Source organism: Epinephelus fuscoguttatus, linkage group LG7, assembly GCF_011397635.1.
Source record: "Epinephelus fuscoguttatus linkage group LG7, E.fuscoguttatus.final_Chr_v1".
Classification (NCBI taxonomy): Eukaryota; Metazoa; Chordata; class Actinopteri; order Perciformes; family Serranidae; genus Epinephelus; species Epinephelus fuscoguttatus.
The window spans coordinates 8,239,659-8,383,837 of record NC_064758.1 but is presented as its reverse complement, the minus strand read 5'-3'; the positions used below and the strand labels follow the sequence as shown (position 1 = coordinate 8,383,837).

The window sequence follows — 144,179 nt, the reverse complement described above, 5'->3', positions numbered from 1 at the left end:
GAAAACTGAATTGGTCCTTTTGTGTTGGCGTGTGCACGGACGGAGATGCTGCTATGACTGGACGGCTGTCTGGTTTAACTACTCGGATTAAGGAGGTTGCACCTGAATGTGAGTCCACGCACTGTTTCATTCACAGAGAAATGTTGGCTAGCCGAAAAATGTCACCTGAACTTCACAGTGTATTGAGTGGTGTTGTTAAAGTTATTAACCTCATCAAAGCACATGCACTCAACTCCCGTCTGTTCGAGCAGTTTTGTGAGGAGATGGATGCAGAGCACAAACGCCTTGTCTTACACACAGAAATAAGATGGCTATCCAGAGGAAGATCACTGGGGAAGAGATAGGAAGAGAGGAAGAGAGCCGCTGCAGAGATTTCTCTCGGAAAAAAACTCGCCACTGGTGGCTCATTTCAGTGACAAGGAATGGGTCGCCAAACTCGCTTACCTATGCGACATATTCAATCTGCTCAATGAACTCAATCTGTTACTTCAGGGGAAAATGACAACTGTGTTCAAGTTGGCAGATAAAGTAGCTGCATTCAAAGCCAAACTGGAATTGTGGGGGCAGCGAGTGGACAGAAGGATATTTGACATGTTTCAAACATTAGCAGGGATGTTGGAGGACACCTCACCTGGGCCAGCATTCTCCCGGCTGGTGTGCGACCACCTGTCTTTGCTTTTACAAGAGTTTGAACGCTACTTCCCAACCACAAAAGACCCACGAATTGCGAAGGAATGGATCGCGACCCGTTTGTGAACAAACCAGGTGAATCGAGCATGTCTGTGCAACAAGAGGATCAGCTGCTGGAGATCGCAAATGACGGTGACCTTAAACGTACGTTTGAGACAACAACTCTGCCGATGTTCTGGATGAAAATCAAGCCAGAATATCCTGACATCGCCACAAGAGCACTGAAAACCTTGCTACCATTTCCAACATCCTATCTGTATGAAGTGGGCTTTTCTGCAGTGATAGCAACCAAGACAAAATTACGGAGCAGACTGGACATAAGGAACACACTGCGGGTGCCATTGTCTCCCATCACCCCTAGATGGGACCATCTTGTTGCAGAGAAACAAGCCCAGGGCTCCCACTGATTCAGCGTTATGGTGAGTTGTATTTTTCATGCACTTAACATTTGTTTTTATGCCAGTTGTGTTATTTTATTTTTGCTGTATTTATCTGCCACACCTTGAAGGCCGGTCCGTGAAAATAATGCTGACATTAAACCGGTCCGTGGTGCAAAAAAGGTTGGGGACCCCTGTGTGAGGGGACCCACACAGTCCCGCTTCAGTTACCACCATTCCCGGGGCCACAGCACAATCGAAAGGGCTTTCGGTGTGATGAAGACATGATGGAGGGCCCATAGTAACGGCTGTCTGTGATCCTGATATTGATGTATATATTTTGTATATAGTTTGTACTGTGCCTTTTTTTAAAACATGTTTTGTCAATATTGTCATATTTTGTTTTTCACTTTTGTCTAATAAATCTTTTTCTTAAAATGTATCATTACTGTGGTTTTTATCTTCCATATCATGCTTAAGTTTCAACTACCTATGTGGGAAAATATGATAACAGTAAAATTACATAAAGTATACTCACAAAAAATAATTTGTCATGAACAATACAAAAACGATGAGGTAGTGCAGAACAGTGCAGAACAGCGGAGAACAGCAGCTAAATACAAAAATTTTACAAAAACAGTTTGTCAGGAACAATAAAAAAGGAGGAGGTAGTGCAGAACAGCAGCTAAATTGGCAAATTACATTTTGTTTACCATCTTTTCAAAGAGGCAGAGGAAGCGTTCAGGCGCTTCTGCTCCCTCTCAATCTCACTCTTTAAAAAATCTACTACAGGATTGTTTTTCTTTTTCTTTGGTGAAGGGGTTGGGGGACTGGCAGAGGTAGTGGTTGGGGGACCAGCATCAGGGGTGGACAGACCATCAGCAGCAGTAGTTGTTGCGGTGGAGGGACCACCAACAATCTGAAAAAAAATAACCAGGTGACGTGGACATGAGTCACATACAGACAAAAAACATGAAATGTGATTGTTGCTAGTATTCGAAAATTACCTCTAATATAGCTGTATGGTCCCCTTCTGGGTTGAAGGACGCCACCATCAGAGGAGGGTCGATTGACGGCCTCCCACCCAGAACCTCATGCATTTCATGGAAATACTTCCAGGTGGACGCGGTCTCCTCTCTTCCGTCTGTACCCAACCCAGTTTTGGGATTCTTCAGTTCCTGACATGCACACACACTTACAAATACTGACAGGAACAAATAATACATAATACATTATAAGGATGGGTGTTTCACATTACCTTATGTCTCGTTTTGAGGTTCTCCCATTTTTTTGTGACTTGTTGGGGTCCCACAATTCCCTCCAAGCCAGCCTCTTTGATGAATTCTCTGTGTAATAAGGGCCCATGTTTTATCTGGTGGCCCTGAAATGAAACAGGGATAACAGTATTTAGTTTCTTTTATTTTTGGTTACCTGTCAGATATTTGTTATTATTTTCATGCAAAGTATTATCACAATAAATACTGTCGTTACAACATCCAGCAGAGCCGGTGTGACCGTGTTATCTGGTGATTTTCAGCCACGTTAACATTTCATTCTTTGGATTAGAAGTTGATATTCAACCAAATAACGTGTAACACAACTACCGCCGTAACTTATTCAGCTAACTTATGCTAGTTAACGTTTACCCGAAACACCAGCTTTAACCTGCAGCTGCGGCTACAGTAGATGACACCGTCCAGTCATCTTACAAAAATATTGGTGCAAACATTTCGCGTATATTGATAGAACTTAACAACATTGCCAATGAGAAAAATGATATTTCGTAACGTTAACTGAACGACAGCTAACGTTATGGGTTGTGTGCACCACGACGGCTAACGTTAACGTTACTGACTATTGATTGATAGCGAAAAAATGCGTTCATGTTTACGCTACAAAGTGGTCTAAAATCCATAAAATGACATTTAACTAAGATATTACAATGCTTATCATGATTTTTAAACTCAAATTTGCAAGGAAAATACTCACAGTTATAACTCTTCTTTTTACTGCTTTCCGCCGCCATCTTGCTTTGAATGAATCGTACGGACTCGGCTTATTTCGGCTGGGCTCGGCTGATGATGCACAAGGGATTCTGGGATAGCACTCACCGCCAAGTGTGGTGCTGGAAAATCTCAAAAGTAAGGGACATACAGCCCTTAATCTTCACCCTTAACTCAACACACTGAGAAGCGGGACAGCACTAGCACTTCACGGGAGTGTGGATTTTTGAGACTGAGGGTTAAGATTGAGGGTTAAGATAGGAATTGGGATTGGGCCTAAGTCATGGTATGACTTAGGTCATCTATGTGAAACTGCGCATAGGCATTGATGATTGGCATAGGTAGAAGGTGACAAAGCTACCAATGGGTATGGACTAGTATACATAATCTCGAACTATCACAGATATTACCTGTATTAAAAATCATTCAAAGGACCTACCCATTCCAGGCTCTGTTTCCCTGGTCAGTGTTGGACTGATGCCGGGAGTGCTACATGTGGCGCTAGGTGTTCCTTCACCTGTTGCTGAATTCAAGCACAGAATTTCTCCAGGTATACCATTGCATTCTGTCATGTCTACAGTCCTACAACATTGTAGCAATACACAAATAAAGTCTGACCATGTGCATTTATAGCCTAAAAATACTACTACTACTAATAATGATGATAATAATGATGATAATAATAATAACTAGAAAAGCACTCGGAGAGCGCAGACCTCCGCCAAACAGGTCAGATTTCCCGCCATTTTATGCACTTCGCTTCATTTATGCACATTGCTTCAACCAATCACCATCAAAATTTTATCATCTGTTCTTTGCCCCATTATCCAGCTTTCCTGAAAATTTCATCAAAATCCATTCATAACGTTTTGAGTTATTTTGCAGACAAACAAACAGACAAACAGACCAATGCCGGCAAAAACATAACCTCCTTGGCGGAGGTAACTAGAAAAGCAATCGGAGAGCGCAGACCTCCGCCAAGCATGTCAGATTTCCCGCCATTTTATGCACTTCGCTTCAACCGATCACCACCAAAATTTTATCATCTGTTCCTTGTCCCATTATCCACCTTTCCTGAAAATTTCATAAAAATCTGTTCGTAACTTTTTGAATTATTTTGCAGACAAACAAACAAACAAACAAACAGACCAACGCAGGCAAAAACATAACCTCCTTGGTGGAGGTAATAAACAAACTTACAAGTTTCAGGGAGAGGTAAACCTGGGGAATCAGGTGAGCTTTCTCAAGAAGCTGGGCGTCTCTGCAAAAATTTCTGGAGCACATCTAGTTTAAAATATAAAATAATATTAGCACATTATTCACACTCATATTAACACCATGTGTGTATTATTTTTGGTGACACCATTGGTTTTGGTGACACAAAACTAATGGTGTCACCAAAACCAATAAATTACTGGTAGCATTCACATGCATCTACTATTTGCATTCATGGCACTAGACAAAATATGGTAAATGCATACACACACATACTAGGCTCTCATAGCAGATTCTGCATTAAAATGGAATTGAAGCATTTACTCTGATAACATTATGAATGTTTTCCGAGCTGGAAGGGAAGGCCAGACAAATGCCAGAAAACACTTGCACTATTTACTCCTTATGAAGCAGCTTGGCTTACTAGGCTAACGCTAGGTTTATTCTTTGACAGTCTGAACAGGAGACAGTTCTATATAGCAGACAGGTTTGGATTAAGCGATGTAAACCATTGGCCCGAACCAAGAATTCATCGGAAGCCTTCTATGCGAGACATGGTTAAAATTAAGGTAGCAATGTTTTCAAATTGTGCCCATCTGTTCAGCTTCTGAGGGTCAATGTTAGCTTATGCTAGATAGATAGCTATCATTGCAAGCAAACTCCTTCTCCCAGAATAGTGCTTTCCAAATATTCGTCATCTTGTGAATCATATAATATTTGACCGGGCAAGGTTCAAGCAGGGTTAGCTTACTAATAATAGAATGCAATAGCTATCTGGCTAGCGGAGCAGTGATAGCTAGCTACCAACAATGAAACCTCTAACATTAAGACTGACACAAACCCTGTTCTGATTAAAACTTAAATATCAAAGATGACAGTGAATGCGTACCTCTATACTTCGCTCTCTTGTAAAAATGTGCAGCTTACACACAGAATTTAAAAAAAAAAAAAGTTTTTACATTTTATCCACTAAATGTACATCATACAGCCAGTCACCTTAACCTTTAAATTTTGCTGTGTCTTAATAGTGATGGCTTGTACCAGACAGTCATAAATACCCCACTATGGAGTAGCCACCTTGTGGTAAAACATCAATAAATCTTAATTTAGACCACTGAGTAATGTTGATGGGCAAGTTTAGACTTACTGTTACCTTCATTGTAAGGCTTAAGTATGTTTTGCGGCTCCAGGCAGATTATTTGTGAGCTTTATTGGCCAAAAATGTCTCTTTTGACAGTTTAGGTTGCTGAGCCCTGGCCTAAGACATACAACGTGTTCCTTTTTCTTCGCTCCTAGAATTCATAATGACATTGGGTGATGTGCCTTTAAATGCTCCAACTGACTGAAACAACCTACCCAGTTCACTTGGATTTATCGACTCCTTTCATTTCTTTAAGGCCTTTAATTACATGCAACCTACATGCTCTTGCCATTAACTTTGCCTGAGTAATGGAAATAGTTCACCTCTAATGTGTAGATTAAGGCTCTGAAATGACCTTTTCTTACTACCTACCACTGTGGCAGACAAGCATTTTTTTGTATGTCTCTCAGAGAAATTTTATCTGTCACTTTTGAAATAACATTTTATTCATTCAGACATCATTTTTTAGAATGTAAAGAGAAATGTCATGTTTTTTTCTCTGTATGTGTGAGTGCTTTTTTGTTGTTTTGCTTTATGTACTATATTGTATTGTAAGGACCCACCTCAAAACAAAATGGTTCATCTTGTACGTTCAGCTCAAGGCTGTTTGGCTTCCTTTGACAGTTTCCAACTAAAAGCCTCAGAAATGACAACAGAAATGACTGATATCATGCTATGGAAAGACACTATGACTCTAAAGTCAATGGAGGAGAATTTTCCTGCTATTGAAAGGGGGCATTATTCAGATGGTAAGATGCTTCTACAATCACAACAAACATACACTCTGCTTGTTACACAGACAGGGATGTGCAGACGGGTTGCAGGGGGATTAAGATACATCATTAAAATGGAAAATTTAAATGGCACTCTCTATAGGCTACATATTTTTAAACAGGGCCCATTGTATTTTATCTATCATGTTTATTTTGTTGTGAGGGATTGTGGAACATTAGACCAATAACTCCATTCATTTAGAACACTGACATTTGAATTCTAATTAAGGAAATGCCATCTTGTTTGAATGATCTGGCTGGATTGTTACTCGTTTATCTTGATTGCAGGGAGATCAACTGCTGGGTAAGCGAGAATGACTCTAAACAAGAGAGAGTTAACACCTTGGAAAAAGAAAAAATGATTTAAGATAAGTTACAATCACATACGCACACACATAAGTTGTGCATTCTCCCTCATCACAAAAAGTACTTTGTGCCTACCTATAAGTTGTGTCTCAGTTGTTGTTGTTCAAGGTTGAACAAACAGTAACATGGTCATCATTATCCTTAAGACATTTTTCTTTTTAAAGATATTTTTTGGGCCATTTTGCCTTTAATGGACAGGACAGGTAAGTGTGAAGGGGGGAGAGAGAGAGAGAGGGGGGGGGATGACATGCAGCAAAGAGCCACAGGCTGGATTTGAACCCGGGCCGCTGCAGCAGCAGCCTTGTACATGGGGCGCCTGCTCTACCACTAAGCCACCGACACCCCCTTAACTACGCGTTCACACCAAACGCAATGGACGCGATGAACGCCACAAGTTTCCATTCAAAGTCAATGTAAATGACGCGATGACACGCGATGTCGCTTCGGGCGTTGCGTTTCAGGCGATAAGAGCGATGCGATGAAGTGATGACGCGTCCATTGCCTCATCGCGTGTATCGCTTGAAGTTGAAAAATTTGAACTTTTCAAGCGACATCGCGTGATGCTGTGCCGCGACATCCAATCAGTGTTGATATCCAACCATTCATAAAGAAATTATAAGCTACTAACCAGAGACAGATGGACAGGCGCTCCGCAGCTGGGATGGAGCGCCTGTAGTTGGTGTCCAGGCGGGAGATCCTCGCACCGATATGGGCCAACAAGTCCTCAAACTGGGCCAGTGTCAGCCTGAAGTACCACTGGAAACGACCGTCATCCAGATGCAGCTCTTGCAGGAGGTGATGATATTCACCCAGCTGTGTGCGTTTCTGGAGGATATTGTGAACCCAGACACGGCGGCGTTTGGGTCTCCGATCCAAATCAGATGTCCACAACAGATAAAGAGCAGCTACGGTAGTTAACTCAGCCATGGTTGACGAGAAAATAGCGGGAGGTGAAGAAAATTGCGGGAGGAGGGTTGTGTCATCAGGATTGAAGCGCCGAAGCGATGATCAAAAAGGTGACATTTGTGATCAAGCGACGCGATACTTGCGTTACGGGCGATGACATCGCGTCCATCGCGTTTGGTGTGAACGCACGGTAAGACATTGTTCTGTGGCTATTTCCACACAGTACTTCACTGAGGGGATGTGTTCACAGTGTCTAAACATTGATTGAAACCAGCCAACCACCAACCAAAACTTTAAAATGGGCATCTTTCAGCATGTGTATCCACTGAGGAGTGAATGGCAGATGTTTCAATTAACTGTGCAGAGGAAACAGCAAGTGTGGTTGCATCATGTTTGGGAGATGGAGCAGTCAGTTCTGGAGAGGGGGAAACTGTGGTTGGTGGAAGTCCAATACAACAGGAGCAGATGTTGATAGACAAGAATCGAGGTCATGTCTGGACCAGGTAGCAGTTGAAGTGGATGTCTCTTGCTTGGCACCTTGGCAAGCCTTCAGGTGTCTGTCCATGTCTTTGTTTTTTTGATGGATAGAAAAGTCCCTCATCCCTACAGTTTAGATTGCATCTGCAGACCTTTTTGTCTATGAGCATGTCAGAGAAAAAGGTTAAATCAGCCACTGAGTGACAAGACACAAGAACACACACACACACACACACACACACACACACACACACACACACACACACACTTCTGAAGAGAAGAATGGCAAAAAAAAATCACGTCACATCACGTCACGTCACGTCACGTCACGTCACGTCATACCCAAGAAGACTCAAGGTTGTAATCGCTGCAGGTGCTTCAACTAAGTACAGAGTGAAGGGCCTTTTAATAAATGTGCTACATTTTGGGGGATTTGAGTGTAGATTGATATTGAAAATATGAATTTAAACAATTTAAATATAAGGCTGTGATCACATTTTATATATATCTTACTATATAATGATGAAAACTCTGTCTGTGTCTGTTCCACGTTTTTCTCCTCACTGACTTGGTCAATCCATGTGAAATTTGGCACAGTGGTAGAGGGTCATGTGAATGAAGCGATATTATATCAATTGGCCAAAGGGGGGCGCTAAAGCAACCAATTGAAATTGCAAACTTTGAATGGGCATATCTCATGCCCGTATGTCATAGAGACATGAAACTTTGCACAGAGATGCCTCTCCTGAGGAACAAATATACCTCAAGAACCCATAACTTCCGGTGATATAGATTTTCCGCCATTTTGAATTTTTTGAAAAACACTTCAAATCGATCTCTCCCTAGGAAGTTTGAGCGATCTGCATGAAACTCAGTGAACATAATCTATGGACCAATATCTAAAGTTCCCTCTTGGCAAAAGTTGGAAAACTTACTAAAACTGAGCTTCTATGAGGCAATGAATATTGTGGAGGGTGTGGCTCATCACATAAAGGTGTATAAGATCTCAAGGGTTTCATCAATCACCACGCAACTTTGTAGGTATATGACAACACATAATCTGAGGGGACCCCTCCATTATTGGACCGATCAAACAAAATGGGGGCGCTAGAGAGCTAATTTCTTATCTAGGCCTGACCGCCATTTTGATTTTTACTAAACTTGGTAGATATGTAAAACAGGACGCCTCAAGGTGACTGGAGAAATTTAACTCTAATTGGCAACTGGGTGGCGCTATAACAACAGAAAAATGCTTAAAAATGGCTAAAATGCGACCGATCGCTGTGGCTCCCCCTGTGGCTGAATGTTTTTTTTTTCTAATTTTTTCTAAGATTGTGGAAATGAAGGACTTACAGCGACTTGAACCATTCTGTACCGCTACACGTGTTTCTAGTCGGACTATGTTTATGAGCACAAGAGTTCAGCGAGCCACCGAAGGACTGCCCTGCAGATTTACTATTGGTTCTGCAACGTAGGGAGTTTCTTTAAACTCTGAAATTGTATCCACCCATTTAAACACAAAATCAGAGAGAAAGTCATCAGTCTTTAGTTAAGCAAAGCATCTAAAGACTGACTTGTGAGTCTATCTTGTCTGTAACCATGTCGTTCTCAGCAGAAAACTTCTACCAACCCTGCAGAGAATGTCTGACTGGTGAGAGATCAGATCATATAGAAGGCATAGCTCAGTGCTAATGCAGTAAAAAGAAACATTTTCAATCATCTATTTATACTTAAGTGAGTCCATTGCGGCATTTTTTAAGTAAAAACTTACCTATACCCATACTCAGTGAAGAAAGTCTTCCAACATGTAGGCCAGCCTATGTGTCACTGTGTCATGTTTTCTTGCCACTTTAAAGGATACTATATAATGGGGAGGTCCACCAGTGCATTCTGCTGCAGGCTGTTCTCATGCATTGTTTGTATGTTTTCCTACCAAATGTTATGTACCATAACTTGTACATAACCCACGTAATTGTGAGCCAGTAATTTGTGCATGACCACTGATTTTAGACGGCTGCATATAGACACCGAAGGGCTCTAAATGTCTGTGTTAATAAGTCAAGTGTGTAAAGATATAATGTCTTAAAGCGTCTTAAAGCGTCAAATGGACATCAAGAGGACAGAAATTGCCCTGTTAATGAGTACATTTCTAACATCTTAAGATGTTTAATATTGGGTGAAACCATTTTACCAGTTCCAGATGGGAAACTGATGAAATAGTATTTGGTATACATTGTATTTGCATTAGTATCCACTAGATGGCAGAATTAAATTAGAGAACATTAGTGTTTAGTCATCTGTGTGTATGTAGAGTGTGTTACTAATTTGCCTTAATTCTTTCATATCATAGAAAATGAATGCCTATTTGTTTTACTACTGCTCTATATTACTGATATTACTGTGGTCTGCTGCTGAATTCCACATCATGTGTCACTTGGTAGAACTCTGATTTAATAAGTCAGCAGTGATAAAAATGTGTAAACTGTGTGATTAAGGCAGACAAACATTACCTTTATTCACTGAATTATTTGCTCCATGTTTTACTATCTGTTCATGAGTCGGAAGAAATCATAAAACATCTTTTAGCAGTAGATGTTTACTGTAAGCTAGCTCGGCTCTGTTAAATTAAACAATATGCTAACAGAGCAAGGCAAGCTAATCACTAAATGGCTAGCTTTAAAAGGAAAGCAAATGCTTTGAGATGGCAGTCAGAGATGACAGAGGTATGATCATGTTGAACTGTCTGAGGTGTAACAGTTGTAAATGTTTTATTTCCAAATTGCTCTAGAGAAGAGGATAAGCATACCGTTAGCATACCATAGCATACTGCTCAATATCGTTACCAGAGAAAAACGCTAGTTCCAGTTCAGTGCTGGGAGCTGAGTCTATAATTCACGGAAGGTACAAGGGGGCTATGAATAAGGTGGATACAAAGCTCGGTTGTCCTGTATAAAACATCAAGTTTGTGCTTAAGAATACATTTTCAGATACTGGATGAAGACACACATAGTTTTTGGTATGTTACTGCCACAGTATCTTAAAAAGCTTCCGGACGTCATTTGCTGTCTTCAGTCACCAGGAATTCAAGACAAAATGTACCCCCCCCCCCGCACAAAATAAACTGTCCCAAATAGTAATTGAAGTTGCGAGGGGAGACATGTGACAGGCACATAGCCAATCATACCCGCTAACAGGAGCCCACATGACCACAACATAAGCATAGTAGAGTCCAACACAGTCGCTATGTCAAAATTGGTGGGTATGTTCAGAAATGTACTTGTAAACAGCATTTTCTGTTTCTGATTTATAACCTTGGCACAAACTTGTTAACATGGCTTTCTACAGCTCTGTCGCCCAGCCTCGGTCTGGGGGTGAAATGCTGAATTCCAGATGAGAATCATGTCACCTTTTAACCAAGGTCACAAGTGCATTTTATTGAAACTTTACAATTATAACTGGCTATTTGTTCTGACTGCATTGCTCAAGGACACATTTACAATAACTGCTGATGTTCGTGTTTGTGCTTGTGTTGCTATCTGTGGATGAGAAGCACCTTCAGTCTGGGAATTAATGTGTGTGTTTGTGTTGATTCATCTGTGAGAGCAGTTTAATGCATTCATCAATAAAATGGCTTCAGTAGCACTACCAAGGTAAAAGACATCAGTTAGTCCCAAAGGGTTGAGCCACCAGTATCTTTGTTATTAACACCTCCTAAAACCTTGAAACAATGATCAGCATGGCATCTTGCTGAGATTCGGTCTCCGGATGTTTCTTACAGGTACATGCTGTTATAAAGACAGGAGAGAGTCAAAAGCAGTGACATTTGACACTGTTCGAGTATAGCCACAGTCTATAAAACAAATGACCATGAATGAGTGAGTGCTTTATCTTCTGGAATGGAAAAAGATGTTCAGAAATGCTGAAGTCCTTGGAGGATGTGATGCTTTAGCTCTCTGCTACTAATATGCTCCTAACTCCACTGATAAACTCCCTCACCTGTCAGCTCATGATATATTGAACCTGCTACACCCTTTTCAAAACAAGGTTATGTCTCCCAAGAAATGAAATACTGTACTGATATGTTGGTGTTTCATCTCAGGGTGGCCAAATGAAAAGTAATTCCACAGATAAAGTTGGTGTGAAGTCTGATAAGTTTTAAAATTCGCTTGTGGTGTTGTAGAACTTAAAGCTACACTACTCTATAACTTTAATTAGAGATGTGCCACTTGAGAATGTCTTCTTATTGTTGTTGTTGTTGTTGTTATTTATTTCCCCTTTTGTGACTGGGAAATAAAGAAATCTTTAGTCTAAAAAAAAAAACTGAACTGTTAAGTCATTAACCCCTTATTACACTACCTTTGAAAGAGGACAAATTCAGTCATACACATTCACGAACAACCTTTAATATAACCTTCTTTCACATGAAAACATCTTTTAAAAAACTGCTTCAAAAGCCTTTTTACTCTATAGATCACAGTTCCCTCTCTAATATCTATTTCATACTGATGTGAAAACATTTCTACTAGACAGGTAATTCAATCTGATATTTTAAAATCATTTTGGCTTCATGTTTGCAACTACTTTTCCCTCTCGTCTAAGTTCGAGTGACGGCTATGTAACGTTTATGTGCTAACGTTATCCTAGCCTTATCCCAGAGCTACAGCTAAATGGTTAGCCTAGCCTACAGCCTAATCTGTTGATTCCTCTTGCGCTGCCGCAAAGGCTGCCACCCTGTCCTCCTCCTCTTCCCTCTGGGTAGCCGAGACACACCTCTTCGCCTGGCCGTTCCTGCATCACCTTTAACGTTACCCCCTTGCTCCCTTCCTCTCCCTGGTCTTCCTCCTCTCCCTCTTCCTCATCTCCCTGTGTCCTGTGGAAGAACACTCTGGAAACGCATATATTATAATCGTACCAACCTATATTTGCCACACTGTGCTGTGACTATCACATAAAACGTGTTGTTTTAGCATTACTGTGCTAATGCTCGTGTTACCAAAACAATTAAAAATAAAACACTCCTAACATATATCTCACAGATATCTCACTGGTAAGCTATTAAAATATTGTAACACGGTTTAGATTCCTAAATAAATATTCACCTCGTCGCTAGATATTCCTGAAAAACTCGAAAAACTCTGCTGTCTGCGCAAGGCTTTTTGTCCTACGAGGCCACCGTCACTTACCTGACGGGAGGGGTGAGTGAGTGAGCGCGAGTGAGCCCTGCAATCTAGAATTTGACCGCTGATGTCACTGTTACTCACCATTTCTACACACTGAGGCTTTAAGTTCAGTTTTCTCTGTCAAGTATAACTTATAACTACAGCTTTTAGTTTTGTTGCCTTAATGTCCCATGGCATTTGCTGCAGTGATATTATTGCATTACTCTCAGCAGAAAACAACTCACTGCTCCACTTTGCTGATTCTGCCATAAAAAAAAGCCAGGTGCACCAGATGCAGGTGCTTTTAAAGAGATAACATTCTGATTGGTTGAATTCATGTTACACCCAAAACACACCTATGAATATAAAAGGGACTGACTACAACCCCATGCACATTTCTTTCTGCCCAGGTTATGCACGATTTAGCAGGCAAAAAATTGGAGCTGGACACTCCCTAGATGCACTTGCACCATGCACTTTAGACCACGCACTATAGATTGTTTGAATAAGGCTCACAAACTGCTACTCCCCAATTTATTGGTATGTTATGCACATGAATGGTGATGCAATATACAGTGGAGCTGATGGTTTCACATTACGCCACTGATGCAGGACAGTTAGTGGCAGTAACGTGTCAAAGTGTAGCAGTGAGCCAACAAATGCAAGGCAGAAGAAGACTGCTACATGGTTTTACAATGCATTTTAGTGAGAGGCATTGGATGCCAATATCAAGAAGACACCACAGGTACCTTGAAACGTTACAAATGTGTTATCCAAAAACATTATTTGTGTCAAATATACACTGAGCCATCAACTCTCACTCTCAACACCCATTCAAAGATATACTGGTACATACTTAACTTTATCTGCTTGAAATGTAAAGGAATATGTTTATTGTCACCATTAAGGCAGATTTATAGTTGTGCGTCAGCTCTGTGCAAAGCTTACGTTGTTATGTAACCTATGCATGTGGCCTGTGCTGTTGTCAGCATTTATACTTGCACGGTGGTGTGTCTGTGTTGCTCTGCAGTTAATCCTACAGAATGCTAGTTGACAGTGGGGTTTCTGTGAAGTGCTGTAAAGTTTGATTGATTCAAAACACACCCAAAACACACATGGCTCAATGGCAACAATTTCAAACACAGACAAATTGACTTCATTATAACTCTTAAAACTCATTAGCACAAGCTTATGCCTTTTTACATTGTATGAATTAGCCTAGCGGCTAGCAGAGTTTTCCTGAACTCACATGAAGCCAGGGACAACAGCAACAATTAACAAAGTTAATGTTACAAAATTAGGCTCCATTAGAACTCACAAAGTTTAGCCACATAGCAACTGTGTTATACTAGACATGAAACTTTACATCGCATAAATTAGCCGAGTGGAGTTTTCCCCTACTCATATGAAGACAGGATAATTCACACACTAGATTTAAAATGCCATTTTGTTGGGACTTTATTGTCTTTGCAATTTATTGTTTCTTATCTGTTAAATAAAAGTGAATTGTCTCCTCTTAGGGAAATGATTTTCAGCTTACAATTAACAAAACTAAAAAAAAAAAAAACTAAAAAAAAAAATCAGGTGGCCTGCATCGCTGCAATGTGCGGTTCCATTTTAAGGAAGGTGCACATCAGGCTACAGCATAGTATGCCTTTATGCAGAGCCTATGCATCAATTTGATGCAGAGTATAAGTCTCCCTTTAGATTTAATTATGTGGTAAAAGATCTGTCATGTGAAACTGAGTAGCACTTTTTTATCAACTATAATGTTGCCTTACATGCCTGTATCATTATTATTGCATTGAAAAAGAAAGTTTTAAGTACAGAATCCTTGAGCATAAAAATGTAATCCATCCAACAGTCAAATTCAGTCCCTTACAGCTGTAGGCTGTATAAGGCTGCTGTGGTACTCCTGCTTCTTTGAGGGTTGTTATTGAACCTGTGAATGACCCCATCATACAGGAAGACAGGCTGGAGATGAGGAGATTTTATGAGTTGTTACATAAATAGAAGTGGCTGAGAATGTGCTATAATTCAAACAGCTACACACGTCATCTTAACCATGCACACACAAGTAGCTATCACTAAGAATGCAGGAGCATGTGTAGGGGAATTTCAGCTGTGTGTGTGTGTGTGTGTGTGTGCTCAAGGTAATTTGGCTAAGCTCAGAATCTCTGTCTTTCTGTGTGTCCCCTGCATATCTCAAAAACCATTTATCTGATCTACTTGGCTGAGGACCCCAGGGCATGCAGTATTGAATTTGGTGCAGTTTGGACATGCATCACATTTCGTATTGATACATTTTGAATAACAAGCTAATAGCCCTCTATGCAGCAGCTGAGATAGGCTTCAGGGCCCTGAAGAGTCGAGCATGCCGTCCGCAACAGGCCTCAGACGGTTCTCACAAATTTTTCATTTGTTATCCTATGAAAAAAAATGCACCCAAAGTCTTAGATATCCCAGGTGTTTGGAAAGGCTGCGATCATGTGACCAATGTGCTGATGGCAGTAAACAAGGAAGCAGTCCCGAGTTTTTACATACTACAACATTTCGGCTGGCACATGAACAGACACAGTTACTGAAGTAATAGTAATAATAATTAAAACAGGACAAGAATAAGCCGATGACATCACAGACGTTGTGAAAGACAACCAGGGATGATTAGTGTGGACCATTGTGTAGTGAGTCATCTTTGTCTGCCAAGTACAGGCACAATTATATGACTCCACAATCGCCTAATGTGACATAGTGACTGTCAGAACGGACAGAAATGTCGTGTAGTGTGTACCAGGCATAAGTTACAGTCTCATTTACTGCATATTAATGTAACAGCCAATCTCTTCTTCCCTGAGTCAACAAGCATGAGTGGATCATATTCAGCAACAGCTCCACTCTGCCATTGCAACTCAAACTGCACTACATTACTGCCGGCAAATTACCTCTGCTATTTAAATCCATGCACTACTTATAACTGTGGTGGTAATATCAAAGCATGTGACTAACACACCTGACCAGAAATACATGCCTCAACTAAGTGCATTTCACTGCTGTTTCTAAATTACAAGTAGGCAAGACTTGAATGTTTTTTTCAGTGGCTGACGTTGTGATTTCTGGGCCCCAGGCAAACACCGTGTTGCTTTACTTTGCACCCGTTCTCTTGCTGGGAATGTTGGTACTGGCAGTGATAAAGGAAGTACAGACAGAGTGAAATGGGGTGTGAGAGAGAGAGCAGGGGGGATGACATACAGCAAATGGTTACAAGCCGGAGTCGAACCTGCGACCGCTGCAGCAAGGCATCGCTTCTTTGCATGGGGCGCTGGCACTATCCACTATGCTACCCACGCCTCAGTGTAACTTAATTAACATTAAATCACCTTGTGGGGCACCATTCCCTTAAAGGGAAAATGATAGCCAGTTAAAGATATCAGTCTCATAAAATACGCTAAACTATTAATTTGGAGTTTTGATTGGTGCCGCCGTGTGAGACCTAAAATTATGTTCCCAACATATTTGGTGCCCCTTGGTGAAGCCTAATATGTTGATGACTACATATTTGGTGCCCCGTGTGAGGCGTATTACAGTTGACTTTCATTCATATTGTGCAATATTAATGGGCCCGAACAACGCACAGTGCATCCAAATTCACACCTGTTTTTCTCTGTGGATTTTCTCCGCAACCGTGCGTCATAGCGGAACTGTAGCTTTCCGACAAGGCCAAGCACTTGTCAGTAGACCAATGTTTTCACAGCGAAAAAAAAAAATGATAAAGTTACACTAAAAATATGTATAACAGAGTTTTCATACAGCTTTGCACACACATTACTCTTGGATGGACTACTTGTGAACGCAGGCTCGCACAGAAATTCCACGCATATCACATGAAAGCGCAGGACTAGAGCTTACCAATGATACCACACACATCATTGTGCTGTCATCCCATCACGCTGTCAATCCAGATCAATTGTCAATCCATTATACAGATCTTATTATCAGTCACTTCATATAGTGAGGAATATCGTATCTTACCACATCTTAGGCTTGCGTGTGTTTCTCCCTGTCTATCCACACTTGTAGTCCGGCTTTCAAGATGCAAATATCTCCATATTGTCCAGTTGACACTCCATCAAACTTTGTATGACAAGACCAGTGCACTTCACCCAGAGAACTGTAGCCTAATTATGCATGCATGACAGGACCGTAGTCACCATATACATTGAGGGGGACACGTGCCCCCACCAATGCCCAAAATGTTCCCCCAGTATATAACTGAAACTGAAAAACAAATATTATCTTGGAGGAGATCACTGCGTTTGGTTGACTATTTTTCTATGATCTTAGATGTAAATATTGTATGTTTCTTTCAGATAAAACACATTTTTGACTTGTGAATGAGTCAATGGAATTTCTTGCAATAATGAAAAAATACTGGCAATCATGTCCGCCTGGCACAAACCACATGTTTTGGACAGCTGTGAAGTGACGGAATGTCCCACCATCATGGTTCTTATATTGCCAGATTCCAGAGAGTCTCCCCTCTTCATATATGGCAGAATATGTCAACTTCCAACTTGCTATGGTGAGTTACATGTAAAAATGTAAGAATTTAGTCACACAGATTTGTTTTTTTTTTCATTGATATAAAAATGAATATAAAATACAGGCACATAGAAGGACATGGCACGATGGCAGATCTGGTTAGCCCAGATTGTCCTGAAAAAACAAAACAAAACAAGATATAACATGTATATGTAGCCTTTATAATGACTGTGATATGAGCTTAAAAGTAAAGGCAGTAAAAATACCCCAAAAAGGCCTAGAGCCCATAGGGTTAATATCAGTGTACATTTTTGGGTCACACCAAAACTCTTTGATTCCATTCTTAGACTACCCAAAAGTCTTTGCGTTCACCACTAGTCTGCTACAGCAATAGACATTCAGCTGTACTTACAAACAAGTACATTGTGGTGAGAATTATTTTATTCACAAAGATAAAGCAATTTGAGAGACAACTGATCACCACTATCTTAAGCCTCATAGTGTTACACTAGAGTTGCCATTGCTGCTAGCTTCTCAAGTTGACCTACCCTGTAGAAACTTGTAAGATTTTGGTTCAGCATTCGAATACCACATATTCAATGCAGTCCAATCAAGCTGTCAAACTTTGCAGTTGATTCTATTGTTCCTACTCTCCTTTGAAATTCATCACAGCGTGCCACCGGCCCTGTGACACAGAGAGCTTACGTGCCTGCTTGTGTTGTAGCTACCCCTCCTCCACGCTACCCCCACAGTGAAGGCCAGCACATTGTTTTGTTAGGCTAGTGTACATCACAAGTTACACTCAAAGGTGTCTGCCAAGCAACACCACAGCCAACCACACATTTGATTCTTGCAAGACAAGACAACCCGTTTTAGCCTTACCCTCTTTTAAGACCTAACAATGGAGAACCCCTGTTTAGAACAGTTTATCTCTTCCATTGCACAGAGCCTAAACTCTGACTGTCCAGGCCCAGCCGGAAAGAGGTGTGGGCGGCTTGGCAGCTTCCGAGTAAGAGAGAATATTGTCTGAAGAGAGCAGACCTTCTGCAGATGCCTGTGACATCACAGAGTCACATGTCACTGTAAAAGTCCTGTCCAATCAAGTTTTGAGATTTGTGTCTCACTGAGAGGTGTGAGGTGAGACCTCCTGTAGAGATGAGTGTCAAATAGCTGTCTTTGTTTGAAGAACAAAGAGCATGCAGAGAAGAAAAGCCTTCACATATCCAGTTCAGATTTTAACAAATGACAAATCATCTGTGGTCCTGTGAATCCCAAAAATATGAAGTATATTTTCTTTAATGAATGAATCTTGTGTTTACCTTAGAATCAGCTATGTATATCTACATAGAGTGATTCTTCTTCTGTGGAGATAGCCATGTTACACCGTCACGTTTCTACAGTAGCCCAGAATGATCAAACCAAAGGGATGGCTCTAGGTAGGGCCATCCATGTTTTTGCGTTGGCCACAGTAGTTAGCAGCCCCTCCGTGATGGGCACATTGGAAAAAAAAACTGAATGTGAAATGACTTTATTAAGTCTTTTTACCACTTTAAAACACCAGGTCCATTAGTTTTGGAGAGAAAGAGACCTCTGTGGCTACTTCTGAATGTCTTATGATAATCTTAAGAAAACCTTAAAAAAGGTGAGCACACATGAGCAGGTGCCATGTTCAACATGCCAAACAGTGTTGGAGAAACACTGATTTAGTTTAAAGTTTACGTTAAGTTTATTTAATTTATATTGCACTTTAAAAAGCAAAGAGCATTTGCACCAAAGTGCTTCACAGGCAACATGTCGTATACACATAGGCATAAAGACATGTAAAATACAGACCAACATCAATTTATCAAAGCATAGAAATAAAAGTTATTAAAACCCAGGGTGATCAGATGAAAATAAAAACAGATTAAATGCTATTAAAAGCCAAAGAGTAAAAGTGGGTCTTAAAGTGCTTCTTAAAAGCCTCAACAGAATTACCCTATCTAATGGCTTCTGGGCAGGCTGTTCCAGAGCCGAGGGGCTGCAACAGAAAATGCCCTGCCCTCCCCTGCCTTTGTTTTCTGTGAGCGTGGCACAGCCAACATACCACGGTCTTAACTTATATTGCAGCTTTGCCTGGATGGTGTGATGTGTGTGGTTGTGCTGCTGCTGTGGTCCTGCCAGATGCCTCCTGCTGCTGCTGTTATCATTAGTCATACTTCTACTGTTATTATACACATATGATTATTGTCACATACATATACTATCACATATTAATATTTACTTTCAACATATTGTACCACAATAGCCAGAATCATAATTATAATATTATAACTTTCAGTAATGTTGTTGTAAGCTACTGTCATTACTGTCTGTCCTGCATCTCTCTCTGTCTCTGTCTCTCTCTCTCTGTCTCATTGTGTCATACAGATTACTGTTAATTTATTATGCTGATCTGTTCTGTACGACATCTATTGCACGTCTGTCCGTCCTGGAAGAGGGATCCCTCCTCAGTTGCTCTTCCTGAGGTTTCTACTGTTTTTTCCCCAGTTAAAGGGTTTTTTCTGGAGGAGTTTTTCCTTATCTGCTGTGAGGGTCCTAAGGACAGAGCGATGTTGTATGCTGTAAAGCCCTGTGATTTGTGATATTGGGCTTTATAAATAAAACTGATTGATTGAATGGATTGATTTTCCTGGTTTAAATCACTGGAGAAGAGGACACCACTGCGGAAAATTTGGCTCACAGTAAAAACCTCCCGAACAATTAACAGTGAAATCTTGCACACTGGACATTTAACAAAATCAATAATACAGATATTTTCTATATTGTGTTGTTATTATTGTGTTGTGAAATGATTCTATTCTTGATAGTAGTGAATGAAAGAAAGAAGGAAAGACAGAACAGTAAGGAATGCTGCTGAGTATTTTGTCTGTGACCTGGCCTTTCTATCTGACTGCTTTCCTTCCTCTGTCTGACTGCAGCTAATGAGAGCGACGGCTCCCTCATGACAACCTGTGGGAAAGCCATCTCTAAGCTCCTGTGTTGGCTCTAAAAACAATTTGTTTTGCAAATTCCCAGAGAGTGGATTTGGGAACCTCCTGTGTTGGTTTACCTACTTCCAGTCACTGGGCAGTAACATGCTGTTCCTACGCTTCACCAAATCCCTGGGCTGGTTTTCTTTCTCTCACTGTATTCATCTATCATTCCCCTTCCACAAACTTTACTTTTTCATCCCACCTCATGCCTCATTTTTATTCCTCACACACTTTTCCCTGTTTTTCTGCATTAATTAATCTTTTTCTTTGGGAATTTGGAGGCAGTTTTCTGCTTGGCTGTCTCATTTTCTTCACTTTAAAGAACTTTACTCAGGAGGAGAGGAAAGTAATGGCTCATTCACTCAGCTAGTGAGGCAAGTGAAAAGGAAATCGAGAAATATGGCATGTGGCTGGTTCTCCTCACCCCTAATGCAATTCATTGCAAACTATTCAGTCTAGTTGGCCTGGATCCATGATTACGATGGTTTAAGTACCCTGCGTGGCATGATCATCAATTTACTTACTTCAGCTGTGCTCTATAGCGCTTGCATCTAAATCAAAACCCCAAACTCGACAATGCACATAAAATAGGATGGTAATTGTTTTTGGAAGCACTGAGTAATTGCTGTAGGCTGACAATACATTATTATTTGGTAAACTGATAAGCTATTAAAGGGGGTGACATATTGTAGGCGGGGGGGGGGACAAACCTGTGAAGGTCACATAGTCCCCATAGATGATCATATCCCCTCTGGGATTCAGCACTCTCCTAATGAACCTCTGCTTAAGGGTTGCAGAAATAATGTAAAAGACTGAACGTTTGCTACATTAACAGACTCCAAAGGATACTAACAGCAGAGTCAACAGAAGAAAATGTTGATGTTGTACTTTCATGCAAACTGCAGATACATTTGTATTTTTCATAGGCATGATAAAAATATTTTTAAAATGATGTAGTTTGTCAATGAGAGGTGGAGGTTATGGTAGATGGCCTGACACCTAGGTGAGACTGGCTATCGCCAGAGCACCCATGATATGATATCACAATGCTGATGTATGATATTATATTATTGCAATATTGTGATATGTTGAGCGTTGTGATAACATATTGCAATTTATTACCGTTTTTTAAACCAACTGTTGTTATTTCTCCAAAGGAAAACAAAGGACAATAAAAGATTGATACTTGGCATCTGTGTATCTTTACAATATTGCCACGCAAAATATCGCTACGCTGTATTGATGTTTTCCCCCATCCCTAGGTGAGACAGCTACTAAGCTTAAGACCACTGCTCAAGACCAACAAACTACAAAAACAGTTGTTTTAAGAAAGACAATGGCGACATTTCTAGTAGTAGTCTGAGTGGGCGGAAGTTCGCTGCATAGATCCCGCCCTACCACCTCCGGTTGTGTAGCAGTTTTCAACCGTTTAACACGTCCTTTACTACCTTTTGCGGTTATTTGATCTTGCGGGGATGTAGCCATTTTTCTGCCATGGTTCGCATCCTGTAGGCGATATTTTTGTGGGCGTGTTACACCAAAACCTGTTTCCCCCGGGCAATATTTTTGCAAGTGTACCATTGCTGTGGCACCGCCCAGAATGATTGTGATTGGTTGAAAGAAATACAAGCATCCGGGGCATTTTTTTTCTCCAATCTTAAAGTGAGAGTCGGCCCAGCCAGACCTCTCTTTTCTTGAGAAAAGTCTGGTGAGCGAGACTATTCTAGCAGTGACTGTCACCAAAAACTTTGACGGCAGTAATCGTGCAGCCAAAAGGGTTTTTTGGGGGGGGGGGGGTGAGACATCAGCAGCATTTGTAATGGCCACTGTGCCACCAAAAGCACTTAGCAAGATTTTGGCAGCTTTTCCAGCCATGATTGTGTCACACCAAGGTGTGAGGTTCTTTTGGATACCAGCAATAAGAGTTTGTTTCCACTGTTAAGAACGACAAAGTTCTAAGTGCGGTCTAAATAATTTATTAAAACTATTAAAAACACCAGAGTAAAATTTGCCCAAAATAACACAATAAAATGCTAAAAAAAAAAAGGGTGTACAGTCCACAATTAAAAAGGGTTAAATAGTCCAAGGCTCAAGAGGCAGTCCAAGTAAAATAAATCTAAAAGATGAGCTACTTAGGGAAAGGGGGTCCTGCATCTGTTGGCTCCCTTTTCCGGCCCTGCAGATCTGCACCGGCTCCTTCTCGAGCAGCTGCTGTAGGGGAAAGAGAGAATGCACTCAATGGCTGACACCAGGAAGTAGCAGATCACACGCACACCATGGTAGGTATATTCTTGGTTCGCTTTCCTTTACTTAACATTTTGTAGGTGTTGAACCAAGTCTTTTCCGGCTCTGGCTTGTCCTTTAACAGCCATCTGATGTCTCATTGTGGCCTCTGTGTCCGCCTGCCACCAGCCAGCTTTCTTTGATGCCGACCTCCGTCCCAAGTGGTGTCTGCCACTCTCCCTTGTGTTTCCTCTGTGTTGTGCCTCCTGCTCACCTGTTCACAGTCAATTTAAATACCAGCAATTGTTCTCTGCACCAGTCGTGCTCTGTGGGGTGTGTCACTCAATTAGTCTCTCCAGGTGTTTCTCATCAGTTCACTTTGATCCAGTCCAATGAATGTCAAAACCAATAAAACACAATAAAAACACAATCCATTCAATAATAAAACATGCAATCAAAAAATAAAGATAAAATGTAAATATATACAAAGATAGAAACTACACACTATGTAAAAATAAGCAAATCAGGATCAAGTGATAAAATAACTGACGGGTCTCACTGTGACAATTGTGCAACCAAAACTGTGTATTTTAAGCCCAAGCGTGATCTTTTCCTAGTTATAATCAAGTGTTTTTTTGTGCATAACATAACCAGTTTCAGCATATCTGCTACATAATAATGTACTATTGTTTCATGTCTGAGGTTTTCAGAAACTGACATTGCCAGCATTTATTCTGATAACTGGGTTGATACTCAACAATAGGAAAAACCAAAGAAAGGTTTGGAGTAGATTTTGCAATCAGTGGTCACTTAGGCTGAATAGAACTTATACAGAACTGGGAAGTGGGAGGAAGGTGTAACACCCATTTCAAAGGTTATCACTCGTGAGCCTTATCAGTGTCAGAAATATAGGTTAGAAAGTCCAGCTCCATCTAGTAGTATATTCACTGTATATTCGGTCCATGCAGGGAGGATGGCCGGGGTGGTGGATGGGTCAGACACAGTCGACTGGGGTTTGCGACCCACATGAAATCCAAAGGTAATGTGGACTTATTTTAAGTATGTGACTTATGTAATGAGACATACGCCACGTAACATACTTATTTTAGGCCAAACAGTGATGTTTATATGGTATCCTATGAATTAGTCCCCCTACGAATTACGTTACATCCTCAACATACAGTTACGTAAATAACATAAAGGTAGGGAGGCTAGGTTTAGGCAAGTAAAGTTATTGTGGTTAGGTTTAGGAACAGAAACATGGTGAGTATGTACCTTAAATGGTTCAGTGTACGAATTAGGGTGCATTACTTTTCATAGAAAAAATGTACAGTCTCTGAGAACAGCGTGATTTTTTCTAAATCTAATCATGTAGTCTTTGTGCCCAAACCTACCAAAGGTGATTTTGAAACCTAACAACACTGCTCCTGATGCCAACGGCCTTTTATTGTGCTGATAACACCATGCTGAATGTACTAGTCAGTGTAGCAAAAACCTTCTAACCCTTATCTTTGGCACTGATAACCACTACTTAAACCTGTTTAGTGGAGTGCACATGGAATAGAGTGAACATTCTGAATGGGTGGGTGTAAGTGTGGGACGTGAATAAAACTTCACATTTTACACTTGAGCTGAACTTGACAACAATCTCCAGTGCACACACTTTACATTACCACTGATGTTCAATTTTACATTAAACTGACACTTCAGTTTTTTCCAGTAACAGTGTAACTGCCTTTACCTTTTACTAATCAGCTGATAATTCACTTGCGTTCAGCTCCAACTCTTCAGCATTCAGCATTCCGAAGACTTAGCATTTATTTATGCGGTTTAAATAAATGTATTTCCAGTGTTGGGCAGTAGCGTCACAAGTAGCAATGTAACTAACTTAACTCTATTTCTCAGTAGCATGGTGGTCACGTCACTACTTTCTGAGTCAAATAGCTTTTCAGTAACGAAACTGATTAATTGACAGAGTAACGCGGTAGCTTCCACAAAAGTTACAACCTCTTGTTCCCAGGAAAAGCTCTGAGGTGCAGCTGACTTTTTTTCAGCGGGGGTCTGTATAAAAGTAAGGATAATAAAACTGAGGTTAAGTGATGTGATTGACACCAGCACCACACCAAGACAAACACTTCTGCATAACACCACATACTAATCGTTCAGTTTATGCTGATTGCTGCTTTGCTATTGGCTTTTCTTGGCAAGGCCTGCCCTACTCTGCCTCTGATTGGCTACATTGCATCTCTAATGTGTCTTGCCCGTAGACTGTATATATCTAGTGGCTTTGCAGTGGACACTAGAGAAATAGACACAACAGGGGCCAAGAAAAGAGCTAGAGAGACAGAGAAAAGTATTAAGAAGGAACAGACGTCATTCATTATTTGCGGGACATCATCATGTTCTAATGTCCCCAAAGAAAGAAAAGTTTTCATTTAGGTCTGTTATTATGGTTTTATTGACATTGACATATTGATATTTTGGAATTCTGTTTTTGAGTTACTGTCATAGCCAGATAGCCCTCTGAGGCCAAGACTGAGAAATGCATTAAGTCAGAAGAGGAGAGAGAAAAAGAGAGAGCTATAGGACGACGAATGATGTCATGTCATTGAACGATATGTTCAAATGTGACAAAGTCTTAAAAAAAAAGAAGGTTTAATTGAAGTCTTTCATTTTGTAATGAACAGTTAAATTAAACATTTTTGACAGCCTATCTGGCTGATAGTTTTTCTTATTACTAAGATAACACTGATTTGACAAACTAAAACAAATAAAAGTAGCTTTGAGCTTATTTCTCCATTTTCTTGTGGCTTAGCTCACTACGTTTTCCAAGTAGCTTGCCCAACACTCTGTGTATATACTTTGAAAACGACATGATAAGTATTAGAACATTTACTGATCCACAGCAGCGGGAGATTAATTAAATGAGACAGGGAGCATTAAAGCTTGTGCTGCAGATCTCTTTTATTCAATGTGAATTCTCTGTGCTTGGTGAATGGATTAGTATCTCTGAGCGAACACTCGGAGGCTGCAATGCATCATCATGAGCGTCACGCCTCGGTGTCAGCCAGCTACAAATGACAGTGCATCACAGCTTACTGGCTGGAAGGCTGCTTTGTAAAGTGTCATGCCATTCATTCCGAGCAGCAGGCCTAACACTGGTCTCTACTGTGCAGCAGCGTACCCGTGCAGGAATGTGTTAAGGTGTTCCCTAGAGCTGGGAGAGGAGGACTAGCCATGCAAGTGACAGACTAAGAATGGAGGGATTATGGTTACTCTTATCTAAATAATAAGCAGGTTCTTCCCAGAAACCCAATGCTTTGATCCACTTTACCTTATCTGTGGAATTTTCCAGTTTCTCCAAATACTGATGATTTCCACAGAGCCAAGTAGAATTTATACTGAAGGTCAGATATGAAAGGAGCTGGTTAATGTGGGAAGCAGTGGACTCTCATGTCTCCTTTCATCTTCCTTTCTCATCTCCTCATTTAAAGAAACCAAAATGTAAATGAATTCTAGTCAGCCTTTGTCCTGAACCAAATTATAGATTATAGATTTTTTTGCAGTAGCATTTTTTTGTTGTATTTCATAACAGCATGCCCTTAAGGATGCACATGTACCCATAGTGACATGACACCTCTCTGCAGATTGCAGATACACCTTGTACTGTAAACCAAATCTTGTTTGTTTGTTTGTTTGTTTGTTTGCAATGAAAATTCTCCAGGGCACATTCAACTGCCTACAGTCAAGATCTGTTGAAACCAAGGGTGTAAGAGATGGAAAAAAGAAAGCAATAGACAACAACATAAAGAGGGAGAAGCTGTTTTCCAGCTGGACCAAATAGTTTGATTAGTACCCATTTTATGGATGTATTAGAAAACTCTCCTCCTGGTTCCTCAAAGCATCAAGCTTAGTGTGTGTGTGTGTGTATAGATGTCAGCCTGCTGTGATAAACCAATTCAAATGCTGCCACTTCTGTTCCACAGCTGGTCATTAAAGAAAGCATTTTCCCACTCAGAAGTGATATATGGACTGGTTAGTTGTGCCATGTGCTTAAATTTCCATTTGGCAGAATGCAATGGAGAAAACAGGAAGGGACAAGGGATAAAATTGTAATTTCATACCCACTTCCAGCTCCTTATGGCAAAAGGGGGAAACAAATCTCTCTATTTATCAAAGTGGGTGGAGTAGGGCTCTAGAATAAGGGAACTGTTGCAAGCTTGAACTTTTGCATGCAATGCTGAACTTTAAGCCTTATTTCGCTGTCAGATATATTATCATTTTGGTTTTTTACAGTTACACTCCACCCTTAGGCGGCCCTATGAGGCAAAAAAAAAAAAAACCCTCCACCACTGACCCAGAATAACCACTTTTAAATAATAAACACCTTGTCTCTTTTGGAGAGTTCTGGTCTAAAGAAAGCAGTTTATGACTTTACATGGAGTTCCACAGGGTTCAGTTCTTGGTTCCGTGTTATTTATCCATGCTTGAAAATTTCCGCAAAGGTGCCCTCTTGGATGCCCCTATTGTAGATAAACCATGATACACTGCCCTCTACCCTCGACAGTGGGCCAATGGCCCCCCTAGGGTGCCCTTTTATTGGAGAAAATGTGCTGCATTGCCATGTAGACTTTCTGTGTACTGGTGCCCCACCACGTGCAGCTACTGCCCTTTTTACTTTTTATTTTTCTGCCAAATGTTCATACATTTTCTTACAGAAAGTAATGTACCAAATATTAGTTCTGAAAGTCATTATTGTCCCTGAGGGGCAATAGATTTGCAGCAGTTGGCTGGTCAACACAACCAAAATCATACTACACAAACATATGGTGGTGTAGTATGATTATTGTGGGCGGCTGTGGCCCAGAGGAAGAGTGTGTTGTCCACCAATTGGAAGATCAGTGGTTGGATTCTGCAGTCCGCATGTCCAAGTATCCTTGGACAACATACTGAACCACAAATTGAACCCCAGTGGCTGTTCCATTGGTGTGTGAGAGCATGTGAATGATTACTGAGTAGCAGGTGGCACCTTGTATGGTAGCCTCGGCCACAATGTGTGACTGCGTGTGAATGTGACTCGTAGTGTAAAAAGCACTTTGAGTGGTCAGAAGACTAGAAGGGCGCTATACAAGTGCAGGTCCATTTACCGACATCATAAAATTACAGAATAGACACAAGTACAAATATCAAATGTCGTTAGACATTAAATTATCATCAACCAGATTTTCATTCCAACCAAAATGTATTCCAACCAACATCTCTCTGATGTCATATTGACGTCTGGAGCCAGCTGGGTTTGTGTCAGGATTACCTCTAAAGTTGTTCATCTTCACATTTTTTCTTTTTTAATCTTTCAAAATTTGTTTTCAATTGCTTATACAGTACATACCTAGGAGTCCACCATATAACAGAGAAAAACATAACAGGATTATATACAATATACTTTTTTCAACAGTATCACCATTGAAAATCAATTAACAGATTAGTCACAGAAAACATTTTGTCTTCCTCCAAGGAAACATGATATGGTATTAGCATACTGTTTACAGCACTGGAGCCAGTGTGTTTGGGAGAAGACAGGAGTCATTTTTTTCCAGTGTGGCAGAGAATGAGTGCGCCTGTGCTTTAGGAGACAGTGGACACTGAAAGTGATGCACACTGCATCGCATTCCTCCAGTTCAGCTTGATTCCCAAGCACACTGAGGCATTATTTTCTTTTCTTTTTCATTATGACATGCTGTTGCTAACAAACATGTACTCAATTGTAATTCAATTTGGTGCTGTGGAACGCTCATGACTTTCAACAGCAGCTGGGTTCAGGCAATCAAAATAAGTAATGACATGTAAAACTTACCTGATCCAGGCTTCCTGCTAATATTCCTCCAAGGTGACTGAGAACAAATTAGAAGCAAGAACCACTAAAACATTTTATGGATTCTTTGAGGAACAGCTACTGTACATGGTGAACTGCTCTCTTCAGACGGGTGTCTTCCCGACCTCCTTGAAAACGATGGTGGTGAAGCCCCTTCTGAAGAAGAGTAATTTAGACCCCAACATTTTTAATAATTATCGGCCTGTATCCAACTTACCATTTTTAAGCAAAACTTTAGAAAAACTGTTTTTTAACCAAGTAAATGATTTTTTAAATACAAATAACACTTTAGAGAAGTATCAGTCTGGTTTTTAAACGACATCAGGTGCAATTTTGATAACCATAAACTCACAGTCTTGGTTTTACTGGATCTAACCGCCGCCATGCAGACAGTAGACCATCACATTTTATTAAATAGACTGAGGCACCTGGTCAGCCTCTCTGGTACTGTTTTTAACTGGTTCGTCTCTTACCTTACTGATCGACACTTCTTTGTAAGTATGGGTACATGTTCCTCAGGAACCCATGAGATGTCATCAGGAGGCACGGCATCAGCTTTCACAGTTATGCTGTTATACGTAACTGTACATCGCTGTGTCTCCTGATGACGCAGGACCAATTGAGGTTTTAGTCATTGGTCCTGAAGGCCAGAGAGAGAAACTTTTACCAAAACTACAGGATTTTAAACTAACACAATCTGTAAAGAATCTGGGTGTGATTTTTGACTCTGAGCTCTGTTTTATTCCGCATATTAAAAACATAATGAAGGTAGGTTTCTACCACCTTAAGAATATAGCCAGAGTCCGCCCGTTTCTCTCTCAGGCCAGCACGGAGGTGCTGATGCATGCTTTTATCTCCTGTAGGTTAGATTATTGTAATGCCCTGCTCTCTGGTCTTCCAAAAAAGAGTATCTCAAATCTACAATTATTACAGAATTCAGCTGCACGAGTGCTGACGAGCACCAGAGGGCGGGAGCACATTACACCAGTTTTAAAATTGCTGCATTGGCTCCCTGTGCGCTTCAGGATCGATTTTAAGGTTCTTTTATTAGTTTTTAAATGTCTTAACGGGCCGTTTCCATTTATCTGACCTGCTTTTACCATATCAACCCTTGCGGACCCTGAGGTCCTCCGGCACCGGCCTTTTAACCATACCACAAGTTAGGACTAAAACACACGGGGAGGCGGCATTTAGTTATTATGGCCTCCGATTGTGGAACAGCCTGTCGGAGAACCTCAGAGCTGCAGAGACTGTTGATGTTTTTAAAAAGAGGCTCCAGACTCATCTTTTTAATCAGGCTTTGAACTGATCTCTTTATTTATCTATTTTAAATTCCTTTTATCAGGCTTTTAACCGATTTATCTATTTGTTTATTTTTAAATGCTCTTACCCTGCCTCTTTTTACGTTCTTATCTCATTTAATCTTTATCTTTTGTTATTTTAGTTATAGGTTTTAGTTTTGATGCATTTTATGTCTCTGTTTTAGATCATTCTTATCAAGCTATTAACTTAATTTTATGAGCTAAATAGCTTTTTGTTTATTTGGTTCATTTTATACCTTTTATCCTATCTTACTGTTTTAGTCCCTCAGTTTTTAGCTCCAGTGTTTCCTATTGGGGGCCTACCACACTCAGAGTTGTTCCTGGTCTACCGATGGGGGTGCCATCCCGTGGACAGCTCTGACCTGGGTGGCTGAAGGGCACTGCACCTCAGTGTGGAGCCTCCTGTCTGCCCGGGTCGGGGAGGCCTCTATGGCGGCGCTCCCTGTGGCCGTGGACTGTGGGCCCTCTCAGTGTGGACGGCCCCCAGAGGTGGCTTTTTCCTTGCCTCGGGTCTTAGTGCTCGGCCATGTCTCTTTAGTGATAGCTAGTGTGTGTGGGTGTGAGCTTGTGTGTGTGTGTGTGTGTGTGTGTGTGTGTGTGTGTGTGTGTGTGTGTGCGTATGTGTATATTTATGTATTTCTATGTGGGGTGGAAGCGTTGGGTTTTCTCTTTTCTCTTTTCTTTTTTGTTTTCTGTTTTGGTTCTTTGTTGTTTTTAACCTCTGTGAGGCACTTTGTGTTACTGTTGTATGAAATGTGCCATATAAATACATAAATGAAATAATAAAAAAACAACTAGACTTTGATCCATATTTTTAGTCTGTGGTTTTGTCGGCCAGGCTGCTGTAAATCCAAACAAACAACAGCCATATAAATTGATATTTACTGTATGCTCTGTTATGGAGTTTAATTCCCTACTCCACAGAGAGAACATGGTAATGTCCCATGTTACTGCTCAATTATCATCTTAAGTTAGACATATGGCTTGTTTGATAATGCAGCAGCCCTCTGTGCCTACATACATGTGCTTCGAGTGACATTTCTTTTTTCAAGCCGACAGCTGTTAATTGTCATGAGTATGCTTTAGAAAAGGTCAAACACCGCTAAGTGGTGTGTACGTGTATGTGTGTGTGTGTGTGTGTGTGTGTGTGTGTGTGTGTGTGTGTGTGTGTGTGTGTGCACGTGTGTGTGTTTGTGGGTGTGTCTGCACTTCTCATTGCGTATCCTAGCATACCCGTGAGAGAGCCTGTGTAGCAGGAATAAGACAGAGGGGAGACATACTGTAAGCAGCAAAGCCAGTGCATGAGTATATCTTCATCCCTTTATTATTTATTTTTAAAATGAAATGTAATAACATTCTGTTAGAGAAACATGGCATATACATTAAAATGGAACCATCAGTTGAAAGAAGCAAAACATTTCTTTGATTTAAATACAATAAACACTGGGCCAAGACATATTCAGATTATAATCTATTTATAGGTCTGTGCAGAAAAGTACAGAAAACGTATCTAAATAGTTCGCAAAATTAAAGGGCTATACAGTTTTTTTTAATATATTTCATTCAGTATGTCTGGTGGATCTTTGGGTTAGGGAATCTGATGTTTGGCTGAAATAAGTTTTATATGAAACATAGAAAGTGACTAAAGCCTCCACAGAGTCAACAAGAACACAGATACTTTACAGGAACACAGAGTCATATCAACCAATACAAAGCACAGCTAATAACTGTCACCAATATTATTATTACCAATAATAATAAAGTACTTTATATTAAACAAACAACCATGGCATAATAAAAATAATACACAGAGGTTGAGCTTTCTTATACTGCTGTGTTATGCAGCAGTGCTTTTACAGTACAGCAGTCCCGGGGATCATTGTAGTTTTAGTTGGCAAACGTAGGTGTAATGCATTAAAGAGGTACATACTGAGTACACAGAAGTGATGACCATTATATGGAAATAAATAACAGTTCTTTTTTTCTAGCATTCCGATATTCATATACCATGTTCAGTTGTACAAATGTTTTTATCAACTAAAATGTGCACCATACCTCTGTGGCCTAGTGCCTTTTCAGCTATATTTTGCTGAACCTCTATAGCAGTGGCTAGTCCTGAGTCTCTCTAGCTAGTGTAGCTATGGATTCCAAGTACATATTCATTTATTTTCACTGTCCTGATGCTGCAAAGTTAAAGCACTAGATAATTCTAAATAGCCCACTGCAGAGCAGCCACCTTGTGGTTAAACATCATGAATGGTCATTAAGACCTGTTAGTGATGTTGAAAGGATAATTTAGACTTAATAGACTAAATTACCTTCATTGTAACACTGTCATGTCATGCCTTTGGACTCAAAAAGACTTCCTATTGTCTCATGTGCCAAGAGATGTCTTTAAATCAGTGATACTTTTTTTTTCACAACCCTCACAGAACAACTTGTTTCACTACTGGGAATTAATCCATTTGTCTGATAACATTGTGAAGGTCAGGAGGAGCTGCAAGATTGAATCGTTTTATTCCTTTAATTCAAGTCAGCGGAGCGCTACACTGGAAGTTGCCATCTTGACCGATGGAAGTTTCTACTGAGCCTTCTGCATTGGCCACACAATGTGGAAGCAGCACTGATCATGCACGTAATTTTGTACACGGCAGTTGAACTTTTTTGGCTTTGTGCATCACTGAGCAAATTTAATAGGGATGAACGGGGCCCAACCTTCAATATGGTATCCACTTCTCTTTATACACCCATGGGAAAAAGAGGCGAAGTCCATTTGATGCTCAAGCAGTATTAATATAACTATAAGATGCTTCGTGCATAACCTGAAACTGTCACAGATATCAAAGTGAAGAAATTCTAGGCAGCGGACCCCTAACTATACCTATTTTGGGAGGACAGAACATAACAACTGTAGTGGCCAACACCCAAAGACATACCAATGAAGCATGTTGTTGCTAGCCAGCCAATGAATAATTTCAGCTCTGTGCGACTAAAGTTGCAGATCGATTGATGGGTGGATGTCATGATATTATTAGTTGAAATTGGTTGGTACTAGCTTACATAAGCACATGTCATATTAAAAAAAAATTAAAAACATGATTGAATTTTGATATGAAGAAATTTTACTTTGTATTTTTTTAGGCATACATTGTTGAATAGGTGAAAAATATGGATGTGGATGTGATGTAAAGCGTTAAAAGGCATTTTAATTTTTTCTAATTTCAGCTTTAATGACTTTGGTGACCCCTCACTTTTCCATACTAAGTGCTACCATAGGGTTTACATTTGTCTTTGTGTGTGAATGCTTGAGTGTGTGTGTGTGTGTGTGTGTGTGTGTGTGTGTGTGTGTGTGTGTGTGTGTGTGTGTGTGTGTGTGTGTGTGAAAAATTTCTCAGCAGCTATTGGATGGATTCTCGTTCCCCGGTTAATTACTAAATACTTTCAAATGAAATGACATTTCTATCAGCCTCTGTTGCTCTGTTGTGTTAAGTGCTAATTAGCAAATGTCGGCATGCTAAATTGGCAAACTGCTTAGCATTAACATGTTTGCAGTGTCACTGTAAGAATGTTAGCATGCTGATGTTAACTTTGAACTCAGAGTACGTCTGTGCCTGTGTGCAGCCCAGGCCCCCAGGAAAGCAGCTCAGCCTTGCTTCCAATTATTCCCAGGGGGCCAGTCATGGCTTTGTAGTGGAAAAATTCTCCATGGCCCTAAAAACATTTCCCATAGACCACCTTTATATAAAATTTGTCTGTAAAACGCTTTACAGGATACCGCAAAATGCATAAAAGGGCAATAATTCTATTAAGAAAGATAAAGGTTTTATATTTGTAAAACTTTCCATACGCTGAAAAAAATGATTGAAATCTGTGATGTCATCACATTGTGAAGTCTGTGAGCAAAGCAGGAATTCATGGGCAGAGCCAGTAGGACAAATAGTACTGCGCACATGCAGCGGCCGCATACTGTGGAAGTAAACCTGAGGGCTAGACATTTTTTTTTTTTGGCATATGTGGCAGGGGCACATCGCCATTGGATTAGATAGGCGCCACCTTGGGATCTTGTATCTAGTTATTGTTATAAATCTATGCTACAGCCTCACAGAGCTGCCTGCATTGTTGTAGAGTCTTTAATGATGACAAGACTGCTACATTGGTTCTACTCATTCATGGGATTTTGTGAACACTCAATACATCATTTCAACCGTTGGTTTTTACCTGGCAAACATAAAAACAAGATGCAAGATTAAAAAAAGAAAAAAGGAAAGAAGGACTTCAGTAACATAAACAGTGCAGACATCAAATGATTGGGCTGCTGCGACCTTGTAATTACTAGAGCCGTTTATAATGAAATCAATTGATCTCCATTTTGTAGTAAACTGAAATCAGGCTGGGCTCCCTCATCAGCTGAAAAGAACCTCTTGTGAATAAAATGGTCCAGCGTTGCTGATTTAATGAGCCTACTTGTTTATATTACAGCAAAAAACAGAATCTGATTTCCTCAGAAGCACATTCACAAGTGCTATCATTTGTAAGTCGTGTACTTCATGGGGAACATACAAGTACCTGCATGGAGACAGCATTGCCCTCATACTCTACACACTGTAAACACCTATGCCTCAGAATAATGACAAGACAAGCACCAAGTCACTGGCTGTCCATTAATTTTCTACAGAGGAAAACTTGGCAGATTTCAACTAATATGATTACAATGACCCATTAAAACAGCTTCTCACTCAGGGTCCTGTATCAAATGTGGATTTACTCAATAAATTACTCAACAATAATTGTATTCCCTGTTCTTTCTGAAATGTCTGGACATTTCAGCAAAATTCTTGATTACATCCAGTGACAGTGCTTTTTAGCTTCTTTGCTAATGTTTTTAGAATTCTGAGGTTATGGCAAATGAACTCTGGTTGAGGTATGGTTAATGTTAAGGCGAAGGTCTGCTTCTAAAATGAGAGCCTGTCGGATTTCTTGATAATATATAAATCATGCCCCAACCCCTTCACCTTGCTTTAAAGGGATAGTGCACCCAAAAATGAAAATTCAGCCATTATCTACTCACCCATATACTGAGGGAGGCTCAGGTGAAGTTTAAGAGTCCTCACATCCCTTGCAAAGATCCAAGGGGAGAGGGGGTAGCAGCACAACTGCACACCTAATGGCTGATGGCGACCCAGATTAAAACGTCCAAGAGCACATAATTGAAAACACAAAATACCTCCATATTGCTCTTCCGTAGTGATCCAAGTGTCCTGAAGTCCCGACATAAAAAGTTGTTTTAGCCTCACTATAGCCTGTAGCTCTGACTGCCTCTCTGTACACTGAGCTGACATGTGTGCGCTTGCGCGAGACCGTGAGACCTGGGCACCGCCTTCATGTGTGTTCACATGCTTTCGCTGGTCTCGCACGCAAGCACGCACACGTTAGCGCGCGCACGTTAGCACGGTCCACAGAGGTCAAGGTCATGGTCATGGTGACCTTGACCTTAGACCAACATAACCTAATCAGTTTATCCTCGACTCAAAGTAGACGTTTGTGCCAAATTTGAAAAAAAAAATAAATAAAATCCCTCAGGGAGTTCTTGAGATGTCACCTTCATGAGAATAAGATAGACAAGGTCACAGTGACCTTGACGTTTGACCTCTGTAACCTAATCAGTTCAAGTCAAAGTGGATATTTGTGTTAAATTTGAAAAATTTGCCTCATGATACCTTGGGATACTGCATTCACGGGATATACCCAAATACATAATGACTCCAGCCATGGATATTCCCAGCATGGAGGCATAAGAATGGCCAACATTAACTGCAGGTCTGTAAGCACCTTGACCTCCACCTCCTTTCTGCCATGCTACATAAAGGGCACACTACTTCTCACATTGGCACTGAACATTAAGGTGCAGAATTTTTTAGGGATATTGGTTAAGTGCACTGGGCTAGTAATAACCATTCTGGTTAAAAGAGTGGCCCCTTGCACAAGCTCAATTTTCTGGCTTTTCAAAATGCTGTTGCTGAATCATGGATAAATGATGGCAATGGCGATTTTCTAATCCCCCACAGCACTTCTTGAGTGCCATAATGACAGAGAGTCCAGATTGTTTCACATCTTGGTTTTGCTCTTAAAGAAAATGTTTGAGTCCCCTGATCTGTTCCTGCCTCCGACTGCTCAAGCAACAGCTGGTGGGAGATATTAGCGTGGGTGCTCTGTAACTGTTGAAGTGCTCCTTTTCTGCTCCCACATGCGACACTATGTTCCAGGTAAGCATACTTGTGTCTTTGCATTAATTAATTTCTAACGAGTCCACATGGTCACTTATGTACAAATACTTCAAAGAGTCACTTACAGCCACTTGTCCTCTGTCTACACACTTAATTCACATTTTTTAATGAATGCAGAAAACAGTTACCAGAAGTAATCATAATCTTTGTATGCAATATTTTCAATTTCATTCACATTCTTATTTCAGAGTCTAGGGATCTATTATCAACTGTACTCACCCTATGTTCAAAAAAGTTTTTACTTAAACTACTTTTACAAAAATCACCAAGTATATAAATTGGGTTTCAAAATGCTGAAAAAATAACCAGTATTCTGTGCTCTAAGATGCAGGCTGAGCTGACAAACGAGCTGCTGCAAAGTGACAGCTAACTCAGTAGCACGGTCTATAGTGGCACATCACTTCTGTGTGGAGTTTGCATGTTCTCCCCACATCAGGGTAGGTTTAATCTGGGTACTCCAGCTTCCTCCCACAGTCCAAAGACATGCAGGCTTGGTTAACTGGTGACTCTAAATTGCCTGTATGTGTGAACGTGAGCATGAATGGTTGTCCTTCTCTATGTGTCAGCCCTTTGATAGTCTGGCGACATGTCCAGGGCATACCCTGCATCTCGCCCAGTGTCAGCTTGGATAGGCCCTAGCACTCTCGCGACCCCTAACAGGACAAAGGATTATGGAAAATGAATGAATGAATGAATGAATGAATGAACGAACGAACACACCCACAGCAGTAAGCAGTAACGGCAGGGCTGGTTCACCGATTTGAGCTAAAAGACTGAAAGTTATGTTAGTGACGGCTATCTGGCTTGTGTTGCCCTTAACAGACTTGCCAATTGTGTATTTGTTAGACTCAAAGAGTTAATAGAGCTTACTGAATGTAGCAAACGTGTCACTCACACACAGGGACTGAAGGAGATGACACTGCTGCTATGTGCTCAATTTTCTAACAAGTATAATGTATCTAGAAAGAAATCAGTGATTTTGCTTCACCTGGACTCTGATGCTGCTTGGAACAAAGCAAGGCAAGAGAAGATAGTGGTAATGATGCAAGACTCTTCCCTCTTGTCAATGCAACTTAGATTCAGGAAAGAGAAATACCAACTCTCTGCCCCTTTTTTTCTAACATCAAAGCCAGTTTATCGTCAGATCCTCACCAAAAATAGCACAATGGAGGGTTACATCAGAACTTTTGTTGGGGTGAAAGTATTGCCAGAGGTCATTTGTTGTAGAGAAAGTACTTTCAAGAGGTTGATTTTTAAAAAACACTGAAACAGTAGAGCCATGAACACTGTACAAACACCAAGCAAGTGTGAATGATGGGTCCATTAAAAACATGTACATAGAAATATACTGTACAAAACATTTACATATCAGTTTCCATTTTAAGAGATGCTTTATCACTGTTTGTCCATCCTTTTCACCTTTTTTTTCTTTCATCGACCAATCTTTTTTTCTTTTTTTTTAATCCCACAAACTCATGTTAAATGAATAAAGACACAACACACAAACACATAATACAGTGTGCATCTAAAATTAGATCACAGTGGTTTCAGAGTGGGTACTTGACCCCACATGACAATGATGGTGATCCCAGTGCTGGCTTAACCTGTGCCAACAGTCTCCAAACCAGTTCCAGAATTTCCTCTATGAAGCCGGTGGAGAAATCACAAGGTGGCTGCAGATGGGTTTATAGTATCAGAAAGTGTATTCCATTGCGGTTCAATCAGTATACCGTCTCTTTGATGATGTTGGTGGAGAGGGTATGGTTACTGGAGATGCTGATGGAGTGGCGGGTTAGGGGGTGGGGGTGCCTCCTGGGTGTATGGCGGCAGGGCACGCAGAAGTAGCGCAGCGTGGAGAAGAAGATCTGGCGGTAGGTGGCCGACACCAGGTTGTAGAGGATTGGATTGATAGCTGAACTGACGTAAAACAGGACGTTTGTCAGCATGTAGAAATAGTGGTAGAAGTCATACAAGTTACTGTGAGAAAACAGAAGACAGAGATCAATATAAATAGGCAGCATATGTAACATCAATGCATCATTTTCAAATTATACACTTAGAGATACATGCACATATGTATACATACTGCCAGCACATTCTCATCCCCAGGTTGACAAATATTGACACTTTGTCAGTATCCCTCCCTAGTAACCCTCGGCGATTGATATCGATGGCAAAGGCACCCTTTAGCATTTTTATGAGATGCACCAGAGTTTAAACTGACGGTGTAAACCCATCCGCAGCAATATCTGACGCTGAGAACAACTGATGTACTATAAAAAGCAAGAAAGTCTTTGTAGGGTGGGAGGAAGAAGAGGTGGACGTATCAAACAAAACAGGACTTTCACACAGGAGACCACAGTTTGTGTCCCCTGTGAAACCAAAAGTCAGTGTTGTTTTAAAAGTCAGTGTTGTTTTAAAGGTCCAATGTGAGATTTAGATGCATGTATTGGCAGAAATGGAATAAATCATGTATAATTTTTTCATTAATGTATAATCACCTGAATGTAAGAGTGTTGTGTTTTCATTACTATATATGGAGCAGGTCTTCTTCCACAGAGTCTGCCATGTTGTTCTACAGTAGCCCAGAACACACAAACCAAACATTGACTCTAGATAGGGCCATTTACATTTCTGCGTCACACACTGTAGTTCTCCTACACCCTTGGCACAAGTTTTGTATTGTCTTCACACCTCCACACGCGGTGCAAATTTTTGCATTGCATTACTCTCACTACAATATTTTGTGTTGACTCGCTTCATACGCACAAATAACTTGCATCAGTTGCACATGAAATCACTGAATCCATGAATGAATGTCCTTAGCGTCCCTGGAGGATCTCAATGCTGATTGTCTATCGCGGTGTGAATTGGTTGCTGAAGTTCAGATTTTTCAACTTGCACGAATAACACACAATATGACACAAAATCACGCTGCTTGGTATATTCATGCCACTTAGTTTGTGTTGCACCCACAATCCCACCCAGCGGGAATACGTGTCTAGTTGTGTCTTTACATTGACTTCACATGTAATTCACTTGTGCAAATTGTTTTATCCACCTCCAGTGTGAACACAACATTAGTTCTGTAACCACACTTCTAGATGCCACTAAATCTTGCACACTGGATGTAACTAACGTATCTATGTCCCGTGTCAAACCAGAAGACAATGTTTTGTGTTTCAGCTTAGCATCACATAGAGACACTGAGGGGTGCCCTGTGTGCGCTATGAGACGCTGAAGAGCACGAAAATGGATTTGAGGACTTTGGGATGACATGGTGATACTTCCAGTTTGAGCTGCTGTGATCTGGGTCAGATGAAGATGGGGGTCCCTGAAGGAAAAGTACATCTAGGGCTCCCAAAAGGCCTCTCCTTGTTTAAGTGTAAAGACTGTGCCGTATAATGAAAGCCAGAATCATATCTTGATTTGTCCCACAGGGCAGATAATTAATTTTTGTGTTAATGATCAACAGGCTAAGAAGATTTATTTAGTCAACCAGAGAGAGTGATGCATCATTAGAACTCCTGGCTGGTAAGCAAGTATTACACTAACCCACTAATCTTTAGTTTTCACTGCTCATTTTAGGCCTTGCCAGTCCACTACCAGAAATCCCTCCAACGTCATTAACAGATCAACTACTGAGGAAATGTCTCCAAGTTTGTAGTGTGGGCTTCCTAGCAGCCTCTGGGCTTTATTAATGCAGTAAGAGGAGTGTTAGAGAAAACATTTTATGTTGTAGAATTAAATAGTGAAGCATAAAATATTTTGAAGTCTGTGTGGTAAATCCATTGTAAAATAGAGCATATTCATTTAATTTTTGATTCAGTGAGGAAGTAGAATGCTTTTCACTGTAAACTATGATTTAAGAGGTCCTTATATGCAATTTGATATTTGTTTTGCAATGCACAAGTGAGGTTTAAAGCTTTAAAGGAGCAGTCTAACTCTGTCCCTGTGACTGCTGTTGGGGAAAAGAAGGAAGAGGGAGATTAGGCTACACAGCAGGAGAGGAGAGGGACATTAAGGATGTAAAGATTACATAAGATGGGACAGGAGATGGGAGGGGTACAGAGATGGTAAACAAGGAAACAAATGGAGGATGAGGGGAGAATTAAAGACATTACAGCATATAAGCAAGTCAGTGTAGTGGAGATACATTTGGAAACACATTTTTCCACACATGTGGAACAGCGTCTAAGCTCCAAGCCTCAAAGTGGGTGTTTCGATATCCTGTAAATGATACAAGGCACTGACTTCCCCTCATTTTTTTTTAAAGCTCACATAGTGTTAGCTTCTGTCTGTGCATTTACAACATTCAGCATTTAGGAGGACCCATCATGCTGATAAAGTTCTACTGGGGATCTGAAAACTAACTAAGCAAGGCTCACCGCTAAAAGATTGGACCCATTTGCGAATGTGAACTGATTCACACTAGACACTACTTTTCATTCATGGTATTTCATGCATGCTTAAGTACTTTTCCATGCACCTAAATATGTGCATTTCAATTTGTGTATTACAAATTCTGAGAACACAAGAAATTTGGAAAAAACAACAACAAAGAAATCAAAACATGCTAGATAACGTAGATAATTAGCATTAATAAAAACAAATTGCAATATTGTGGTGCAAGGATAAGTTGTGAATTCCAAAAATTAGTTTGCATTTTAGCACTCCCAGTTCCTTCGTCACAAAGTCAGTGTTTTTTGTTATTTTAATGGAATTTTGGTTAGATGCCTAAAATAAGGTCTGTGATTGACACAAACTTAAGAGACTTTCACCTTTTGTTCTATGACATAAAAAAAATGTCGGTAAATACACCTCTCATAAATTTTAGGGCTTTTACGTATCTTAAAAAAGGCGGGTGCTACTTTGTGGCTAAATGAGACTTTTGAACAGTATCATGCTGAACATAGCTTTACAGCGTAGTTGTGGTGACGCTGAAGCCATGCGACCATAGTCAAGTTTGCCTATAGCCTAATGTTAGCTTTTTACCTCTGGCGATTGCATTTACTCCTCAGAAATCACAAGAGTTGTGTTCATTTGTGAAGATTTTTTTGCTGAACAAAACATGTAAGTATCATAAACTTTTGTTTTCCACACAGCTTATTTTCTGCAATAATCCAAAATCCAATTGAGAAATTCCATAGGCTTTCAGAAGAGGGAACAGGGTAACGCTAACTTTAGCGGTGACCTACAAAATCATCATCCCTGCAGCACTCTATGGAATCAGACTTCGCAAATAAATCATAATGTAATGAAGCACATGACTTGACCAGCATTCATCAAAAAATCTTGTGCAGTGCACAACTCATATCAGGTTAGGGAAAAACTATTTACTGTTGTAGGAATGAACATGTGTGTATTAATGGTTATCATGTCCACCTAATCAGAATGTGGGGAGGTATTAAAGGGATACTTCAACATTTAGGCAAAATTCGCCTATTGCCATAATCCCTATAGTCATATGAGTAGGTACATTACCTTTAATTGTCAGTGCGTGCTGTTCTGAGATCGGTGGGGCAGAGCTGACCGCTGAAATGGAGGTGAACGGTACAGGTCCCTCTCTCCCTCAAAACTAATCAAATACACCATCAAATGACTCCAAAACGTTCTAGTGGAAAACACATGGCTTGCGCATTCACCATGCTATGAAATAATAATGTATAATTAAGTAACATTACGACACATGAAGCAAATACAGTACAGGCCAAAAGTTTGGACACACCTTCTCATTCAATGCGTTTTCTTTATTTTCATGACTATTTACATTGTAGATTCTCACTGAAGGCATCAAAACTATGAATGAACACATGTGGAGTTATGTACTTAACAAAAAAAAAGGTGAAATAACTGAAAACATGTTTTATATTCTAGTTTCTTCAAAATAGCCACCCTTTGCTCTGATTACTGCTTTGCACACTCTTGGCATTCTCTCCATGAGCTTCAAGAGGTAGTCACCTGAAATGGTTTTCCAACAGTCTTGAAGGAGTTCCCAGAGGTGTTTAGCACTTGTTGGCCCCTTTGCCTTCACTCTGCGGTCCAGCTCACCCCACACCATCTCGATTGGGTTCAGGTCCGGTGACTGTGGAGGCCAGGTCATCTGCCGCAGCACTCCATCACTCTCCTTCTTGGTCAAATAGCCCTTACACAGCCTGGAGGTGTGTTTGGGGTCATTGTCCTGTTGAAAAATAAATGATCGTCCAACTAAACGCAAACCGGATGGGATGGCATGTCGCTGCAGGATGCTGTGGTAGCCATGCTGGTTCAGTGTGCCTTCAATTTTGAATAAATCCCCAACAGTGTCACCAGCAAAACACCCCACACCATCACACCTCCTCCTCCATGCTTCACAGTGGGAACCAGGCATGTGGAATCCATCCGTTCACCTTTTCTGCGTCTCACAAAGACACGGCGGTTGGAACCAAAGATCTCAAATTTGGACTCATCAGACCAAAGCACAGATTTCCACTGGTCTAATGTCCATTCCTTGTGTTTCTTGGCCCAAACAAATCTCTTCTGCTTGTTGCCTCTCCTTAGCAGTGGTTTCCTAGCAGCTATTTGACCATGAAGGCCTGATTCACGCAGTCTCCTCTTAACAGTTGTTCTAGAGATGGGTCTGCTGCTAGAACTCTGTGTGGCATTCATCTGGTCTCTGATCTGAGCTGCTGTTAACTTGGGATTTCTGAGGCTGGTGACTCGGATGAACTTATCCTCAGAAGCAGAGGTGACTCTTGGTCTTCCTTTCCTGGGTCGGTCCTCATGTGTGCCAGTTTCGTTGTAGCGCTTGATGGTTTTTGCGACTCCACTTGGGGACACATTTAAAGTTTTTGCAATTTTCCGGACTGACTGACCTTCATTTCTTAAAGTAATGATGGCCACTCGTTTTTCTTTAGTTAGCTGATTGGTTCTTGCCATAATATGAATTTTAACAGTTGTCCAATAGGGCTGTCGGCTGTGTATTAACCTGACTTCTGCACAACACAACTGATGGTCCCAACCCCATTGATAAAGCAAGAAATTCCACTAATCAACCCTGATAAGGCACACCTGTGAAGTGGAAACCATTTCAGGTGACTACCTCTTGAAGCTCATGGAGAGAATGCCAAGAGTGTGCAAAGCAGTAATCAGAGCAAAGGGTGGCTATTTTGAAGAAACTAGAATATAAAACATGTTTTCAGTTATTTCACCTTTTTTTGTTAAGTACATAACTCCACATGTGTTCATTCATAGTTTTGATGCCTTCTGTTACGTGCCAGTCAAGGAACCAGGACCCAGTAGCAGAGTTCAAACAAAAGCTTTATTGCCAAAATGTTCACAAAAGGAAGTAACGAGGAACACGCTCAAAAAAAACAAGGAAACAACTGAAAGCGCTCGACAAAGCACGAGGAAGACGCTGAGGACTACACGTGGCGACAGGCAGGAGATCACTGAGAGCTCGAGTGAGGAGCACCAGCATAGGGAACAATCCGGCACAGGAGACAATGAGAGAGTGGCTTAAGTAGCTGGCTGATTAGGCAGAACAAGCTGCAGGTGTGCTGGAAGCCCTGCTCCCAGTGATCGCCCCGCCTCCCGGCACACCCCCTGCAGACAGAGGGAGAGAGATATCAGAAACATATTTTCACAGAAAAAACGACAAAAACCCGGACCATAACACCTTCAGTGAGAATCTACAATTTAAATAGTCATGAAAATAAAGAAAACGCATTGAATGAGAAGGTGTGTCCAAACTTTTGGCTTGTACTGTACTTGCAACTACTTTCTTGAGTAAACCACTGGGCGGAGTGACACAGTGTGCAGCTGAGACAGTGCCATTGTTATTGCTTGTAGCCATTTGCGGTATCGTCAGCTGGATGCAGCAGAAGGTTTGAGGAAAGTTTACAAGTGTTTTTGTAAATCATGGTTTACACATGCATTGTAAAAGGTTGCAGTAACAAGCCGAAGACATGGAGCAAAGTTTCACGTAGTTCCAACCAGTAATACGGACAGGATGAAACAATGGCTATTTGTGCTGGACATCGACCCCAACACGCCTGTGGAAATGGTCCGGAAAATGTTTGTGTGCTCCTGCCATTTTTTACCGGAGGAGTGGTAAGTGATCTTTATGTATTTTGCTCAGCAATCTCTCTGCTGTAACATTACCTCCATGTTGAGTTTAGCCTACAACCCAAGCATGGTAAATAAGGCTAAAATGCAAATGTTGTTGTGGTTATGTTATGGATAAGTGCTTGCCCAGAGCATATAGTGGAGTGACTGGCATTACTTCTCATTGTTGGGAATAAACAGACTGCTAGGGAACATTTTATGTTGTTGTTCCTTCAGGAGTTGTGGTGATTTATGAGTGTGGAGTTTGCATGTTCTCCCCGTGTTCCGGTGACTACTTTGAGGCGTACTCTATATTTATATTGCACAGGTGTGCACGTGCCTAATTAAGTGGCCAGTAAGACCCACATTTACACCACCGGCTCTGGGTCTCTCCTCAGCCCCTGGTTGCTCGGCAGCCTCAATCTCTCTTCTTGCTCTCTCTTCTTCCAAAACCTGTAACTCTTCCTCTGTATATTCTGGCTTCTTCTCAACAAACTTGTTGTTTTGATGACGGGAGTAACTGCACTGAACATACGCTGTTTGAAATCACTCCCCCCAGCAAGTACTGTATGTCTGGAATGTAGTTCCGGCTCTGCATTTGGCTTCAAAACAACTCCGTCTTGTAATATCACATTATTATTTCATAGCGTGGGGAATGCACAAGCCATGTGTTGTCCACTAGAACGTTTTGGAGTCATTTGATGGTGTATTTGATTAGTTTTGATTTTGTTTTCACTGACAATTAAAGGTAATGTACCTACCCATATGACTATAGGGATTACGGCAATAGGCAAATTTGCCAAATGTCGAACTATCCCTTTAAGAAGAATATTGGATTTTTGTGTAATTCTAACTTTTTAGCGCATTAGCTAACGTTAGCTTCGATAGCAAAATAAACTGAAGGAAACCGTTCAAGTGTTGTCCTCCTTTGTAAGATTGGCAAAGAAATCAACCACAGCACCGGCCATCCCACCTTCAGCAAACCTGTTAAATCATCCATCCACTGAGTGAGAGCGTACGGGTCAGCCAGTCTGGTCCCGTTGGTCAGTGTTTAATTATTCAAGTAACACCTGGAGAGTTCTGGAGAGTGAGTGACCTGACATGGTGTGTTTGTATATTCAGTCTGATGCTCTACACTAAAAGAGGACCCAGTCAGCGCTCTACTACTCTGTCTCCCCAGACCGAGTGCCAAGAGTGTGCTCTGCCACGGCGAGAGTTTGGTGTTCTGGATAACTGAACGATACATTTATACGGCCATTTATATCTACAAAGGGAGCAGGTCCTCCTTTACGAAGATCCCCATGTTGTTTCTACAGTAGCTCAGAATGGACAATCCAAACACTGGCTCTAGATTGGTTCATTAACATTTTTGCATTTTAGTTGCAGGGACCATGAATCTCCTACACACTTGGAACATGGAATAAGTGTCAGTTCTGCAACCTCATCACTAGATGCCACTAAATCATACACACTGGACCTTTTATTACATAACATAACCTTACATAACCTTTTATTACATTCTTTGTGCCCACTTCTCCAGCAGTTTAACACAAAATTGGATAATTAGTTCCACCAACTATAGATCACAATTTGGCTTACTCCAGGTATTTGCATAAGGGTCCAATATGCAAATATCTCTGAATTTAGTTTAAATTTGCACTACATTTGGATGGAAAATTGACTATTGGCAGCTCCTGCACACTCAGTGCTGTGGTCATCATGCATTATAGAAAAGAAGGAAGTCTAATTAACTGTCTTTTCTTTAGGCTTCACAAAACGCCAGACTTTTCTACAGGAGACCCATTTTTGGAACCGCATCACACCAAGTGAACTTTGAGTCAATTTAGGGTACATTGTTACCATGTTTCTTTTTCTAAACCCAATCTATATAACTTTACATTAAGCATATGACGTGATTTGTGGGGTACAAATTTGTTAGATACCATACAAACCACTGCATGAGAATTTTTTTGCTTTATTTCATACTGCAGGTCTAGTTTTGGTGATGGCAAATGGCTAGATTGTCATAACTCCTGACAACAGGTGGTAGTCCTGTAACCTCAGCACATACAGATTAAGCAGTGACAAAAAGCATCGGCCCAAAGCTGGTTGACTGTCTGTGTGGTCTTTGAAATACATAATATACAGTACATGCATACATGAAGCATCCAGGAAACACATATGCTCTCTCTATGGATAATTTGTCCACCAAGATGTCTCATGAGATTGTACAGTATTGTATTTCTTTATGTTCACAGGCAAAGCAAAGATAAATGGATAGTTAATAGGAGGGTATGTAACACAGAGACAAGAAGATAATATAAGACAACTTAACACACGCAAACAATGGACACCAAAGGGAAAGCAAAAGGTTATAAGTCATAACACATCAATGTCCACACAAATAGTGGAGATACTCCCAAGCGTCATCTCAGTTACTAGGACCTGGTGTATTGATCTGCTCTGCTCTTGCAGTGGACAAGGGTCACTGAAGTGTGCAGAAAGTCAATGATGTGCGTGTCTGTCTGCATACGGGGTCACCATTAAAGATGAATAAGGGTTGGATTGAAATGGACAACAGGGATAGCTGACCTTTTCATTATATCTACTCAGGTAAATCTGTGGGCTCCGTTTATGTAACACAGGTTGACAGATGATGCTGTGCTCTGGTAGAATTAAGCAATATCACACGAGAGGGAGTGATGTTGTACTGTGATATCGTCACGCTTGTGATTCGGTCATAGGCACGAGGCCGCAGGCCGAGTGCCGAAGACAGTGACTGAGGCAGTGACTGATGTTTTTCTGTTGTGTCACATCAATTTTGTGCTGGCTAAAAGGTTGGGCTTGAGACTTACAGCCACAAACTTAATCTAATGAACAGGTACAAGAAGAATATGGTAACTGTTTGGTATATGGGTTCTGTGATTTCCCTGTTGGGTCGCCTGGTAAGGCCATCCTCATTACATGAGCTCAACATTCTGTTTCACTCTCTGTATCAGTCTCGACTCACTGCTGCCCCAAACACTTCCAGTGGGTGGGAGTACTCGCCTTGACACACAAACTCTTTCAGCCAATCAGGGTAATAAAAAAATAGGGAAAAACTTCATCACTAACGGAGCCAGCTGATAAATTAATCTTTTGCCAAATCAAGGCAGAAGAATGGTGACAAGCGTCTTTTCAACCTACAAACTCCGCAAGTGCATACTCTCCTTCTTCTAAGTGCTTTATCATGAGCAGCTGGACTTGCTTGAGTTCTCTGAAGATGTTTCACCTCTCATCCAAGAGGCACCTCTTGGCCCCTGATGGCCCCTGACAAAAAATATCAAATAAAATTTGTAGGAGTCCACTGAATGTTTTGCATCCTTTTCTTTCCCTTAGAAGTTTGCTATCCTCAAGCAGGGAAGCACCTGATTTGGTAAAGCATTTGTCTAAAAAATAAGATTCTATTTATTCAGTTTATTGCTCAAATACCTAACAGATATACTTCGATTTTGCTGAACCATACCAGTAGTTTAAAAACAGCGTTATTATGGAGACACAAACAGTTGAAAAAGCGCAGGTGTTGGTGTCTGCTGTATTTAAATCAGTGGGCTCACCATTGTTTGTTATTTTTAAGTGACTTTCTAGTGTACTTCTTACCCTGTAGGTTATTCCACTTACATTTATGTCTTAATCGCTGCAATTAAACCAATGATCCAAAACTCTGACTTACCTGGTCTATTGTGTAATAATTCCTCTGAATGACAGAGGCAGAGACGAGGACTGTGTGTCTCTAACTCAGGTGCGCAAGATAATGGAGGTTGGTTTAATAGAGAGTTGCTGTAGCAACAAGAGCGCAACTATAAAAACCTTTTGACAGTAATGAGATGTGGATGAGCTTGCTGCCAAGCATAAACTGACTTCCTCAAAATTCTCTCAAATTAATTCAGAAATTTCAAGTATGATTGAAAACATCCACTCATTCCTGCCAAAAATAGACTACTTGGAATCCTGACGGATGGAAATGTGTGCTTTGTGTCATGTAATTTTTCACTCTACTATAACTGACTATTGACTGTTAATACCCATGGGAAAACTTTGCTTCTCACAATAGTCTTTTTTTGTCTTGTCAGAAGTAAATCAGCCTCTTTTTGGAGATAACTAAATTCTGATCTGTTTCTCTCTCAGGCTCATTTATAAGCCAATCAAGTTTTCTGTTGGATATTACTGTTATCTCAAGAGCTGTTTATTTCAGCCAACTAAGGATTACTGCAGTGAGGCGAGGCGGCATGGCGTTGCAGTGGTTAGCATTATTGCTTCACAACAAGAGGGTTTCTGGTTTGAACCAGTGGTGGGGGAGCCCTTCTGTGCAGAGCTATGTTCTCTCTGTGTCAGCGTGGGTTTTCTGCAGGTACTCCAGTTTCCTCCCACAATCCAAAGACATGCAAGGTCTAAATCTACTCTAAATGAGATGTGAATGTGAGCGTGAATGGTTGTCTGTCTCTATGTGTCAGCCCTGTGATAGTCTGGTGACCTGTACAGGGTGTACCCTGCCTCTTGCCCAGTGTCAGGTGGGATAGGCTGTCAGGTGGGATAGGCTGCATCATATTGATGTTAAATTGAGCTCAGTTATGTCTAGGTGAAATTGGCTGGACAAAGACGAGATCTGATTTTGAATTTTCCTTCCCTCTGGGTACATCCAATACTAGATGTAGGAAATTTCTTGAAATTTGCATAGTGTCCAATGCAAAGTCTTATTGTTGAAAAAAAAAAGAGTAAAGGCTCACTGTCTGTCTCTCTGTCTGTCCTCTGGTTTTTTTCAATTTGTTTGAGATGTCCTTCACTATAAATTTAGTTATACAATTATGGAGACAGATTTATTTTCTAGATGTCCTTTCCAACTGACTTTGACAGACCTTATTTTATTGCTGCCTTTTACAAGAGAGAGCAAAAAGTATTCCCAAAATAACATCCTTTTACATCTGATATTTAGCAAGACTGAAGAAGACTGTTTCTAAATACCACAGGAGAGTTGACTCATGCCATTTTTTATGACTAATAACAGAATAATAACAGTGGTTGCCTTTCAGTTATACCTCCACTGTAGGGATGATGCAAAAAACATACACCAATTAAATAATTGCATAATCTACTTATTTTAAAAGCAAAGGGCTGCTCATATTTCTATAAACAGTGCTGGAGGGCAACTAGTTGCTCAGTGACATGATACAATAACATACCTTTTTTCTTATGTACAAGTAATTTAAGTCATTGCAACTAATTCTGTTGCCTCCCGGGTAAATCAGATATTTTATTTTATTTTAAATTGTCTCATGGAGTAATTAGAAAAACAAAACAAAATAGAGTGCTTACTTCTTCCTTGCAAAAGTAGAAGATTGAGATGAAAAGCTGTGTACAAAAACACAGCAAAGAACTGGAGAAAAGCCATTACAGAAACTTTAAAGCTAGGTTAGGCAAAAATCTGTAAAGGCAAAAAAAGAAATGGCAAAAATCTGAAAATACACGCTCCTCCTGCAGCTCTCCCCTCTTTGTTCTAAGCCCCTCCCACCACTCGGATACAGGCATATGTGAGCACTTCATACAGTCTCCCAGTGTTTCCCATACACTGATTTTTTAAATCTAATCTCATTGTAGAGTTCCCTACAGCTCATTCGCTCAGCCTCTCCTTGCCCAGGTTTCTTTCTCTGTTCATTAGATCACAAACGAGACAAGAATAAGATAGCTAGCCACCCCATGGTTGCTCAGCCTCACACCTTGCCACTGTGGACTGCTTCCCCAGTAGGAGAGTGGGTGCTACCTTGGGAGATGGAGCTTAAGTCAGTTGAAAAAGCTCAAAATCAGCAAGTGCCAATCTGGTCTGCAGTGGTGGGCAGTGAGGCGGAGGACACACTGTGATTATAGGCTTTGCTAACATTAGCTAGGCCTACATATATGTGAACCCTTTAGCTCCAGTTAGCAGAGGGCTTAACTGTTTTCTCTCCATCTCTTAAATGCTTAAATGTTTTATTAAATTTATTGTCACACGTTGTCCTGGACTCTGAATTTGAGAAGTCTGTCTTTTTGCCCATTGATGCCAAAATTAACCTGCCTATGCCTGTTTTAATCTAAAGTAGCAGGCAGATAAGCAATATGTTTTAAGATCAGTGTCTCTTCTAAGTCAGTGATGGAGAGGAGGTAAGGAAACCTTAGAAACAAGAAACATGCTGTTTGTCCATCCTCCATATAGAGTAGAAGTATGATGCGTTCTAAGCACTAACATTATGTACTGAAATGCTGTCTGTTTGATTTAATTAAGGAAACAATATATAGTTTGGAGGGACTAATTGTTAAAGGAGAGAGAGGAAAAAAAGATGGAGACATCAAGTGAGGAGAGAGCGAGAGGATGAGAATGTTAAATGAAGGCAATCTAATCAGGAAGATGTATCTGTCCTTCTCCTCTTTGACAGACGCTCTTAACTGATGACCCTCTAAATGATGGCCCTAGCCAATTTCTGTGTGTGTGTGTGTGTGTGTGTGTGTGTGTGTGTGTGTGTGTGTACTGGGGTTTTTTGCACATGTGAAAGTGCTCATGCATGTGATGGCCTCTGTTCAGGTGTGTGCACTGTGTGTGCAGCACTGGTGTGTTTCAGTAGATATCAAGTGAGAAAACAAAGTACAGGTGGTTCCTTGCATGAGAGGCTGAGAGGAATCGTTACTCACTCGGACCACTCAGAGATGTAGCAAAACATGAGGCGGCGAGCGTGATAGGGCAGCCAGCACACCACGAAGGCTATGACCACCGCTCCTGAACACAAGGGAGAGAGATAACGTCAGAGGCCAAAAAAGGAATAAGTAAACAGACGAGGAGCCATATACACAAACAAAACATACACCTTATTTGCAAAGTGTGCAAACTGTTCACAGTATTGTCATGTGAATGTTTAAGAATCAGGCTTCACCAAATACCATACATAATAGTATTGAGGACACAACAACAGAGAGGATAATGACATCTTCAAGTGCTGGATTGAGTGACTGAAAATACTTAAGTCATGCATCACCATCTCATAATGTTCAATGTGCCAAGTGACAATGTGTATAAAGTGCATCAGTGTGTCAACAGAATGATGTTTTTGAATTGGATTTGATGTATTTAAAATTAAAGGCCCAAAGCCAAATCAGTGGAGTGAAATTGTGGATGTGTCTCTACAGTGAGTTTCTAGAAATAGTCTAGACTGCTTCATTTTTGTGTTTGTTGTAAACAGCCATTTATACTTGTATGTATAGGTACAGCCACAAATATAACATTAAATCTTAACCTTATAACTGAATCAAACAATCACACAAAACTGAGACTAAACTTGGTGTAACAGGTGAGTGTTGGACCCAAACGCAGCACTGAAGACAAGTGGAACAGTTTATTATGAGCTTTCATAAGTACAGAGAGAGCAAACTGATGAAATAACTGGGAGAGTCAATGTCCAGGTTCAGAGCTTCCTGAGAAGCTTATTCAGTCCAAGGCTCTTGGCGCTGAACGCCGAAGCTGAAAATAGGTGTAGCCTGCGTCAGCCAGATGCACCCACACAGGAAACAGTTCAGTTGTGTGCAACGGTACCGTGAGGAGGCAGTTGGACAGCGATATCAGATGAACAGAGGGTCCGATACCAGGTAAACACATGACGAGCCGGCTGTTGGCAGGTCGGAGCCTGCAAGGAGTTGAGGAAACAGCAGTAATGATGAATGGATGGTATAGCTCACACACAAAGGCAGAATGTGCGTCATGTGGTGAGGTAATCTACAGCACAGGAAATCAGAGGCAGCAGAACAGGTAAACTCATTATGAAGAGCTGGGTAAAGGTGTCTCAAAACAGCCACAGGGAGCAGGCGAACAGAAACCAGAAACGTGGAAGCACAGCTCTTGGTCGGGGACAAAAGGCTGAGTGGTTTACCAGGGAGCAGGTGGAGTCAACACATTTTCACTCTGACCTTGTCTCATATTGATGTTTAATCTTTGGTGCTGATACAACATGAAAGGTACCCTGAGTGCGTTGGTTGTTGACATTCTGGGACGCTGTGTCAAATTATGCCTGTTACATTCATTGTCTTCTTTCAAAATACACTTCCATTTCAAAGCAAATTGACCATTTACATACTGTCTCTTTCAAAATAAACGCACTACATCAGTACAACAACAAGAATTGACGTTTTTGTTCTTCCAAAAACTAACACACGTGGTTAGGTTTAGGCAACAAAAACATGTGATTAGGTTTCGGAAAAATATAAGGGTTGAGCTTTATGATCTTACGGGACATGAATACCGCTCTCCTTGGTAAAAGTCAGTGTTTGTTGGACCCATTCACCACCCATCCAGGCTGCCCTACTTGGACTTTCGCTCCCTTAACTTGCGTTCGAGCACAGATAAACTATAGCAACGACCGGCCGCGTAACATGTCGGCGTTAAAGGGCGGCTTTTTTCGTCAGCGTCTGACGCTGCAAGAGATGCTGCGGATTTCAGCGACTTCAGAGTGAAACTGGGTAGGCAAAGCAGGAGAGTCTGAGACACGAGAAGTTCGCAACGACAAAACAGCCTGGGAAGTCTTGCATGGAATGACAAAGTACAATCGGCAATGAGAGTTTGTGAAGCTGGAGTTTTTATAGTGGCAGGGAGTAATGGGGCGCAGGTAAGAGTAGTTGGCTTGATAAGGTGGGTGTAGTGGACTGGCAGGAGCAGGAGATGTGTGGACAGGTGATAGGCTCACAGGTAGGTGTGGTGGAGAGGCAGGGTTTGGTGGTGGGTCAGTGATGGCCTGGGGAGGCTTATCCTTGGAGGCTTGCACAGACCTCCATGTCATAGCCAACCGTACCCTGACTGCTGTTAGGTACTGGGATGAAATCCTCAGAGCGACTGTCAGATGTTACACTGGTGCAGTGGACCCTGGGTTCCTCCTGGTGCAGGACAGTGCCTGGTCTCATGTGGCCAGAATGTGTAGGCAGTTCCTGGATGATGAAGCGTTGGTGCCATTGACTGGCCCTCTTGTTTCCCTGTCCTAAATCCAGTTGAGCACCAATGGGACGTTATTTATCAGTGCATCCAACATCTCCAAGTACCGTCACAGACTGTCCAGGAGCCCTATGATGCCCTGAGCCAGGTCTGGGAGGAGATCCCCCAGGACACCATCTGCTAACTCATTAGGAGCATGCCCAGACGTTGTTGGGAGTGTATATGGGCATGAATCTAATGGAGTCTGAACCTGGATGTCTTTCCTTGCTTGCTAGTTTCTTTCCTTTGAGCACTTGATTTTGTTGTGATATATTATTGTCAAGACAAGCATGAGGTTAAGTATTTGTAATTGTCTTTTTTGAATCCTCTGGCTGTAAACAAAAATCAAAATGAAAAGGAAAAAGAACACAGTGAGCTCAGCTGACTACAACAGTGTGTGTGTTTGATGTCTGTTTCAATTAAACTGAGTTACGACTCAGAGAAGAAGTGGTGTATCAGTCAGCTGACATAAAATTCAAACGCTGTTTTCATCTATTCATGTCTGAATAATTTATAAGTATTTGTTTACATACTGAGTAGATGCCTACATGCATGACAGCATTTCTCATCCACACAGAACCTAATTTAAACAAACTCAAGATTACAAAAAAAAGCACAAGCAACATTAGAGAGGAAATTAACCTGTTTCAAAATTATTCATAAACGAGCTGTTGGATCAGGCACAAATCAATGGCTTATTCAAACAACTGCATTGTGTTTCTTTAACAAGATTTATTCAGCTGCTTGTGGTGCTTCTTTTCTTTTCTTTTCTTTTCTTTTCTTTTCTTTTCTTTCATCGACATTTTCATCCATGTTGTTGGATGACAAGTCAGTGCACTGCATGAGAGGACAGGTTTTGTTGTCCTCTTTGTCTCCTCTGTCAATACAATTTCATCACAACTGTTGTCACTACATTCAGTGTATTTTTCTTTGCAAAACTGAGCCCATTCTTTCAGTGGCAGTTTGAATCCAAACTACTCATCTCATGTTAAAACACCTAATTTAGCACTTGTTTGAAACCTCTGCTGTGGTGTGTGGCCACACAGCATCTCAAAGCCATTATAAATTTACTGACTGTTCAACTCCCGACAACAGCTGTAAAATCAGCATTACTGTCTTCCTCTGTGAAAACAATGACAAAGTGCTGTTTGGCAACACACCCAACCTGTAACTTCTCCAGTGTTTCAAAGGTGTCAGAGTGAGAAATGCTGGCTGCAAAACAGCATGAGTAGGTGCCTCAATATTTAAATATACAAATCAAATCCCTCATGTGTAGTCTGATCTGGCCTGTATCTTTGGCACCATTTGGAACTGAACTACAGCCACTGCAAAGGTAACAGGGCTGTGCAAGAGGAAACATTCAGAAACTTAAAAAACACTATTTGAGGTTGCAGAGTCAGTCATCAAGCAAACTCAGACTATCCATCTCCACTGCCGTAGGCTCAAATCTAATGAAGACAGAGGCTTTAAATAAATGGGCTGCTTCCTGGCCACAGCCTTGAACATGATCCGCTAGGAAGCAAATATCCAAAGGCAATCTATAATGTTGTAAAAACCACGGGATATGTCATAGAAGTTTTTTTTTTTTTTTTTTTTTTTAAAATTCTTCGGGGGGCATTTTTGCCTTTAATTGACAGGGCAGCTAGGTGTGAAGTGGGGAGAGAGAGGAGGAATGACATGCAGCAAGGGGCCACAGGCTGGGGTTGAGCCCGGGCCGCTGCGGCAACAGCCTTGTACGTGGGGCGCCTGCTCTATCCACTAATCCATCGACGTCATCATATAACTTAAAGTAAGAGTTATAACTAAAGTCTAGTTTGGATGGAACCAGCCCCATAGGACATAGATAGAAGGAAACCACAGAGACCGTTAAGCAAGTTGTAACAGAGTCTTAATGAGTTATTAATGTCTGTGGATATTTGTAAAGGTGAGCATCATATTTCTACATACATATTTTAATATTTGCAGTACATTTCACATTAATTAGAAATATACAGGCTCAATTAAGTGAACTGGACTCAAGATTTAAGGTACTACTGCTCTGATACACACCTCATAAATCCACCCAATCGCCAGAAAAATGTTGGCATTGCTAGTTTCTGCAAATCTTGGGATACATTATAATTTAGCTTTATTTAAAGCTTGCTCCCATGTCTCATCCACCGGGCTGCCCATTAAAAACACTCGAGCAGATAACCTTTTGTGTTGCACCACCTATAGCCCTGTCAGTAAACAAATAAAAACTGTCAAAACCAGACACTATCTGCTGATGATGTGGGTAACAACTTGTTTTCTAATTTGCCCCTTTTCATCCATTTCAGAAGCTGTAAGCTTTGTGACATGCTGGTACATGCAGGCACTGCTCATACTGCAAAAGAGATAGTATCAATGGCCCTAGGGGCTCCTTTCCCTGCTGCCAATGTACTTCCCACCAAAATAACAAGAAAGCGAATACTCTTCTCAGTTATATCACCAAAAAACAATTTAAGATTAAAAAATGTATTACTTGTCGTTCCACTAACGTTATTTACCTTCATTCATGTCTGCATATAGGCAAAACCAGCCAGCAACCAGGCTCAACAAAGCTCTATTCATAGAGCGGATCCAAAATTACCTGTAGCTAGACACTTCCAGGAGGCCAAACATCCAGCCACTGCGTTCAATTTCTGTGGCATTGATGTAGTTAACCCCAGCTGCAGACATACAGATCTGGAAACAGTGCAGTGCAGTGTAATAATTAATTGATCTTTCCTCTTAAAACTGAACATCCTCTAGGCCTGAATGAAACACTTAATTTGTCCTGCTGTTTAGAGACATCTGCATGTACCAGCATGGCCCTGTTGGATATGCTTTGTCTTATTTTGTACTTCACTTTTTCTTTCTTTTTTTCTGTGTATAGTTGTGTTTTTTTGTACATTTGTATATGTTCTGCTATCATACATTGGTGTTTGAGGATGTTGTGAATAGTACAATACTCATAGGACAGGTCCTTGTGATTTGGTAGTCAGGCCTCTGCTTCTCAGAGCTGATTGCATCTAATTAGTGTTACCAGCTGACTGATTCACCACGCCTGGTAGTAATATGTCTGTGTCTATATCTGTTCTGTGAAGCACTCATGTCAGTAGCACTGCTTTTAGTCAAGGACAAAAACATTTGCCACTGTTTTTATTCACTTTTTATTATTGTTTTTGCACTTTGAGCACAGATTTCCTAAACAGACTTTTGTTTTGCATTGATCTCAGCCTGTGACCCTTTCTTATGGCTGTCCAGCCCAGTTGCATTGGTGTGCGGGTATCTCCTGTGCCTTACGTTACATTTGCACATTATTATTTAGTTGATATGTTGAAACGTTAGTGTGGTTATTGTGTGGTTAGGTTTAGGGACAAAAACCACTAGGTCATTTTTAGGAAAGATTATGTTTACGCTTATAATACCTGCATTTGGGGAAAAATCCCAGCTAAAAAATCAATGATATTCAAGTAAAAACCCACCGCTTTTTCTGCTGCAATTTCAGCTCGAAACTCAGCAGTGTCTCTGTAAAAAAACAACCTCTTTTCATGCCACTGTCCTTGCAGAAAAAGCAGGAAACCCAGTGATATCTCAGTTAAAAACAACCTCTTTTCATGACACTGTCTAAGCTGGAAACAAAGCCATGTCATTTTTGCGGTACTATGCTCACTTTGATAGCTGCTCCAAAACACCCACATCTGGTCTCAAAGGCTGTTGGAAACACTGGAATGACTTGCTAAATCACACCTAGTTTTGTTGTTTGTTGGTCTAAAAAGTGGTCATGCCTATAGGTGACATGCCATCCACCACCCCCTCCACCTGCCAAACTAACTTCATATACTACATCACTTTAGAAACGTTACTATGATACATATTTCACATAGAAAATGTAATGTATTTGTGGTTGGCAGAAATGTATAACGCCAACATTTTCCTCTACTGGGCTGTATAAAACATGATTGCACCACATTTAATGCAAGTGTATAGCCATCTTCACCTTGGAATGACTGGTAAGGGTTCAAGTCAAAAATGTCATACACATTTACATAATAAAGTGATGATGCACTCATTTATCCTGTCAGCCATTGTGACCTGCATTAAAGTAGCCTCTATGGTTTGTCACATACCTCACTGTGGTGCATCAGTCAAGTGTTTTCATAGACAATCGAGGTCAGTGGTAGTACAGACTACTGCTGTATTTAGTGGGTGCTGGTTTCCCAGCAGCTTCTTACAAGAACCCTGTTGTCATCCCCAAAATTCAAAACAACAAACTGTGGGTTACGACGAAACCTTTCTAGCCCTAGCTGACATTTTTATTAGAAAGTACACTGCAAAACTAGAATTACCACCCCATGGTTGCATGCCTCTGTGCACCGGTCAAATTACTCTTACAGTTTACATCCATGTCTGTAAAAACATGGATGCTTCATACCCATTGTCCCACAGACAGCACTAAGGACCTATACAATCAGCACAGTTTTAATTTGGACAACCAAGATCAGTGTCCAGTATTTGACCATATATTTCCCCCTCTGTTTCTGAGATATGACATTGGATTATTGCTATAAAAGTGTTTTATGCAGAACATTATGATGTCACAGTGAAGTTGACCATTGACCGTTTGGATATAAAATGTCATCACTTCATTATTCTATCTTAATTATTATTTGTGTGAAATTTTGTCATAATTAGCATCAATTTCTGAGTTATGGCCAAAAACATATTTTGTGAGGTCACACTAACCTTGCCCTTTGATCATCAACCACAAAATTCTATTCAGGTTATTCTTCAGTCCAAGTGGACGTTTGTGTCAAATTTGAAGAAATTCCCTAAAGGTGTTCTGCAGATATCACAGTCACAAGAATGAGACAGATGCAAAGTCACACTGACCTTGACCTTTGACCTATGACTACCAAAAGCTTATCATTTTATTGTTGAGTCCAAGGGGACATTTGTGCCAAATATAAAGAAATTTCCTTGAAATGATCTTGAGATGTTGTGTTCATAAGGCTGGGATGGACATATAAATGTACATATGGATGGACGGACAACCACAAAACATATTGCCTCTGGCCACAGCTATTGCCGGCAGGGAGGCATAAATACCACAAATAAAACATATGCCTCTACTATATGGTCCTGTCACCATAGGGCTTTTCTAGGAAACTATTTCAGGAACGTCATCTTTCATTCGGATGTTGCTTTTGTGGGGCCAGGTCCAATCTTAGATATTGCAGGAAACCCAAAGGGGTACTATGGTGATAAGCCAGCTATACAACAGAGATCTAACTGATATTTGAGTGCCAATTTGTAAGCCTGCCAGGAGAGATTACATCAGTCTAACACATGTTTCCTCTTTTTCTCTCTTGTAGCTGTGTGACTCTGTGTCTCTACAGATGGAATGCCGCAAAGAAACACTCAGCCCACAATGTCGCCAACATTTGGCACCTTTTCTAATCCATAGTGGATGCAAGAATGTGTACTGTTTGCTGAAATGTCAACACATCTTCAAAGGTTACTCTAAACTATTTAACAACATCAACAGATACACATACTGTAAAGGAATGCTTGAAAACACAGACCCACTCAAGCAGCAAAAACAGTGGGAGAGGACAGAGCCAGCATGAGTTCCAAGGGTGTTAATGTGTGTGTGTCTTTGCGCGACACCCACTCAGTCCATCAATAAGTCAGTGGCAGACAGGGATCTCATTTGCCCGGAGTCTATTCCAGCATGGCGGCTCCATCCTCAGCACTCTCCACATCGCTATTTGTCATTGTCAGTTGGTCCCATTTGGTCAGACGGTCATCATCACACACATACACGGACTCACACACAGCCATTTATCAGGAACAGTAATTCCCAAACGCTGGTAAGCTGCCGTCTGCTGTCACAGCTCTTTGAATAAATGGCTTCATATTGCTTAGCATGGATGTCTAATGATGACCGAAACCTGACATAGTTATGTGTCATCGAAGGCAAGACAGAAGACAGCCAGTGACAAAATATGGATGCAAGCACTGCCAGATTTTAAATGATTGTTTTTTAAAAATGTCTCTCTAATTGTTTTATGTGGAAGGAAATGCATTTGATACATTTGTTGTCAAATCTAACCAATTTCAAAGGCAAAACCTAAAATATGGGTTAAGAAAAACAAGTGATTCTTTTCAACACACACACTATAGGCCACATTTTAGAAAACACTTGTTAAAAACCTAAAGTACTGCATAGTGGCATTAGACAGTTAACTGTTTTTCATCATTTCTGTGTCCAGAATTTTTTTGGTGGGTCAGAAGTCATGGTTCAATGACACAATGGAGCCATCCTTAACATAACACCTACCCACACTATATGAAAACTATGTAATTACTAACGTTAGATCTCATAGCATCAGTTTTGTTTTTTCAGCCCCTTGTGTCTATGCTACATCCCATAAGCTCTCTGATCTCTTTCAGTCTAAAAAAAGACATGAATAAACATCTTTGTTAAATGCCACAATCATATGAACACAACCAAAATAACTGTCACTGACGAATGTTTCAGTCTTTCAGTTTGAATTAGCCACCAGCTGACAGTTACTGCTGACTGCTGTGGAGGTGTGTGCTTTGTGCTAACGTGCTGTAAGAAAGAGAGGCTTTTGCCAGCTCTATCATTCTTCACTTTGAAGAGATGTGTGCTGTGTTACTGCGGATTGTGTTTGCTACTGGGTTAGCTGCTAACCAGAAGTCTGTTGTTGTGTGGCGGCTTATTCTTCAGCTTGTAGTTGTGTGTGCTTTGTGCTACTGAGTTAGCGGCTCTCGAGAGTCTGTTGGTCTGCAGCAGCTTGTTCAGCCAATAGGCCCCCAGCATCTCAGAGCAGAAAGTGCTCCTCAATGTTCTCACTGTTTTGAAACCTAATTTTAAATATAACTTTTTTCAATCTTTTAAACTTGTCTTGGTGGTGGATATCATTTTTTTTGTGGTGTGACAAACTCACTTGTTATCGTATATTTATTTTTACTTTGCCCAGGCTTTAAAGAAGCTGTATAAGACATACCGAGCATGGGGTTGAATTGTCTGCACATGGTCCTCAGCAGCTTGCAGCTAATGGTGCCAACTTAATAAACAGCGCTAACAACCAAAACAGTGTTGACAGAGCAAACATATTTAACCTGGTGGAAGTGGTGGGCATGACATTTCTGCACCACTGCTTTCCTGATATCAGCGTTAACCAGTGTTGGGGGCAATGTGTTACAAAAGTTACGTGTTACAGTAATATATTACCTTTTTAGCAGTAACAAAGTAATACAACGCATTACCAATGAACATTTTGGGTAATATCATTACATTTACACTTTTACATAACACATTACCACCCGAAATAAACTGTTTATTGTTTTCATTTTTCATTCATCCACACTGCTCCACTTCACCCAATGCGTCACCAGAAAAAAAAAAAAAAAAAAAAAAAAACATCTGAAGGTTGTTGTGTCTTGTTATGTCATTACAGACTACACTATAGAAGGCTGTGGTTGATCGCCACAGCTGGATCAAGCCGTACTGTGTATTATCAGTATGTTTCCATTAATATAAAGATGCGCAATGTATTCTGTTCTGCTTTTTTTTTTTTATACTGTTTGCTTTTTATATTGCTCTTTGTTTTTGTACAGTTTACTTATTTTATGTACTGACATATTGCTTTTCCTGTTTGTACTATCCCTCTGCTGTTGTAATGCTGCAAATTTCCACGCTGTTGGACAAATAAAGGATTATCTGATCTGATCTGATCTGATCTGATCTGATTTTGCCCAACACAAGCTGTAACCACCATATGAGCGCAATGCAGAGGGGCAGCAATTAGCTAGCCAGTAAACCACACTCACAGGACATGCACAAAGGCACGTGGCGGACATAGAAGCTTGGATTACACAACACACAAACACAGAGGTAGTGTTTGTACTGTTGAGAAATGTAAAATACCAGCGTTCAGGGGCAGTGCTGAGTATGAACTTTCAACTCCCACACCTGCAGTTCCCCTCTTGGCTAAAAAATCTAATTAATTCACCAGAGGGTTTTAGACATAAGTTTAATGTGATTTAAAGTATAACCAACAGTGGACCTCTAAATGTCCCCGAAGGCTCACTGGTCCACTGCAGTTATGGATGTGTAACAATGCTGAGGTCCACTGTTGGTTTGGTACACTAGCGCATGCAAACACACAGACTTGCATAAAGAGCAGGTCTAATTCACTTAAAGAAGGACAGAGAAAAAAAGTGAAGGGTGTGGTGGGGTGGGGGATCAAAAGAAATTTATCAGTGCCCCATTCTGGTCAGTGTCTTTTTCAGCTTTTATAATTGAATACAGAACGTGGGGTACATTACAGTGAAAAATCCTTTTTTCTATAATTGAAATTGCCTAGCATTATCAATCTAATTAGACTGTCACTAAAGTGCAACACTACTCTTCACACATCAGGCAGATTTCAGCAATGACTGCTGTAATTTGGAGTATTAAAGACTAAACTGGACCCATCTGGCTGCTACATTCACTGTGACCCAATTAAGCTTGACATTAAATCTGTTTTCTGATGACACAGGTCAGAACAATGACAGTATAATCATTAAAGACAGACATCATGCATTTTATTACAAATCCTTCATTAAATGCCAGAAATGTCAAGCAGAGCTCTGTGAGAGTTTATCATCCATGCCCTTGATGAAACAAGAGACCAGAGCTAAAATACAGGGATATGTATTTCTAGTGACTCCTGAGGTACAAAAACCCCATGCAAACATGCAGATATATATAGTCACAATAAGAAAACATGACACATATTATTGTCAGTTAGTCTACAAAACAAAAAAACAACAACCAAACAAACAAAAACAACAACAACAACAACAACAACAACAACATCATTGCAATTTCATGCTTTTGGTTTGACTTTAAAACCTTCATCAGGAGCAGGTAGCAGTGTCAGGACACAGCAGCTAATACATACCAAGAGTGTACATGGATTGCTCAGGTGCATCAATGAGGCTAATCATGTCACAGTCCTAAACTGTGGATGATTTCAGATATCTGATATTATGAAACTTCTTGTTCAATTGGATTTAATATTCATTTGTGTTTTTCTTTCTGTAGCAATTTCATTACCACCCACTATTTGTTATTTTGTTCCAGCTATCAGAGCTCCCCCATTGCCTTTGTGGTTTGCAATGTGGGAGAAAAGTATCCAGCATACTCAAAAATTAACTGTATTGAGTATGCATTCCATCTGGTTTGAGTATTCCTTATTTAGTCACTTTTCAGTGTGAAAGCACCCACTAAAAACCTGCTTAGTATGAAGTATTAATTTGGGACACACCTACAGCCATGCTAGTAGGCAGATGAGCCAGGCCTGTGCAGAAATTGATCACCTTTAATCGAGGCACAATGCATGCTGGTTAGATTTGTGTCCAACTTCATCCCGACTTTCTCTGGCCTCATGCAAAAGTGGAAAACAATATTCTTACAAGATCAAGTAAGTTTCAGTTATAGAGCCAGGCGCTGCAGTTGCTCTCTAGTGACTGAAAGACCCAGAGCATGATGGGAAAAGCCTGGCTCTCATCTGATCCAACAGCTGATTGGTTTAGATGTTGACTCAACAATATGATGTCTTATACTAAGTTTTCATTTTTGTTGAATTAGATAAACCCTTGGATGACACCATCACTCCCACTAATAGTCTCAAGTTTGTGCAACAACAAGGGATTGTATCACCTAGTGAAGCAGAAGGGAAGCAATGGTGATATCTGACTGATCTTTAATGTCAGCTGTTAATTTATTAGCAATTTCTTTCCTCTGTGTTTGACTATCAGTGTTGTCAGTTTATTTAAGTAGTTTAAATGAGGGCAGGTCTACTCAGATTGATTTGATTTCATCTATATACAGCAGCAAACTGATATGATGCTAATTTACATGAACAATCTTGTTAGAGGTTACAGATCGCCTGTAAAGCATTTTAATAGGCTACTCGGTCATATTTAAAGCAATTGAAGACTGTGAACAAACTGATATATGGGTCTGATAACATATTTGCCTTCAGAACTGCCTTAATTCTTGTTGTCATAGATTCAAAAAAGTGCTGGAGACATTCTTCAGAGATTTTGGTCCATATTGACATGATAGCATCACGCGGTTACTGCAGATTTGTCAGCTGCAAATCCATAATGCAAATCTCCCGTTCCACCACATCTCAAAGGTGCTCTATTGGATTGAGATCTGGTGACTGTGGAGGCCATTGGAGTACAGTGAATTCATTATCCTGTTCAAGAAACCAGTTTGAGATGATTTGAGCTTTGTGACATGGTGCTTTATCCTGCTGCCAACAATACTCAGGCAGGCTGTGGTGTTTAAATGATGCTCAGCTCATGCTAAGGGGCCCAAAGTGTGCCTAGAAAATATCCCCCACATGACACCACCACCACCACCAGCCTGAACCGTTGATACAAGGCAGGATGGATCCAGGTTTTCATGTTGTTTACACCAAATTCTGACCCTACCATCTGAATGTCGCAGCAGAAATCGAGACTCATCAGACCAGGCAATGTTTTTACAATCTTCTATTGTCCAGTTTTGGTGAGCCCGTGTGAATTGTAGCCTCAGTTTCCTGTTGTTAGCTGACAGGAGTGGCACCTGGTGTGGTCTTCTGCTGCTGTAGCCCATCTGCTTCAAGATTCAATGTGTTGCTGGTTCAGAGATGGTCTTCTGCATAGCTTGGTTGTAATGAGTGGTTCTTTGAGTTCCTGTTGCCTTTCTATCATCTTGAACCAGTCTGGCCATTCTCCTCTGACCTCTGGCATCAACAAAGCATTTTCACCCAGAGAACTCCCACTCACTGGATATCTTCTCTTTTTTGGACCATCCTCTGTAAACCCTAGAGATGGTTGTGTGTGTGAAAGACCCAGTAGATCAGCAGTTTCTGAAATACTACCAGCCCATCCCAGCCCGTCGGGCACCAACAACCATGCCAATTTCAAAGCAACTTAAATCACCTTTCATTCTGTACTTGGTTTGAACTTCAGCAGGTCGTCTTGACCATGTCTTCATGCCTAAATGCATTGAGTTGCTGCCACGTGAATAGCTATTTGCGTTAAAGACCAGTTGCACAGGTGTAACTAATAAAGTTGCCTGTGAGTGTACAGTATACTGGGCACTAATAAGATCCACTGTTGATTTTGTTAGTATAGCAATGGAAAAGCATTTCAGACAGTTCTACAAAGTCTGAACAGCATTCAAACCAGAGTATTAAGACTATATTAGAGACTATGAGAACAACTCCATTAAATGCTCTGTTAGTAGTAGCTGGTGAGTTAGCATTACATCTTAGACATGAGAAATTATCAGTAGCATATTGGGTTGGATTTAAGTGATATGAAAGAGAACACCCCACCTCTGAGGTTTTAACTGAATGTTGGGAGTGTACCAGGGTTAATGATAGAGGTTTTGGACGAAATATAGAGAAGACTGTGGAAAAGATGGGATTGAAAGAGTTAAATTACAGTCTGTATTTTGCTTTTAGTAGTGTTCCCCCATGGATTCTCGCAGAGCTGCATGTTTAATTTACAGCTTTATGTTTAAAGACAATTCTATGGACTTTTGATGAAATATACAGATGATTGAAAGAATAATGACGATGTGCTCGAGGGAATTGCTATACATTTCTATCAGAATTTAATGTTAATATCCTGACAGATAAATTGTCAATATTCTCAGCAGATATCATTGCAATCATAATGGACCTTCAGTGGGTAGAGCAAGTACAGCCATAAAAAAACAGTCATTTGCTCAGACATAGCAGCAGCTCTCAAAGGTTTGTCATCAAGGCAAATGGCCAGAGGAGATCTCATAATAGAATGAACATTTTATTTCTAAGATTACAGTGGGTGGGTATAGAAGAGCATTTTCATTGGGTCCCTGCGCCTATGGGTGTTAAAGGTAATAAATGGGCAGATAAATTGGCAAAGAATTCCCTTTAAAATATATGACTACAGAGTAATAAAAGTAGCTTGTAGGAGGAGAGAAGTGAAATCATTAATAAGGGCAGCAGTAACTAGAATTAACCGCCTTGAGGTTGTGTGCCTCTGTGAACCTGTCAAATTGCAGTTTACATCCATATCTGTCCAGACTCTAGTGGCCATGCCACTAGACAGCGCTTCAAAAATGAATCATGCTGCAACTAAGCTACAATTTCTGAGATGTTGATGCTCCACACACATCTTCAACCTATCACCACAGAAGATCTATACAATCACAAAAGAGCTTTATGGTGGGCACCCAAGATTAAACAATTCAGAATCAGTCCAAATGCCTCTCTGTTCCTGAGCAATGATGTTAAGTAATGGCCAGTGTGTGGTCAAGTGTTTTTAAAGAACATCATGATGTCACAGTGGAGTTGACCTTTAGCCTTCTGGATTTAAAATATCTTTACTTCATCATTTTATCCTATTTGAGTGAAATTTTGTCATCATTAGCATATGAATTCTTGAGTTATGGCCAAAACATGTTTACTGTGGTCACAGTAACCTTTGACCTCCAAAATGTAATCAGTTCATTCTTGTGTCCGAGTAGACTTTTGTGCCAAATTTGAAGAAAGGCATTCCTGAGGTGTTGTGTTCACAAGAATGAGAAGGACATGAGGTTACAATGACCTTGACCTTTGACCACCAAAATCTAATCAGTTCATCGTTGAGTCCAAGTGAATGTTTGTGCCAAATTTGAAGAAATTACCTCAAGGTATTCTTGAGATATCCAGTTTATGAGAATGGGACAGACCAGGTGACAGTGACCTTGACCTTTGACCGCAAAAATGTTAACATTTCATCCTTGAGTCTAAGTGGACATTTGTGCCAAATCTGAAAGAAATTTCTGGTGTTCATGAGAATGAGACCGACAGATGGACAAACAACCCGAAATCATAATGCCTCCAGCCACAGCTATCACTGGCACGAATGGGATACAGATAGTAAAGGGAGACATTATTATTTACAAAAGTCAGTTCAAGTTAAAAACCTTAAAGGCAGTATCATAACTGCAGAGGTGAGGTAATCACACCACAATTAAGACTCAGGCATGCAGGTTTTCAATCCATGTTATTTATTATGGGGAAAGATTAATCACATCTCTTTCAGTAGTACACTCTGGAAGATGCAGAATACATTATCATGGGTTGTTACAGTTCAAACGGAATTGTACCACTATGATTTGAGGCAATTTACAGAGGGAGGTTGCCAAAAAGTTTTGTATGGCTGCTTGGTTTATGCACTTTTGATTTGCCACTACATCACTGACTAGATAACACTGATGGATACTGTGGTTTTGAAGCCTCTACTCAGTTGGTGTGATTGAAATGCAGATCCCTCACAGTTTAACGGAGCAACTAAGTTAATGTAGAAAAGTCTTGATATCTTTGAAGCGTGTGTGAATGAAGTGAAAGGAGCAGCAGCTGGAGTACATCTGGGAACCTGTTTTTCTCCAGTCAGCTGAGACAGAAGCAAAGTCACAGCACTGAAAAGTGACTGAAGCTCATTGTACTTTATGTAGATTATGTGAATAGCAGCCTCAATTAGTCTGCTGAAATAGTCTGCCGTACATTACATTATTACTCTGCACTCTGCCGATATGACAGTATCCTATCCAGAACATCTGACAGATACATGACCCTGTTTGGGATTGTCTCTGACAAAAGGGCAGTGTGCAGCCACTACTTACACAACAGGAAGACATCAGACAAACTATCAACTAATGAATAATGGACACACAAAAAAATAAGGCACAAAGGCAGAATACCATAGACAGTCTGACAAACTGGTCTCTAACTCCTCAAATACCATCTTGTGTGTGTGTGTGTGTGTGTGTGTGTGTGTGTGTGTGTGTGTGTAAAGCAGGAAGATGTTCACTTACGGAGAACAAGAACTCCATGTCGAAGGGACTGAGCACGGTTGGGCTCCACAGTGACATTCAGCATGGTGGGATTTCCCCCAATGATGCAGACACGGTTTTCTTGCTCTGCTTCGCGGAACATTCGCAGCAACTGATTGGCTATGACCCCGTTCAGTGCAGATATGGCCACCATGGGTATCACAAAGGACAGAAATGCATTAATCTGTTCAGGAAGGAAGGCGGAGAAGGAAAAGGAGAAGGTCGTAAACACTGGTTAGAATTTCATTTCACTCTGGTGAAGGTCAGGTAAAACGTATAACATCAAAACACACATCAGCACACATCAAAACGATAAACTGTAATACCCCAGAAGAAGAAAAGTTGTAATTTAAACCAGATTGCTTGCATTTGTACTCCAGAAGAAAACATTGTACCACTACATTTACACTGTAAATTATTTGACTGTACATTTACAGTAAATTACTGGCTACTAGTTGCATTACTTTAACAGTAAATTACTGTGTCACTTTTGCAATAAATTGCTGGGAAATAACAGCTGTACACTGTGATCTCACAGTACTTATGCCTGCATATTACTGTGATTCAGCAGTATGCTCCTGTAAAATTATTATATTTAACTGTAACCTCAGTTAAAGCCAGTTACTTTACAAAGCACTAGTTGGTGGTGGGGTGAAGTGCTTTAAAGTTTAGTTGATTCAAAACACACATCAACCCAATGGGCCCTAGGCGTTTTTGGGGTATTTTTTACTGCCTTTACTTTTAAGCTCATATCACAGTCATTATAAAGGCTACATACACATGCTATATCTTGTTTTTTTCAGGACAATCTGGGCTAACCAGATCTGCCATCATTCCGTGTCCTTCTATGTGCCTGTATTTTATATTAATTTTTATATCAAAAAAAAAAAAAAAAAAAAAACCCGTGTGACTAAATTCTTACATTTTTACATGTATCTGTTAAGTTGGAAAGTGACATATTCTGCCATATATGAAGAGGGGAGGGCACGTGTCCTCCTCAACGTATATGGTGACTACGGCCCTGTCAGCATGCATAATTAGGCTACAGTTGTCTGGGTGCGCAAAGCTGAAGTGCGCTGGTCTTGTCATACAAAGTTTGATGGAGTGTCAGCTGGACAATATGGAGATATTTGCATCTTGAAAGCCGGACTACAAATGTGGATAGACAGAGAGAAACACACGCAAGCCTAAGACGTGGTAAGATATGATATTCCTCACTATGTGAAGTGACTGATAACAAGATCTGTATAATGGATTGTAAAGAAATTCGTCAGGTTTTTATTTTGTAGACAATTAATCTGGATTTATAGCATGATGGGATGACAGCACAATGAATGAGTGTGTGGTATCAGTGGAAAGCTTTGCTCCTGCACTTTCATGTGATATGTGTGGCATTTCTGTGTGAGCCTGCATTCGTGAGTAATTCTTCCCAGAGTAATGTGTGTGCAAAGCTGTATGATAGCTCTGTTATACATAATTTTAGTATAACTTTATCATTGTTTTTCGCTGTGAAAACACTGGACGATTAGCTAGCTACAATTCCGCTGTTTCACATGATATGTGTGGCTTCTCGCTATGACGCACGGTCGCGGAGAAAATCAATAGAGAAGAACAGGTGTGAATTTGGACGCACTATGCGTCTTTCGGGCCCATAGGGTTAAACATGGCTTAATAGAGACAATTACAAACACAAGTACACAAAATTGGCTTCACTATAACTCGCAGGATTCATAGACAAAGCACTTGTCTTTTGCTGGACATTTTCCCCACAAATACAACATGCTAATGTTATTAGTATGAGCCTATGGCATTTTACACAGCATAAATTAGCCTAGCAGCTAGCGGAGATTTCATCTACTCATATGAAGCCAGGGACAACAGCACCTTTTAACAAAAGTAATGTTAAAAAAATTCAGCTCCTTTACAGCTCACATGGTTCAATGACAAAACAACTGGCTTATCCTAAACAGGTTTTTGAAACAAATACAACATGCTAACATTATTAGCACTAGCCTATGGCATTTTACATTGTATAAACTAGCCTAGCAACTAGTGGAGATTTCCTCTACCCATATGAAGCCAGGATAAATCACACACAATACTTAAAAGGCTATTTTGTGGGGGTTTGATGATCTGCACAATTTATTGTGTCTTTATCTGTGAAATAAAAGTAAATTAAAGCTTTGTTTCCACTGAGGGAAATGGTTTTCAGCTTTCAAAAAATGAGGTCTGCGTCACAGTCACTAATTCTGTTAAAGAAAAAAAGTTTGGACATGGGCTACTTCTTCTACAGCTGCCTATATCCTACCAACATTCTCAATTAGAGAAAGAATGAAAATGAAGCAAGGCAATTTGTCGAGGCTCCAGGCCCCAAAAACATTAAATCCTTCCAGTATTTGTGCCACTAAATATGGGTGTTTTAAGCCAAAACATGATCTTCTAACTAGAAACCTAACCTCACATAAACCAAAGCATTGCTGATAACGATAACATATCTGTGGTTTACTGAAATGTACAATGCAAACATTTTTTTCTAGCAATTGGATTTTCTAATGTTATCTGCAGGGACTGTGTATTTTCAGATAAAGGGGACAGTGAGAGATGTTGGTTGGCCACTAGTGTTAAATGAGTATTCTTTAGGACCATAAGCTATAAGGTGCACCGTTTATGTTTTTATCTAAAGATTAAGCCATAATAATTAATGCATAATTTTAATACATAAGCCTATTGTTTCTTTCATTTTAATCCTGCCTCCACCCTCCTCTTATGGGAAGACAACTTTATTTATGCCCTATCATATCTAATTATTATCTTTTCTAAAAATACATGGGAACTGGTATATAAAATATTAGCCACCTGCCTTTATCCCGTGTAGTTTTCCAGTCTACTAACAGTGCTCTTTTCTTTTAATCTGTTAAACTATGATGTAATTTGCTTGTCAATTTCTTTTCAATTTTTATTCATGTTTTGTGTAATTTCCTCTGTTTCCAGAAGTCTGTGACTTGAAACATGCTCCCCACGATGACATCAGTCTGGGGACTACTCATTAATCCAATGGCCAAAAAATTTCAAAGCCTCGTTAGTTTGAAAAATGTCCCACTGGCCCAAAAGCCCATCTCTCTGACAACCCATTATCCCAAAAACAAACGCCTTTGCTCTGATGTTCTCTTTGTCCACAAATAAGCAATCCCTGCAGTTAACATTAGAAAATCCAATTGTCAGAAAAAATATTTGCATTGTACATTTCAGTAAACCACACATATGTTACAGTTATAAACAATACTTTGATCAATGTGAGGTTAGGTTTCTGGTTAGGAGAAGATTGTGTTCTGGCTTAAAACACCTATGTTTAGTGGCACAAATACTGCAGGAAAAGCATGGACGGGTCGGTGAAAAACACTCCGGTCCGGTTGCTCAGATGCCACTGGGAAACTGGTACTAACTGCAGGGAGTGTGTATTTTATGGAGCGACAGGATCCAATTGGACAATTTTGGACCATTGTGACTTAAGAATTTTGAGGTGTTCGTACAATGGTGTCGCACCACCAGTCTTCTGTTTCTTTGCACACAGAATGCCTAACAAATTCATCCATATCTGGCTCAGTTGTTACCTTCTAGATGCCTTCTCATGAGCCAGCCAAGTTTCTGTGTTGATCATGTAACATGTAACTTGATGGGGGTTAGGACACAGGACAAAGTGGAGTAAGAGCTCTTGCAGGCTGCAGATGATAATCAGTAGTGCAGTTACATAGAGAAGACTGAGCACAGGAAAGGCTTCTTTAACCTCTTGGAGGTGTCTGCAAATGGTGGAAAGGTCTGTTACAGCAAAGGTGAACTCCTTTTGCTAACTTGACCTTTGCAACAAAAAAAATCATTAGAAAGGCTATCACTGCAGGCAGTACCTGCTGGCCTCTGCAGGGGGGCTCAACAGGGCAACATCTAGTAAAGAGGCAGATTGAGGGAGAAGGCAATTCAGTGCCTTCGTGAGATCAAGATTGCCTCTGGGGACCCTGGTCTCCATCTACACGGTGGCTCTATCCAGAATATTGAGAAGAGTCTCAGAGGTATTGGTGTGGCCCACAGTAAATAGAACAGGTTACAGCCTGTGAGTTCTGAGCTCATCATCAAATCAAATCAAACTTTATTTGTATAGCACTTTTCATACATTAAAAATGCAGCACAAAGTGCTTCACAGAATAAAAACATACAACAAAAATATTACATGCATATTGAAAACCCGTCCATTCCACCCCCACATATAAATGCACACACACACACACACACACACACACGGAAACACACTTACACACACACACACACACACACACACACACACACACACACACACAGTTAATATAGTCAATATAGTAACATGGCTTTCAGTAGGCTTTTTGTTTTAGATGCTAGAGTAGGGTTGTTCATCATAAAATTAGTCAGTTAGTCATTCATTCAGTTTTACAGGTAAAGATTAAAAGTAACATAACAAAGATCAGTCACAATTAATCAGGCCTGACTCACTTAATCCACTGCCACTTATGTGACACATTATGACAATGGAGTGCAGTGGCTCTTGCACATGGCTCTGCTTGCATTGCAGGGACCACCGGTGATTGTAGGAATGAATATAGAGAACATCTACTCCTCTCTTTTTGAAACAAGGCCAGGACCCCCCACTTCATAGTAGTATTGACTGATGATTTGGTCTGTGCTGTAGCTTGAGTCAGAAAGATGTTTTGGAATTTGGGTGGTGATAAATTCTGCATTCAGCTGACTCAGACCAAGCAGTCCAATCAGGTTTTCCTCAGGAATACCATCACACACAAACCCAATCATGACTGACACTGCATTCCGCATTGCATTCCACTCCAGTTCCATCACCTTTAATACTAAAACCTACATGGTCTGCATTATTGTATTTCTTTTTGATCTCATGTAATACTTAATTAAATAGCGTGTGATTTTTTTTTAGAATTATTTTGCATTTTTAGGAATACTTTTCATTCAGTTTGGGGTCCTTCGCTAGTGTGTATTCATTAAGTTGTAGGAAGAGGCTAGCAGGGAAATCCTGGTCATCAGCAACATGCTCTTTTCAGGCTGCCACAAAGAGGAAACTCATTCATCACAAAGAACTTTCCTAGGCCTGCTCCTCATATGCTTTTGACATAATATCTATTTTTTCTAACTGGGTGGACCCCACAAGGTTTGCAGGGTTTCCCCAGCTTCCTCCCTTTGTTGCATTTGAGACCAGGTTACAGCAGTGGTGTTGCTGAGGAAAAACAAGGGTGGTGTTCTGAGACGATGCAACACTGTTCAAGCCATGGCAATTAACAGTCAACGCAGCACCTCAATTACTGCCTGGGGGCGAGGTGCTTGGTGTAATGAGATCATGGGCTGTAGTGCTTAGGCAACTGGGCTTTAAGGCATCTGCTTTGGAAGTACTAGGTGAAGAAGCAGGTGCATCAGACAGCAGAACTTAACGTTATTGACTGCTGAAATCCTTGCATGAAAACAGAGAGAGAGAGAAAGAGTGGGAAAGAGAGCAAAGTCTGGCAAGAAAAACACTAAAATCAGGGGAAAGACTCTGGAGAGGATAGAAACCATAGACTAGTTATTCAGTGGCACACGACGCCAAAAAAGTTTGACTTTCCAGTTGAAAAATTACATGGATCTTCTGCATCACTGTGCCCATAGAACACACGAACTAGAGACTCCACCATCCAGGCACGCTACTTCCAGATTATCCCTCCCTGAACTGGATCAGATCAAATTATTTAACGGTGCGGTGTGTGTTTTTGAACTGAATCAAATTCTGAAATAAGTCATTTTGTGGGGGTTGTGACACTTAAAAAAACAATCTACTGATGAACAGATGTCTCTTTCCTGAAGTAAGGCTATCGGAAAAAGTCTTTTTGGGCCCAATGGCATCACACCCACAGACCCAGGAGTTATAGTAACCATGGCTTTATTAAGATATGTCCAAAGTCTGGTCCAGGGGCCAACTGTGGCCCGCAGGCTTATTTTAAATGGCCCACTGTTTGTCTTTCTATACTATATGTGGCCCACTACAGAATATCTTGGTTAACCAATTAAGTTCACTTTGATTTTTCTCAGTTCATTTCATTTTTATGACAGGACTATCACGCAGTTTGTGGACACGCACCAAGTGCGAACTATACAGTTTAATTAATGTGTTGTCATAAACAAATAAACAAGCAAACTAACGCTTTCCTAGTAGCAAAAATAGCCTGCTATGTAGCAGACATGGCCACAGCAAAGAAACATAGGCAAGGCAAGGCAAGGCAAGTTTATTTGTAGAGCACAATTCGTACACAAAGTAATTCAAAGTGCTTTACAGAACAAGAAAATGCATTAAAATCACAATACAAAATAAAAACATAAATAATCATTATAAAATGAACTTTAAAAGAGAAGAGTGCAGATAAGATAAGATCCTTTCAGTCATATGCACAGTGAAATAGAGCTGTTTTGAGCCTAGATTTGAACATTGTCAGAGTAGAGGCCTGTCTCACATCTTCAGAAAGACTGTTCCAGATTTTAGCTGCATAAAACTGGAATCCTGATTCCCCATGTTTAGTCCTGACTCTGGGCACCAGCAGGAGGCCGGTCCCTGAGGTCCTCAGAGTCCGAGATGGTTCATATGGCGCTAACATGTCAGAGGTGTACTTTGGTGCTAGGCCGTGGAGAGACTTGTACACAAGCAGAGCTGCTTTAAAGTCTATTCTCTGAGCCACAGGAAGCCAGTGTAGAGACCTGAGCACAGGACTAATGTGCTCGTACTTCCTGGTTTTGGTCAGGACCCGAGCAGCAGCATTCTGGATGTACTGCAATTGTCTTACGGCCCGTTTGGAGAGGCCAGTGAGCAGGCCGTTACAGTAGTCTAACCTACTAGAGACAAATGCATGGATAAGTCTCTCCAAGTCAGGCTTAGACACTATACCTTTGATTTTGGCAATGTTTTTTAGATGGTAAAAAGCTGCTGATGTTATTGATTTGATGTGGCTGTTAAAGTTCAAGTCTGAGTCCATTATTACCCCGAGATTTCTAACCTGATTTGTAGGTTTTAGAGAGAGAGACTGGAGGTGACTGCTGACACTTTCTCTTTGTTTCAGTGGACCAAATACGATGACTTCAGTCTTGTCTGAATTTAGCTGGAGAAAGTTGTTTTGCATCCACACACTGACCTGTTGGATGCAGTGACAGAGTGAATGCACTGGTCCATATTCACCTGCTGTCAGTGAGACATAGATCTGAGTGTCGTCTGCATAATTGTGGTAGGACACATTATTAACATAAAGTTGGAAGTGAGGGCCTCTGCTTTTATATTTAATTTTTTTTAATAAGCCATATGACGCGAGAGGCAGCTACCCCCCAGATATTTCTACATTATCTAATCTGGCCCATTCAACAAAAAAAAAGTTTGGATTCAGCATTTGAGGCAGGCGTCTGTTCATTCATATGGAAGTTGCACAGTGGTGAACAAAGCGAGAAAAGCTCTGTTTCCACAGTATGACATTAACTCGACATTAACTCAACCTTCCGCATTGCGGTGCCCATAGAGTAAGCTGCCTCAACTTCTGCTTTAGTGCTCTGCTAGTCTGAGTGGGTGGAAGTTTGCTGCAGAGATCAGCCTCTCATTGGGCGGAACAAGCCACCCGCTGAAGTCCCGCCCTACCACCTCCGGTTGTGCAGCAGTTTTCAACCGTTTTCAACACGTCCTTTACTACCTTTTGCGGTGTTTGATCTTGCGGGGATGTAGCCATTTTTCTGCCATGGTTCGCATCCTGTAGGTGATATTTTTGTGGGCGTGTTACACTAAAACCTGTTTCCCCTGGCAATATTTTTGCAAGCGCACCGTTGCTGTGGCACTGCCCAGAACGATTGTGATTGGTTGAAAGAAGTACAAGCAGCCGGGGCGTTTTTTTTTCTCCAGTCTCAAAGTGAGAGTCGGCACAGCCAGACCCTTCTTTTCTTGAGAAAGGTCTGGTGAGCGAGACCAGTGTTCTGCTAACTTGAATAGAGATAAAATGATATAATTATGCAGCTCTTCTAGACTGGATCAAATCCTGATAGTTAAACAAGTCATTTCATGGGGTTTGTGAAAAAAATTATCTGCTGATTTACAGGTGTCTCTTTCAACATGCAAGTCTATGGGAGAAGGTATTTTTGGGTCTAATGGCACCATTTCTTTGCCCGCTTTGAGAGAAGGCTGGACAACGAAGCTTCACCCCCGCTGGACTCTGCTGAAGGTTCCCTTATCCTCCAGACACAAGAGTTTAAGAGGGTCCTGAGAACTGTGCCAAGAAGGCGCCTGGACCAGATAGGATCCCAGGAAGAGCACTCCGGGACTGTGCACATGAGCTCACAGAGGTTTTCACCGACATCTTTAACCTCTCACTGGCACACACTACTATACCTGCCTGCCTGAAAACAGCCACCATCATCCCAGTGCCCAAGCAGTCCAACATCACCTCCTTGAGTGATTATAGACCAGTAAACGCAGTAAACACTGCTCTCTACGTTTCACTAAACCACCTGGAGCAGAAGGGCACGTATGTAAGGATGCTCTTTGTTGATTACAGTTCTGCTTTTAACACCATTGTCCCCAGCAGGCTGGTGCCAAATATGCGAGGCCTGGGTCTCAGCAACCAACTGTGCCTATGGATCCCTGAAGGACTTCCTCAGAGACTGCTCATAATCAGTGAAACTGGGCACTCACATCTCTTCAACCCTGATCGTCAGCACTGGCGCACCACAAGGCTGCATATTGAGTCCCCTCCTTGACTCCCTCTACATGTATGACTGCACACCAGCTCACTCCAGAAACTCAATAATCAAGTTCACAGATGACACAACAGTGGTGGGAATCATCTCAAACGGCAATGAGACTGCCTACAGAGATGAGGTGCAAAGACTGACTGTGTGATGTGCAGACAACAACCTGTCTCTCAACATCAAGAAGACAAAGGAGCTAATTATAGACCTCAGACGACATCAGGAAGAGCTCCTGCCACTGACAATAGGGGGAGAGGAGGGGGAGAGGAGGTGGAGAGGGTGCCCAACTTTAAATTCCTGGGCTTCCACATCAGGACGTCAGGACCTCTATCACTGCACGGTAGAAAGCATACTGACATACTGCATCACAGTCTACAGAAACTGCTTGGCAGCTGACAGAGCGGCACTGCGGGGGATCGTTAAAACTGCACAGAAGATCATTGGTCTCCCACTGCCCCCCCCCCCCCCCCTTGAGGACACCTACAGGTCTACAGCACCCACCCCTTTCATGAACTGTTCGCAGTATTGCCATCTGGAAGACGCTACAGAGCCTTAAAGACTCATACCTCCAGATTCAGAAACAGCTTCTACCCAACAGTCATCTACGAACTGAACTCTCACCCCCTTCCGCAGCCACTTCATAAGTAACATTATTTTAATAACAAGCACACTGCACTTTGCTCTATTTTATGTACTTACATTTTATACTATATAGGTTACTTATCTACTTTTTATGGGCTACTAATCCTACTGTTTTTTTAATGTGTGTGTGTGCCTGCGTGTGTGCATGAAAGAATACAGTTCTCCCTAAGAAGAGACAGATGGTGTAATTCCACTTTTGGTCACTTTGTAAAATTGGCTTAACGTAGAATGCAGCTAATGCTAGCTAACACAAGCACATTTGTGCAGTCAGCTAACCACTCAATGCAACTTGCAAGTAATGTTAGCCTGTAAGTATAGAAATGTGCTGCTGTTGTGCATAGTGACACTAATGTTTGCCAACACTCATGAACACACAGCTAGATTACCACTCAGCTATAGTAGGCTAATCCCAATGACCACTACTATACACAACTTGCAAGTAGGCCTATAGTCTTGATAAATCTACCACCAGCATTCAAAAATCAAATCTACCAGACTAGATGAGACTCCCATTCAACATTCTATGTTAATACCCAGTGATGTAGTGGGTAGTTGATGAGGTGGGTGTACTACCAGGTAGATAAGCGGGTTTCTGAGGAGGAAATCGGTATACTCTCCTTTAGGTGAGTATCCTGTAACTGGCCATTAAAAGAGGTGGGAATACCCAGTATACCTGCGTATAATCTCCATTACATCACTGCTACCCAACGAGGACTGGCAGGCAGGCTGTGTTTGATTATCAAATGACAGCATCAACTAATCTAAACACTGACACTGCTTTTATGATATGTCTCCATTTTTTTTTTTTTTATCAGATATTCAATCGGATATCAGTAAAACATAAACTTGGAAGCGGCATTTTTATGATTGGTTGAATCAACGAAGCCAAAATGCAATAGTTTTTATTTTTGGAAGCTGGGGTGAAGGGAGGATATTTGGTGTGAGTGGGGTAACATGGTGATGGTGATAGCCTTTCGTGAGGCTTTGTTGCTGCTCATTCGGCTGAGATGCCCCCTTGCCCTGACACTGCACTCAGGCACTGATGCTACATGTGGATGGTCCTCTGTCATCCGTTAAAAAGGTTGAGGAGGATACAGGTGGCTCTTGATGCTTTTGCTGCCATTTCTGGGGGTCACTCCCACTACTTTCCTGTACATTGTGCTGAAAATATTGAATGTGTTGAAAATACACTGAATGCGCATTCCACCATTCATGAGGCCCATGACAGCATGTAGTTTTTGAGAGAGCATTTTTTCTCTCCCTGTGATTTGGCCAGGATGTGGCAACATCAAATGTCACTGGAGGGGAAATGCTTCATCAGCAACAAACACGTGTGCTATAGGCCACAGATGTTCAGTGCCAGGGAGAGATATAACTTGATATATCAAGACTGCTTTGACAAAGAGCTCTTCCAAATGCGGAAACAGCCAATGTACCACCTGTGCATAAACCCCAACTTTCACCACCCGAAAGTAATACTGAGCATCTACAACAGCATGGAGCACAATTGATAAAGTATATGGAGCCACTGAAGTCAGGGGGACTGGATCACTATATCCTTGCCATCCACTGACCCAACACAGATGGGAAATCCCACATCTACTGGAAACCAGCTGCAATTTCTTTTCAGCATACGCTGTTGGGTGGTGGCATGTATTCTCTTGGGTAAAAAATCACCATGATAGGACCCACAATATGATATTATCACAATATTCAGGTAGGATAAAATATTATTGCGATATGCTGAGCATTGTGATTAAATAAATTGAGATGTATTACCATTTTTTTCCAACTGCACATTATTTTCCCCAAAGGAAAACTTTGCCATCATCAGTTTTACCACATAAAGTTTGTCATTTTTGTCATTCAGTCTGTTCATCTGACTTTTATCATTTTTATTGCAACAAAATGTGATGCAAAGCAGACAGACTGACCAACACTGTCATGAAACCTGTCAGAAATGCTGCATAAACCTGACAAACTGCAGTGTTGGCAGATTTAACGCCCTCTGTGAGGCCAGATTAAGGCGTGAGTGGAACACTTCACATGCAGGTATCCCACTAGCTAAATGGCAACACCCATGTCAAAAGCATTTTCTGTTACAACGACAAGGTTTTTGTCAGCAATCTCCCATTCTTGTGCTGCATTTTGCCGGAGGTCTGCAGTGTTTGCTCTGGTGTGACTTTCGTGTACTGCTCTAGTTTGGAAAACATGAGACAGCAATCACCAATTCTCTGTGAGATAATTTGTCATAGTCACATATGAATCCACTGACCTTGAAGACCAGGCGTCACAAATTAATGCTACTCTTCCCCCTGTACTCAAAGACTCCTTAACTTTATGCTTCACTTCTCTGTAGAGCTTGGGTACGGCTGTGTGGGTGAATAAATGTCAGTATGGAGTCACATACCTGGGTTCCAGTGTTTTAAGTATGTAACAAAGCCTTTGTTTTCAACAACGCTGTATGGACGCAGATCTTTGCACATGAAGTAGGTGATGGGTTGTGTTATTTTCTTAGCTCTCTCAGAGTTGGGTGGTAGTTTTGTCAAGCTAAGTGTTTCCAGTGTTGGTTGATTTTTAGTGTTTAGCAGGTTTAGCATTAGCTTGGCTGTCAGTGGCTAACTCTGTCTCTGGATGGTGGCGTGTGAGGTGAGCCCTCATATTTGTCATATTCCAAGAGTATTTTATTCTCATATGACACCACTTGCATATCACACGTGTCATATCCAAGTCCTTCTTTCCATTCGTGTTACAAAAATCCCAAATAAGTCTTAGTCTTAAATAAGTAAATGCTGCTGACTGAGACCTCTGCTGACCCCACCAGGGGAAAAAAAAAATACCAGCACTATCTAGTGGACTGAATAAGCATTTGATTTTATTATTCTGATCCACATGGTAACAAAAGGCTATTGTCTTACGGGAATATCCAGTTGCAAGATACCTGTAACAAAAAAATATATGTATTGAGTATGTAGATTCAAAATCTTACTTAAGTATGCAAGTACAATCAAGAACACGTGCATGTGAAAATACTCACTATGCAACCAAATAAATATTTAATACATATTTGTTATTGTTTTTTCAAACAAGTTATTAATAAACTAATCTTCTGCAATGAGGCATGTTTTGTGGCATGACTATTCTCAAATTGCTGTCAGATATTAATTAATGTGTTCCTGCCATGACACTGCACCTTTATGAGGCAAACAGTATCCTCTTGTGAGGGTTTGCTGATGCTCATTTGGCTGAGATACCCCATTGGCCTGACACTGCACTCTTATGCTATATATAGATAGATGAGCCTCTGTCAGATCTGCCCTCAAAAGGTTGAGGAGGATACAGGTGGCTTTTGATGCTTTCTCTGCCATTTGTGGGGTCACTCCCACTACTTTCCTGTACAGCCGCCACTGTGCTGAAAATATACTTAATGTGCATTCCTACAGCCTTTCTTCTCCGTGGGGGGCCTACATCACTGTATGCTTGCCATCCACCGCAGCAACTCAATTGGAAAATTCCACATCCACTGGAAATTAGGTGTAATTTCTCTCCAGCAAACGCTGTTGGTGGGGGGTTGCCTATTCCACTATGGATTCACCCCCCTCCTTAAATATATACTATCTTGATGGGTATAATCACCAAAGACTATTCACATTTTTCATATGTGCACAAGTAACTACACATTCTTTTCACTAAAAAAACGAGCCTCTCCTGATTGAAATGTATTGAGTGTGTACATACTGTATATAAAAGATAATAACATTTAGAATTTAGGGGAATCACAGATTTGGCGAGGAGAATGATGGCTAGGCTATCATCCCTAACAGAGAATATGCATAACACTCTAACAGCAGCAGGAGGGAAGAACCTGCAGCGTCTCTTCTTCACACACCGTGGGTGAAGAAGCCTGTCACTGAGGGACCTGCTCAGTGATGTCAGACTTAACAACTGACACTGCTCCCAGTATTCCACACATACCATAACTTAAATTCTACAATCATCACCTATGTGTAATATCAGTATATACTAAAGTGTGCAATATAGCATTTACAGTAATGTGAATCCAGCCATTCAGCCTTTTTATTATTATATTCCGCTTTTATACTGTTTACAATCATCAATCATCACTCAGGTGCAATATCAGTATATATTAAACTGTGCAATATCTATACGTCCTGTGTAATAATGTGAATTCAGGTATTCAGCCTTTCTTTATTGTATATTATGTTTTGCTTTTTTCTACTCGTCACTTACCATATTGCTATGTGTTTTTTACTGATGCTTCTTGTTTTGCACTGTCCCTTTGCTGCTGTAACAATGCAGATTTTCGCTGCTGTGGGACTAATAAAGTATTATCTTATCTCATCTCATCTTACCACCAGGACTTAATAAACACATTGTTACAAGTAAAAATCCTGCATTCAGAATTTTACACAAATATGGATGTTGCTGCAAAGAAGCAACAAATTCTAAAACATGGATGCTTCATACACATTCTCAAACCAGCAGCACAGAAGAGCTACACAATCAGCACAGTTTCAAGATGGACACCCAGGATTAGTGTCATCAGTTGCTTTGAATAATAGCCATAAAAGTGTTTTGGAGAGCATTATGATGTCACAGTGAAGTTGACCTTTGTCCTTTTGGACATAAAATGTCATCACTTCATCATTTTGTCCTATTAGACATTTATGTGAAATTTTGAATTCTTGAGTTATATCCAAAAACATGTTTTGTGAGGTCACAGTGACTTTTGACCACCAAAATCCAATCTGTGCATCTGTGAGTTCAAGCGGATGTTTGTGCCAAATTTGAGGAAATTCCCTCAAGGTGTTCTTGAGATATTGTGTTCACAAGAATGAGATGGACTCAGGGTCCCAATGATCTTGTCCTTTGACCACCAAAATCTAAGCAGCTCATCCCTGAGTTCAAGCGGATGTTTGTGCCAAATTTGAGGGAATTCCCTCAAGGTGTTCTTGAGATATCGTGTTCACAATGAGTTTAATATGGTTGGAACAATGGGCTGTCGGACCAATGGGCAGTTCCCTTCTTCCATTGGTAAACCTTGTTGGTGCAACCAAAGAGCATAGACCAGAGCAAAAGACTGTTGTGTTGTCTACAACTTTGAAAGAATTTTACATGATGTCTGTAAAAAAAAATCAACTTTACCTTTTCACTGCTAATTAGGTCTCTTCAGACAAATGCATAGCCATTGCGCCAGCAGGCTGGTGACTTGGCAGAAGCTGTTTTGTTCTACTCTCAGAAAAAAGTCAAACTGGTTATTTTCCACTCTGAATTCAGCTATGAACCTCCCGTTGTCCAGATGAAACTCCATGGTCATTTGATGAAATTAACTGTACTTTTTCACTTCACCCAGATACTGTAAGTTTTTTGTTTTGTTTTCCAAAAAAAGACTGAGCAGTAGAGCAACTGTGAGGGATATGCAGTGCTCAAAATACATTTATCTTTGGTTTAACTTTGTTTACAGGTACGTTACCGTAGTTTAGTCAGAAGTTTACTGGTCAATTCCTGAAACTTCATCATCATCATTATTACAATGTACAGGTTTTAGTTGCTTACTAACATCAGGCACATAGGGAGCACAACTTCCCAAGCACCTTGGGTAAAAGGATGAAAGCAGCATGGCTGGCATTTTCCATGCATTGTTAGATGCAACATGTGGATGGCCCCCAACTGTTTCAGATGTAGTGACAAGTTTGCTTGGCTTCATTTTATGAGGCCACACCAACAGAGACAGGAAGGACAGTTGGAGAGTGCAGACCTCCACCAAGGCCAACAGTTTAGTCCTCTGTAAAGTGCAACCAATATACATGTCTGGATATATTTCCCACACTATTAGAATAATGTCAAATGGGTGTTTGTCCTTTTGATTGAATGTATTTAGCAACATATGAATAAAGCAAAAGTTTGCTTGCTTTGTTTTTCCCAGCAAAGGGCTAATGAAACACATGGCCTTCTCTGACATTTTTTCTTAGTAATTAGTTATTCAAAAGTTCCATCAAGAACTCAGTGCAATTCCATTTCATGTTCAAAGGTGGCTGTGGTCTGAGCAAAGGCACTGGAAGTAAGGGGACAGCAAGTAGGGAAGGGGCCATTGCCCACCTCACTTTACACCCCTGGCCCTGGTAGAAATTTGCATTAAATTGCGGATTGCTGTATCATGGCTGGAGTAATCCCACTGCAAGATGGGCCCTAGTATTGTGTGCTTTCTAACAAGAGAGTTTGTGAACAGGAAGTGGGTGCTATCTTGTTTCCTGAATTGTGAAAACAGAGGCTAAAAGACTTCAAATCGTAAAAGTAGGCAGTACTGATCAAAGTTGAGGATTCTATTAGTGTTGCCTGTTACTTACCTCAAATGTTTTCAGAAACAAATTTTAGCTCAGTGTTTTATTGTAATTTGAGATTGTTTGTTACTAGTGGGCAGTCATACTGTTTCTTCTGTCAAAACGGACAAGCATGCATTATGTCACCCACCAGTGGGAGCGTTTTTTGGTCCAGTGCTGTTCAGTGCATTCTGGTAGTTGTCTACATTTAAAGCAAAGGCGTATGCCAAAGCCTTTTTTCTCTGGTCATGTAGCACCTATTTAAATGGATGGATGGATGTACTGAATATTTCTTAAGTATTTGTGTCTTTCTACTGCAAAGAGCAGTGGTTCCCAACTGGTCCAACCATGGGGTCCAGATTTCTCCTTAGTCATTACTTCAAGGTCCATGCAGTTTCAGATATATTTAGCATCTTACTTGCATTTGGCCATGTTGTCAAGCTTGTCTGCTGCCTCTGTCAGGAAGCTGTCCATTAGTCACTCACTCTACAGCAGGAAATGGCTCTTCAAAATACAAGATCTGTGCTGGAAATTCACTGTAATCTAAAATAATGTGTGTTTTTTACAAACTTGATGCGTTGGTGAGTTACTTGCGGTCCATTCAGAATAGACCCGTGACCCACTTTTGGACCACTGGTATAGACAGCCCAGTTTTATGAAAATACAATCTTTACAGTGATGAAATACTTCGTTTAATGCAGTGGCATGCTGGGCATTGGATGAAATCTGTGACTTGAGTTAGGGCTGCACGCTTAATCGTCATAAAATCGTGATCTCGATTCATATGCATATGCGATCTAATTTTTCAGTGACGCCGATTCTGCAGGCCCCGCCCATGCTGGGAGTCGGGACATCATCTGCATGAAAACAAGCACTCCCAATGACGCAGCGTTATACCACGTGATGCAGAGCGACAGTCGGCCGGCAGTTTGGAAAGCAGCGAGACGGGGGAAACACACTGTTAACTGTAGCCTCAGTTTGTGCCTCATACAGATTTGCTGGTAAAGTTAACTTAGCGTTAGCAAGCGTGTTAAAAGACGGCAGAGAGGCGACGTTGTGCAAATAAACCAAAGATTTTCTGTAGCAGTAAACACATGGGCCGATAACAAATGTGTCAACTAACTATGCTAAAGCTTTACAAGCTATTCAGGGCTGCCGATGATAACATTAGCTGTGTTCGACAACACTCCCTATCAAGGATATAGTGCACTATATAGTGTGTTCGCCATTTTGTAGTGTTGTTCGAATTCTCTGCGGTTAATTTCACTCACTATATAGTGGACTATAAAATACCCACAATGCACAGCAAATGTGAGTGAACAAACGATGTACCCTACATTTTACTCCCGTATACTACAATGCAATGCGGTCGTCTTTTGTCAGAGGAGAAGAAGAAGAACAACCGCAAAGATGGCACAAAAAGAAAAGAAACAAATAGGATGCTAGCCGGTAACGTTAGCTCACGAGCTAACAATAGCCACTTAGCTCGCACGAGCCAGGTAGCTTGTAGATCCTGCACTATCGTGGGCTATTACAGCTCACAATGCAGACACACAACCGTAGCTGACAAAACCAAACGTCCACACCACTGACATTTCAACAGTTTATTGACAAAAAGTACAACCACCATACAGTTCGATCATCTGCAAAACGCCCGGTTTGTTTACATGATGCTCGGCGCGTCCACTTGCGTCACAGGAGTATGCGGCGCAGCTACTCACGCAATGACGCTCAGAAAATTTCAGTTAGTGTCTGAAATCTCGTTCAGTCGTTCCCCATGTAGTGCACTATATAGTAAACACGAAATAGGGAATAATGAGTGAGTGAGTGAGTGAGAGGACGGTTTCGGACACAGCTATTAACATGACAAACAGCAAGGCTATGGCTAACAAGTTAATGTACTGACACTCCTCAGACAGACAGACAGACAGACAGACACACACACACACACACACACATACCGAACAGCCTCTCAGTCCTTAGCTGCTAACATTAGCTCATGTACAACACAGGTACCACACAGAAAAGGGTCATAACGTGCTTCTAGTGACTGTCAAATCGCCAGCCAAAGTTATTTAAAATGCGGACACAGAGGGCAGCTGTTGGTGCCTGCTCTCATGGGACAAAGATCCTCATAGAAGAAAGATGGTTCATTCTGCTCTGCCGCCAGGAACAAAGTGGGAGGCAAAGATCCTCTCTGAGGAAGAGGATTCACTTTACCAAAATGTTTTTTTTTTTCTTTTAATAAATTAAACACACATTAAAGAACATACAAGATCCTGTAGAGAATTAATACATATAATACAATACAATAAACATTGTCTAATTAAATTTTTTAAAGGCAAATTAAATATTGGGGATTTATGTAAAAATATACATAGAGACATATAAATAATTCTATAATTAAAGATATGTAGGCTATGTTAGGTGAATACACCTGTCAGATGCATGGTGTTGAAACGTTTAATTTTGATCTTCCTTAGTCCATTTAGACTTTATTTTATCATAACAATAACAACGAATATTATGAATGGTTCACATTTTAATTTCATTTTAATAACATTTATCACACAGTATTTTGTGGAAAAGTCAAATGTTACAGTTTTAATAAACTCAGTACTGTTTTTCAACACATATATTGTTTTGTCTTCATTCAATGTAATTAGCACATATTGTTATTGCGCCATTGGTTTTGGTGCCACACATTTTGGCTGTGATGCCCCAATAAATTTGTATTTATCAAAGGCCAGAGTGGCCTTGCCCTAAAAATGACTTAATTCCAGGCCTGGAATACCTACCTCAGAAAAATGTTGTTCAACATTGATATTATTGTTAAAATTAAATTAAAGAGAAGACAAGAGACTAAAGTTTATTGTTTTTAAGGTCAGTGTCAGGCTGTCAGCTGTTGCATTTAAGATAAAAACAGGAGTGTTCCCTCTCTGGTGACCAGAGTTTATGTGCCTTGTGTCTTTTGTATCAGGCACAATCATAGGTTTTGTTATTTAATGATATATTTTTTTAATTATTTATTTATATTTTTTGTTTCTTTTCCTTTTGTATCAGGAAATAAGCACAATAAATTTTAATGTTGAAAAAATTGTGAGAGAATTGTGATCTCAATTATAAGCCAAAAAATTGTGATTCTCATTTTTTTCAGAATCGTGCAGCCCTAACTTGAGTCTGACTTGAGTCCAAGTCATGTGACCTCTGTTACCATCCACTGGATTTTACAATGTATGGCATTTAGTCCGCCTGGGCTAAATGGGTGGCGGACTCCGGGATTTTTTCGGACCTAATTGTATTGCGGAGTTTTTGCACACTGGCTAGTCATCCTGTTTCATTTGTCTTCTGATTAAATCGGAACTGTTGAAACAAGTTGTAGGAAGCCTCTGCAAGTAATTGGTTGCTGGCAGACACTCTGTGCTGCAATAAAATGGTTAATCAGCAGTGCCGTGCACTGTAGAGCCGATGCACTGCTGGTTCTGCCGGCCTGACTAGAATATAATGTCTATAGCCTTACTGTTGTGTACAGCCTTTATAGACTGAGCTGAGTAGTGATGCGCAGGTCAATCCGTAACCCGCGGGACCCGCAAATGGACCTGCGGGTCGGGCAGCAGTGATCGTCTGTTAAATCGGTCTGTAAATGATATTTTGACATTATTATTATTATTATAATCTATTAATCTATAATCTATCACTGTCATGGCATCCGAAGGTACTGATGCGTTGAGCAGGTGACAGTCCGTGGCCGTTTTCAAAACACACTTGTGTCACGCACTCCAAAAGAAACTTGTTGAAACTTTAAACAATAATTTATTGTACAAAACGGGGGAAACAAACGTTGACAAAAACGGTTCCATAATTCATATTAAATTCAAAAGATAACAAAAAAACAGCTACAAGTTAGAGGGAATAGTGATAAAGTGGTAAAACTTGGCATTGATCCACAGCCTCAGACAGATGCGATCAAGCGTGCTGTGCACACAAGCTCAGTTGGTAAGCTATACTATATTTTCACATTTTTAACAATGCAATTTAAAAGTTTTGATTTTTATTGATAACCTACATTTACCAACAACAAAAAGACTACATTTAGCACCAAAAAAATATGAAAAAAAAAAAAAAAAAAGGTAACGTAATGGGTTCTTTGTTGGCCCACACTACACCCTTCCACTGAATTTAATGAAAATCGGGCCATAATCCTGCTGACAAACAAAGAAAACAACAAACTGAAAACATAACCTAGAAAGAGAGGGCACTAGAGGTCAGGGTGAACTGGGTGACGGTAGGATGATTCATACATACAAGAGGAAATAAGTGCAGCAAGACAAATTGGGTTGGCCACTATTTGTGCTTTTCAAAACCTTTTTGCAACCACTGTAATGAAGTCCCTTAGATTAAATTAATTTAGCAGACACATGAATATAGCAAAAGTTTTCTTCCTTTGTGTTCCCTGGCAAAGGTTCTGATGAAAACAAATTGAGTGTTTCTCGATGGAACTTTTGAATTGCCAAAAAAAAAAAAAAAAAATCAGGGAAGTCAAACACTCAATGAAATTACATTTTATGAGTGCCAACTTTGATCAAATTCAGAATGGAAAGTTTTGCGGAAATCATTTTCTTCACACTGTGCTGCCTCACTGCTGTTCGAACACAAAAGAGGGAGAATAAAGTCAGCAGCGAAGATTAATGAGAGAAAAGAATGGAGCGAAAGCCCACAATAAAAAAACAGAAGAGAGGTGCTGCGAGACATTGATTATGACAGCTGACTTCTTACTAGAGCTACTGTGTAACTGTGAGGAGCTGGTATGAGAGGTCGTTTACGAGAGAAAACATGTATGGTTATGTGAGGTGTTAATTTGTGTAGATATTTGGTTAATCAATGTAACTTAGAGCGTTTACATCAGTTCTTCCCTATAACATCCCCTCTACACCTTCTACTACTATTACCACACACACACACACACACACACACACACACACACACACACACACACACACACACACGTAGTGCTGTTGTTCTTCCGAGGGATAATCATGGATGAAAAATGTTAATGGCCTTAATGAAAAAGCTGGCTGACTTCTGAGGGTCCCCTGCCATCTAGACATTGTTAACTGATTAAAGCTGAAAAGGAGAGCAGAAAAAAAAAGCAGCCAGGCAAACCCTGGCTTCAGAGTGAGACGAAACCTGGGTGGATAGAAAAACTATGAGAAGCAGCCAAAAAACTGGCAGAGCTAATTTTGATAATTGGGACTGAAGTGCAGGGAAATTGAGATATTAGGCATGAATGACTTGTGGGGGAAAGGGTGACACACAGTGAAAATTATTACTCTGGCAAAGTTTTGACATTTTGATGCATGCTGTAGGAAAATCTAGGTGGAAGGTTACATGAACTTTAAATTAATATGTTGTATGTGTGCAAAGACTACAAAACTTTGATGTCCCCTGCACTAACTGCTGCCAGAGATTCAGCTCTGTACAATATATAACTCTTATCAAGTGGTGAGGAACCCATTTTTCTAACTCACCTCTTTGTCGCCAGAGATTTACGACTAACTGTTGTAAAGCCAGTCTAGTGGCTTCCCACCCTGATAAGGATACCCATATGTTTAAATTAAATGAAATGTTTTTTGTCTCTTGGAACTTCAATTTCAATGGTAAAAAAATACAAACTCTGCTACGTTCATGGACACAGCAGAGTTGCAAAAGCATTACATCACTTGCAGAGGATAGGTGAGAATGTGTGCCAGGGGGTGTGCATATCTATGTCTATTTTTTTTTTTTTTTTGTGACCAAATTTCATTTGTTTTTCCTGTCTAGATTGTCCCGGTTCATGGTCATAAAACAAAAAAGCCTTAATGGGGTCATAGAGGGAACACAGTGCCAAAATCCCTGTCTTGACGCTCAGACACACCAAACCGACTTAAGAGAACTAGCGGCAACAAAGGCCCCCCGCTGCATTGCCTCACCTTGCTGTGTCTTGGCCAAAAAGTTACACATTAACATACCACAAAGACCTCAACCAGTGGCCAGCCAGCACGTACGTTCTGCACTTGTATGAGGAAATAACTTTCCACACTCGCAGACCTCAGGATCTTGTAATCGTCAAAAGGAAACCAAAAGATTGTCTTGATGCTAGTTATCCAGTTAGCACATTAACAACACAATCCAGTGTTGATAGAACAGATCATATTTACCACGCACCAGTGAACAACACACACCATCAAAATGTTTCTGCTAAAGAGCTCAGTGGCAAAAGAAAAAAAAATCCTTCCTTAGGTAAAAGTTTGTTGTGGTCTCACTCCCTCTTGACTTTAGCTCTGTGTTTACTTTCCTCACTTCCTTTACTCTTGAACTGAACTGCCAATCACAGTGATTTCATTCACAGATGGGCTCTGCTGTTGCCGATTCAACATGCTGAAATGGCCAGAAAAAGCAGACTAGTGCTGAGGAGGGCCAACACACTGCAATGAGTAGGGCCATGGACACTCACCAACAGTCCAACATTGACCAGTGACCATGGTTTTGCTGTGTCAGGGAAGTCAACAAGACTAACAAGAAAACAAGTTCCTGCAAATATTCCTGGTTGGCATTAAGCTGTCGGATTTTTAATGGGAATGAACAGGCGCCTGCCCCGCCTCTAATGCTGGATCCAGTTTTCTTTATACATCTATGGATCCATGTTGGAGATGAGCTTTGTCAGGTAAGGTGGTTAACACAGCTGGTGCAATCTGTCTAATCATAACCTCTCTTTAAAGGTCCAGTGTGTAGCAGCATCCAGCAGTGAGGTTGCAGAACTGAAACTTCTCCTGTGTGCCAACCAAGTAGATCTCCAGTGGCCAACTTGAAAACGTGAAAACACAAAAGTTCCTATCTAGAGTCAGTGTTTTCTTTGTCCAATCTGGGCTACTGTAGGACAACATGGCGGACTCAGTAAAAGAGGATACACTCCGTATGCAGGCTCATTCTAGGTTACGGGAATAATATTATTTTTAGGTAATGAAAATATAGTTATAAATTTAAAAAGCCATTTCTGCCTATAGATTCTACACACTGGACCTTAAATGCAATAGCATGCTGGACCTCAGATGATTGTCACATACCAGAGACAGTTACATCAGTAAGTTTTGGAACAACTGGACTTCATGCCCCGTAGAAGCCAGGTACCCAGAGGTGCACAGTGTGGTTGTGTATTTGTTTATTTTATTGTGACTGCTCGCACACACTCTAACACGTTGTCTGTGAACACACTGTTATACTGGTGTTTTATGGGAATTAACAGTAGAGTTTCTAAAATCATGATTATACCTGTAATAAAACAGCTATATTCTCTGGGCTGCACTGAGGCGGGATGTGCCAAAAACTTTCCCATTCTCGTTAGCTCACGTTAGGTTGCCTCATCATTTTTTAGATAAGCTAGCAAAATCATAAAATAAGAGGTTTTTAGTTAGCCTAATCTTAAGCCATTTTTACACACTGATCGTATTGGGCCACTACAAAGTTCAAGGAACACTGACTTCATGTTTTGTCACAGAACCAAACAGAACATCATGCTGCTCCAGTATGTGATTTCAGACAGCATGCTGGCATCTTGAAAGCAAAAGAGGCGTGACAGATGTGACTTGTAACACAACAGCGTCAGCTTCAAGTATAACATACAACATATGTGTCAACAGGGCTTTATAAACAATAACAATGGTGATAACATGGCATTGACAATTATTTACTGTTACTATGACACTGTTATATGGCGGCTGATCTTGTCCTCTGCTTGAAAATTACGGACCTCACAGATTTCACTGTTGTTCTGATTTGCAGACATTTTCAACCTCTTCACTGAGTTAGCTGGTAATCATTCTCGGAACCCATTGGCTGTATGCGGCGTCTGACTTCCGGCAGACAGCGATACAGCCTCTGGGGGCAGACCCCCAATTTTTTGGCATTCCAGTTTGAGGAGGCAAATTTCCGTTTCCGCTTTCCATTTATATATAAGTAAATATGCTGAACCATTGCGATGGATTCAGAGTTTGCAGTGACGCCAATTATGTTCCGCCTTGTTAGTTCACCGCATGGAGCGTTTAACCTGGCAACAACTGCAGCCGGCTCAAACGTGATTGGTCAATATCACGCGGACTACAAACAGCCTAGCACCGGAAACCGGGTTCTTCCGCTCTTCTTCCGGAGGCAAGATCTCCGGGGTTTGCCTACAGACTCTACATTCACTGCATGTAGAGTCTGTATATAGAGACTAGCTGCTAATAGCTACTTTTAAAATCTGCTGCAGTGGGTTGCACGCATAACATGTCATCAAAATATCACACTTGTCCTGTCACTGGTTCCATCCTGCTGGGTGTCCCTTCTATACGGAACCCCGTAAAGGTCAAGTTGGGAGATTTTGCGTCCCCTCACAATAGTTTTGCATTCCCTTGCAGAAACGTTTTGGATTCCCATGAGCCACCGCTGGCACCTACTCTTAGATGCCTGCATTGATCGGTGACCAATGTAAACTTGTCTAAAGCTGGGGCCCATACCAGGTCAAATTGTGTGTCACTCTTGCCTGGCAAGAAGTCACATCCCGTTATTTCCTCTGTAAACCTAACGTTACAGCAGTCTACAAGCATGCTGTGTCAATAAATCAGCTCAGCCACTGTAGCCTAATATTTAGTCTAATAACATCATGCTACAGCAGTAATAACGTCAGCTTTAGTCAAATGACTCCAGCTCTTTAGGATTCTGGCGAGAATGCCAGGGTAAGGGTCAAAGGCAGAGTAAGACAAAGTAAGGGGCTGTACACATGCTGCGTCTTCTGTGCCATCAAATCTATTGTTTTCAATATAGACATGGGGAAGGCGCTTAAATGCCAGGGTGATGGCGTCATGGCGTGCATGCGTTCCTAAGCACCTGTTTTTCAGGACTGTGCCCTGAGATTCAACTTTCAGAACTCAGCAGCGCACACTGCAAGTCATGTGACCAACCAATACCAACCACAGCCGACAGACATTTTTCCCTTCATGCGTAAATATCAGTCTGTGATAAATATGTAGAAGAAGTTGATAATTTCAGTGCACGGCTGCCAGAGCTTTACATCTGTCCCATGGGCGGCTGTGACAGGGCAGAGCGGGTCGTCCATCAATTGGAAGATTGGCGGTTTGATCCCCGGCTCCTCCAGTCTGCATGTCAAACTATCCTTGAGCAAGATACTGAACCCCAAATTGCTCCAGATGCCTGTTCCATTGGTGTGTGAATGTGAAGAAAAAACTGAGTAGCAGGTGGCACCTTAAATGGTAGCCTCGGCCCCCGGTGTATGAACATGCGTGTGTGAATGGGGGAATGTGACTCGAAAGGCGCTATACAAGTGCAGGTCCATTTACCATCCATTTACCATTTTCAAAAGGCCTACACACAAACAATCCCTGCAAGAAGATCAGCTCTGCACTCAAAATTTCAGGTAAATTAGGCAATGATATGGTGTTTCTTAAGGTTGCATAACAACCTCAGACGCCACCTGCTGTTGCGCTCTTGAAAGCTGGCACAAAAAAACCCCACAAGGGTAGCACCCAGCAGCCAACCGCATGTTTTCCAGATGATTAAAGACGCAGCATGTGTATGGCCCTCTAAGGAGAGCCATTCCTTTGCCAGGATTCGCAAATTTGCCCACTGTACAGCCTGTTTACACACGACTGTGCTGCTAAATATGACAACAATACCATCATAAATTAAAGTGATGACATCACACTGATTGGATTGATAAGCAACAGTGATGAAATGGCCTAGGGGAGCAAAGTGGAAGACCTCCTGACAACAATTTCTATCATAATGTCAATAACACAAAAGAAACCATTGTCGACTTTAGGAAGACCATAGGGAATAAATTCCCATATCAATCAACAGGATCATCTGTTGAAATTGAAATTCCTGCGCAGACACACTCACATGGTCCCTCAACATCAATGTCATTCTCAGGAGGGCACAGCAAAGGTTGTGCTTCCTACATAAATAAATGGGAAGATAATAAAACTGGCCATTAAGTTACATGTTAGGTTACACACGTTGTTAAGTCTCATCTGGCTTAATCATACCCAATCATGCCCATGTCTGGGGTTCTTGTTATTATCCAATGTTGTATAGTAGCAGAGTGTTGCACACTCTGACTCCATATGCATTAACAGTGTGTGACACTTGTTTCTTACTTGCAAGTCTACTGCTAGTGATCTGCAACTCTCTACAACCCCTGGTGTGCATTACGTAAGGGATAATGTATAATGAGCCGGTGAATCATTAAATCAATCAAATTTAGCTTCTGTTTTGTATGTGAGAATTATATGATGTGAGGTGAAATAAAATAAATCAACCTATGTAGGCTAGGTCACATTAGAAAGTGGCACTGTAAAATTCATCAGCCTGTCTTTGGAAATACCTCATTTGAGAAGCTAACTGCAAATATCCGTGGTTCAAAAACATTTTTTCTGCCATGCTGCCATAATGTTTCACTTTCTGTATGTATTCATGTTAAATACTTGTGACATGAAGAGACCTTGGGGATGTTTCAAGACAGCTGTGATGGAGTTGGGCTGACTTACAAAGTACTGTAACTAATAGTATAATAGTTTGGCTGTTGTGTAATTATTGATGCAGAAAACACACCAATCAGCAGCAAAGTGCAGCTCCCTGTAATTATTTTTTCTACAGCATGTTCATGTGTTTCAGGCAGGAAGAAATTATTTGTAACAAGGACATGTCATAGGAGTCAAAGGACTCTCTTTACGGATCATCTGCAGGGAATTGTCTGGCCGCAATTTGTCCTAAAAGATAAACTTTAAACAACTTTGCTACAGAGTCAAATGGCTGCAGCTTTCCACAGACATTGCATGGTAGTTTGTCTAAGGCTTTATTTTGCCACTGGTGAGTGTGTTTTCTGTGTCTATATATGATTTAACCTGATTACATTCACATATGTGTCTCTTTGCCTGGGTCTAGACTTTGGAATCCACCCAGTTGACTGATTAGTTTGGCATCATGACATGAAACAGTGCTTATTTGGTTGAAATAAAAAGCCAATGAGCGATGCAGAGGGGGCTAACAATAAGTCAGTCAGCACTATGAGGGGATTAATGTCATTGTCAAACTGTTGTCAAGCATTGACAGGTGGTGTAGCAGTGTTGTATCAAGACGTGTTCCCACACCAAATAGTGTTTCCCTCCTGTAAAAGTAGTGTGTCCTCTAGGTGGTGTGGGCTAAGGGCTTGATTCAGGTTTAGGTAGAAGTAAACCCATATTGATAGGGAAACGGTCTTCGACAGAACACCGGAACCAATGAGGAGTACAACAATGGCGAGAGCTGTAGAAAATATAGGCCCTGCTATCGAGGCTGTTCTAAATCAACATGTTTTCACAATTTCACCCGACATTGCAGTTTGTTTTACACTGCCCTGCTCCACTCTTAAAACCCCGGCAAAACAGATTAACAAATTAATTGGACTTAAAATGACGTTAGGCTACATCACTCATTACTTCTTATTCTTTTCAAAAGAAATATTACTTTACGAAGTACAGTAAAAGTTTAGTTAAAAGCCCAGTCTCAGTTAAACGCCCTGTCTGTTTTACTGGCCTGGTGTAGCTACACCTTTTGACACATAAAGGCCTGTCCAAATTAGATGCCTGGTCTGGTTGCCAAGCAGTTAATTTTTTATAGTTCTTTGGATGTATAAAAATGAATTGTTGACTACCCATTTGAGCTAACGCTAGTTAGCTGCTTAGATCGCACATACAAATATAAATGCTTAAACTTTGTCAACATTGAGATGCTACACATTGTTAGCTTTGTTTAGTTCATTTTACTGAAACCATAAGCACCAGAGAAGAACATATGTCATTAAGATTTACTGGTGAGATGAAAAAACAGGGGTGACTCCTGACCTCTGAAGCTGTCATAAAGTCAGAACATGTGTCCACTCTTTGATTTCCCCATATGTTATTCATATTCCTTTAGTCCATAAAAGTTGTGTTGTGTCGGGACTCTCATGTCCCATGAAACGAGTGCCATAACATAACACATAATTGATATGTTATCTGACTGAAGCCTAATTTTTTACACAAGAAACATTCATACTGATTCCAGTAAACAATTTGATAGTATTTCCCATCTTCGCTGAGCAACAGTTTTGTGTGAAAGGAATTAAAGGCCTGTCTCATATAGCCATCTGTCCTAAATATAAGCCTCTTGATCTCAGTGATCGATGCAATCAGTAGCCAGGGCTACTAAGTGTAGTTTTACGGTTATCACGGGTAAGTGAATCTAAGGCTAGATAGCGTGCAAATTATTATTTTTTCCTAGGGGTCTTCAGTTGCCTGTGACCAGTATTTCCCCAAGGCTCCTGAAAGACAGAAAGCCACCTGGGAGCAAATTTCATTACTTCTTTGTATCCTGCTGCTGTCCATGAATAATATCCAGTTTTGGTTGTTTAGCCAGTGTAGGGCTACAGCTGACCCCTGCAGCCAAGGACGACTCACCTTTGTTGGGGTGTATTTCCTGGAGCTTCACATATTGTGCTGTTGGTCATAGTAGAGTTTCAGAGCAGAGGTTTGTGTTTTTGATGTGTTTTTTGCAGTAAAAAGAGGTTTAGTTCTATTACCTGCAGCAATACTATTCTTGTCATCTTTCCGGCTGACAGAATCAAAGTTATGGCAATATTTCCAGGTGCTATGGTAAACGTTTTCATCTTCCTAATTAGCTTGCTGCTTTGTGACGTGCCTGAGCAGTGCGACGATCATGAAAATGAGTCTGCTGATCAATCAAACTTTATTTATATAGCAAAATAATGCAACACAAACTGCTTCACACAATAAAAACAAACACACACACGCACACACAAACACACACACACACACATACACACACACACACACACACACACACACACACATTTATAAAGACTGTAATTGTAAGGACTAAAATTGTAACAGGCTTTTTGAACTAAGGACCTGATGAAACGGAGGAATTAAGGAAACGCTATCAAGAGTGGGGAAACACCAGAGGCTTAAAATAGAAAACAATTTTAGATCTGTCAATAAATAAGTTAAAATAAATAAATAAATAAGTGATGAAAGAGAGGAATATGCCAGCTAAGAAGACAGATTAATAAAAAAAAGAATAAATACACATTAATCATAAATACAAAATAAAACACATTTCAATTAAAAGCCAGGCTAAAAAGATAGGTTTTGAGCTTGCTTTTAAAAACCAACACTCTCTGCTGCCCTCAGGTCTTCAGGCAGGCTGTTCCACAGACGTGGACCATAAATGATGCTTCACCACTGAGTTTTGCTCTAACTTTGGGGATGATTAAAAGGCCACTACCAGAAGACCTGTGGGTTCTAGAGGGTTCATACGATGAAAGCAAATCTGATAAATAGATAGGACTAAGACCATTGAGAGCTTTATAAACCAATAAAAGGATTTTAAAATCAATTCTGAAGCACACGGGAAGCCAATGCAGAGACTTTAAAATTGGTGTAATGTGCGCTCTCTTTCTGGTCCTCGTCAGCACACGTGCAGCTGAGTTGTGATGATGTGATGTTGTATTTCATGTATTTCAGTAGTGATGTGACAACAAATGTAATGTTGTAAGAAGTTGTTTGGTTTTGGGGTAACTGTAATATTATTACTGAAATTTCATTAATAATCAAACTACTTGTTACTGGAAAAAGTAATATTATTACTGATTTCTGCTTATGTATGAAAAAAAATCATAAAATTCAATTGCATTTATACTTATGTTCAATGTGGTCACAATGCCTCCCTGACCACCTCCAGAGGTGGACTTGCTCAAGTCACAATCCGTCTTCAATGCATTTTGGGTGCATTTACACATGTACTTTAATGTGGTGAAGGCCTATCCAAATGCAATCTGAATTTTAATGCATGTGTTAAGGGTCAGCGTTTAGTACTGTTCAAGTATCGTTTTTCGCAATGAGTAATATATAATGAGTAATTCTTTTCATTTTTTTTCATAATCATTTCCAATATTGTCAGTCATGATAGCACAATGGCTGAGCTAAATACCTTACTCACTAAGTGGCAGTTGGCAAGCTTGGCAACAAAAAGCTCTTGTGATCATGCCCCAAAGCACAGTGTGTTATCTACACAGCAGAAGCTATAATATCCCTCGCTCACATTTTTAATGTGTGGGTGTAATCCCTGAGAGTCTGCAGCTGGAGACGTGCTTTGACTGCTGAACGGAGGTGTGAGGGAGCTGCAGTTCACAACCAACAACAGGGCTAATGTTTTTCATGTTGAGCAGTTTGCATTGTCAGCCTTCTGGCAAAAAATGGTCACCTGGAATATCCATTAAGGAAGGGGATGGAAAATAAAAATAGACCTTCTATTTGTTTGCTCGTAAAAACAGCAACACGTGCCACAAATTGAAGCAATGGAAGTGATACATTAACCTAATGTCCTAATGTCCTATTTTGTTTTCATACAATCCCCCCTTTCACAACCGGGACAACCCTGGACCCAACACCAGTATGCACATATACAGACAGAGACGCACATGCACACTGCTGATTCAGTTTGAATAATAAATGATGCACAGTGGGGTGCAGCATGCCAGCCAACATGACTCTTTTGATGAGATGCCACTTAATGGTGTAGCACCAGACCAAACAATTACTGGAGATGAGGGCCAACAACCCCTAAATGTTTTTTTTACCTCAGCCTTCATGCCCTGATGATATTTCAATCACTGTTACACTTTTTGTTTAACAGTTTCAGTCCATTAATTTGTGCTCATTCGTGTTGCCTTTGTGTATGCCTTGTTTTTGTAAAGTCTGGCTGAACTCTCACTCAATTGTGAGCTGGCATATGCTGTTAGGCACATGTGCTATGTGTGCTATTACTATACAGGGACAGGCACACACATGACTGCACCATACACACATACACTGACAAAGACAGCACAAGGCCAAAACTCCACCTGCCCCTCCTACGTGTGTTTTGATTACTGTGCTTCACACCTTTTGAATGTTGTCCCCACACAGCTCAGCTTTCACCTTCTATCAGTTTGACAACTCTAATAGCAGATGGTGGATGTTTGGTTGGTGTTAACAGATTTGCTTCCATACCTGTAAGCTGTCTGTATGGATAAGGCAGCATTATTTTTTATTTTATTTTATCCAGCAACAGTTTGTCTTGAATGGTCTGTGAATACTTGTTGAGGTATGAGGACATGCCTAGAGCTGGCCTTTTCCAGAACAAATGTGGAAGCCTCTGAACTTATATTTAATTTTAATAGACTAGACATCTATGATGTTGGGTTTATAACTATATAATAGTGCTTTTAGTGGAAGTACAAATAAAAGTAAAATATTGAGTACAGTGCACCCGGAACATAGTGGGGAAATACACCAAATAAGACCACTATAAAATAAGGTACAATAAATTTCCGTAATGTCTTATTGTAGTTTGCTTCATATTCTTAAATGCCAAGTGCCATAAATCTAAATTATACTGATGAAAGGATTTTTTTTCTGCAAAGCACATAAAGATTTGGCACAGAAAGAATGGCAGCAAATTTGTAGTGGATTTGCTAGCAGTGGTGAAGGAAAATCCAATTTTCTTTTTCTTTGGTGAACTTTGACCTGCTGAATCCAACTACTGACCAACAGCAAGACATCTTAGTAGTGCATATCTTTCAGGGCAAGAAAGACTGGATCGTCCAAAGTTGGAGGAAGCTCTATTTCGCACCATGACATTTAACCTTCTCTGTTGGAATAGTTTGTCAACAGTAATGAGACAGGGGTCAACAGCACATGTACATCTTTTGGACAACCTTTGTGAACTTGTTGTACTGTTAGGAACAAACTTAGCTAACAAGTTTACAAGGTGACCATTAGCTCTAGGAGCACTATTTTACCTCTTCAGTTACTTTTTATTTAATGCGATGGTGTACATTTTTCACAACACTACACCACAAAACTTCTAGAATCATGTGGCAATCTTGCTATTGATTTAGGGACAATGACATGGCTGGATAGCCAGCTGGTTGTGATGCTAAACATACTGTCAAATTATTACTGTTTGTTAACCTTATGTTATGTTATTCTCGATGAATCTTGCTAGCATTGCATTAGCTATGTCTAAGCCAAAAGGTTCTCTATGAGCCAAGCAGACTGGATATATCTCCCTTTGCCAAGTTGTACTGAATCTAAGGTACGTCCTATTTACTGGAGTAGTGAGCAATATTTCCATTGCATCACAACCTAAATAATTGTTCCAAGTATAAGGTAAACCCTCAAAGGTCACCAAAAGAACTCAGTTATGACCTGTGAAAAATTTTAGTTTCTGACTGCAAAGCGTATGAAAATATAAACTAATGGTGTTAATTTTTTTCTTTGTCTATTGACCATGGTATGAAAAAAGTAAAACTGTATGCATCTGCGAGCCCATCAAGTTGCAGTTTACATCAATGCTGTAAAAACATGGGTACTTCAAACACAATTTACCCCTTGGCAGCACCTGGCAGATTATTCTTCTTTCTGCTCCCTTTCATTCAAATTTGGGAATGTTGTGTTTATATTGTATTTTTTTTTTTTGTTTGTTTTTTTCAATGAATGAAATAAAAAAATAAATAAATAAATAAAAAATACCCTGGCAGCACAGAAGATCTATACCATCAGCACAGTTTCAATTCGGGCAAAACTACATCCCCATCTGTTTCTGAAATATGATGTTATGTACTGACCAGAAAAGTGTTTTTTCAGAACATCATGATGTCACAATAAAGTTTACCTTTGAGCTTTGCGATATAAAATGTCATCATTCATTTTATCCTAAAAGCCATTAGTCAAGTTTTGTCATAATCAGTGTAAAAATTCTTGACTTCTGGCCAAAAACATGTTTTGTGAGGTCACAGTGACCTTGACCTTTGACCTTCAACCAACCAATTCTAATCAGTTAATTGTTGAGTCCAGGTAGATGTCTTTACCAAGTTTGAAACAATTCCATCAAACTGTTGTAAAGATATCTCATTCATGAGAATGCAATGGACAAGGTCACAGTGACCTTGACCTTTGACCATCAAATTCTAATCAGTTCACCCTCGACTCATAGTGTATGTTTTTGCCAAATTTGAGGAAATTCCCTCAAGACATCCTTGAGATATTGGATTCACAAGAATGGGACAGACGTACATGGACAACCTGAAAACATAATGCCTCCAACTATGGCTATTGCTGGCAAGGAGGCATAAAAATTAAAAACGTATTTTCAGTACTCAAAATAATGCAAATAAAATAGATCCTGCCTACTAGAATGACCATAATCAGGATCAGGTTTCCAAACCTGATTCCACCCTCCCGCCTTCCCTCATTCCTTACTGATTGCCTTCATGAAATAAAGTCCTGGTTCACATGCAATTTCCTCAAATTAAACAGTGATAAAACGGAAATGGCACTAAATCCACTCTAGCCAAAGCCCACACTTTCGCCATATGGATCGACAATTCTTCCATCCTCCCCTCCCCTCAGGTAAAGAGTCTGGGTGTCATCCTCGACAGCACGCTTTCCTTCTCATCCCACATTAACAACATAACCCGGTCAGCCTACTTTAATCTCCGCAACATCAACCGCCTACGCCCTATGCCATACTGGTTCACAGTCTTGTCACTTCCCGGCTGACTACTGCAACTCCCTCCTGTTTGGTCTCCCCCAGAAAATCCTCCATAAACTGCAGATGGTTCAGAATTCCGCCACCTGTATTATCACTAGGACCCTATCCACCAGTCATATCACACCCATCTTACAGCAGCTCCATTGGCTCCCCATCACCTACTGCATCCACTATAAGATTATACTTCTGAGCTACAAGGCCATCCATAACCTCGCCCCTCCGTACATCTCTGACCTCCTTCCTATCACCATACCTGCTCGCACCCTCAGATTCTCTTCTTCTATTCACCTCACTGTCCCCTCCGTTTGCCTCACTACCATGAGGGGCAGAGCATTCAGCCGCTCTGCTCCCCAAATCTGGAATTCACTCCCCCCTGACCCTATGATTCACTACCACACTTTAAATCTAGGCTGAAAACTCACCTGTTCAGGCTTTCCTACTCTCTTTGAGTGGGTAAGCCTGAACAGATGTTTTGTTTATGTTTGTTTTGTGTGCTTTTTAAACTGATATTTGTTTGTTTGTTTGTTGTAAAATGTTGAATTATCTTGTACTTTGTATTTTATTGTTTTTTTTTTCTGTAAAGCAACCTTGAGTGTCATGAAAGCGCCCAGAAATAAAATGTATTATTATTATTATTATCATTATTATTATTATTATTATTATTATTATCATAAATACTAGATTAAACAAACTACAAAGTTTCCAAATGTCACAACAGCAATATGTCAACAGCATGTTATGTTACTTTATAAACACTCTCAAATGTCAATATTGGTATGTACGTCAAAAAATGCAGTTTAATTTGAGCTCTAATACTTTATTGGTCATACTGCTACAGCTCCTAGTGGACTCGTTTAAGGGAATGTGTTGCTGAACATTTATAGCCCATATACTTGCAAAAAAAAGAACAAAAAAACAACAAACAAACAAAATAAAAAACACAACCCAATTTAATGCACTATGACTACTATGACTCTATTGGGAAACAGTTAGAGAGAGAGCACTTGCAAATGTGATCCAGAAACATGTTGGCAGTGATGAAAGTGCAGATGACAGTATCGTCCTCCTGAGAAGGTGTGCCAATTTCCTAATTATATTCAAGTGTGTGGAGCCAATTCCTCATTGTGCTCCTTATTTTAGAGACAATGAATTCATTTTTTTCACAGCACAGTGCCATTTATCTTTTTTTCTACAACTGAGACAAAGTAACCAACATTTTTAACACACACATACTCCGAGGGCTCTGCCTGTCATTGTAAAAAAAAAAAAAAGAAAGAAAGAAAAAAAAAGCTTCACTTTGTTTTTGCCTGCATAGCAGGAAATTCAGTCCAAAAGTATATTTCAGTTTTTCCTACTTCAGTAATCATATTCAGTATCTCATAATATACTGATGTTGTTAAGCTGGAGAACCTCATACTGTATTTCGTCTTTAACCACACATTTTGTCATTCTGTCACAAGATTTCCGGACTCATTGCACAATAATACCATTTCAGGAATTCCAGTCATTAAGTCAGAAATGTTTTATATCCTTGCTTACGTCGTACTACCTCATCATTTTCTCACCATCTCCATGGTTATAAAACAATCTTTTCCATCCTTCTTGTTCTTTCTTTCATACACATTAAATTACTGGACAGGCTATGGTGAGACAATGACACTGCTATGCTCTTCAACTTTCTATCAAATAGAAGCCAAGAAGGAAGAACACAAAGTCAATTTACCCACAAACAGCTGAGGAACAACATTAAATTATAACTGCTGCGCAGCAATGGTCGGGCCGGGCAATTTTAGGCAAAATTAGGCAATTCTGAGCAACACACACACAAAACAAAGCATATCACAACATAGAAGTTACATCATATAATTATGGCATGCCCTTCAAATTGTGGATGAGTGGCTGAAGTGATCAGACTCATAATATACAAAGGAAAGAAAAAACTCAAGAACAAGAAAGTAAGAATAACATTAACTGCTAGCAATTACGAACAAACTGGCCTGATCTAGCTTAAAGCTAAACATTATCCATGGTGACAAAGATGAAAACATTTTTTTAAAATGTAAAAGTAGCTATTGGATAGACTCTGCATATTGACTGATAGCTAAGCCAAATAAACAGGTAAAAGAGACAAGGGATAACAGGGAAAAGTGTTGATAAAGAGTATTTGTCTCTCTGCAAAACTGCCTGGATCATAATTATTTTAACCTTAGTAGTCTCTAATCCACATAGCATGATGCCTGAACATAGGACTTTCACATTAGAATGTCCGTTCTGCCTTAGCTGAGGCTTGAACTCACAACTTCTGAGACTGAGGTCTGTCCTCTATCTCAGTGAGCTAACTGGCAAGTGACAGTCCATGTGTGGCTTCACAAACTGACTAAGCCAAGCATCAGGGTGCCAGACAGTAGCCATCCATGCCATGGAAAAGCAAATTTCAAAGTGAAAGTTCCAAAGCTGTAGCACGTATGGTTGATTTGTTATGAATTTTCAAAGTTTTGAAATTTAGAGGCTTGCTGTAGCGCCACCATCAGGACTATTGTCTTGTGTTTCCAGTTGAGGACATCTGGCATGGGACTGGACCTTTATGAAAACTTTGGGTAGATTTTTCATATGGAAATGTTGCACGAGCTGAGGCTTGAATTCACAATCTTCAACACCAAGAACCATCCTCTATCTCACTGAGCTAATTGGCAAACAGACATGTCACATGTAGCTTCACAAATTGACTAAGCCAGTCACCTGTGTGCAAGACAGCAGCTGTTAGTGTGTAAAGGCAGATTTCAAACGGCTGTCAAAAATTCAGTTATTAAGACAAAAATCCGAAAATACACAAATTGCATCTAGACAGCATGGAGATGTTGGTAATTTGTTTTTAACAATGATTTATTGGCTCCATAAGTGAAAAACTGACGTTTAAAAATTCAGTTTTTGAGATAAAATTCTGATATTTTCCAAACATCATCTACCATGACTCCAAAATTTTGTTATTTTTTTTAATGAACATTGAAAATGTATTTAGCAAGAATTTGCAAGTGTATGTTTACAATACCGTTTACAGTCAAACATTTTGATGCACTGTAGGCTCAATTTCAGTTTGATGAAAGTTGCCAATCTGTAGCACATATGGTTGATTTGTTGTGAATTTTCAAAATTTTGAACTTTAGAGGCTTGCTGTAGCACCACCATCAGGACTATTGGCCTGTTTTTGCTGCTGAGGCAATCTGGCATGGGACTGGACCTTTGTGCAAAGTTTGGTGATTTTTCGCGCATGGGAAGTAGGATTTCCTCGGAAGAAGAAGAAGAAGAAGATGCAGCAAAACAGTAGGGTCCTGGCAGCACAGGCTGCCCGGCCCCTAATTAGGTACATTGGAAAGAAATGTCCACTCCCTTCCTTACAAAGTCTACTGTGTTCACACTGACTGTAGTCCAGTTAAGTTGAAGAAACGGCAGGATGTCTCTCTTTTTCTCTCTTTTGTAAATACACTGCACAAAAAAATTAAGGGAACACTCAATCGTCATAGTTGGGATATTAATCTGTCCATTTAAGGAACACAAGTGCTCCTCCAGGATGGCACGTCCATAGTTGCAGTCACAAGAAGGTTGGCTGTGTCTCGCAGCACATTCTCATGGAGACATGGAGGAGATACCAGGAGACTGGCTGTTACACAAGGAGAGCTGGACAGGGCGGTAGAAGGGCATCAACCCAGCAGCAGGACCGGTATCTGCTCCTTTGTGTGCAGAGGAACAGGTAGAGCACTGCCAGAGCCCTACAAAATGACCTCCAGCAGGCTACTGGTGTTCATATTTCTGACCAAACTCAGAAACAGACTCCATGAGGGTGGCCTGACGCCCTGATTTCCGCTGGTGGGACCTGTGCTCACAGCCCAGCACCATGCAGCTCGACTGGCATTCACCAGAGAACACCAGAATTGGCAGGTCTGCCAGTGGTGCTCTGTTCTCTTCACAGATGAGAGCAGGTTCACACTGAGCACATGTGATAGGTGCAAAAGAGTCAGGAAGATGCTGTGGTGAACATTATGCCGCCTGTAACATCATCCAGCATGACGACTTAGGTGGTGGGTCAGTGGTGATCTGAGGCATATCCTTGGAAGGTCACATAGACCTCCATGTAATAGCCAATGGTACCCTGACTGCTGTTAGGCCACTGCTGAAATCCTCAGAGCGATTGTCAGACCCTTTGCTGGTGCAGTGGACCCTGAGTTCCTCCTGGTGCAGGACAGTGCCTGGTCTCATGTGACCAGAGTGTGTAGGCAGTTCCTGGATGACAGAGGCATTGATGTCATTGACTGGCCCTCTCATTCCCCTGACCTAAATCCAATGGAGCACCAATGGGAAGTTATGTATCAGTGCATCCGACGCCACCAAGCACCTCCACAGACTGTCCAGGAGCTCACTGATGACCTGATCCAGGTCTGGGAGGAGATCCCTCTGGACACTTTCCACTGACTCACCAGGAGCATACGCAGACATTGTCAGGAGTGCATACAGGCACGCAGGGGCCACACACACTACTGAGTGACATTATAAGTTGCTGTGATAAAATTTACACAAGCTGGATCGGCCTGTGAATTTTTTTACTTTAATTTTCTATGTGATTTCAAATCCAGCCCTCAGTGGGTTGATGAATTTGGCTTCAAATGACCGTTGTTGCGTCATTTTGTTCTCAACAAATTATACAATGTCGAGATGTAGAGCTTTTCAACTTGAATAATTCATTCATCAAGATCCAATGTGTGATTTAAGTATCCCCTCTTTAAAAACGAGTCTAAGTGGATACAACAGAGCATTTTAAGAACACCTGCATCAATGTTTGTTTTTGGGTTTCTAGAGAAACACAATTTTCAATATAAAAGAGATATCAGTGATACTTTACTGGATCTTTACACAAAGAGTGACACAGAATCTAGAAGATTCTACAAACAGAAAAGCCATTTATCCAGATAATAGTTAACACAGGCACCCAGTCTTTTACCCTTAAAAGTCCTTTTCTATTTCATTGGACCTACTGTAGTTCAATACAAAATTTTCTAATCTTGCAAATGCAATATGTTACCAAAGAGGCAGTATATAAGCAATAAGGTATGGCAAGACTAATGCATGGTAAATCTCAATCCTTATATTTCATCTTGCTAAATGCAGACGTTTGGATTCATTCCAGTTTTCTTATTTGATCATAACTTGACCCGCTATCATGCTTTATTTATTTAAGCATGTTTTTTTTTTTTTATAATATTCTTAGTTCTGCTTGAAGGATTGAGGAGTGAGGAGGGATAAGAAACATTACATGAGACCAACCAAGTCTTAATTGGAAATCTGGAAGAGATTGGACATTGCGGCTGTTAAGCCAGCTTTGACACCATATCACCAACACAACATTTTTACAGCAAACAACTCTGGTGTAATATTTAGTGCTGTCAAGAGATTAAAAAATGGAGAGATTAATTAATTATGATCTGTAATTAATTGATCTAATTAATCTCTTTTTTAATCTCATCTCAAAATTGCTGAGAAAAGCCCCCAACTTGAGGTACTTTCATTAAATTCATTACATTATTGTGACAGATGATCAAGAGATTGATATATATTACAAAAAGTGGCTTTATAAAGTCATATTTATTGTTTTCAACAATAACACACTTGAACACAGATGCAGTACACCTAGCCATTACATTCTATTGTTTTTGAGATTAGTCCCAATAAAGAGTGCTGCAACCTTCAGTCTCGGCCACCAGGGGAGTGCTTGACTGTCATGACATGTCAGCTTCATTAAAAGCATAGCTGCAGATTAACACAACAATAGATGTAAAAACACAGAAACAATACATCTGTGATCAGTTACCTAATTTTATTCTAACAACTTTCTAAATTATTTTCCTCTTTTCCAATTTCTCATTTTATTTCATGGAAGTGATCAATGTAAGTGCACTTGTCCTTTAAACTTAATAAAAAATAAAAGCTAACAAAGTAAAAGACACCTGATACATTCGTTACAGCTGTATCACTTTATAGAACAGTTTTGAACAGTTAGAACAAGAGACTGCACTGCAACGTGCAAATCACTCCTTCTCGTGGCTGCCTGCGCTTTCCCTGTCCTTGCCGCTGCAACTTGCACTGTCTTCTCTTCTTCAAACTACAACACCCATAATTCATGTAGGAACTGCTGCAGCCAATGTGTAGCCGGTGGGAGCTGCATGACAACTCAACCACCATGATCAGTTTATGTTTTATCGGGCAATAACTACTCCAGACTCTGCTCTAGTGTAATTTTCGGGACAATCAGGGCAGGATTCAGGATTCAGGAAAACTGCTTGGATTTCGGGACTGTTGGCACAGTCCCGAAATCCAAGCAGTTGGATTACATGGAGGTTGCCGGGGAGGTCAGATACTTGCGTGCTAGGGCAGACAGCTTTTCATAGGCTCCTGAGTGAGCAGACCATCACTGCAGTCATCAATGCTGATGCTGGGCTCTGCTCTGTAGCGCTGCAGCTCTCCCACAACTCAAGCACAAAGAAGCCCAATCGTATGCCTACAGACGGATTTTATAAAAGGCAACTCTGTGGCATACAGAAACAGTAAAGTTAGAGATTAAAAATGAGATTAACGCAATCAAAAAACATAGCGCGCTAAATATGGCTGTAATTAATTATTCGCAATTAACGCGATAATTTGACACCCCTTGTAATATTGTGGCCCGGTCACACCAGTAATTAGAATGTCAAAATTTGGAATGGACAATGGCATCACTCTATCAGTTAATTTGCTCACAGGGGTGAAGTTAATCTGCATACATTTTTTACAGAGTTCAGTTTAGGTGAATTTGCCCCATTGAACAATAGCAGGCCAGTGACAATGCTGACCTTTGAGGAAATGGTGAGTCAGAGATGCAGGATGCTATCTTAGTTCGTAGGCTGTAAAAATAATGGACATTGCTGGTAAAAAGTTTGTTCATCGCCATCTTGGATTTTTGGAGCCAGAAGCGACCATATTTGTACAAGATGATGGAGCTGTGGAGGAGCAAGGGGCTGGATCTGACTCGTAGACTGTGGTGATGCTTTGCAGACCTGTCAGTCACGTGGCCCACCCTTAATTATGCATAACTTTACACCTTGATAAAATGTAAACAGGTGAGTTATATAAAATGCACCCCACATACAGTTGTCATGAATGAGGACATAAGCTATAGAGACCAAAACGGTTTATTTTTGCTGTAAAGTTGAGTCCCATAAGTCCTCATGGATCTCTTTGAGGATTAACTCACTTTTGGAGCCAGCCTCAAGTGGCCATCAAGTAACTGCAGTTTTTGACACTTCGACATTGGCTTCATTTTTCAGCCCTGGAGGTTGCTGCTTGCCTTAGCCAAAGGCATCTGAGCAACGAAGCAAGCTGAGCAGCTGCATCCCCATTATTAGACATATATCTGGCTGGTTTATATGTAGTATGAATTGTAGAAAATGACATTTCCATACTTAGTAAAGCTGTTCTCTCATATGAACTCTAGAGTTCATGTTAATTATTTTAATTATTGTAATGTATTAGATTGATTAGAATTTTTCTGCATTGACTACTTTGACTTTTCACACTTAAATATATTTTCCTGATTGTAATAACAGTATGTTTACAGCGTGGTGTTAGTTCTTTTACTTGAGTAAAGGATCTGAATTCTTCCGACATTACTGCTTCTGACACAGCATTTACAGCAAGAGCTGACATATAAGCGAACAAAGCAGCTGCTTATGGCCCTGTGATGAGGCCCCCAAGAGCACTTCAAAATGTCCCACAAACAGAGCTAATGGCCGTATGTTCACAATGCAAGTTCTGCAAAATACACAAGGCCCCCGCCTACCCCATCTCACTCCGGTCTGGTAGTCTGTCTTGCTAACGGAGCTGGGCAGTGTGTCTCTCGGTCTGTCTGTATCTTGCTTGCTTGTTTATCAGTCACTTCCAGGCTGTGCTCCATGACTTGGTGCCTGACAAATGTGAGAGTGAAATACAGTTATTTACTACATTTGATAAACACCCACTGCCAACTGTGTTAATTTAATGCAGCTCTGGAAAAGATAACCACGTTGCATGTGAACATGCGTTCATATGCCCCTGTATGAAATCAGACTTGTGCTTTGCAGTAGCAACCTCTGTGACCAGTCCAGACTATGTGTGTGATGGCACTCCTTTGTTGTGCCGTACAAGGATTTCTAACAAAGGCCTACACTTTATCCATAAACTTTTGGGCCTACATGTAACAATCAAAGCCTGAGACCACATGTTGGCGCCCAAAAGAACAAAGGAATCAGTCAACCCCCTTTCTCTGTGTGAATCAGCTGATTCAAACCCCAACACAGCACCCCAGCTGACCAGCAGAGGTCCCTTGAAATACACAGCTCCCATTGGGTGAAATCCGCCATGGCCAACCCCGCACCGATGACGTCACGCCGGGGTATATCATCACAGAGCGTACCTGAGGGAAACGCTTCTGGCTGTGATCCTCATAGCTAATAGAAGTACCCGCAACTGTTCCTAAAGCTTAGCAACTCGTCCCACGTGGCGAACGCTTTAGAAAGAGTTATTACTGTGCACAGTTAGACGCGTTTTAGGCCTACGGATTTCCCTCGCTGGTCGAGCTGATCTCCTCTCCTCTCCCTCACTCTGTGCGCCGAGGAACACAGAGCAGCCCGGTACGAGACCACGGATTGACCCTCTCACCCGGATGCCCGCGGATGCGAAGTTTGGTAGATAACAAGGACTGCCTGCTTCAAGAAGAAGGACAAGGACCCCCTTCTTTCCCCGAGTGATTCCCCGCTACTAGCCGGAATTAACTCGCCTCGTCAGAGACTTGCCCCCTCGCCTAGGACCCGTTCGCCGCTGTGAGCCGCTAACCACTCCACCTCTGCCGTAACAAAGGGCCACGAGGAAACGACACTCCACCTTCTGCAACAGTAAGAGGCTTTAGCTCTGGGCAGATAGTAGTTAGTGTGTGTTTTCTTTTTAAGTTTGTAAGGGCTTGTTGATACGGACCGCCGCGTCCGATTTTGGCTGCATTGATATTGTAAAAATATTGCCTTTGTTGCTGCTGTCTGTTATTCCCTTTCTCTCTTCCTCTCTTCCACTAACCTACACTTGGAGCCGAGCAATTTGGACTTCCCTCTCTACCGGCTCCCCTCCTTTTTCTGAGTCGCGTGCTTTCTTGGTGAGCCGCCATTGCGTGACGTAGCTTGCAGCGTCACAGCTGCCATCTTGCTACGCTCGCACGCCTCTCTCTCACACACACCCACTCGCTCAGACATACATACACATACACACACACACACACACATTCTCGCTCACTCACCCACTTTCTCACACACACACACACACACACACACCCTTCTTGATGCTTGCTGGTTGATTCAGTAATGTTTTATAGTTGATAGGGTTTATAGAGTAATGTTGATGTTGGTTGTAAATTAATGTCATCAGTGTGAATAAACCCTGTTATACTGCAAAGAGAGGTTGCTTTGGTTTTTCATTGTATACTGTGATGAAGCTGGTTGACAAAGTCAGTGCCTGAGCTCCACTCCTCCCTGTTCATCTTATAGTTGCTGATATCTCCCTAGAATTAGCTTCCTAAGTGAACACTCTTGAGACTGAATTTACGTCTGATCATTGGTCCGGGTTTTCCTGGTGGTGCCCCGCTGTAAGCTAATTTGATTATTATGCTTATGCAATAATTAATTAATTATTAATTAATTAATCAAATATGTTAATAATCCATAATTAATATTAATAATTATGAATTATTGCCAATGATCATATTTAGCTCCTCCTCTTCCCAACACCTTATAGGTGCACATCATTTTAAAACAAGCCAATGATTGCCTAGTCTCTCAGTAAAAGTTTAGTCACAACTCTGGACTAATGCAGGACGTAAATCAATGTTCAAACATTGAATTTAAACTGTTTATAGCTGGGTATACTGGGCAATATGGATGCAGACATCTCTATAATTATTAACCATCAAGCTATAGTCTAAATAGGTTAAGCTGAAAAAGGGGTAAAAAGAAATCTGGGGGAACAGTATTGTTATCTAGAATTTACAGGTGCTGATATGTCAGTAGAGGAGATACTGGATCATAAGCCAGTGCAATCACCAATTCAGCTGATCCATATCCAGCCTCAGTCAGTGCAAACACACATCCAGTACAACTGGCTTCAGGAAATATTAACATTCTGAAAATGTTTAGGCCTATGATTTTTTTGCCCTTTTTGGGGCAGTTTAAAAATTAACATTCTATTCAAACAGTCTTTTTTTCTCATTTAATCACTGTACCACACTGTCCTCTACCGGGAGTTTTCCTCTACTCATTTAAGACAACACCAACATTTAACAAATGTAAAGTTCAAGGTTCACCGACAAAACAAACTGTCTTGTACTAAACACGTTTTCCAAACAAATACAACATGCCAACATTATTAGCAAAAGCCTATGGCATTTTACATTGTATAAATTAGCCTGTCAACTAGCAGAGATTCCCTGTACTCATAGGAAGCCAGGATAAATCACACACTAGACTTATAATGCTATTTTGTGTGGACTTAGTTGTCCTCACAATTTATTGTTTCTTAATTGTTAAATAAAAGTAATAAAAGCTTCCTTTCCACCGAGGGAAATGGTTTTGAGCTTACAAAAAAAGACGATGTGTAATACATTTCTAGAGAGAGGATGCATTTAGAGACGCAGAGCCTATGCTGTAGGTACGCCGTCGATTCAGTGCAGAAGTATGAATTCTGCTTTAGTCTTTACATGCTTGTTTGTAAATTTTGAGTGCTTAAACTAATAAACTAATCACAAAAAGTAAGACAATTTGTGTTTGGCAGATTATTTCTTTGTTGTAACAATGCTTCTTGGCAAAAAATCTTATACATTTAAAGCCTGTGTATTTCCCTTTTAAATGGTGCTAGATTTGTAAGGAACATGCATTTGTGGGATGAGCAGCAGAGCTGAGTATGTGGATTGCACCCATGAAAAATTTGCCAAATCTTCAGTTCTTTTTAATTTTTGGTAACACCAGTAATGCCACTCTGAAACATCACATGAATTTACTGAAAAGTATATTGATTTCACTACTGCAGAAGCCTTTTTTGGTGGCATCTCTCCAGTTCTTAGGCATGTAATAGAGTATTTTCACAAAGCAACACATTTGCTCTTACATATTGTTTAGGGGATGTTACCTATACTAATAGGTGACTTATGATCAAGTGGGATTCATCTTTCAGCTCACCTGGTAAGAGCAGATTTGAGTTGAATTCTCTTATTATTTCTCCTAACAGAAAATCGAGAAAATAAGAGAAATCCAACAGTGTTGCTGCATGAGGCCCAATGAATGATTCAGGAAAAAAATACAGAGGCTGTCAATTTTACAGTGCTCAGAAAATAAAATTTAGGCTTCAACTGAATTATCCTCATGTCTCTAAAGAATACAATTATTAGACAATTTTGGCCTGTGTTTTGCCCCAAAAGTGACCTCTATTTCCCAAAGTCTGCATGACAATGGATTGCATGTCCTTGTTGTCCTTTTCTGTATGAAATGAAGAGTTGTACTATTCTCTCATGAAATATTTATTTCCCCTAATAACTAACTTCCGTTTAGTGTCTGCATGCTGTTTAGAACCAGTGGAGAGCCTATTTATCTTTTCCTCCGGCACACTGCTCTCATAATTGCCATGACCTTGTTTGTTCATATCTAAATACACATCTATCCCACTTTCAGCAGGAAATAATGTAAATATTTGCATCATGGTGACATTGTTTAGATAAAGGCCTCTGCACAGGTTTCATGCCACGTGGTGTTCTATTACTGCACACAGAAACAATCACAGATGTAAATGCATCTGGCTCTTCTCTGGTCTCATCTCTGACATCTCTAGAACATAGAACATAAACATGCTTTTACATTGACCTGCTATGTGCAGATATTTCCATTTCCTCATGCACTTAGTTGTTTGTGAAGCCTCTAAATTGCAAGGAACAATAATGTTACGAAAATTTTCATATTTTCCAGAAGTCAAGAAGTTGATTTTGAGGCGTTTGTGATTGCTTATGCTTAGACTAAGTGTGTCTTTTATAATAATAGAAGCAGTGTTGGGCAGTAATGTGAATGAAATTTCAGTAATAATATTACAGTTACTCCAAAACCAAACAACTCGTTACAATGTTACTTTTGTTATCACATCACTACTGAATTCAAATACAACAATCACATCTGAGGACTCATTTTAGTAACTGTTGTGCTGTGCACGCATGGCATAATGTAGCAAGCTAGTTGGAAATGCTTACCTTAGAGGCTGGGAATATTCCCATTACTTTGATTTTGCCAGAAGGAAAGATGACAAGAACATTGTTGCTGCAGGTAGTCGAACTAAAACTCTTTCCACAGCAAAAAACACGTCCATAAACCTCCGGTCTGAAGCACCTCGGCTGCTATGACTGACAGCACAACAATGTGAAGCTCCAAGAAATACACCCCACCAAAAATGAACCCTCCTCAGCCAAGGAGGTCACCTGTAGTGCTACACTAGTTAAACAATCAAAACTGGATTTTAATCATGGACAGCTGTGGCCACAAAGAAGTGATGAAGTTTGTAGCTAGATATATGGTAGATGAAATCTTGCTCCATGAGGGACACTCCGTCTTTCAGGCAGAGCCTTGGGTAAATACTGTACACAGGCAACAGAAACCCCCCAGGTATATAGAGGCTAAATAGCCTTAGCTACACTTAACAGCGATTACCCAGACATTCACAGAGAGGCATGCATCTCAATTTTGGGGAGATACACGATTACCAGTTTTATGGGGTGTAATGGAAAAGTAATAAATCAAGTAGTGTAATGAACTACTGTTGACAGGGAGTAATAAGTAAAGTAATGTCATTACTTTTTAAAAGAGTAATGAGTAGTATAATAATTTTTAGAGAAAAAAGCCCAACACTGAATAGAGGTGCCTAAGTTCCATTTGAAATTACATATTTATCAATCACTTGGAGCAGGAAACATGTACAGTTCCATAGCAAAAGATAATACAGCCGAAAGCGGCAATCCCGTGTTAGAGCACTTCCCAGCCAACAGAAGAAAACAGCCCACTTGCCAAAATCAAAGCCAATGGCAGCAGCCAGTGGATTTCACAAAAGCTAGCAAAATAACCTCAGCTGGTTTAATTAGCCTATGTCCAAAGAAGGAAAGACACCAATTGCGCACTTATCCATTTTTACAGTGTATGCAGAGTTATACAGTTTTAATACCATCCCACCCAAAGTCCTGTCATTTCACCCCCTTTAATGGGTGTGAATGAAATTTGGTAAGTACATTCAGGACTTATGGATGTCTCCACTGAATTTAATCAGGATTGCTTTCACACAACTTAGGTTATGGCCTTTGTCCTGCTGAGCCCCTCCCACTGTGAAGACTTTGAATGACTGCAGCCATGTTTTTTGACTAATCTGGCTCATTTGTAATGCTGCATACCAAATTTGGTATCGACACAGTCAAAAAAAAAGGTCATATTACTGTTTTTCACATTATGCAGATTAGCAAAATCATGATGATGGTGGTCTTTGTTGTCCAAGGGACTTTTTATGGAATACTTTGAGATGTAGATGGGTGTCAAATTTCAAGTCTCAGACTAATGGTTTGAGGGCTGGTGGCCTTTCAAAATTTTCACTTTTTTGATTTTTAATTATAATACCACCATTGGGCCAATTGGGATTTATTCTTTTTTTTTATTGATCAAGGACTTTTTTCAGATTACATCACAGGTCCAAAAATAGGTCCAACAGACCACCACCCATACCAGACACACACGTTATCTTTTAAAGCCAGATATCCACAAATGGCAAATAAAGAACACAAATGAGCTGGTTACATTGTCATGCTGTCAGTGCCATATCCTCAACAAAGCCCAAAAAAGGCTTCCAATTATTATGAAATTTCCAAGTAAACCATGTGACAGTATGTCTTATCTCCTCTTGTTTGAGATGGTACATGATCCCTCCCCTGATCCATTGACTCTGTTGATGGAATAGGGTCTTTCCATTTAAACAAAATCAATGTCCTGGACAGAAGAGAACAGAAGGCCAACATACTGACTTCCTAATTACTGACGGGGCATCTATACTGGGCCACAACAACCAGTGCAAGGATTGGAGATGGCTCCACTGGTTTTCCAAATATTTTAGAGAATGTCTCAAAGATGGTTTGCCATAAAGTGTAAAGTGCTGAACATGTCCACAGCATCTGCAACAGATGTGAAGCATTGAGACATCATTTCCAAACATGGTGCCAAGTTTCATGTCTCTGGCTCATTCCCACCAAAGGGTTAATACACTGTAAATTATGCTAAATAGGCCACAGCCATATGCACCAATTATTATGACACTTCAGATCTTGGATAATATATGCCCCCAGCACTTGTACAGCCAATATGGTGCAGTTATATCTACCAGCTATTGAGGTACACGTTTTTGGTATTAGTTTGTCCGGGGGGGGGGGGGATACAGAAGTGATAAGTTAGTGAGGAGGCAAAGGTGTGGCCGCCTAGAAGGTGCTTGTGATTGGGAAATGCAAGTAGATTTAGGGGGACAGCTTGTTGTTCCCCAGGAAGTAGTTTGTACCAATCAGGGGTCTGACATAGTGTTGTGGTCAGTGAATCAATGGATAGTTTATTTCATTGAGCTGACAGTTCCTTGGGAAGACTCAGTGGAAGAAGCCTATGAAAGAAAAATGCTTAGATATGCAGATTTAGGAGCAGAAGCTGAGCAGCGAGGATGGAAATCTAGGATTTGTCCAGTGGAAGTGGGGTGTAGGGGATTCATAGCAAGGTCAGCTGTATCGCTCCTGGGGGATCTCGGAGTGCTGGGACAGAGTTTGAGGAAGAGAGTGAAGGAAATGTCAGATGAAGCAGCTAGAGCTAGTCAGTGGATTTGGATGAAGAGGAATAATGTCAGTTGGGGGCCAGCAGAGGGAACTACTAGGCAGGGTACATAACTCATTGAAATCAGGTGGAGAGATCCACCAGTCAGTCCTCTCAGGAGAAAATCCAGGAAGAAAAGGTTATTTGAGTGTGGGAGTGGCCTATTTGAATCCCCTTTTGTTTGAGACCATGCTGCAAGGTGAGTGTGTTTGCTGATTCTGTGAGTTTATTTTTTCTATCTCATTTAACTTTAGCTTATATTGGAGTTATGATAAGTAGCGTGTGAAACAGAGTATGGTGAATGTGCTGGGAAAGGTAGTATCAGCATTGTCTCTACCTGGAGCTCGCATTAACGGAGCCTGGGTTTGAAGGTGGCATTGCTGTTTGGGCTGAGAAAGCCATGTGTAATGTAAGGTAAAGGAGGTTGTTGGGTTGGTGTGGGGAGCAGTGAGAGCTGGCATTAGGGAAGTATCTCTGGGACACCAGAGATCACTGTCTAGCTTCCTGGAAGTGTCATGGGACCAACTAGACGAAACACTAGTGAAAGGAGGTTCCCACCTGATGACCCCAAAGACATGTTATCACTGCTCACTGGTCTGTATAGTTAAGCCTTGCCATAATAGCTTCACATAGGGCTTAGGAGGTTATTCACTGAGTGCTGATCCTTTATTTAGAGCACAGTTTTCTTGTGTTTATTTGAACTACGTCAAATTGACACTGGAATTAGACATTGAGCAGTTTGAATTCTGGTCACCCAATGTCACAACCTATATTCAACCAAATATCAATATCTAACAACACTGGTTGCCACCTGTGTTGTTTATAACAGAATGGTGTATCTCAGTCCCACAATGCTGTATAAATATACATAATAAAATTGTGTTAATAAAGTTGTTTTCACATTTCTGTTTTTCACATTGGTAAATTAGCAAAAAATTCATCATGGTGGACTTTTGGACATAATCTCCCAAGAGGTGTTTTTGTAGAACACATTGAGCTGGATATGTGTCCCAAATTATAAGCCAGTCAGACTTACAGTGTGATGGGCATGGCCTCAAGTTTCACTTTTTTAACTGTTAATTGTTATACCCACCAATAGGCCGACTGGGAAAAAATTTGATGTGAAGCGTTTGCACATTATTCCCAGTTATGCTGCCAGGTTTCATGTCTCCAACTTGTTCAAGCTCACAGTAAATTGAGCAGAAGCCCAATAAAGCTGCCCACTGAGCTACCTGGGTGCTCCAGGTCTCACTATTTAGTCATGACCAGCTCAGAGGAGCATGGCAAATTTAAGGAAAGACACCAAAAACAGTTAAACTGGTAACTGATTTATTTACAAAAACAAATTAAAAAGCATGAAGAGAGACATGTTTCTATGTCAAGAACTCATGACCATGTATACTGGGATGTGAATAACCACAAATTTGTGTGTTGCATGTAAACATAACTTGAAATTGATCAGAACGTCCCGGTTTGACACTAAATTTAGTGTGAGATATCAAAGATATTCAATATTAAACCAGTCATTGTATTAAGTTTGCATTATGTTATTAGGTCAACTGTTTGTCAATTACAACCTAGAGGGAGGTCTTTAAGAACAGTTATTCCTTCATTACATAACAACAGAGCTAAAATGTAATCAAATATCCTATTCATGCAGGAGTTTCAAGGCAGCACATTACTTGAGTTAATGCACTGGTAGAGATTTTGTCTCTGATGTCAAAGCTTCATTTGTCACTTTGAGTTTAGCTACTGCTGCTGGAACATTGTATTCATTACAGAGGCTCTGTTCTGTCTGCGAGCTACTGAGGTCTGGGCCAGTTTCTTTTGAAGAGGAAAACAGAACAGCAGGTGACCGGATAAACTGCAGCCAGGAAGGATGTTTAAAGAATAGTATTGATTTACATATAGGACAACGCTGAGTTTCAGCGTAAGACCACAGTTGGTGTTCAGAGTTTAAAAGATGTTTTTTTAGTCACTAGGCTGTTATTTAGAGTACCTGTTATCAAGACACATCATCTGCTGTCTGATGGGGGTTAAAATACTGCACAAGGCCAGCTAAGTAATCAACCACCCGTTTCCTTGAGGTTCAGTCCAGCACCTCAACTTTTTGTCACAAAGCAGGTGCCACATGTAATACTTCATAAAAATGTCTGTGATAAGTCAATATCATGTTCATTTCATGAGTATACTAGAGCTGTGTAATTACTGTAGGCAACACCTGCTGCCTTTTCGGCCCATACACTGCAGTATGCAATGTGTGCCACTAGACTGAATTGTGTGGGTATTACCTCGTATTACCTCGTGACAAAAAAAGAGGGATTGTTTTGGCATAAATCAGGAAGATTGAGCTACTCTTCCAGGTTAATTTGAGCTAAAGTTCTGAGTTTATGGCAATGGCAGGTGGTGAAATGAATCACACGTTGCTGGAAAAATCACCTCCAGGATGTACTTCTCAGTCAGGAGGGTGGAAGGGGAAATGTGCTGCCTCTATTTGAGTGAGTGGCAATAACAATTCCCCCTCTGTGAGTGAGATACCCTGCATTCATATGGTGATGGAATAATCAGAAAAATGAGTTCCCAACTGCAAAAATTCACCCCCTCAAGTCAGAATAACAGTTTTGGTACTCAAGTTGTCAAGTTAAGTCACGTATGTGGAAACATGGTGGACAAAAGTAAATGTTTGGTTGAAAATAAACAACCTGGGCCCTATTTTCCGATCTACTTTTGTCTGAATGAGTGATGTGATGTTCAATATTTGACATTTCTCCAGTATGAAGCTAGGGCTGACCTGCCTGCAGCTCGTGAGCGCGCGCTATTTTAAATAACAGGGCACTGGGAGAGCGTCAAACAACGTCAAAATATGTTGACTAAAAGTGCATTTTTTTCACACAGATAGGCTCAGATTGTTAGTATAATTATCCGACAACATAACAGGAAGGAGAAATGAATGTCTGTCTTTACCTTTAGCTGGATTCGGACATGTTTGTTGTGGCAAGTCAAAACACTCAGTCAGAGAGTGAATGTCTAGCTCTGAATTCTCCAGTCTCGTGAGATTTGAGTTGTTGCAGGAAGTTACCACTGAAGCGAGCTTACAAACGTGAGGAGTTACTCTGTTTGGAGTAGTCATGGCTGAATTTTTACCCAATTTTGACCAACTGGATCTGGATGAGCCATTTGAATTTGATGACCGCCCGTATTTATTTGAACACGGAGTACACAGATGCAGAGCCGGACATCATTTTGTTTGAACATCGCGAGGGACACATATCAAGTGGGGGGGTCTGAGGGTTCTGAGGAAATCTTGAGTCTCAAACACTTCATTTCCTGCATTCTGGTGCATTTTTTCTGCATCCTTTTATGGTGGAAATGTATTTATTTTTGTAAAGGATAACAGAATTCAGGTGGCAGCTGACAAATCAAAATGAAAATATAATGCAGTAACACTGCACTGGGGAGGTTATTTTTCCATTAGAACCCCTTAATTTAACCTGTGATCCAGCAAAATTCTTTATGTCCTGATGGTTCAGAAATAAAATCTCATTTTTTAAACTTCAATCCACCACCCAAGAATTTGTTAACAATAAAGTTTGTGTATACAAGAAAATTGCTGTGATTTCATTCAGTATTTCAAGTTCAGTTTTGGTTTTTAAAGATCTGGAAGTAGGACAGCGATTCAGCGTCTGTCTCTGCCCACACTGGGAAGATGGTGAACTGGAGAGTTCAGAGAGACGGAGAGACAGTGTGATTTTACACCAGACTAACTCACAACAGTTACAAACAATACCAAGGCTTAGGGCAAATATTATTGTTACCTGGCTGTCCATAAAGGCAAGTCACAGGGAGACATGATGCTACTCTGGAAGGTGCTCAATTTAAATGTGCTGACTGTGACAAGGGACATTGATGTGGGAGCGGCAGGAGCTTTTGTGGTCTGGAAGAATTAAAACTCTGATGCGGTTATCAGGCCTTACAACACGCTTTTAATGAAGAATCGATGCCATGGGCCAAATTTAAAAACTAAAATATTAAATTAGACAAAAAAAAAAAAAAAAAGAAATGTCAGAGGGCAAAAGTGCAAGTGTTCTAAACACCACCTGAGGTCTATCTGTGCACGTGCCTGTCATCACATATCACCACCTCGTCACCTGCATATTTTGCACTAGGTAACCTTCTGCAACTGCTGTTCCGGGATGCCACAACTAAAGCCTGGATGCCAACAGAAACACATAGTTAGGTTTAGGCAACAAAAGCATGTGGTAAGGTTTAGAAAAAAACATAATGGTTTGGCTCTACATTCATATGGGTGGTAAACAGCAGGCTCCTCAGGTGAAAACCCGAGGTTTGTTGAACCCATACATCACGACAGGTGCCATACGGCCACGTTCAAACTGATGCTGCCCACCTGCGTATCATATCAATGCAAGAGGTGGCTTTTGGTGTCAGGTATCTGACGCTGAAATCATTGACAAAGCGGAAGTATTTGATGACTTTAGAATGAGAACAGGCTGCCATATTACGACTGAAATCTCATGAACGCACCAACAACTACGAGTTAGACGACTTCCTAACTTGGGAAATGGGACCATCCGAGGAACTCCTGAATGCAGCATTAGTCTCAGTTTATTTGAATTAATTTGGTTTAGTTACATCACTAACTATGAGTGAAAATACTGAGGTGGATTGGTGGCAACTTTGTCCAAATAAAATGAAAATAATTGACTCAAGAAGTTTATGAATTATGCCAATGACTTTCTCACCGCCTCTGAAACCTAACAAACAAGTTCTCTTTCTTCCAGCTGCAGGCCAACTCTCTTCATTCACAGGGAAGATGAATCTGATAGAGAACCAAGAGGAAGCAAGCTGCGTTTGATTAAAATCCCTCTAAGCCAAGAAAATTAACCAGAACATTTTATTGTTAGACATACGGTGAATTCAGAGTGTCAGACCCCTTCATTTGTCACAGTGTGTCACGTGGCAGCCTTGTCCTAAAGTTGCAGGCAGTTCCTTTGACCTCATGGCTTGTTTTTTTTCTCTGATATGCATTGTCTGTTGGAGACCTTTTATTGACAGGCGTGTGCCTTTCCCATCATTTCCAATGAGTTGGATTTACCACAGGTGGACTCCAATCAAGGTGTAGAAACATCTTTAAGATGATCATTATTTAAGGCCATTAGTTGACCAGTCACCTGCATATTTACGATATTAATTCAAATATTAAATTACATATTTTTAGCGGGGCAACACAATGGTTGGGTTCAAGGTGTGAGAAAGAATAGTATCAGTAACATTGTTAACACTGTGCTTCATTACAGAGAAATACAAAATGGTACTAATGAACCGTCATTAATATAGGCCTGTATTTAATGACGCTGTCGGCAAAGTAGTAATGATTGTGCTAAGTGGCTAATGGGCATGTAGCTACTTACATGTTTCAGATGATGTTTGTAGTCGATGAATGATAGGCAAATGTTTGCTTGCTCCTTCACCTTGTCAAAATGATCCCACGCTTTCCTGCCCAACATGTTATTAACTAGCCTGTGTAATAACCACAGGTACCAGTCCTGGAAATTAACGTGACCCCTGTCTGACTGCTGGGCGTGGCCTCTTTCTTTGTCTGTCCTTTCAAATTAAATTCCCACATGGTCCAGTCATACAAGTTTGGATATATTTTGACAAGACGCAGCTCCTAATAGAGTTTCATGTTGTTTTTTTTAAATTTCTTTTTATTTTTTCTGCGACCATTAAAATCTTGTCGAATAACGTTTGGCTGACTATTAGTGGGCAGCCCTAGTACTGAGTGTAGATTGATGAGGGAGAAAATGAATTTTAACGATGTTGGCATAAGGCTGCATGATAACAAAATATGAGAAAAGTGAAGGGGGCTCAATACTTTCAGAACACACTGTATGCGATGTGTTGTGCAGCACAGTGGTGTAAGTACCATCATGGACTGAGATGGATTTGATATCTGTATTACTATCTAAATTCTAAACCCATCAAATCATGTTCTTCAGACTGATGTTAAGGCTGAACAATGAATCACACTTTTAAGCACATCATAGTTTTTAGCTCTGGGAGAGCGAGAACCCTGAGGTTCAGAGCTGTCAGGCTAACATTTACATTAGCTTAAGCAGCTACACAGACCAGCTGACAACAGCATCATTAGCTCTCATCAGTCAGCTGTTATTAATATACCATGTTTGAATGCTGCCATATTAAATTATTTATTTATGTGAGTTAAGTGTACTGCTAATGTTGTATCTTAATAAATAAAGAAATCTAGTCCATTTATAAGAGGTTGACTTTTCTCTGACAGAAAACAAACAGGCCTGTAGTTTCTCAACAATAAGCAATATAATTTGATTTCATGACAAAAAAAAAAAAAAAGATCATTCTTGCCACAATATCTTATTTAATGCTATGTGGACCACAGATACAGGCCTGTTGGTTAATCTATATGAAATAATCATAATCTGAAAAATGAATCTAGTGCTGAAAATGATTCAATATTTTTTATTTATTTAGGTTATTAATCCTATTTTTGCATTTAGCATCAACACAGAGGCAGAGGGAGGGAAGGAGCGAGAGACAATTTGTCCTCGTTATATATGTCTTGTATATAAAATGTCCGTGTTGTCGCTACATTCAGAAAAAACAAAACATATTTTGCCTGCATTCAGGTGCTGTCTCAATGTCACACAATAGACTACAACTACCAAGAAGAATGGGGATGTGCTATGATCCACCTCACACAAACTCGCAAACATACCTGACACAATCAAGAAGCTCTGTTTCCCACACATGCAGCACAGCGCTGTACTGCATGTGTGCTGCAGTTTATGCAGTTTATTCATTCATCTCACATACTGATTGAGTGTACATGTGTGTGCAACATAAAGACCGATGTCACACTGTAGACTAATACGGACTAAGACAGATTAAAGAGAGTAGCAGCTCTGTGTGTCTCTTAGTGTTGCTGGAGAAGTTGTGAGTGAGTGAGTGGGGCAGAGCTGTGCCGAGAGTGTGAGAGAGGAGAGATGCGTACTTGCATGGCGTTATGGAAGAGTGTTTTATATGAACCATTAAATGACATTTCAACCATATGGTAGAGGCCTATATTTAAATAACTATGGGGTCTGTAAAAAAACAAAAAAAACCCCAAAAAACCCACATTTTTTGTTATTATTGCCCCAAGGAAATAAAATATGGAAAGACAAAAAAAAACATTGTTTTTGTGGACATTAAAGAGATGAAGTTATGCTTATAATAGCCTAACAGACACACCAACACAGAGACACATCAGCTGTCATTTCACCTGCTGTGCTGCTGGAGGCAGATGGTGCAATCTTCAGACTGAATTCTAAATTTCTGTGGGAGAATATCTGAAGTTCCTCTCAGCAGAGGATGTTTGTGCGCCAACTTTTGGAGTCAGTCTGATGCACTGAAGGTACCTGTATGTATTTTAATGGTTGTCTGAGTACTAGAGTACAGTTAAGGGTGTCTAATATATAGTGTACAATCCAACTGCCACAAGAAATATTGGCATTGTACATTTCTGCAAACTACAGATATGCTACATTTGTACATTATCATGTGGTTCAATCCCAGCTCCTCCAGTCTGCATGTCCAAGTATCCTTGGGTAAGCTTAACCCCCATATTGCTCCTGTTGGCTGTGTCATCAGTGTCTGAGTGTGTGTAAGCTGAGTAGCAGGTGGCACCTTGTATGGTAACCTGGGCCACCAGTGTATGAATGTGTGAATGGGTAGATGTGATGTTAAAGTGGAAATGAAACATGCATGTTTTGGCACTGGTAGTGCGAAAATATATTTTAAAAAACACCTTGACTAAAATTTGATTTTAAAAAGTTGTTAAAACCACAGATATGACAAATTCATTTTCGTAATTTCTACCTATCTATCTAGCTAGTGTGTTGCCAGTTGGCCGGTGAAGACAGTGAAATGTTCATGAACCGGGTTGAATGCCAAACTTTTTTGAAAATGGAAGAAGATGAACTGGAAAGGCCTGTTGAGTCTGTGACAAGTCCTTGCATATGCATACGAGCCAATAAGGTGTGGGAACTGAGCAGTGGTACGGGTGGAAAAGGAGCCGGTGATTTGGGGTCAAGGGCGTGTCGGCAACATTAGCTACTTGGTGTCAGTGTGGTTTTTGTACGCCGATGCCCACTGTGCCAGAGTCCATCTGCTGTCAGGAGGCTGGTCTGGACCATCTTCTCCATGACCACTCCTGCATCACCATGGTGCGCACATTCAGCATCCTGTGCCAGGAGGTGAACGTGTTGGAGGTGGCAATGCTTTCACTGAGGGACGTCAGAGCTGAAACACCGGAGCCTCATGTCAACAGCAGGTAAATCAAGCTAGCTGTAGCCGTGGGCGAATGACTCAGTAACCGTATGCAGCAGCGTTAAAGAAAACAAATGCATGCTCTACGGTGTTGGCCAGGAATATGGTAACATACAAAGCGAACAATGTTTCCATGTGCTGTTTGTTTACATATAGTTGTTGTCTGACCAAACCGTCTTTGTTTATGTCGTTTCTCCAGTACTAATAGCTAGCTAACCCTTAGTGTTAGCTAGCTGACGCTAACAGCTATTAGCTATCAATGATGGTACCTAACGTTAGTTCGCCGGTTCACACAGCTGACTATGTTACATATTGCTACTGGTGAACGAGCCAGTTAGATGCGGAACAAGTCTGAGAGGCCTGACATAACAATATAAAGCCACATGATTGCTTTCTATACGTAGTTTGTTTACATCGTGTTGTGCAGCACGTTATAAAACCAACCGCTGTCAAAACACCGTGACACAGACTGTTTGATGTCGGGTATTCAGACATTCAATCGGGTTCAAAAATTTGAGACTGCATGAATAGCAGACAGTTCTGGAGAGGAAATGTATGGATACATATGGTTGTACTAAAACTATGAAAAAAAGGTAATTTCTGTACGCTTACTCCAAGCCACAAATGTGTAATGATGACAACGTTGACTCTTCGTCAGGTCACAATGTTCAAAAGTGGAAAACTTTATACATCGTGCACACCAATAGGCTGATAAGCTCTATGATGGCAGGTGTGGTTATCCATCCAAACTGCCCAGGGTGATAAACATCCAAAAACAACTAACATAAAGTATAGAAAAAAGCAGTAATACTACAGCCATACTTCAAAATATCAAACACACATCTTATAAACATTATATCAGATTCATCATCCCGTATATCAGAATGTACATCACCTATGTTCAGATATTGTGTACTAAATCTCACCAATACATTTCTTTTCCATCAGTCTCTTTAGGTTGACTGAATACCGGCAGTTTACCCTCTGGGCCAGGGGCCATTTGGGGAAGATGAACCATATCCCGATTCCTGCCTGTGTGGTCAGCTCCATCAGGGCGTTTTTTCCCTCCCCGGTGTACTACTGATTTGAGTATGCCTACATGTATGATGATTTTTAAGTGTTTTGTTTGCCATTAAATATGATTTACTGTTTAGATTTAATCAAGTGGTTGATGTGCATTTATATGCTATTTAGTAGTTGTGTGGTTTAGTAGTTTTGTGGTTCAATGTCCATAGCAGTTCTGGCTGTAGTGCTTGTTGAATTAATACAATTATTTGGTGTTTTATTATTGTAAGATTAATGTGTGTAAACACTGGGGATGTTTGCTTTGCTTCTGAGGGACATTAAACAAAATTAACAAAATTATAATGTTAATTCACATTTCTTGTAGGAGCCTGGGTACAGAATGTAGCAGCCAGAATCATATTGTTTCCTCACTGACTTATTTTCTTTTCTACAGTTCTACTAGTTATTATTCTTTTGTGACTATCAAAAGTATCAATGTACAGTTATTTCTAATGTCCACTCCATGGACAATCATGCACCTCACTACATTAGCAATGTCCTCCTGATTTGCACTAATGTACAATGTGTTTTTACTAGGTGCTGTATTAGATAATAGTTACTAGTACTAGTTTTTAGAGACTGATAGTATCTGTCATGAAGTGTCTGTTGTGTGTTACTGCAGTTCAGGACCAATACAAAGTTCCAGTGCTATTGTATATCAAAAATGCTAATTTTGTTGGTAAACACAACATCAAGTGAGGCCTCAAGCGGGTTGCTGGACGGACGGTCAACACTTTTACTTGAAAAAGTAAATTATTGTGCCGTACGCTGTTTCGTGATGGCTACGACATATATATGTATATGTATATCTATTTTTTTTTTTTTTTTGCCACTAGACAGGTGTGATGGCTTTTCGGCAGCCGAGCCATGTGAAGGACAAGCTAGCTAAAAAAAACTTTAGTGCATGCATTGCAAGAGGAATAAACAAGATGATGGTGAGGAAGATAACAGGATAGGAGTTAACGTATCCTGCTTTGGAAAACATGGAGTCATGGTAATAAGTATTTCTTTGGCAGTTTGCATCAGCTGTGATGACCGCTGACTGTATGGTGTGGGATAACATGAGTTTTAGGTGAAAACTTTCAGGCCCGGACGTTTATATGGATTGTGGTTCGTTTTTAATTTCGGACGGTAATTTTGGCTGCTACGGCAGCACGGTGGTGTGGTGGTTAGCACTCTCGCCTCACAGCAAGAGGGTTGCCGGTTCAATCCCGGGCGTAGGAGCCCTTCTGTGTGGAGTTTGCATGTTCTCACCGTGTCAGCGTGGGTTCTCTCCGGGCACTCCGGCTTCCTCCCACAGTCCAAAGACATGCAGATTGGGGACTAGGTTAATTGATAACTCTAAATTGTCCGTAGGTGTGAATGTGAGCGTGAATGGTTGTTTGTCTCTATGTGTCAGCCCTGCGATAGTCTGGTGACCTGTCCAGGGTGTACCCTGCCTCTCGCCCGATGTCAGCTGGGATAGGCTCCAGCCCCCCACGACCCTCAAGAGGATGAAGCGGTTAGAAGATGAATTTTGGCTGCTATATTGAATAGCCAGGCTCCCATCAGATAAATCCTGTGCTGCAGAGATGCTGTGGAGATCTTTGGACTTGGGGATGTGTGGGGTGCAACAGGTGCTGATGAGTACTGCTGTGTGGAGTGATAGATGTGTTCAATGTGAGAGAGACACTCAAACTTTATTGCTTTATTCTTTACCTGTCTTCATCTCTCAATGTCTAACTTTGTCACTGTCTTTATCTGTCACTCTACCTCTCTACCTACTCTCTCCAACTCCAAACAAACCAACCATGTGACATCACAGGTTATAGTACTGCGAGATGGCGGCGCCCTTATCACGAAAGATATAACGGGGCTTTTTTTTTCTTTTATAGGATTACGTTTGTCATGTTTGTTATATAATTGTTTATTAGAGTGGAAATCCATTTAGCAAATCACGTTAACTTAAATGACTGCTTCATTTCCACTTTAAAGCACTTTGAATGCTCAGTAGAGTAGGAATGGGCTTTATAAGTGCAGGTCTATATTATGAAATGATAATTTGCAACTTTACATTTCAACAACGCTGAGGTTAATGTGTGACTAGGTTTTGGTACAAAAAACACATAGTTATGTTTGTTGTACAACAATCCTGGCTGGAAAAGCAGCTGGTCAAAACACAGCTAATGATGCAGCAGTGACGCCCCAAAAAGTTGGCGGGCAAGTTACTCTGAGAATGTAATAACTTACTTATTCCTAGTTACCGTCATTTGAAAGTAATATGTTACATTACAATAATACTCTGTGTAGAGTAATTAGTTACTTATTACCCTACTTTTGCGTTACTTTCACCAAAATGAGCTCAGAAGAACTAATGTTCATTTTAAATGGATGAGGGTCATGTTGTTTAACAGCAGCTGATCAAAGCACAGAAGCTCCAGTTTATTACAGTTCATTTCAAATCCAGTGCTGCAGGTCTGACCCATTCATGCATTCACCTACAGTGGTACCACTTTGTGTTAAAATGAAAAAAGAAGAAAGATAAATAACAATTAAATAGCCTAGACTGTTACAAATAAATGAATATCCTTGGACACAGGGAGGGTCAGGCAGCGGATCAGTCTGAGTCTGATCAGTTATGAGATAAAGCTAAATATTTGTGGGCCTCTGATATGAAACACAATAAACAAATATTGAGGTTAGCACAACAAACCAAATTACATATGAATCACTCACTATGACGAGCGTAAATTAATACACCAGAGCTGGATGACCCCACCTGCTGGTTCCCAGTGTGCCGGTGAGCTACAACAGCAGTGAAGAGAGAGTTGTTTATAAGAATAGGATGGTGTGCCAGTGTTGCTCTGCACATCCAACATATACAAACATTACTAAGGCAGGATGTGCTGATCATCAGGACAAGGAAAAAACACACCGGAGGCCAGCTCCTTGTCTGCGCTGCTTTCAGGCAGCCTTAGGACGCAAGAGCAGAACGAGACATGTTGTAAACGTTGCAGGTGTATTAATGGAAACACCGTGAACATGATAACGCACAGTGCACCATGACCCAGATGTTCCGATAATGGGACTCTTCTAAAATGTAGTCTGTGATGCTATGACTGGACACAACAACATTCGGAGATGTTAAAGGAAAAAGACAAACAAAAAACATTTTATTTTGGATGGTAATGTGCTGTGTGACATTATAAATGTAATAACATTACCCGAAATCCTGTTGGGTTGTTATTAGTTCATTACTGCTGAATCATGATATATTACTGTAACCCGTTACTCTGGTAACACGTTACCCCCAACACTGGCCTTGAACAGTGGTCTGCAGATTGGCAGGCATTTTGCACAGGTGTCACGCCATCCACCATCCCCTCCGCCTCCCAGTGACTAAGTCAGATCATGTGCAACGTCACTTTAAAAACATTGATAAGGTATGTTTAAATGTAGAAATGTGACGCATCTGTAGTTTGCAGAAATGTACAATGCCAACATTTTCTTCTGGCATCTGGGACTAAAATGTAGTGTTCTTAATAGTTGGTGTATGGTCATTGTGTATGTGTGCGTGTGTGTGTGTGTGTGTGGCCATGTTTTAGCCACTTCTTAATTTAGCCAATACTTTGGTTTATGATCAAATACTTGTAAAACAGACTACATTACTGGCTCATATATATAAATGTTGTTTATATTGCTTGTGAATGTGCCATTAGTTGACCCATGCAAAGACACTGTGAGTCTACGGCAAGGAAAGAAATTTGTAAACCACAATGACAGCAACATTTTAACCTTTATGAAAATAAATAAAAACATTATCTGAATGAATCAGTGGGTTTTGCAGCTCGAACTCACCCTGCTGCATAAACAACATGACCCAGTACAAGCCAAGCAGAGACCCCAGAACAGCAGGAGAGCACTCAGTGCAACAACAGCAAACAAGCTCCCAGGTACACAGGCCAAGGTAAGTGCACACACCGGCACCAGGCTAAACGAACAGCATGTTAAATATAAATGTACTGGAAATATCTGAGCTTACTGTCTAACTGCAGTGAGTTAACTTCACTACATGTTTGCCCACATCCTGCTGAAGAAATTAAAAACAAATCCTCTCTTGCTTTTAAGTTTTTTTAGTCTCGCTCTCATTCACGCTCTCTCTCCCTCCCTCATTCAGTCCTCCTTTGTCAGTATACATACAGTTAAGACATGTATAGCTGCAGCCACTTTCTGTGGCTTTAGGACATGCCCGCTACAAAACTTGCCCACCTCCAGCAAAAGGCAAACCCACCAACAGCGGCAGCTTTTTGAACCTTGTTAAAATGCAACATGAATATGAGACCAAACATGGCAATAATCCACTTTATTCATTTACCTTATTCATTATACTTGATCTTAAAACTCGATTCAGTCGGTAAGTTTTGAGATGCAACCCTCACCCTTTCCCTAACCTAACACTTCCTTGCGTGCTAAATGCTAGCTTAAACATTTCTTCAAGGTTTGCTTCCAGACCAAGGAGGGTGGGGACTGATCTTGTATGCATGGTGGGAAGGTCAAATAGTTGCTCCAGCCATAGCTAAACCTCCTCAGTGGTAGAGTTTTGGCCTTGCCTCTCCCTTTCCTTGTGTTACTTGTTGTTTCCCCTCCCTAGTGTTTTATGTTTGTCTCAGTCTGTCTCTGTGTGTTGCTGGGCATGGACTGCTGGTTCCCTCCTTCAGCCAATCCACCTAATCTTCTGAAGCTGCTGTTCCTACTCACCTGCACCTCATCCACCAATCAAGCCACCACAGTATAAACCCCAGCTTAGACTTCCAGACTCTGCCAGATTGCTCAGTCTCCCATGTATGTGGTACAGATGTCCAGGCCTTCGTTCTGTGAATATTTTGCTCGTTAGCTTTTTGGGTGTTTTTTGGGCATCGTCTTATTCATTTTCTCTGTCTCAAATGTCACAAATGGCCATGACCCGCTTTGTCTCCGTCTCCTGCTTCCAACTCAGAAGTTCAGCCTTCAGCCATCCAGCAGCATTACACAATAAAGTGTCCAAACCTCTCTGTGTCCAGATTGTGCTTGCTTTTGGGTCCTAAATTGAACTGCCATAACACTTAGTTTGTTTGGCTGCACTGTAAACACACACACATGCTGCTCTTCTGGTGCATTTCTTAAATCTTGAGTGTTGGAGATATCGGCTGTACAGATGTCTGCCTTCTCTCCAGTGTAACGGAGCTAGATGGTATTCGCCTTTTGGTGCTCAAAGCACTGGCTAAAAATATATTTATTTGAAAAACAGTAATGTCTCTACCAAACTATACCCGCCATCCATATCACTGCACAGAGGGAAGCATGCATCTACTCAGGGACGAGAGGCTCATGCTTATGACAGCTCATGATGTGAACAATAGGGCTGTTCCCTAACTGTCGACCAAATGTTATCGATCATTAGTTGGCAAGATTTCACTGGTCGCTTAGTTGCAGAAAAAACAAACAAAGGAGTGTGTCTCAAAGGAGTCAGGTTAATTTCCATGGCTGGTACCTGCGGTTATTCCACAGGCTAGTTAATAACGTGTCAGGCAGGAAATACATAGTGTTTGAGAAGGTGAAGGCGAACTCAAGGTGATATGTAAACTGCAGGCAAACGTTTGCCTATCACTTGTCGATTACAAACACGACGTATCATCTGAAACATGGAAGTAGCTACATGCCCATTTGCCACTTAGCACAATCATTATTGCATGCCGACAGCGTCATTAACAGGCGGCTCACTCAGTGTGTGATATGCACTTGTAGATAAAATATAGGTCTATATTAATGAAGGTTCATTAGTACGGTTTTGTATTTCTCTGTAATGTAGCACAGTGTTAATAATGTTACTTATACTATACCTTGAACTCAAACCATTGTGTTGCCCCGACCAAAAAATTTAATTTAATCATCAAATTAATATCAAACATGCGGGCGATTAATCTAGTAATGGCCCTAAATGACAACTATTTCGTCCTGCTTAGCTGAGCTGTAACATTAGGTGGCTCAGTGCTGCTAGGTGAGCTAGCAGTAGATTCATGCTTCCTTCTGTGTGGTGATACGGTTGGCGGGTGTAGTTCGGTAGAATGAAAATAGTTCCTGAAACTGCTCACAACAAGGCTGTGGAGTAGGGATGGGAATCGAGAACCGGTTCCTGTTAAGAACCATTTCCAACTGGTTCAATTCATCGACGTCATTAGCCTTTATGCTTAACGATTCCCTTATCGATTCTTTTCGTTACGCCGAATCTTTACGTCGATGACGCACGTCACACTCGTCAGTCAGCAGCACGTTCAACAACAAAGAAGACGTAATGGCGGAGAGATAGAAGCAGTCGAAAGCTTGGCTTCACTTCACCAAAAAAGACTCATGACATTCACTCATCACAACAGCATGACATGCAATTTATGCAGCACTGTAATTACATGCAAGGGCGGAAACACCACCAATGCTACAGTGATTAGTTTTCCACTACAGGGCTCTACTGTGCGAGCATTTTAACGTTACTCGCATTTGCGACTAAAAATAGTTTTGTGCGAGCAAAATAAATTATTCAGCAGGCTCACTGCACTTAAGGGACTGCTCTTAACTTGTCAGGGGAGGAGGGTGGCTGGTTGATTTTTATTTTATTTATTCATTTATTTTATTTTGATCCCCCCTATGTTAATCACTTATTGATGCCGTTTTTGAAGTATGAATAAGTCAGAAGTAATTTATTCCATTGAAATATGGTTGATGTACTATAGAAAAGTGATTTATCTTTTCATAAATGACAAAAGGCACATCTGCCTCATTTTTGCAGTGGTATTGTGATACTACTCAGAACCGTGATACTTTCACTGGTATCGTACCGTGGGTCCCAATTTTGGTACCATGACAACACTAACAGATTCTGTCATGTTATTTGACGTAGATAAAAACAAATGTTGTACAAATATTCTTTCATTTGTTCCATTTTAGATGATAGCAGTGGACCAATTTCATATTTTGCTTACTTACTTAGCACTTATCTCTTGTTTAGAATAGAAACTCAATATAATTTATGTTGTTGACACCAAAAACCTGTAAGGTTTACTTTTTCTGATAAGGGAATCGATAAAGAATCGGATCGATAAGCAGAATCGATAATGGCATTGATATTAATAAAATCCTATTAATTCCCATCCCTACTGTGGAGTATCTTGAGTATATTATATACAGTAGGTCATGCTTTCTAAAGAGACATTGCTGTTGAGTTTGTCAAGCATAGTTTTTGGTGCTTAGAGCACCACAAACTGAGTACCATCTAGTGAAGGCAGACATCTCTACGTCTGATATCTCCAACACTCAACACCTCACACAAAAACAATCTAGATTGATAAATAGCACAAGAGGTTAGAGGGGTTATCTTTCCCTTTAAGGTTTAAGAAATGCACCAGAAGAGCAGCTGGTGTGTGTGTGTTTACAGTGCAGCCAAACAACTGTGTAGGTTTGGCTTCGGCTAGAGCAATTACATGACCTGCCCACCATGCCTACATGATGAGCCCCCTTCCCCTCTTGGTCTGGAAGCAAACCTTGAATAAAATCTTATAAACTATGTATATATGCATGTGCTACCATAAAATGGTAACATTTGAGAGCCTGCCTTTTGAGGTTTGAGGAACTTTAAATTGTTTTCATTAACTGTTGTTGTGCATTGGGCTGTTTTTAAGAGTAGAGTTTTACTCACTACTGTTGAATTTTAAGCCTGTTGGCTAAATGCAGGGGGGACTGAACTTTTAACCCAGCAGTGCACGCTCCTCCTATTAATCTACACAGGATCAGACCCCCCTGCTTCTGCCCACTTGCTCTCTGACCTCCTCATCTTTCCCTTTTGCTTAAGTTCTCTCTCTCTCTCTCTCTCTCTCTCTCTCTCTCTCTCTCTCTCTCTCTCTCTCTCTCTCACATATTATGTCCCCAGACTCAGCTGCCCCTACTTATTTATTGTTCTGCTTTTTACATCAAGTGGAAAAAATAACACAAAGTCTTAAGTGAATTCTATAGGCTAGGACTTCTTGTGTGGGAAAATATTTCTTCGCTGAGACAGAGTACTTGCTGGAGCCTGGCTCTCGAATGCCAATAGCCTCGATGAAAGCATCAGAAGATAACAATTGTTAGCCTTGGCACTGCTACAGTCAGTTACTGTCATGCAGGAATGATGAATAGGGAAGGCAAAAAAGCAGACTAAAGATGAGACACAGGAGGACAAACAAAACACAAGACAAACGGATGAGCGTAGGAAAACAGGAGAGATTGAAGCCAGACACAGCAGACACTGCAGCAGATGAAAGTTATGATGGAGATTGAGATGATTACACAAAAGCCGAAGACAGACATGAGATACACTCAGCTGATGTCACTTTTCCTTTTGCATCATACCAAGTGTCTGTAAATATACACCGGGGTGACAAAGCACCTCACCTAATCATTTCCAATTCTCTCACAACCCAAATCACACTTGAGCTTCTGATTGAATACCAAGTATGCTCACTGTAAACAAAGTAAGGCAGAATGGCCTCATCATTTATATGACCTACAACCTGCAAGACACAACCATTTGTCTTAGGGAGCAGTGGGGACAGACTTGAGAAATGACCTTTTTTGTTTAGAGGGGGCTGCTGTGCTCTGAGTATAGAGACGTGTGTGTGTGTCTCCCTCTCTCTCTTTGTGTCTTTCACACACACTAGCTTATAACTCACGGCCTCTTTACAAGAAAGAGAACCTTTAATGCTCCTTTCAGATTCATACTTGAACTTGAACCTAATGTTCAGAAGACACTTTGTTTTCCTCATACTGTCTGTGCTGGAACACCTGTATTCACCCTCTGTCTGAGAAAGCTCCATTTAAGCGCCTGTCTCTTTATGCCCCCAGGTCCAGGTCTTCAGCATCTCAGTGTCTCTGCGTCATTACTGAGGCTGAGGAATGACTGTAACAGAGAATAGCACCACTTTCTACATTCTACCAAGTATTTTTAAAATCACCAATTCAAACACAACTAGACTTGTTCCAGTGGGAAAATGCTCCAGCAAAAATAAAGCAAAAATTAACAATATCTACAACCAAAATTACATTTCCTTGACATTAGCATGCAGCTACATGTAGCAGTATACTTGCAGCCACGGAGTGACTGTTCATAGTGGCTCTTTTTCCTGTTGAAAATCACCAATAAAAGCTTCTATACACAACTGGACACGTTCCCGCAGGAATATAATCTGAAATCAGGGATATATTAACAGCATTGGCAACCAAGATTACATTTTGCTGAAGTTAGCATGTAGCTACATGTAGTAGTGTATTTGCAACTGGGGAATGACTGTGTATAGCCACATCTTCTCCCATGGAAAATCACCAGTTAAAGCTTCTAAAGAAGACTGGACATGTTCCAGCAGGAATATAGGGTGAAATCAGCGAGAAATTAGCAACATCAGCAACAAATTCTCAATTCTCATTTCATAGCTAAACAGTACACTAAAATATGCTTCTAGAAATGCTGGGACGAGAAAAAGGCAATGTAGTTACAGAGTCTTGATATTAAATCAGCGTTGCCTAGTTAGACAGTTGGACCGCAGTTCACATGCAGTGATTGACAGCTGTGTTAGAGACTCCTATGCTTTGATTGGTTGCTTTCATTCTCATAGAGTATGGCCATTAGTAGTGCCACAAGGCAATAGAGTAGACATAAATATTAAAGGAGCTTTATGTGAGAAATCTAAAGCAAATAGTCATAAAATCCTCCTAATATGTCACAGAGACTAAGGAATAATGTTCATATAACATACTGATCTCACCGACAACAATAGTACAGCCAGAATATTCGCATTTAAAAAAAATTTTTACGGTCTGCAAATCATGTTTATGTTTTGAATTTGTGTTTTGGCCTGTTGCGCCACCCGCTGCCGTCTACCAGTCACGCAGTCAGTAGAGTCACAGCATCAGTTACAGTTACGACTGAGCTACAATGGCTGATGGTGCGACTAAACCCAAACCCAGGGAATCGCCGTGTTGTTTACAAATACTTCGGGTAGAAAACCAGCAGAGTTTAGCTATATATCACATTTTTCACGTCACTTTATCACCGTGTAGACTAATCTGATGTTTGTTAAGTCTATAAACACAATGATTGAACAAACATTACTATTTCTGTGTGCATGTTTTGTAGGCTAATTAATAACATGGTTATCGTATATTAGCTGGCCTAACCATTAGCTGTTAACGTTAGCTGTTAGCGGTATCTGTAATAACCATAGACTGTATAAAAAAAAGGTAATGACTCAATAAACAGTCCATGAATAAAATATTTTTTCCAGTGGATATCTCAGTTACAACATGATTGAGCTAGCAAAGCAGTTTTGTGTTGCTATGCGTGGTATTTATTCAGTTATGGGAAATCACAATGTCTAGAAAGCATCAGTGGCTGCAGCTGACAGGGACAGTTAGCAAAGCTAACATCAGGACATCATCTGTTAAAAGCCTCCCGTTGTCGAATACAACAAGAAACTACTCCAGTTAGCTCAATCATGTTGTAACTAAGACATCCGCTGGAAAAAAAAAATTTTTTCATGTTGACGAGACAGCGTTTTGGGTGGAGTTGTCGCTATGAACGCGGAGCTTGCTGTTTCTGTAGGTACACATTTCCTGGTGACACATGCACGTCTCGGCCACGCCCCCTCCATTGTGATTGGCTAAAGCGCATCGTTCAGACTCACAAATTCTACAATGTAAATTGCAGAATCTGTCTTGAGAGATTAGATGGGGATGAACATTTCGAATACTTTCAACTGTTATTCAGGGCTCAACAGTGCGAGCATTTCACTCGCATTTGCGACTAAAAATAGATGTGTGCGAACTGTAAAAAACATTCAGGGGCACATGTGCGCATAAAAAAATCAGCCGAAGCAGCCTATATTTTTGTCAGTATAAAAATATGATACTCTAACCACAAATGTTGGAGGAACTCCAGCTGCCTTCCTCTTGGCAGCGTGGAAATAAGTCGTGGGCGTGAAGCCTGCTTTATGGGCGGTTTTCTGCCACAATGAATATGCGACGCCAAGGGTAGTGGTGCCGCTTTGTCAGGCGTTGCTGCCCTCTCCATAGACAAACAATGGGACAGCCAGCGCAAAGCAGTTTTACAGCTGATCATGTGTAGAGGCCTTTAGGGACCGTTCGCCACGGTACGCTGCTGGGCAGGGTGGAAATAAAGCCCTTTTCACACAGAGCGCGCAAAGCGCAGACCTCCGCTGACGAACCCATTCATTGTGTATGTGCTACCGCGGCGCAAGAGCGCACCGCTCTGCCACCCAGCTGAGCAGTGCGCGAGAGGGCGCATGTTGCGGCGTCTGCGACACCTCGGCGCTGCGCGTCCAATAGCAGAGAAGAGCCTGAAGTAGACCCGAAAGTGGTCACCATGGAGCTGTAGCTCCTGAACGAGCCTGTATTTGCCTAATCCTGTCCACCTACCCCACGGTGGGTGCCGCGAAAGCTCTGTATGAAAGAGGCTTAAGTCCTGCAGACTTTCAGAGGACCCGGAGAATGTTTTAGGATAGTAATAACACTATATAAGATAATCATTGCAAAGATAATATATATAAGATAATAACATTAAAGACAAAATTAAATTGCAATAGGCCTACTTTTTCAAATCTTGATGATTTTACCTTTCTGTACATTTTGTATACAAATTCATTACATAATTTTGCTTGTAAATGTCTATTTGCATCACGTTTATTACGGAAAACACATTATTTGATCAATTTACATTGTGCCCCTAAAGTTCTTTGTGCGCTCCTTACTTTTTCCCCAAGGAGCACATGTGCTCCTTGTGCTCCTATAAAACATGTTTTCAGTTATTTCACCTTTTTTTGTTAAGTACATAACTCCACATGTGTTCATTCATAGTTTTGATGCCTTCAGTGAGAATCTACAATGTAAATAGTCATGAAAATAAAGAAAACGCATTGAATGAGAAGGTGTGTCCAAACTTTTGGCCTGTACTGTATGTGTGTATATATATATATATATATATATATATATATATAATGTATGTATGTATGTATGTATGTATAGCAAGGGCCTCAGGGCGGGAGGAAGGAAGAAGGAGGAGGAAACAGCAGAGAGTGTTAGTAGTTTGTCGATAGAGAGTTGTGAAAAGTTTTTTTAGTTATAAAGTTTGCGAATGGACCACACTTGCCACGCAACAGGAGAGAATGAACCCGAACCGTCATCTGCGAGGAAAAGAAGACGTAACTTCACTCCTTGTGATGCACTCTCTGCTGCGCTTTTCCTCCTGGTGATATATCTCCCCAACGATGGTAGCACCGAATCCCATTCTGTGCAGCAAAATGGGAGCGGAGGATTCAGCCTCTCTTCTCGCCCGCTCAGCATCAAACACATGGAGTTCTTCATCTGTATGCTCCGGCTCAAACAGGTATGGCTCTGGGTCTGTGTCCGCTACAAGAAACTCTTCAAAATCGCATTCAAAGTCATCCATTGCAGCTACTATTAGTCCGGAGATATTGCTAGGCTAAATAAACAGCTGAGCTCTGTTTACAGGCTACGCTTTCAGTCAGTGTGCGGGCTGGAGATTGGTGGAGCAGGGAGGGGAGGGGGGTCCCCACTCAGTATGGTAAATGAGTATGTGTGTAAAATTATGAAGTGTGTCTGTTACACTAGAAGAGTCAGAGTTTGGGACGGAGACTTTAACCCCCCGGAGTGTTACCGGAGTTTCTGGAGTGCTCAAATAAATGGGCCTTTTTCCCCAACGCTTCTCTGGTCTCCTGCTCGTGAGGGATTCATTACAATATCGTAACATGGTTTAGATTTCTAAATAAACATTCACCTCGTTGCTAGATAGACCTACTCCTGAAAAACTCGTGCGCAAGGCTTTTTGTCCCTACGAGGCCACCATCTTTACCCGACGGGAGGGGTGAGCGAGTGAGCCCTGCAATCTAGAATTTGACCACTGATGTCACTGTTTTCAACCCATTTTACACACTGGCCCTTTAATTCATTGTTCATAAAATCATTGTGTCTTTTATCAAAAAGGACGGAGTGCTGTGAAACGAGGTTTATCAACCTTTCTCCCATACTGTCCTGCCTGACTGGATTTCGGACTCTCCCGGTCTGCGCGACTATAAACAAACTATTCCATTGGCCCAGCTGTTTAGTTCCGCCGGCAAATTCCGCGGGGGGTCAAAGTCTGGGCAGAAACTTTTTTCACTGCACGAAAGTTCCGCCGCAGTGTGCAAACTTCCATAAGAACCCATGAAATCAGCGTTTATATTTTTCCGCGAGAATAATCCGTGCGGATATTTGCCCTCAGTGAGAATGGACTTTTAGGGGTGGCAATCATCAGAGAACCCATAATACGATATTATCATGATACTTATGTCACAAAACAATACTATTGCAATTTTAAATATGTTGTGATATGCTGAGTATTGCAGTAAAATATACTGCAATTTATTTCCTTTTTCCAACTGTAAATTATGTGCTCAAAGGAAAACTTTGTCAACATCTATTTAATCTATTAAGATAAATTTTTCAGTCTTTTCATCTCACTTCAGCCATTTTTGGCAGCATTAAAATGTATGAATGATTATATTATTCTAGTAGGCTACCTACAGTTCAATTTGTATTTGTAAAATGAATAGGTTATATAATAAAAAAAAAAATCGATACTTGACACTGTGTGATGATAGGATATTGTCAAACAAAAATATTGCGATACTATAGTGTATCAATTTTTCCCACACTTTTTCCCAACTTCTAAGTGAATATAGTAGCAGTTTCTGCAAATATGTCAAGTTATTTCTTATAAAAGTTACCAACTACAACTTTAAAACATCCAGATTTCCAAAACATAAATACCTGCTTTCAAAAAACACTTTCCTGAAAGGATTCTCAAAATCCTCGTAGACTTCTCTCACCAAAAACTGAAAAGAAATGATATAGTTTGCTACACAATAAAAACATTTTTTGAACCCGTTTCTCAAATTGCAACAAATGCAACTGTTTTTTTTTTCTCTATGATAACATAAGTCCTTGCTTTATTTTTTTTAAAATAACAACAGGCTAATAACTTAATTTGTACAGCACATTTCTGAATACAGGTACAGAATGTTCTGAGAAACCCATGACGCACAGTAACAAGATGGCACAGTAAAAACTGAAACCAGATAAATGCAATACAGTAATTAATAAAATGTAATCAAGCACATATAAAATCATATTTACCGATCCAAAACACTTTAAAGAGGTTTGATTCTGCTTAACAGAATCTTTTTTTTTTTTAGGATTCCAGAAATACCTCTAGAACAGCGCTAACTGCTGTGAATGATTCTCTGGGGTTTTCAATAGTTTATCATCATCATGAGAGGCTGACCAACAGCCCCACGCATATTGTAAGGAAAAAGAAAGAAACACGTTCCCACAATTGAGAAGTGGGTCTTTTTTGCTTGAAAAACGTCTTGATGGTTGATCCGTATCAATCATTTAATGCATTAATCACCAATCATTTCAGCTCTACATGCACAACACAGAAAATGCACCACCAGGATCTGAGCCAACAGGACAGACACACCTGTAGCACCCTTCATGCAGCTTTATGTTTGATTACTAGTAGCTGTGTATGCTGGCAACAAATAAATATATTTATTTTTCAGATATTATGAACTGGTGGCCTGATAATTTCCCTATATGTCCAGCATAACGTTTGATTCATTTTGCAGAAATAAGCATTATATTGTTTCTGTTGGCCAGAGTCAACATTATTTTGTTAATTTCCTAGCAGAAAGTGTTGGAATAACTGGCAATTGTGTGGCCAGATTATTTTTGATAAACTGAATTAAAGCATGAAGTATCTTAAAACAGATGATTCCCTGCGTATGCTATGCCATCCTTTCTTTTTGTGATTTCCAGAGAAAATGAAAAGATATCAGTGCGCACAAAGTGGAGTTTTGAGACACCATTCGGGCGTAAAACCATGCGCTGTGGAACACATGTATGTACACCGTAAAGCAAGTAACAAGGAACACCTCATGTTCTAAATGTGGCTGGGGACAACAGAGAGATATTTATATCCCCTAAATTTATCCCGGTGTGTAAAGCGTAACTGTGGATACGTCTGCGCGCAAAACCAACATACAAACCAGCGACAAGACAGCTCTCCGACACCCACCTGAAGCACGGTCTTGATGGTGACGGGAGAGACGATAGCGGTGCATATCTTCTCCCCTTGACGCGACTCTTGGCCCATAACGAAGAGCATCGGCGCAGCGAGCGCGAAGGACGCGATCCACATGGCACTGATGAGCTTCTTGGTGCGGCTGCGAGACATGATGCTCTTGGCTTTGAACGGGTGGCAGATGGCCATGTAGCGCTCCACGCTCAGGCTGGCGATGTTGAGCGCTGTGGCGTAGGAGCAGCTGTCCCGGAGGAAGTAGTAACCCCTGCACACGGCGTCCCCGAACACCCATGGGTGGTGGAACCAGATGAAGTTGTAGAGCTCGATGGGCATGGAGAGGACGAGGATCAGCAGGTCGGAGACGGCGAGGCTGGCCAGGTGGTAGTGCACGGTGCTCTGGAGGTTCTGCAGGGTCTTTTTGGTCAGCAGGGTGTACAGGGTGATGGAGTTTCCCAAAGAGCCCACAGCGAACAGAGCAGCGTAGATGACAGTGACGACCACCCTGGAGTAAACGTCCGTGTTAACTTCCAAGTCTTCCTCCTCCGTCTTGGAAGCGGCGGTGGCGTTTTCAAATGGAAACAGTGAGTTATTCTCAAAAAGTCTCTGCGCCAGCGCACCAAAGCCGGCAAAGTTGTGCCCTGGGAGCGTAAAGTTTAAATTCATTACGCCTCTATATGTGAAAACATGGAAACACAAAGTATGGTTGTTAAAACTGAGTGGGCATTTGTTGATTTTCACATCCAGGAGTAAAACGGATTCAGCCGCGGAAAGTCAGAGGAGAGCAGCTTTTATATTCGGCACGACAGGAGGCGTGCTCCCTATTGGATCTGCTGCGATGACGCACAGCCATTCACTGCGTGGAGTTCATGTTTCACCTTGGAAACCAAAAATAACGCGAAGGGCCAACAAATCGAAAATAATTTAATTTCAAGTACACTCTTTGAGAGGCAGTTTTTGAATTTGGTTTTGTATGTAGCCATCCTTGATACCGATAACCCTGCTTTGTCTCACTGTGTGTGTGCATCACTTGCTCCTTTCCTCCCTCCTCTCTCACTCAGACACAGACAGGAGCGCAAAGAAATAATGTCTGGCAACAGCTGGAGACCCCTCACAGTACATCAGATTGTGTTGGAGGCTGCAGTTAAGATTGTGTCTTCAGTGCTAATGATGCAGTCTCAGTGTGGAGAAATATTATCAGTGAAAGGGCAGAGAGGAAATGTGCCTATAATGGTGACTTCCCAACAGCTGCCACTGCTGGGACCAATGTAGCAAAGCAAGTCCTCCCCTCTCTCTCTCTGACACGCGCACACACACACACACACACACACACACACACACACACACACACACACACACACACATTGCATCGCTTTACACAATGGTTAACACCCAGTGGAACATCAAAATATGTTAATGTTCTTTTACACGAGTCCTTTCAGTTTTTTAAGTGGGCACTTCTCTGCCTTGGAGCTCACTGTTAATGGTGTGTTGCGTGCACACATTAAAGGTCCAGTGTGTAGGATTTAAGGGGACGCATTAGCAGAAATGGAACATTATAAGTATGTTTTCTTTTGTGTATATACACCTGGAAAAAAAGGGTATCATTGTGAAATGAAAACATTACCCCAAGATTAAGCCTTTTAAATCTACATACAACAGAGAGCAGGTCCTCGTTTATTGATATCGCCATGCTGCACCTTCATGTTTCTACAGTAGCCTAGAACAGACAAACTAAGCTTTGGCTCTACATAGGGCATTTTGCGTTTTTGCCTTGGTCACCATAAGCAGCCTGCTGCAACAAGCAGTGTCAGAAAAAAAGGTTTTTTAAATCATTAAACTTCTTTATGCAGTGTTTTGACCGGTTTAAGTCACCAGGTCCGTTTGTTTTGAAGAAGAGACCTGTGCAGATAATTCATATCCCAGTAATCTTAAGCTTGATGCACCAAGCCAACAGTTGGCCGTTTGTGAGCATCCGTCGCGGTAGTCAGTGTGGTGTGTCCCGCAATGTTGCCCCTTGTCTGTTTTTTTCCCCCTTTTTTTTTTTGCTTGGATCACTTGAATCAGTATCTGTGATGACGCAGCCCATCTGTGAATGACATCACTCTGAGTGGCATTTCAATCAGGAGAGACAGAAAACTTAAGAAAAGATAATATTTAATACAGAATATGAGTGTACAGATTAACAGATGATTTGTGCTGATTAAGATTTAACAGAAGTCTTTAGCTCTTGGACACCAGAGGGAGATATTTTGTGATTGAGGGACATCTGAGCAGCAGCAGGATAAATCCCCGCATGGAGTCCAGACACTGGTGGTGATGGTGGCTGATGACTGCTGACTGCTGAGACTTATGAGACTGATGAATCCGTGAAGACTATGGTGATGGGGAGGTGGAGGGCACCCGCGACTGCAGCAAGAAAGAACTACAGCAGAGAAAGAACCATATTTAAAATGAGGAGCAGTTAGATGATAGACTGACAGAGAAGGTGTGTTAATGTGCTATTGGTTGATTGTGAATCAACTCAAAAACAGCTCATGACTCAGTTGACAGACCCAGACAATGACACCTAGAGATAGAGAGCGTGCAAGGAGTGAATGGCAGGGTGAGAAACGTAGACTGTAAAAAATAATGTAGAACTTTAAGCCTTAATAACATTTAAACTGGATCGTTATAACAAAAAATCCACCCCCGTGCAGTTCTCATGAATGATGAAATAAGCCATAGAGACCCAAACTGTTTTTTGCACCAGGCTGTAAACATGTTTATATTAGCTGTAAAGTTGGGCATTTTAACATGGGAGTCTATGGGGATTTGCTCTGTTTTGCAACCAGCCCCCAGTGGCCAGTCGATGAACTTCAGTTTTTGGCACTTCCATATTGGCCTCACTCATGCTTTTTTATCCTATTTTTATTACTATTTATTCTTACACTTTATTCTGTCTTTATGCACTGTGTGTATGATTTGTGTTTTTTTGTTTATGTATGAGCAGCTGAAAATGCAATTTCCTTCGGGATTAATAAAGTACCTACCTACCTCACTCATCAGCCCTGGAGGTTGCCGCTTGATGAGAAAGAAACCTACAGCCTGAGCATGAAAAGTATTGTCTTCCTGACTGAATCTTCGATAGAATTTCATTTCAACTCAGTTTACAAGAAGCAGAAGTGAGGAAAGTAAACAAAGAGCCAGACTCAAGAGGGAGTGAGAATGAACCAAAGTTGTTCCATAAGGTTAGATTATTTTTTGTCAGCTATGGCAGAAACGTTTCATGATCGTTTGTGTTACTTTTGACTAGTGCATGGTAAATATGCCCTGTTCTTTCAGCACTGGATTGTGTTGTTAATGTGCTAACTGGCCAACTAGCGTCAAGAAGGTCCTCTGGTTTCCCTTTTTGAATGATGATTACAGACTAGCACTATCTGCTGATAAGGAGAGTTATTTCCTCTCACAGGCACAGAATGCAGCCGAGTGTGAAGCGGCTGGGGTGAGAATCAGCACCTCCAAATCTGAGGCCATGGTCCTCAACCGGAAAAGGGTGGATTGCCCACTCCAGGTCGGGGGGAGGTCCTGCCTCAGGTGGAGGAGTTTAAGTATCTCGGGATCTTGTTCACAAGTGGGGGTGGGATGGAGCGGGAGATTGACAGGCGGATTGGGGCAGCGTCAGCAGTGATGCGGACACTTAACCGGTCCGTTGTGGTGAAGAGGGAGCTTAGCTAGAAAGCGAAGCTCTCGATTTACCTGTCG

General features: G+C 40.8%; 1 protein-coding gene across 1 annotated transcript; it reads right to left on the bottom strand.

Annotated features, from left to right (window-relative positions):
* Nucleotides 1–31,401: 31,401 nt before the first annotated feature.
* On the bottom strand, nucleotides 31,402–141,189 carry ntsr1 (neurotensin receptor 1 (high affinity)). Its single transcript, XM_049580348.1, has 4 exons — nucleotides 140,433–141,189; nucleotides 67,393–67,594; nucleotides 51,146–51,230; nucleotides 31,402–38,338 (listed from the first exon to the last, which is right to left on the bottom strand). The coding sequence occupies exons 1-4, from the start codon at nucleotides 141,099–141,101 to the stop codon at nucleotides 38,083–38,085; spliced, it is 1,212 nt and encodes a 403-aa protein (XP_049436305.1). The 5' UTR covers nucleotides 141,102–141,189; the 3' UTR covers nucleotides 31,402–38,082.
* Nucleotides 141,190–144,179: the final 2,990 nt, after the last annotated feature.

Coding starts and splice junctions, on each gene's coding strand:
- ntsr1 (XM_049580348.1), bottom strand. CDS start 141,101: ATGAATTTAAACTTTACGCTCCCAGGGCACAACTTTGCCGGCTTTGGT. Junction 67,595..140,432: donor CCATCAAGACCGTGCTTCAG/GTGGGTGTCGGA, acceptor CTTCCTGAACAG/ATTAATGCATTTCTGTCCTT. Junction 38,339..51,145: donor TACATCTCTGAGTGGTCCGA/GTGAGTAACGAT, acceptor GTTTTCTCACAG/TAACTTGTATGACTTCTACC.